General features: G+C 38.6%; 4 protein-coding genes across 6 annotated transcripts in view; 2 read left to right on the top strand and 2 right to left on the bottom strand.

The window, feature by feature from the left end:
* The first annotated feature begins 2,866 nt into the window (after positions 1–2,866).
* COG2 (component of oligomeric golgi complex 2) lies at positions 2,867–35,818 on the top strand. Of its 3 annotated transcripts, XM_032215337.1 has the most exons (19): positions 2,891–2,977; positions 4,254–4,369; positions 10,745–10,906; positions 11,998–12,063; positions 14,782–14,862; positions 16,196–16,296; positions 17,195–17,303; positions 18,011–18,190; positions 18,912–19,036; positions 21,395–21,521; positions 21,859–21,998; positions 23,687–23,748; positions 24,570–24,721; positions 25,360–25,548; positions 26,021–26,093; positions 26,700–26,842; positions 31,103–31,242; positions 34,812–34,992; positions 35,322–35,818. In XM_032215337.1, the coding sequence occupies exons 3-19, from the start codon at positions 10,850–10,852 to the stop codon at positions 35,421–35,423; spliced, it is 2,028 nt and encodes a 675-aa protein (XP_032071228.1). In that variant the 5' UTR covers positions 2,891–2,977; positions 4,254–4,369; positions 10,745–10,849; the 3' UTR covers positions 35,424–35,818. The 3 variants fall into 3 exon arrangements, with proteins under 3 accessions (XP_032071227.1, XP_032071228.1, XP_032071229.1); XM_032215336.1 differs by lacking the exon at positions 4,254–4,369 and having other exon boundaries at positions 2,867–2,977; XM_032215338.1 differs by lacking the exon at positions 4,254–4,369 and having other exon boundaries at positions 2,893–2,977; positions 10,749–10,906.
* A 2,874-nt stretch (positions 35,819–38,692) lies between these two features.
* AGT (angiotensinogen) lies at positions 38,693–51,781 on the bottom strand. Its single transcript, XM_032215448.1, has 5 exons — positions 51,674–51,781; positions 45,770–46,580; positions 44,229–44,487; positions 42,111–42,255; positions 38,693–39,085 (listed from the first exon to the last, which is right to left on the bottom strand). The coding sequence occupies exons 2-5, from the start codon at positions 46,554–46,556 to the stop codon at positions 38,897–38,899; spliced, it is 1,380 nt and encodes a 459-aa protein (XP_032071339.1). The 5' UTR covers positions 46,557–46,580; positions 51,674–51,781; the 3' UTR covers positions 38,693–38,896.
* Positions 49,067–94,193, top strand: CAPN9 (calpain 9). The gene is made up of 21 exons (XM_032215449.1): positions 49,067–50,312; positions 58,109–58,335; positions 67,448–67,517; positions 69,352–69,470; positions 70,435–70,568; positions 71,839–72,007; positions 74,382–74,465; positions 75,961–76,046; positions 77,452–77,529; positions 80,055–80,215; positions 81,982–82,139; positions 83,260–83,468; positions 83,933–83,969; positions 84,203–84,283; positions 85,271–85,328; positions 86,371–86,432; positions 87,532–87,600; positions 89,581–89,659; positions 90,394–90,510; positions 91,646–91,704; positions 93,771–94,193. Exons 1-21 carry the CDS (start codon positions 50,282–50,284, stop codon positions 93,795–93,797), a joined length of 2,115 nt encoding a protein of 704 aa, XP_032071340.1. The 5' UTR covers positions 49,067–50,281; the 3' UTR covers positions 93,798–94,193.
* Positions 94,194–108,512: 14,319 nt separating this feature from the next.
* The window catches only part of C4H1orf198 (chromosome 4 C1orf198 homolog), a 19,657-nt gene continuing 4,169 nt past the window's right edge, over positions 108,513–124,000 (bottom strand). Inside the window, exons 2-4 of the mRNA XM_032215711.1 lie at positions 118,680–118,730; positions 111,593–112,138; positions 108,513–109,240 (exon numbers count right to left, since the gene is read on the bottom strand). Coding sequence (XP_032071602.1) covers positions 109,184–109,240; positions 111,593–112,138; positions 118,680–118,730 — 654 coding nt within the window. The 3' untranslated portion in view covers positions 108,513–109,183. The remainder of the gene's footprint in view (positions 109,241–111,592; positions 112,139–118,679; positions 118,731–124,000) is intronic.

Below are 124,000 nucleotides of genomic sequence, written 5' to 3'. Positions count from 1 at the left end.
AAAGAAAGCTCATTCTGTGGCATTTTAAAGAAGTCCCGTTCTTTTTTTTTAAGCACGAAAGGAAAAATCTGCAAAAAGCCCGGGGAATGTTCCTTGCAAAGCATCATGGTCGCAGAGAATGCAAATGAAGGTGCTTATCTCCCAGCCCTTCTGTCCTTGTATTCAAATCGGAGTCACGCTGAGTCCCATTCAGAGGGCGGAGGGACGCTGTGCTTTTTTTTGTTTTGTTTTACCTATGTTCTGACAACCATGCAAAGGTGGGTTTTGTGCTGCAAGGATCTTTCTATCTTTCTTTCCCTGTCTGCGGTTCCAATTGCAGTTGCTTCGGATTAAAGCACCGTTTCTCATTGCTTGCAAAGGGCAGGGCTGCCTCTCCTTGCAGCACCCTCAGTTGCAAAATGTTCCCCTGATTTGGTTTATAAGTTCGCAGCAATGCGATCCAACAAATAGGAAAGTTTTAATAAGATTTTCTGACTTTATTTGGTCTCTGCTGTCCCCCCCCACACGCCCCCCTCCCAAGGAGAGAGTGGGAAGAAGGATGGAGGGAGGGGGGAAGGAAAAGAAGAAGGGAGGGGGGAGAAGATGGAAGGAGAAAAGATGGAAGGAAGGAGAAAGAATAGAAGGAGGAAGGAGAAGGAGGAAGATGGAAGAAGGAAGAAAAAGAAGAAGGGAGGGAGAAAAGAGGGAAGGAGGTAGGAAGAAAAGGGGAAGAGAGGGAAAGAGAGGGAAAGAGCAGAAAGACAAAGAGATGAAGTTGATAGGCAAGAGGAAGGAGGAAGGAAGGAAGAAAAAAAGGGAGGGAGGAAGGAAAGAAGAAAAGATGGAACTAGAAAAGAAAGGGAGGGAGGGAGGGAGGAAAGGGGAAGACAGGGAAAGAGCAGAAAGACAGAGAAGGTGAAGGTAGATAGGCAGAAGGAAAGAAGAAGGAAGAAAAAGGAAGGAGGGAAGGTGAAAGGATGGAAGGAGGAAGGAACAGAAGTGAAGAGGAATAGAGAAATGGAAAGAGCAGAAAGACAGAGAAGGTAGATAGGCAAAAGAAAAGAAGCTGAAAGAATGAAAGGAGGAAGGAAGAGAAAAGGAGGAAGGGAGTGAGTGAGGAAAGAAGAGAGGATGGAAGGAGAAAGGAAGGGAGGGAAAGAGCAGAAGACGGATAAGGTGAAGGTAGATAAGCAAGAGGAATGAAGGAAGAAGTGAGGTGTCTGAAGGAGGGGGAAAACATTTAGTGACCAAAGTTACAATGGCATTGAAAAAAGTGACTGATGACCATTTTTCACACTTAGCGACTGTTGCAGCATCCTCATGGTCACGTGATCAAAATTTTGTTTGGCAACAGATTTGTATTTATGATGGTTTCAGTGTCCTGGGGTGACCTTTTGACAAAATATAAAATTTTTAATCAAGCCCCCCCCCCCCCCCCCAGTCAATGGTGTCCCTCTTTACCAATCTGAAAATCTGGTCACCTTACAAACATGCAGAGAGAAAAGCCACACCTAGGTAGTTTGTCTAGTATCTTATACACTCATTTAGCCAATCAGAGACAAAGTTCGGTACCAACGTGGGTCTTTAACTTCAAAGGTTTCTTTCTTCAGGCCCCACTCTCTGCCCACCTTATCTATGGAACATTCCTATAGCCCTGTGTCAGGACAGTTTCCCTCCCTCGCCAAGTTGTTTATTCAGCAGAATGCTTTCAGGTCCCTGCTGTGGTACTTACTATCTATGAGGCAGGAAACTCTCTACTGTGGTTCCTTTATCTATGGGGCCTGATATTCCTGGGTAACAATTTCTTTTATATTTTCAAGGATATGCCTAGGTTTGAATCAAAAAACAGAACCGAGACATAGAAGCGAGATAACAACCTTTGCACTAATGCCAACCAGAATCAAGACTACAATTTACTAAGGTAGAATTCATTCCTAACAACTAATTTCTGACAATGCACAATAATATAATCAGAAGCCAATAACAAAGCTAATTTCCTAACAAATAAGAGGCACGGTGGTGGAGGGGTTAGAGTGCAGTACTGCAGGCTACTTCTGCTGATGACAGGCTGCTAGTAGTTTGGCAGATCAAATCTCACCAGGCTCAAGGTTGACTCAGCCTTCCATCTTTCTGAGGTGGGTAAAATGAGGACCTAAATTATTGGGGGCAATAATGACTGTAAACAGCTTAGAGAAGACTCTAAAGCACTATGAAGCGGTATATAAGTCTAAGTGCTCTTGCTAAATGATTTCTAGCAGTATATCCTATCAGAAGCAAATAGCAAATATTGATTTGATCTCTAACAAATATATAGTAGAATAAGCAAAGCAATTCATAACAAAAGCAAGTAGGCAATATTAATTTGATCACTGCTCCTTCACCAGCATTCTTTATGTTGATTTCTTATTTAGCAACCAATGACTATCACAGAGTGTTGTATCTCATGATTTATGGTGAACGTTTTTTTTTATGATGATTATGTTCATGATTTATCACTTGTATACTTGCATATACACTGAGATTTTATGCACCACACTTGGCCAATAAAGAATTGTAGTAATTCAAGAATGCATCAGAGAAGGGCTCCCAGAGGGTACACATGCAGGGACTCCACGCGATCATCCAAGCGGAAAGCGGGTTTCCTCTCTTTCCCAACGCCTGCATGCACAGAAAAAAAGCTTCCCAAATTGGCTACGTGGGGCGAAGTTCGCCCTCAGCGCAGAGAAGAGCCGTCTTGGCGTCGGATCTCTGGACTTCTAGGTACTTCAGGCGGCGGTTTCGTTTCTTCCGAGCCTCTAGGGGCCGCCCTTGAGCACTCGAGAAAGCGAGGCCGGATCCCGACGACTTTGTCGTCGGGCGGAAGTGTCTGGCCTGTTCGCCCCCCCCCCCCAGCCCCAGGAGGAGGCGGGTTGTGGGGACGTGGCTGCTGCGGTCGGGCGCGATGAATCTGCCGCGGGGACCCGAGAACTTGTGCTTCGATAAGGATGAATTTATGAAGGTGAGGCGGGCGGGAGGATTCGGGTAGAAGGCGGAGGTCTGGGCAGAAGCCTCGGCACTAGGTTGCGGAGGCAGCTGGAGGGCAGCGGAGGCCGAGTCCCGTCCAGGCGGTCACTTGCCTTCACCCGGAGTCCCTCGAAAGACAGGCGGAGCGGCTCCTCTTGCTCCTTCAAGGCCAGAGAAGCCGCGCTCTCTATTTGAGTTTTGTGGGTGTGTCGGACAGCTCCGCACTCGGCCGAGGGAAAACGCTGCGGTGGGTTGTTGCTTTCCCTCAGGGTCTGGTGGGGAGCCAGGCTTGGATCTACAAAGTTTAAGCAAGAGTCAAAGTTGGTTCAATATTTTTGTGGGAGACGCATCCAAGAAATACCCGGAATGGGGTTGGGAAATCGAAACAATCCAGGAGGCAGGAGGAGTAAAAACCCTTTTATATTGTCAAAAAGAACCCACGAAGTGCTCGGGAGACTCCAAAGAGACTTTTATGAAGCCATGTAAATTGACTTGTTAATGTGTTGTAGTCTTATGTGTGATTTGGTTTTGGTGTGTGTGTATGCTTGGCACAGGCAAGGATGCCACGTTATTGTTTATCTGGTTTATATGTCTGACTAGCTGGATACCCATGTGCTTTGCTATGAAACTATGTGATAGGGCTTGATAAATTGACACTTAAAGCTTGAAAATTAATGTATAAGAAATACTGATGATCTGATGGTCATTTCAAAAAAATCCTTTCTTAGCGAGCACCTAGAAGCCAAGAGGAACATACATGCTGAATTTCAAGTTTGTGGTCTTTACAGTTCTGGAGATTTCATGATGAGCGAGTGGTATTTGGCTGTTTTATATATATAGAAGATTATAAGTAGTCCTTGACTTACTATCGCAATTGAGTCCAACATTTCTGTTGCTACGCAAGACATTAAATGAGTTTTGTCCCATTTTATGACTTTTCTTGCCACCATTGCTAAGTGAGTCACTGCCATTGATAAGTTAACAATATGGTTGTTAATTAAATCGTTCTTCCCCATTGATTTTGCTGGTCAAAAGGTCAAAAAAGGGGATCCCATGACCTTGGGACAAAGCAATGGTCAAATGTATGAACCATCTGCATTTTGATCACACAGCAACGGTCATAGGTCTAAAGCATCTGAATTTTTTTAAAAAAAAATATTTTTGGCTAGACACAAACAAGACACAACGAACACCGTAAAGACATATTCCATTACAAATGATAAAAAGTGTGTCAATTGGTTACAAAGAACTTTCGTGCATCCCTTCCACAGTCATTGTGCCCCCTGCTCAGTCGGAACCCTGTCCAGGATCCTCCACATCCTCCAGAGCCGACTCATAGGGCCCCTCGCAGTCATTGTGATCACACAATGGGGATTTTATAAAGGCCGTAAGTATGAAAAATGGTCATAAGTCACTTTTTTCAGTGCTATTGAAATTTTGAATGTTCACTAAAGGAAATGTTGTAAGTCGATGACTACCTGTATTTCATCTAGGAGAGCTGGGTAGTTCACAACTGATTTTTAAAAACCCAGTGACAGATAGTCATTGCTTACTAACCATTTAGTGAAAATTCAGCAGCATTGAATAAGTAGAGTTAGAACAACTTCTCAAAGTTACGGCTTTCACAGTGATTACAATTCAAGCATTTGGCAATTGGGGCACGTCTACAATGGATGCAACTCCTCTGCTCGCACAATCACCACTTGTAACGTTTTCTGCTGGCTTCCCACAAAGTCAGTGGGAAATTGGCAGAAAGTTGCAGGTCGTGGTCACGGAATATCATGTTTAATGTGTCCTTGACTCTCCTTTTATATCCTTCTGACAAGCAAAGTCAATGGGGAATCCAGATTCATTTAACAATTGTGTTATTAACTTAACAATGACAATGATTCACTTAACTGTGATAGGTCATAAAATGGGGCAAAATTCATTTAACAAATGTCTCAGCAACATAAATTTTGGGCTCAATTGTGGTCGTATGTTGAGGACTACCTGTAACCATGATCATTAACAGAATCCAGCCTTACATCAGCTCAATACAGCCATTATAAAAGCTCTCTAATATTGCCAGACCATCATAAAACTTCATAATTTTTGTGTGTGTTAAACTCCTATAGACATTTGATTAATCAATCATATTATTGGCGATTGTTGGTTATTTCTTGTAAGCTTCACAAAATTTTATTGAGTTGGGCAGGAATATAATTTTTTAAATGTTTACAAATTAACTATTGTGATAGATAGATAGATGATGATAGATAGATGATGATAGATAGATAGATAGATAGATAGATAGATAGATAGATAGATAGATAGATGATAGATAGATAGATGATAGATAAGATAAGATAAGATAGATGATAGATATTGCCTGCATTCCAGAAGGTTAAGATGGCATATGTATAAATTCTTGTCTCTCCTACCACATATCCCTTTTTTCCCCTATGAACTAAATCATTTTAAGTGATAGTAATTAGTCTAAAGTTATCCTGTTCATTTAATTAATCATTCTAACCATTAGACCATAATAGCTTTAAGAGTAAATAGATTTTTAGTCTGACTCAACATAAGTATATTCCTTAAACTAGATTCTAGTAAACTAAATTCAGGTTATTTTTATATAGAATGGGTGGTTCTATAGAAAAAATTGTATGCATTGGGATAGAACACTTATCATGGCTATCTCTTGGCTCCCAAGATTTTTTGACTCCCAGTTATTTAACAATAAGGCCAAAAAAATTCTTTTTCCCCCCCACAGAACCATTGCTGAAGTGAAAACAGATACAGCTGGGTTTTTTGCATACCAAAGGATGCAAATGCAACTCTACTTCAGTGTTCAAATTGTTGAGCAAAAAAACTAAGATGCCTTTAGCATCCATCTAGCAGATGGATGTCATAAGATCACAAAACTCACCAAAAAATTCACAAACCTTTGGCCTAAGTAAAATAAATTCAGGTATCAAGAACTGTTATCTAAAAACATGAATATATCAGTGTATCACAAACTGAGTTTAAATATTCTGAGTTAAAATCAATAAGATGATGCAAGATGTTCTTGATTATGAAATTTCTCTTGCCCAAGTAAAATGTTGATTGCTATGTGATTTATCACAGCCCAGCACATTGTATATTCAATTTCAGGGGGGAGGGAGGATGTCTCAAGAGAAAAAATTGTTAAGTTAGTTGTGGGAAGTTGTTCTAATGACAAAGCTTAGTAATGATTTAAGAATAATGGAGAAGATGATTATATGAATTAATCATTTGGTTCTATTTATGTAACTTAAGTTCTTAATAGGGTAGTAAAAAAAAATGTAGGAAAGATACCATGACAGATTGTAAATTATTTCCAATTCCTTTAGATGCCTTTTTTATACTCATTTTATAGAGGTTCTGTATAGTGGATTTTGCAAAGATCTCTTATCTCTCCTATATTTTGAATGTTGTCTAGTTTTACTTATCAATTTCACATTTCAACATAATCTGATTGTAATATTATTGTAATGTAAAATGATGCTAGGTGTTGTATAGTCGCTTGTCAAATTCACTAGGAATACGGTGTAAGAGGAGAACATACCCAACAAAAATGCAATTATGTCGTTATATTGTTGTCTATTTAATTTTCTAGTCATCTTATTGTCTTTCCTTATTGTTGTAGTCTGTTAACATAGAATAGTATTTTACCACTTGATTATAATTTATTTAGTAGTTCTTTGTAGATTTTAGATCTATAAGGATGTTACAATTCTGTGCTACAGATTTGCCCCCTCAAAAAAAAAAAAGATTAAACCACATTAAATTGACTAGTTAATATTGCCATTTCTTTAAACAAAAGGAAGAGAAGACGTGGTTACATTATAGACTTGATGGATTATCATGAAAACATTTTAATTTTGTCACTGGATTGAATTCTATAGTGTTGATGAATCCTTGAGGGAAGCCATGATAGTTTGAATAAGATTATTCAAATAGTTGCCCAGAGTTAAGATGGGCAGCCAATAAATTTAATAAATAAGTATAGTTTGTAAATATGGAGAAAATGGAAGACAAATTGAACTTGAAATTATATCAGCCTAGCTATTCATCCAAACATTTGGTTCATTAATTGTTACATATAACTCTGTAGCTTTTTGATCATTGGCATTGTTGTATATTAACCTAATTAATTATTGGATGGCACGAAAGCTCAGTGGTTAAGACGCTGGCTTTGTCAGCTGAAAAGCCAACAGCCTAGGTTTGAGACCTGACTGCCGTGTGACGGAGTGAACTCTTGTCTTTGCCTAGCTCCTACCCACCTACCAATTCGAAAGTAAGCAAGTAGATGAATAAATACCACTTTGGTGGGGAGAAAATAGTACTCTGCAATGTCATGCTGACTTGAATGCAGAAATGTCTTTGGATAGTGCTGGCTCATGACCCCGAAATGGAGATAACTACTGCCCCGACCTGTCCTGAAACGCCTTGCCATATTTTTCGCTTGGGCAAAAATATAAGCCCACCCCCGAAAATAAGCCCCCTGGACAACCTCCCCCCCCCCCTCTGTTCACCAAGGCGCTCATATTGCTTGGTGCCTTCAGGATACCACTAGGTTGGGAAGTGGCATTCTGCCTGGCTGGAGGGGAGAGTTGCCAGGCGGCTGCTCCCTTGCGAGCAGGCTCCGAGAGAGCCAGGCACAGCCTCAGGGGCGAAGCAGCCATGAGGTGACCACGGTCACGAGCAACCACCCGGCAAACCCCCTCTCCAGCTGGGCAGAGCGCCATTCACTGACCTAGGGAGTATCCCTAAGGTGCCAAGCCACGTGGTGCTCTGCCCGCCTCCCCAGCTCCTGCGGCTTGGCACATTAGGGGTATCCCCTAGGTCAGTACATGGAGCTTTGCCCAGCTGGAGAGCACCTGTTTCGCCCCCAGCAAGCATGCCTCCCAACCTCACCATGCCCTGGCCCAGCCGCCACCGTGCTTCGAACATAACTACTTTTCTGGCTTCCAAACTCCAAAACTCGGCTGCCGAGTCTTCCAGCAGCGGCCACTCTAGGAGCCCTCCCCCTATAATAAGCCCAGGGCCATATTTCGTGGGGCAAAAGAAAATAAGGCCCTGTCTTATTTTGGGGAAAACACGGTAGCAAAATAAAGTCTGCAGGGATTCCTCTCCTTTCCGAATTAATTATATCTGGTCCTGAGATCTTGGAATAAATATATGCAGCCCAGGTAGTATGCTGCAGAATTTGTTTACAAATGAATTTGACTTGAAAAGAACTATAGGTATAAGTAGAGCAATGTTGTATTAGACCTAAATCCAATAGTTATCTAAATGTATTTAAAACTTTTATATACCCATCTTATAGCAATAGCACTTAGACTTATATTTATATACTGCTTTACAGTGCTTTACAACCCTCTAAGCGGTTTATAGAGTCAGCATATTGCCGCCAACAATTTAGAATAGAATAGAATAGAATTCTTTATTGGCCAAGTGTGATTGGACACACAAGGAATTTGTCTTTGGTGCATATGCTCTCAATGTACATAAAAGGAAAAAAGAGAAAAAAGAGAGGGGAAAAATAGATTCATCAAGAATCATAAGATACAACACTTAGTGATAGTCATAGGTTACTAATAAGCAATCAAGTTATACTAGGAAACAACAGAATAATATAAATCATAAAAATACAAGCAACATGGTTATAATCATAAGTAGGAGGAGATAGATAAGAGGAAGGATAGAAGAATATTGCAGTCTTAGTAAATAATTTGACAGTGTTGTGGGAATTAGTTGTTTAGCAGAGTGATGGCATTTGGGGAACAACTGCCCTTGTGTCTAGTTGTTCTGGTGTGCAGTACCATATAGTGTCATTTTGAGGATAGAAGTTAAAACAATTTATGTCCAAGATGTGAGGGGTCTGTAGATATTTTAGCAGCCCTGTTTTTGAGTCATGCAGTATACAGGTCCTCAATGGAAGGCAGGTTGGTAGCATATATATATATATATATATATATATATATATATATATATATATATATATATATATATATATATATATATATATATATATATATATATATATATATATATATTTATATTTATTTATATTTGCATTCTAATTGTCTGTTGAAGTCTGTGTCTGTCTTGTTTGGTTGCAGAGCCAAACCAGACAGTTATAGAGGTGCAGATGACAGACTCAATAATTCCTCTATAGAATTGAATCAGCAGCTCTTTGGGCAGTTTGAACTTTCTGAGTTGGCGCAGAAAGAACATTCTTTGTTGTGCTTTTTGATGATATTTTGATGTTAGGTGTCCAATTTAAGTCTTGGGGTATGATAGAATCTAGAAACTTGAAGGTTTCTACTGTTGATACCATGTTGTTTAGTACTGTAAGAGATGGTAGTATAGGAAGATTTCTTATAAAATCTACCACCATTTCTACGGTTTTGAGTTTGTTTAGTTCAAGATTGTTCCAATTGCACCACAAGGCTAGCTGTTCAACCTCCCGTCTGTATACAGATTCGTCGTTGTCTCAAATGAGACCAATCACTGTTGTATCATCTGCAAACATCAGTACTTTAACAGTGGGATCTTTTGAGATGCAGTCATTGGTGTATCCCTGGGGGACTCCTGTGCTAATTGTACAGGTATCTGATGTGATTTTGTCCAGCTTCACTTATTGCTTCCGGTCTGTTAGGAAGCTTATGATCAATTAACATTTACATTTATGATCCATTTGTGTCTTCATTTTACCCACCCCTGAAGGATAGAAGGCTGAGTAAACCTCGAGCCTGGTGAGATTTGAACTGCCAAATTGCAGCCAGCCGGCAGTCAGCAGAAGTAGCCTGCAGTACTGCATTTTATCAGCCACCATGGCTCATATATTATAAACAACTCTGGAAGGCTCCCAATCAAAATTTAAAGTAACATACAAATGCATATTAAACCTATAAGAATCAACACATGAAAAACAATAAAAGCTTCCAAATGGTCAAACTTCTGATGTGTGCAATCATCTAATCTTATCCCAGTGCTTGGGGGAAAGCCAGTTGTTAAAAGCTTTATGGAAAGCTAGAAGGGTAGAGACCTGGCAAAGTTCAGGGGCCAGAATGTTCCACAGAGCAGGGGCTGTCACAGAAAAGGTGCATTTCCTAGCTTCCATACGTTGGCAATATTTAGAAGAGACTAGGAGTCTGCCCACCCTAGTTGATCTGGTAGGAATGGATAGAAGTCCTTAGGGAAAGGCAATCCTGCAGAATTGGCCTTGTGCTATGTAGGTGTAGGAGACGACCAGGCTGAGCCAAGAGAGGGGTCAAATGCAGCATCAGTCTCGAATCCCTTCGCTCCCACAAAGGATCTAAGTCCAGCCCACCTTAATTTCCAGGAAGTTTCATACACATATCAGTTAAATATCAATGAAACAATATCACCTGGTGGGATGCAAAAAGTAAGTCATCTCTTTCATAATGCCTGCCCTCTGGAGGATAATTCCTCCAAAGTTTGTATTGCTCTCATCTTAAAACCTGCTTCTTTCCCCACAATTTGAGTCAGAGTGGGTAATGGACCTTCTGTTATCCTTTTGCCTCTAAATAATCAATTGTTTTTCCAGTCTTCCTCATTTCATGATATATAGATAAAATAGATGTAGATACTACGCAGTGTCAAAGCACATTGGGGTGGCCTATATATTACATAAATAAGTAAATTCTGCTTTTTAAAATAAAGAGTTAAGAGTTTGTATGATAGATCATTTCTCAACACTTTTTTATACTTTTCTCTTTCGCAGCCAGACTTTGATGTTGATCACTTTGTGTCCAAGTGCAGAAAACGTGTTCAGCTGGAAGAACTTCGTGATGATCTTGAATTATATTACAAGCTTCTTAAAACTGCCATGATTGAATTAATAAACAAGGATTATGCAGACTTTGTTAATCTCTCTACCAACCTGGTAAGTTGATAGACTGCCTTATGTGTGTTTAGTGCACAGTTACAGCATTTATATTATATATTCCCCTGAGCATCTAAGATTAACTATGCCATAGAAAGAAATGCTACTGCAAAGAAAATTATTTATGATGGTGTCCAATTTAAATCAACGGTAGTTAAGTTAGTTATGTGACTGGTTATCCTATTAGTTTCAATGTGTCTTTTAAGAGTTTTTGGTCTTGTTCCAAGCTATTTAACAGGCTGCCTGCAGTTTGATAATGTACCCTGTTGAGAAGAGAGCATGATGTACATAGTAGATGCACATTTTAGCACGTAGGCTCTCCAGAGCAGGCAATTTGATTGTGACCTAAATAAAAAATAATTTGCTGATTTGCTACCAAGAAGTATATTTATTTATTTATAAAATTTATTGGCTGCCCATCTTACCACAGGGTATTTTGTCTGTTTTTTTTATGTCAGTAAGTATTTCATTTTAAAAGTAAGCACTAAAAGATTTATACCAAACAATAATTAAATATGCAAATGCCATGATACGATAGGAAACATCTACTAGTAGAAAATCAAATATGTACAATAAAGCCAAAATGTCTCAAAGCATTAAAAAATAAGTGATCAAGAGATACAAACTCCCCAAGGGTGGAAGCATTCTCAGCCACAAAAAAAAAAGTGGTGTGATATAAAAATGCAAACTCTTCCCTTTTATATTGTATATAAGCAGTTTACATGACCTGGTAATGCATGTGTTTTATCTTTTATCTCCCCCCCCCCCCAATATCACCCTTGTATGAAAACTTTATATAATAAAGCTATTGCTGGTGTTAGGACTAAAATGGACAATCCCTAGAAATATTGCATAAACAAGAAAAGTTGATTTTAGCTACATTTTTAAACATTTGTTCTCAGTAGAAATGGAGTACAGAATTTAGTTTACATGCCCAATATTTATGCTTAGTTTTAACATTAAAAAAAACTTTTTTAGAAAACAGTAAAACACAAACAACCGTAGAATGTTTCAGTAGTGAGACAAAAAAGAAGAAATACCTTTTTTTTAAACTGTTCATTAATAGTAATATGTTTTTGAAATTTCTTTAGGTTGGCATGGACAAAGCCCTTAATCAGCTTTCAGTGCCTTTGGGACAGTTGCGAGAAGAAGTTATGGTATGTTGTGACATATTTTCTCATGTATGGGTCATAGCTGCCACATAGATATTTCTTAATCTTGTAAATAAAGCTTTCTGAACAATTTTTTTTTGGGGGGGTGGGGAAATATCTGTTTGGAGCAAAATGTTAAATATTTTAAAAACATTTCTGAACGGTGGGAAAAGAACCTGAAAATAACAATAGAACAGTGTTTAATTATAGTTATGCATTTAGCTATTTATATCCCACCTTTATTATTTTTACAAATAACATCAGGTGATGAACATTTTGTTTGTTTGTTTGTTTATTAAATTTACATGCCACCTGTCTTACTTTGCAAAGTGACTGGGCAGCTTATAATTAAAATCATAATAGTTGTTGCAATTCCAACCATAATAGCCAACATAGCTAATACTCCTTCCTTCTTCTGTTTTCCCCACCACCTTTCCTGTGAGTGACTGGCCCAAAGTCACTCAACAAACATTTATCTGTAATCCAGGACTAGAATTTACGATATAATGGTATCTAGTTGGGGCCAGTAGACCAAACCAGCTATTTAGTTATTCATTAACAGCTATATTTTCCAAAGTTATGTATCTGATTAAATACTTTTTTTCTAGAAGAATAGACAATTGGACTTGTACATTAATACATATTAAGCACACATTTACTCATCATACTTTTGTGGATGACTGCATGGTATTATATTTTATTAGCACATAGGTCTGTTCAAATTATCTTTTTCTGCTGAGCTGAAATTTAAACATGCCTAAATCAAACTTTGTCTTACATTGAATAAGAGCAAATAATCAGTTCTTTGATATGTTATAGGGCAATGATGGCCAACCTGTGGCACACAGAGCCATATTTGCCAGCATGTGAGCTGTTGGCTCTGGCGCACATGCGCGCACTGGCCAGCTGATTTTCAGCCTTCCGGAGTGCTTCAGAAAAGCCTCGGGAGCCTAAAAAACGGGCCAGCTGAAAGTACTGAAATGATCCGTTTCTGACTTCCATGGGGCTGCGGGAGGCCCTTTTCGCCCTACCCAGGCTTCAGGAAAGCCTCCAGAGCCTGGGGAAGAAGAAAACTCCCCCCACATGGGGGAAGAGTGCGTGCATGTGTGGGCTGGGGGTTGCACATGCATGCACAGGTGGGCAGGGTGCATTGAATTGTGGGTGTGGGCATGCACACACGCGCAATAGTGTGCACGTGTACAATTTTGGCATGCCTTTACAAAAAGGTTCACCATCACTGTTATAGGCATACATGATAAGATTTTCCCTCAAGTTAAAATAACAGTTGAGAGCTCAGCAAGTGATTTCTAATACTTGACACTTACTTTGTATTTTTTTTAATTAAGCAATTTTAACTATAGTCCCACACATTGTATTTTTGTTGAACATCTGTTTATTCTAGGCTGAAAAACCAGCTGAATTTTCTCTGTATCTTTTCTAAAGAACTTAATTTGTGGTCTACCAAACTTCCAGACTTTTCTTACAAGAACTGTAACTAAGATCTCCTATCTTGTACTTATGCATTTGGTTTTTCCTGCCTATGTGCAGAATTTTACATATCCTAACTCTGAACCACATTTTGTTGGATAGGGTCCAATGTTCAAATTTATCAGGATTCTTGGTATAATACATCATAAATCAGCATGCCCATAAAATCAGACATCATAATCAGCATGCTCATAAAATATTCAGAAGACACAAAGCTTGGGGGAATTGCTAATACCACCAAAAATCAGGCTGATTCTTGATGGTATTAGCAATCCCCCCCAATCTTTGTGTCATCTGGGTATTTTATGAGCATGCCTTCTATTCCCTCATTTAAGTCATTTATGAAGATATCAAACAGTATTGAGTCCCAGACAGAACGTGAGTTACCTCAATTCATATCTCCTTCCACACTAAGGATCTGGTTACTGTTGTTCAGCCAACTGTGAATCCATCTGGCAATATTTCCATCTAGCCCACTTTCTTCCAGTTTGTCAAGAAAAAAACTATGGTGTAAATTATTTATTACATATATAAGGCTACCCAACTCTACACAAAACAATCCCAACGGGATTCAAAATGCTATCAAATGATGTTTCACTTTTAATTTTCTTTAAAGTGAATCCTTTTAGGTATGTCTATTAAGGGAGCCACTCTGAATAATAATTGTGCTCAGTGTTCCATTGCAGATGTACTATTTATGATCATTAAAAAGACCATGTTTTAGAAAGCGAAATACTCTCTTTTCTTTTGGTTTATTTTATTCTTAGATGTATAAATTAAAACTTTCATGTTTTGAGAATTCAACAATGTGGATAAGAATGCTAACACAGTCAATTAAAAATAAGTCTAAGAAAGTAAGCCTTGCTTAATAATTTTTAGCTTTAGTTAGTTTGAAACTAAAAGTAGGAGCTATTATTAAGACCCAGGAGGTCATGCAGGAATAATTGGATGACCTAAAAAATTGAAATGATTGAAATGAAATTGTTGGAATGAATATGAACCAGTCATGCACAAAGATAACTTATGTAATTTGTTGACACTGGAACAATTCTTATTCTACAAAATGCCATGAGATTGTACAATTGAAGGACTGCTTAGACCCTTTTTTGGCTAAAATTTCTTGGCCTTTTCTTAAGATGCTGTCCATTTGCAAAATGCATTGTGTTAATAACTGCATGTTTTGTTGTTTGGCTAAACAAACATTGTGAAGCTTACACTTTCGTTGATGTTCCATAGAGCCTTAAATCTTGTGTTAGTGAAGAAATACGTGCAATTGATGACCGTTTGTCTAAACAAGAAGATATCAGGGGGAAAAAGGTATTTGATTGCATTTGTATATCAAAAGAACAACATAAATAGATGAAAATAAATATATTTCTTTTGAAAGCTAATCATTAAACCATGTTGGGTTTTTTGGGAAACCCAGTGAAACTTGGCTTTTTCAGGACTTGAATGGAAAATTGCTATAAATGGAAATTTCTCCTGTGATGCACATTGTGTTTGATTATTTCTCCGGCCCAAAGTTGTTTGTAGATTTATTTACTTACTTACTAATTAATTTTGGTTTTATTGTAGGTTGGTAGGTGGCTGCTCAGAGTCATTTCTGCTCGGAGTACCATATGCATGCTAGTTATTTGTGCTACGCTTAAAGACAGCAAAATGAAAAGTTGTGTAAATCTAGTTCCAGGTTTATCTTATTAGAAAAACCAAAGATTATCTATTATAATTTATATTTCCCATTTGTAATGTATAGTATACATTCAAACATGTTATTTAGAGAACTTATGTATGCATTTGTATATGCATATACAATACAATACAATAACAGAGTTGGAAGGGACCTTGGAGGTCTTCTAGTCCAACCCCCTGCCTACAATAGAACCTCTGGCCACGAATGCTTCTGACCACAACCAAATCGGTTTCCGACCAAAATATTCACAAAAGTTTTTAATCTGGTCGCGAACACATACTCGGGTGGTGATCAAATACAATCATGGCTGATTTCCCCTTCCGTGCTGATTTCCCCGTCCACACCATTTTCTTTGTAAGCGCATGCTGAGTCAGTCTCGCTTCCAGTCACAACCAAATTGGGTGGTGACCAAAGTTATGGAACAAATTACGGTCGTGACCAGTGGTTCTACTGTACACATGCATCATGTTATGCTATTTCCTTTTGGGGGTAGGCAAAGTAGAAAAACGGAATAAAAAATAATTAGCCAAAGAAAGTAAAGATACAAGATAAGAACTACAAATGTTTGTCCCCAATTCCATTCTCTATGTCACTCTATGACTTTCTGTCCTTGCTTCCAACATACACTACTTCATGCATTCTCTTTTGTTCTTTAAGATTTTGCTCCTCTCTTTAAAAATCTCATCAATTCAATTAATGCAGTTGTAATGCAATTACAACTTTCTCTGTTTTCTCCTACCTCTTGATGCATTCATTCTGCTCCTATATATTGCTTTGCAATTTAATCCTTGTTCATTCTGTCAGTTCACTTCAACATACTTTTTGCTACATTCAGAAATGTTGGTGTCTGGTAGAGAAATGTTGGTGTCAGAGAATTGATACAGCAGAACCAGACTATTTTAGGTGTAAAGGCAGATCAAAATCAACCTTAAAAACAATTATTTGCTTTTTTTTAATTAGATGTGTGTCTTGAGACTTATTCAAGTTATTAAATCAGTTGAGAAGATAGAGAAAATTCTGCACTCCCAAAATTCAAAAGAAACATCATTAGAAGTAAGCAGGTATGACAATTAAATTTTGTTTTCACTCACCAGTTTGTTTTTCTTTGGCTATGATTCCCAGTAAAGTATAATTTGTCTTATTAGAATTATATGATAAAATAGTAAATTCCATTAAACATTTAGAAGTGCATATCTTTGCTTCCCAAAAGACCATTATGGGATAATATATTTATTTTCTCAGAGCTGTTCTCGAATAAAGTAACTGAATATTGAGACTATGGCTCACTTAAAACTGTTTTAAAAATGGAGCCATAGTCATAATGTTTTCCCTGAATTATAATTACTGCTGTATGCATATCAACCATTTATTTAATACAATTTGTGTTTTTAATTCCTTTATGTATGAGTTATAGTCTTTCTGAAATTTATGAGTCCTCCATGTGTGATGATGCCGTGTATGCTTTTTAAGACAACACTTTCTTCTTTACTCTGAGGGAAAACTAGTGTTTAAAAAGAAGTTGTTCTAAAATTAATTTAGATTTATATGATCAGCCACAGGTACACTGTGTAACACATATTCGCTGTTGCTAGAAAGTGGCCCAGGTTTCATTGCTTAAGGAATTATTTCTCTAGGTAAATGAAAGGCTGTCATTCATTTATTTCTGTAAGGGGAAATAAAGGTATAGGCCTTGGGCCACTGTAATCATGTAATCTAGGTCTGTTCTCTCCTCTAGTAATTTCAGCCATTAAAATTCAAAGCTATTTCTTACCTGTTGCAGAGCCTCCTTACTGGATTTATTGGTCATGCTAAATTTAGTGCTGGTAGTTCAGAACAGATTTCAGAAACTCCCCTTCTACATATTTATATGTATTCTTAAAAACAGGAAAAGACATGGAGAAAATAAATTATGTATTGTTTTTTACTCTGAATTTATGTCTTTCTGTGTGTCAATCCAAGTCCGCTTCTGACTGGACAGATTTTAGAGAGGATCGCTACCGAATTCAACCAGTTGCAATTTCATGCGGTACAAAGCAAAGGAATGCCCCTTTTAGACAAACTGAAGCCAGTAAGTATGTTGATTTGTTTAACACCCCCCCACAAAAAAAATACACACACACACACACCCTTATCTCAACAACATTGCTTTCTATTTTATTTTGAATCTTTTACTAATCAGTTTTAAATAGATTTGTGTTGCATGATGCTATCCAAATGAATGTGTAGTCTTTGGGGCTTATTTGAGAGCCAAACAAAACAGAAAAATATAAAATATATTGGTTGTTAAAACTCCTGTCACCTAGGGAAAGTCAAGGGGATATACAGTATTTATTCAGTTTACATTTAACTTTAAATCAATTAAAAGTTATCCATTACTTAGTTATTAAATACAATGTATTTCAATAAGTATATGCTTCAAATACTGAATAAATGTGTATTAAAAATAATTGTTTGTATTTATGGTAACATTTAGACACGGATATTAATTAACTGGAATCTTAGTTTCCCTTTCTCTTGCTATATTATTCTCTTGCTTGCAATAACAGTAACAATATAGTCTCATGATGCCTTAAAATCTAACAAATGCTTTGTCATTTAAATCTCAAGGGATTGTTAGCCAACAAACCATGACTGATAATCAGTTTGTTTAATCTGATACTAATTATATTATTCTTGAGAATAATATGCACTTAAATAAATTAACAATATCAATGAATTTCATTCATTTTTCCAATACAGCTAACAATTATCCTCATTCTATTTTGAAAATCATAGCGTATAGTTGGCATAACAGCAACACTGCAGCAGTCTCTAGAAGGGCTACTCTTAGAAGGACTTCAGACCTCTAACATCGACATAATACGACATTGCCTACGTACCTATGCAACAATAGACAAAACGCGGGATGCTGAGGCATTAGTTGGCGAAGTCCTTGTGAAGCCATATATAGATGAGGTAAGTGATGCTAGAGGGGACTGATGGAAGAGCAGATAGTATCTATAAGTGGTGGGTTTCACTTATTTTTACCACTGGTTTGGCCCGCGCATGCAGGCTCGCTACAGGCATATGCGCACCTTCCATACATGCGCTTTGTCACATGCGCACCTTCCGCCCATGCGCCCAGCCTCAAAAATGTGGCTAAATAGGATGGCATAGCACATGGGCGGTTGGGCGGACCCATCCATGAGCTCTGTTACTGGTTTGTCCCAAGCCAGCTGAATATCTATATCTGAGACTCTTGTTTTTTCCAAAGGAGGAAAAGAGTGAATTCCTTTTTTATACAAGTATTTGAGCAGAGACTGGATGGACAGAAATTGGAGATTGATATATGTTAATGATATTTTAATTTGGATTTCTGCACTGAGCAGGGATTTGGACTCGGTGGCCCTCCCAACTTTACTTAATGGCCCTTCCAGCTCTGATTTTCCAAAAGCTAGAGCAGAAAGCAGTACGATTATTACTTGATAGTGTTGAAGTTACCAGTGTTAAAGGAAGGCTGTTAATTTTGGAATGTGTATTAAAAATCACATATAAATATTTTAGGCTGAATTAACCACTATCCTCCCATGAAATTAACATATTGAGCATGTTGTATAATTACAGGGATTGGGGAAAAGTGCCTTTTAAAAAAAATCTAAACTTTAGTTTGAAGTTTGACATTGAGGCTTTTTCATAGGTGATTGTAGAAAAGTATATTCAGTCTCATCCAAATGGTCTCCAGACGATGTATTCAAAATTGCTTGAGTTTGTTCCTCTCCATTGCCGCCTTTTGCGTGAGGTAACAGGAGGAGGTATTTCAAGGTAATTCAAATCTCTCTTTTTGTTGTTAAATTTTGTTAACTTCTGCTAAACAGTATTTAAACTATATGAATAGAAGCTTTCATGGCTATGGAGAGATCTTTAGTATTCATTATCTTCAGTATTAAATGGATATCTTGTAATCTACTGACTGTATTTTATTGCAATGTAGCTTATTTTAATGTCTAAGAAAAAATAGTGCCAATATTCTTTTCTCACTCACTTTACTATGCCTAATACTTTATATTTGTGATTTATCATGTAAAATCATATTAGTTATATGTCATCTCAAAAATCTAGTCTTTACTTTACTTGGCATAAAGATTTTTTTTCAGTCCTATTTTCAAGTTTTTCACATAGGATTCATTTCTAACTTTTAAGAAGTATTCTGCATTCAGGTTTTCTCACCAATTTTTCTGAATGTATCCCCAAATATAATATTGCTGAGAGATGTAGGGCTTTAATTTAATATATTTCCATTGTGGTTTGGATAGTTACTGTTGGATTTATTTCAATTTCAATGCAGTATTTATACATGTAAATGTGGCAGAGAATTATGGCATTCCTAGGCAGGATCATGGAAAGCTATAATTCCACTTGTTTCATGTTTTCTAGTTTGTTTATGAGGGCCAAAATCACCGCAAGAGATAAAGCCAAGCTTAGTGTATTAAATTTATCACATATTTTGAAAAATGGGTGATCATTACATTAGATAATATATAGGCTAGAAGATGGTTTGTTACTTTCTACAATTTGTAAAATGATCTTTGAGTTTTCAAGGCAGGTTCTAACAGTTTTAAAATGATTTTCAAATTTGCATATACATTAACAGTAACAACTATGATATACAATAAACTTTTAATTCAACTATACATTTATTGCAGTCTGATAGCATATATTCTTAATTCATAGTGGAATAAAATGAATTCAAGTCTCATAAATTGATTGGTTAACAGAATGTTATTTTATTTATTTATTTATCCACCTTTATTATTTTTCCTAATAACTAAGGTGTTAAATATATCCAACTTATGTTCCTCCTCCCATTTTTCCCACAACAATAAGATTAGGTGAGTTGGGCTGGAGGAAAGTGACTGGGCCAAAATCACCCAGCTGGCTTCCATGGCTAAGGGGGGGACTTGAATTCACAGTCTCCTACTTTCTAACCTGTGCCTTAACCACTAGATCAAATTGGATCTCTAATTGTAATTATTAATTATAATTATTAATTGTTAATGAACCAGTCATCATTATTGATGTTTAAAATTTACCTAAATGGACTGCAGAAATACATTTCAAATGATTTGGTGTGATGTTATATTTTGCTAATACTTAAGTTTCTTAATACATCCAGCAGTTCATGTTCATTTTAAAATTGTTAATATTTATTGTGTAGTAAGCTAGAACTACAATGATTTTATTTTCTTTAGATTGCTTAGAGATTACTAGCAACTATATAATGTATTTAAATCTATTATTTGATGCTTCACATCTTTAGAAATTGGAATTCTGGGTGGAAGAAAAAGTTTCTTGTATCATTCTCTACATTCTCAAGGCCACTGTAAATGTAACTGGAAAAGCATCTATTGAGATACATCCTGCCTTCACACATAAAGTGCTGGAGGCTTTAATAACATGAACTTTTATCATTAAAAGGGAGGCTTGTTTGAAAGGAAATTAGATCCTTGTTGAATCACCTGTTGTCATCCCAATCTTCACAGTTCAATTCTACAAACTACGTTGGACTCAAATAAAAAGTGTTACACATGGAGAGCATGCAGAAAGTCTCTGGATATGGACAGGATATAAGCACTCTCACAAAGCACAATGCCATTGACACTGCAGTAGTTCAACTGCAGTCCCACATTTGATTTTCATTGGAAGGCAATGAAAGGATAACATGAAGAACTGCCTATCTGGAAGCATTCTTTGGCTTCAATTTGCAGTGATATTGCTCCTAATAGTTTTTATTCAGGTTCCAGAAATGTATTGGCATGCTTTCTTCTGTATGCATCTGGAACGAATTTCAAAAAAAAAAATAACAGTAATTTTCCTTTACATTTGCAATAAAACAGTGTGGACTACAATATAACCAAGTTGTCACTGTGCTATATATTAATGTATGGTGTAAAATGTATATATGATGGTTCCTATGGTCCCTTTGCTCAAATACCATCTCTTTGAAAAGGCAGAATTGCATTTAAAAAAATATTCACATTCTAGTGTTAGAATCCAATGCATCTTACAATTGCTGGAAATCTGTTTCTAAAAATGTCTCGCAACATATGCAATACTCTTTGTAAATTCTGAATTTCTTTTATTAGAGCTATTTATAGCAGGAATATTGATTTAATCTTGCAGTGAAAGAGGGAATACGGTTCCTGGATATGATTTCTTGGTAAATTCTGTATGGCCAGAAATTGTTCGTGGTTTAGAAATTAAACTGCCGGCTCTGTTTAATCCTGGAAACCCAGATTTATTTCATGAGGTAATTTTAAATGTATATATTCACCACAGTTTGCAATGATGAACCAAGGGATACAGACTGTTAGGTTTAACTACTATATATTTAACATAGTTTGCAACTGACTTGTGTTCTTCATTTATATAGATGAATACCAGTGCAATTTTATGTAAATGTAATCAAAATAATTAATATATTATTCTATCTTCATCTAAACATCTCCATTGCTAATAGGATATTGTTTCTAGTTTCATAGTTTTCAAAATGAGATGAAGTGATTGGCTAGAGAAGTAAATGATGCCAGTTCGCCTGTAAAGAAATTTGACACACAGCCAGCTTAATGCATGCTTTTTGTCTTCAGAAATACAACATAAGTATGGATTTTGTAAGGAAGTTTGAACGGCAATGTGGTTCACAAGCCAGTGTAAAAAGATTGAGGTTACATCCTTCCTACCAGAGCTTTAATGATAAGTGGAATTTGCCAGTTTATTTTCAAATAAGGTCAGTGTCTTGGTTTTATGCTTAGATGATATAAAGAACATTTTAAAATATGCAAGCGTATTAAAAATGTGCAAGATGTATTAAAAATGAGCTTCTCCCTTTTTCTCCCCAAATGTAAAGAGAAATTACTCTTCTAAAAGTATGCCTTCTGGAACATCTGTCATCTGAATATATAAATGCCTCTTATTTTAGAACTCTTGTTTTTATCCATGTTTATGCAATCTTTATTACTCAGTTTGAATAATTAAAAATTAGATGACTAGGATTTTTGTAATCTCTGACACTTGGTTTAGAAGTGAAAATGAAGCTATAGCATGGAAAAGAAGACTAAATTACTGTTGTCTAAACTGCTACACTGTAATAAAATTTCTTGATTAATTTTATTGAAACTTTTCACTTCTGTGTGATTTTAGATTTGCAATCTGGTATTTCTCCAGAATAATTGGTGGAAATTACCATGAGTTCAGTTAAACAGAAATAAGATTTTACACACTGCCAGCACCTAAGTTATTTTCTGAGGCAAGCCTGATTGAAAAATTGATTAAAAGTTTATCATTCATTTTAAGCAAAAGTTTTCAAGGTATTGGAAAGAACTATTGATTTCTATCCCCTAGAACTATTTGCAGAAGTTTGTGCCAGTGTCCTTTGCCAATCAGTGGAAAACGGAAGGTGTTTTGGTCAAAATACCTAACTGTAGGCTATTAAACAGAGTTTCTGTGATGTGTTTTTTTTCCCTGCTGTGGTATAGAGTAACTTTAGGAGAATAAGCAATTGTAGGCATAATTAAGAAGCAGTTGTCCTCCTTTCTTCTAAAATTCCTAATTGTAATTTAGCTCAAGTAATACTGAATTTGGTCCTAGATTACAAAATCTTAGTTGTTGGATTGAAAGTTACAATGAAAACAAGAGAGGTTAGAAAAATCTGTGCTGAAGTTTATGAAGATGTCTCAGAGGTTCAGAAATGCTCACTCCTCCTTTTCTACAAAAACTTTTCTCCTGTTATCTGAGTCCGGCCTTTCCATCTGTCAGATTTTCCTTCCAAAATTGACCAGCCATTCAGTTGTATAATCAAGGGCTATGTTGCATGCAATTTATTTATCCATTCATCTGGATCTCCTTCTCGTATCATACAGACAGTATGCGTCATGCATCTCTTAATCTTTTCTGATTACAGGATTCATTTAACAATAGGTATGAGTGCTTTTGGGTGATAGATTCTGTGAGGAATCTCTTCAAAAGAATATCTTGTCCGTTTCATTTATTTAGGTTAATAGTGATTTTAGTTTTTTAATTGGCTTTGAATTGTTTCATATTTTATTTTGAAAGATAGATAAATAAATAAACAAATAAATAAATGCAGCATAGCGTATATATTAAGTAAAAGCACCATGTGTTGATCATTTCCATGATAAAGATTTGTTTAAGGTTAAAACATCTGAAAAACTGAACCAGTCTTTAGATAATACTAGGAAATCATTACGGAGAAACCAAGTTGAAGTTATGAGTGGGGATTTCACAGCTGGCATGAGTTCACTAGAAATATCTTCTTAGAATTTATGTGTGACATTCAGATTTCAGATACGATTGACAGGATTAGATTGATAGCTTGCATCACTAAGCTGCCAGACGTTAATTTACTAACCTTATTTTCACCGGGGTTTCACAAAACATGTTTTGTGGTTCTTTCAGATTTAGAGAAATTGCAGGCACTTTAGAAGCAGCTCTTTCTGATGGCTTAGAAGAGGCTCCAGGTAAAGCTTTTCTCTTTATTTAACACATAAATTGCTGTCTATGGCTCTTGCCTTTACATTTAGATAACATAAGAAAAATACATATTTTCCATTGCTGGGATTTTAAAAAAATCTTCATATAAAATCTGACCAGAAGTTTGTGATTGTGATAAGTTCACATTATCACAATCCATGTAGTATTTGCTTAGAACAAAACCAAATTGAACCAAATAAGAGAAATATATGTCTAAAATGTTGAAGTAGAGTTGCTTCTATTACTAAGCATTTGACTGAAGGCAGAATTGACTAGTAGTCAATTCCACTAAATAAAAAGCTATTTATGGGTAGCACTGATGAAACAAAAGATAAAAAGTTTGCTCCGGATTCTACTTAGTAGTTTATTGTCTGCATCCATCATGTTATAACGTTGGATAGTACTTTTACAGAATAAGCTATTTCTTAAGGAAGCAACAGTTTCCCTGCTTTTCAGTCTTCTCTGCTATCTAATCTCTGCAAATGGTGCTTGCCTTTTATCTGCAAGTGCAAAGTTAGTCAAAAGATGTCTAATTGCTATAATTGAGATTGGGGGTGGGGGGGGGGTTAAATAAATAAGCCTTCACCAGCCAAGAGGGAAGAGTGGCAAAACCATCTCCCCTTACAACTGGCCGGAGAGAGGAACGTCTGAGTTCCTCTACAAACTACACTTGCAACAGAGTTTCCGCTGAAGGAGGCACTGTGCCAAGAGTGAAGCCTGGAGGTTAGAAAACAAATCAAAGTTAATAGGATGATGTTTTAAATGTAACGTTGATCATAACTGAACTAACTCTGTTCTTTCTTGACAGCTGGAAGTTCATATTGTCTTTTGGCAACACACATGACATGGGCTAGCTTACAGAAGTGCTGGTCAGCTCAGATTTTTCTGCCATTGCTAACTGATCGATTGTGGAAGCTTTCACTGCAGATTCTAGCACGTTACTCAGTCTTCATTAATGAAGTGAGGAAAACTGGTTTGCTTAATTAAATCGATTTATTTTATTTCATGTTTATCAATTCATAAGTAAACTCAAGGCAGCAAGCTTACATAATATTCCTTCTTCTGGACTGAGATTGAGAGAGTGACAGGCCCAATCAATACAATACAATAGCAGAGTTGGAAGGGACCTTGGAGATCTTCTAGTCCTCTGCCTAAGCAGGAAACCCTATACCATTCCAGACAAATGGCTATCCAACATCTTCTTAAAGACTTCCAATGTTGGGGCGTTCACAACTTCTGGAGGCAAGCTGTTCCACTGATTAATTGTTCTAACTGTCAGGAAATTTCTCCTCAATTCAAGTTGCTTCTCTCCTTGATTAGTTTCCACCCATTGCCTCTTGTTCTACCCTCAGGTGCCTTGGAAAATAGTTTGACTCCCTCTTCTTTGTGGCAACCCCTGAGATATTGAAACACTGCTATCATGTCACCCAGCTAACTTTTCATGCTGAGAATCTTATGCAAGGAATATTTAAAAAATTTAACTGATACAAGATTAGCAGCTACCTTTAACAAATAACACAATGTTTTGACAAACTAAGATGAATGTTCATGAGTTTGTCTCTAATATTACTCTTTGTCACTCTTTGTAAACGGGATAGCTTCTGCTCAGGCCTGTCTCTAATGAAACTGTAAAAGACCATAAAAAACAATTGGCAAGCAAGGAATCCACACTGAACTCTGTTGAAGATCAAGGAAATGAGTCTTGTCCAGATGCTCAGCCTTTACCTTCTATATCTACCACTCAGCTTGTGTTTGTTGCTGCAGATTTGGATCAACTTCAGGAACAGGTTTGTAGATATTACTGATTTATATGACTCTCTGACACAGACAACCTACAAATATGATGAAGAAAATTATTCTTTACCATTTGTGGCTGCTGCTTTGGTTATCAACTTTTACCTTGGTTTCTTACTGTTGAGGTAAAAGTAGTACGAGTGATGCGTTCACTCCTTTAGTCCTATCAGTTCAAAAAAATTAAACTGTTAACATGCAGCTTTGAAGTAGAACCTTTCTAGGGGTTCAAATAAAATTGTTTAAAGTGTTTTTTTTTATTCTTTTTCCATAGTTGGTTGAACAGCTCATTATTATTATGTCTGTTAACCTGTTTAAGGTTATGCACAGATACAGAATCCTTTATTGTAAGATGTCACTGATGCCTTATTTAGAGAATTGCAGAAACATTACAATAACTTTTTTGCATCGGTGTGTCAGATATCTGAAGGTTATGTATTCATAACACCTTGCATATTTTTCATTCAGCTTCCTGAACTTTTGGAAATGATCAAACCAAAACTGGACATGATTGGCTTCAAGAATATAGCTTGTATCTCAGGTAAAACATTTGTGTATCTCTCTCTCCCTCTCAATGTATTCACCTTTTGATAAATATATTTTATCAGGCAATGTGTTTACAAAGACAAAATGTTAAATTGAATGAGAAAAAAATGAAATCGAAGTAATCTCCCAATGTTTGAGGGAATGGATTTGATGGTGATTCCCTACAGCCTTGCTTAGTCTTCTTTCCCCCTCCCTGTATCTTTGGGGTAAAAACATTACTGGTTCTTAAGCATATTTCTCTGCTAGTGTTTGCAGATCTTTTAATTACACTTGTAAATGACTTGATTCTAAAATGAAATGAAAGAGGGAATAAATGGAGGGGAGTGAAGGAGGGTTGGAGAATTCTGACTCACTTGGACACTTGCCAAATACAGTTAAGTACAGTTAAAAGAGCAGGCAATGTTTTAAAACCTGCTCTTTTATATCTCTATGAATAATATTAAAACAGTTGTGTCATAATATATAATGCTAAGTTCTACAATCCAACTCTTTTGGTATTTGTTTTTAACTGTACTGGAATTGTAAAATAGCCATATACTTAAGATTGGCTTGGAGTGTTCAGATTTTATCGTGTATAAATATGCATATATTTCTTCAATAGGAGCACTAGAAGACTCAAAGAATTCTTTATTAGATTCCTGGCCAACCTTAAACAATAAGATTATTCAGGACTTAAATGATTCCTGCTTTAGCTGCTTGAAAAGTGCCCTGGAAATCCCAAGACTGTATAGAAGAACTAACAAGGTATTTTTTCACATTTGAAAAAATATGTGTGTATATATACGGACAATATAAATAGCCATAATGATAACTACTATAATGGGGTCCTTTAAGCTGGTGTGTGTGTGTGTGTATGTGTGTAAGTATATAAATAATAGGAAATAACCTTTAAGTCTGCAAAGCTGCCTATACGTTACTATACTGACAAGAGTCAGTATCTCAAAGGCAATTAAAAGATAAGCTGTATGTAGTCCTGTCATATTCATATGTCCCCATTATCCATTTCCATGTTTTTTTTTTTATTTTTTCTATTTTTCTAACTCCATGTTGATCTAGGAAAGATAGGGTGATATACAAACTAAAATACAGGTGAAACTTGAAAAATTAGAATATCGTGCAAAAGTTCATTTATTTCAGTAATGCCACTTAAAAAGTGAAACTAATATATGAGATAGACTCATTACATGCAAAGCAAGATAGTTCAAGCCGTGATTTGTCATAATTGTGATGATTATGGCTTACAGCTCCTGAAAACCCCAAATCCACAATCTCAGAAAGTTAGAATGTTGTGAAAAGGTGCAATATTCTAGGCTCAAAGTGTTCCACCTAATCAGCTAATTAAGCCATAACACCTGCAAAAGGTTCCTGAGCCTTTAAATGGTCTCTCAGTCTGGTTTAGTAGGAATCACAATCATGCGAAAGACTGCTGACCTGACAATTGTGCAGAAAACCATCATTGACACCCTCCATAAGGAGGGAAAGCCTCAAAAGGTAATTGCAAAAGAAGTTGGATGTTCCCAAAGTGCTGTATCAAAGCACATTAATAGAAAGTTATGTGGAAGGGGAAAGTGTGGAAGAAAAAGTTGCACAAGCAGCAGGGATGACCGCAGCCTAGAGAGGATTGTCAGGAAAAGGCCATTCAAAAGTGTTGGGGACTTTCACAAGGAGTGGACTGAGGCTGGAGTCAGTGCATCAAGAGCCACCACACACAGACGGATCCTGGACATGGGCTTCAAATGTCGTATTCCTCTTGTCAAGCCGCTCCTGAACAACAAACAATGTCAGAAGCGTCTTACCTGGGCTAAAAAAAAAACCACCTGGTCTGTTGCTCAGTGGTCCAAAGTCCTCTTTTCTGATGAGAGCAACTTTTTGTAGAGCCGAGGTGGCGCAGTGGTTAGAGTGCAGTACTGCAGGCCACTTCAGCTGACTGTTATCTGCAGTTCAGCGGTTCAAATCTCACCGGCTCAAGGTTGACTCAGCCTTCCATCCTTCCGAGGTGGGTGAAATGAGGACCCAGACTGTGGGGGCAATATGCTGACTCTGTAAACCGCTTAGAGAGGGCTGAAAGCCCTATGAAGCGGTATATAAGTCTAACTGCTATTGCTATTGTATCTCATTTGGAAACCAAGGACCCAGAGTATGGAGGAAGAATGGAGAGGCACACACTGCAAGATGCTTAAGTCCAGTGTGAAATTTCCATAGTCTGTGTTGATTTGGGAGCCATGTCATCTGCTGGTGTTGGTCCACTGTGCTTCATTAAGTCCAGGGTCAACGCAGTTGTCTACCAAGAGATTTTGGATGAGCTTTATGGGGATGCTGACTTCCTTTTCCAGCAGGACTTGGCACCTTCCCACACTGCCAAAAGCACCAAAACCTGGTTCAATGACCGTGGAATTACTGTGCTTGATTGGCCAGCAAACTGGCCGACCTGAACCCCATAGAGCAGTGGTCCCCAACCCCCGGTCCGCGGACCGGTGCCGGGCCGTGGAGTACCTGGCACCGGGCCGCGCAGCGGCCGGGGACCATGATCGCTGCATCGGCCGGGGGCCATATTTGCAACTTTGTAGTCCTCATGAACGCGCCCTTTCTCTGCCCCCCCCCACCCCAGATGTGCGGGGCTGGGGGGGCGAGGGGAGGCCCGATCTCCCCCCCCGCCCTCTTGCTCTGCTCGCCCCGGGAGGGAGGGGGCGGCGGCGGCCTCGGCCCGAACTTGGGATGCTGCTGGCGGAGGCTGCCTGGGAGGCGAAACTTTGTCCGCGGACTCGCCCGGCCCGCCTGCCCCGTGGAATGACGAGGGGGGGCAGGAGGGGGGGCAGCATTTTCCTCCCAAGGAGAAACTAAGGTTGCAGGGGGGAGGGGCGCAGCGCGGCCGTTTCGGGGGAACTTGGGGAGCTTCGCCGTTCCGAGAGGCGCTTCGCGCGCAGCCCCACCCAGGTGGGAGATGTTTTCCTCCGCCGAGGCGGGGAGGGGGGGCTTTACGTAAGACTCGCGGCGCAGCTCTGCCCCCGTCCTGGAGTGTCACCTGCCTCCCGCCCCTCCCCCCCGCCGAAGCGCTTTTTGCGTCAGGCCGGCGGGGCTCTTGGGGGCCCTTCGGCCGCAGCCCGCCTTCTCCCCCTCTTCCCTTCATGGAGCGCGGCGCGGAGGCCCACCCCCTCGGAAGCAGCCGGCCTCCGCTGCGCCAGCCGCCCCCCCGCCCGAAGTAGGACACGGTGCCATCTTTTTCCCCCGCCGAACTGCAGCGAGGAAAAAGGGCTGCCCGAGCGAGCGGATCGCGGGGTCGGTTCCCCCTCCCTTCCCCCGGCGGCCGAGGAGGAGGAGGCGGGGCGGCCTCACAGGCTGTCGGCCTTGGCGTGAAGGAAGCCCCCCCCCCGCCCTGCGGAACGCGCGCCCAGGATGGCCGCCTTCCCACCCGCCGGTCCGGAAGGCCGAGGGAGGCTCGTCTAACTGGTCCGCGGCGATAAAAAGGTTGGGGACCACTGCCATAGAGAATCTATGGGGCATTGCCAAGAGAAAGATGACAGACATGAGACCAAACAATGCAGAAGAGCTGAAGGCCGCTATTGAAGCATCCTGGTCTTCCATAACACTTCAGCAGTGCCACAGGCTGATAGCTTCCATGCCACGCCGCATTGAGGCAGTAATTGCTGCAAAAGGGGCCCAAACCAAGTACTGAGTACATATGCATGCTTATACTTTTCAGAGGTCCAATATTGTTCTATGTACAATCCTTGTTTTATTGATTGCATGTAATATTCTAATTTTCTGAGATTGTGGATTTTGGATTTTCATGAGCTGTAAGCCATAATCATCACAATCATGAGAAATCACAGCTTGCTTTGCATGTAATGAATCTATCTCATATATTAGTTTTACCTTTTAAGTTGCATTACTGAAATAAATGAACTTTTGCACAATATTCTAATTTTTCAAGTTTCACCTGTACCTTTTTGATTCCTCTTGCCTCTATTGCACTCAAGATTTTCTAAAGCAGAATCTGGCAGTGCATCAATGCCGTTGCTTCCCTCAATGTGCACCTCTTTTCTAGATAAGTGGTTATTAGCTGACAAGGACTGTTTCAGAAGTAAATAGAGGTACCCAACATCAGAAGTGTCCTATTTCCCACTCCACACCTGATCCTGCAGTTGGGCTGCTGCTACCACCCACCCACCCACCCACCCCAGAAGCTGCGCCATCACTGTTCTCCTGCGCCTGCCCACCATAACTCCATAGCTCCCGCGATCAGCGATCGCACACTGCGCCCGCAACATCATGACTTCTAACTCCCACCTGATTGGCTGGTGCCTAACTGTCCCATGCGGCCAAAGGGCCAAGACAAACAGTGTCTTGGTGACTGGGCCATGCTGAAGGGCGTGAGGCGGAGGGGCAAAGGTCCATTTTCCAAGGAGAATGGCTAGGGAGGGCCACCATATGAGGAAAGCTAGAGGTAAATGGGCAGAGGTGGTAGCCTGGAAGAGAAGGAAGTGTGGCCAAGGATGGGAGCTTGAAAGTCCTAGGCCCAGAGGAAGAAAGCTAGCATTGCCATCAATGTGCTAGAATGGCTCAAACTATGTCATACAGTACTTGGCTTAATTCCAATTTGCTGCTATTGAAATTAAGGTTTTTGATAGTACATCTGATGGTTTAGGGTTAAATTCTTTGACTACGTATTTCATTTCTTTGTCAGCTCTTTCTGTTTAGCTCTTCATGTGTTTATTCTGATACAAATTGGGATAATTATGATTGGAAAAAATATGTTTGCTTGAAAGACCTTGTAGGTGTGGCATGCTTTGCCATTTTTATCTAGAAACCAGAATTGCCTTAAATATTACCACAGAATATTCATTGGAATGTTTGTTTGTTACTCCTGAATAATTCTAAGAGTGCTGTGCATGAGCAATTAACCATTAATCTTTCTAAATGGTCATGTTAAGGTTTGTTGTAGATGCTTAAGAAAGCTTTCTCTTGTGTGTGTTTTTTTGTCACATCTCATCCATCAATAATCAGGAAGTGCCAACCAAGGCATTGCCCTATGTTGACAGTGCCCTTAAACCTTTCCATCAACTGAAGAATGATTACAAAGATACATTAAAGCCAGCTGTGATTGACCATTGGCTGGAAGGAGCCCTCAATACAAGCACACAGAAGTAAGTGACATTTTAAGCAGAACATTGCCAGACTAGCTCTATAGGGAGTTGTTGAAAATTTAGAGATTATTTACATTCACATAAATATATAAAACATACATACACTGCCATTTCCACAAGCAAGCCTTTGGTAGCACATTTTGTGTGTGTATGTGTGTGTAGAAACCAAAAAAATATATATGTGCAATTACATTGTGAAGGATTTCTACCAGCAGGAGATAAATGTAATCATGGACAGTCTAAGGAAGTTGGCATCATTTGATTCACTTTGGTGGGAGTATTCATGTGAATATTTCTAAGAAAAATGTGACAGTCTCTTAATCCCCTGTAGTGATGGAAAAAAGGAAGAGGCTTGTTCCTGAATGATAATTCCTAACTTTACCCATCATTGGTCATAATGACTGGGGCTGTTGGACCTGGAGTCCTTGATACAAGTTTTGTTGTTTGCAAATATTTCATTACCCAACTAGGTCAGTGGTCCCCAACCTTTTTATCGCCGCGGACCAGTCAGCCTTTGATAATTTTACCGTGGCCCGCTGAGCGCGCGCAGGGGTGGGGGGATGTTGTTCGCGACCCTGCGCCCCTGCCTGCCCACCACCTCCGCCCACAGGGCTCCCGCGAAGCGGTTCTGGGCACTAGCCCAGAGGGCGGTCATTGGTCGGCGTCCTTCAGAGGTGCGGGGAAAGGTGCATGAGCCTGTTCAGGGTGTCCAAGTTCCGGCACGCCGAGGCCAAAGTGGCCCGCAAGGAGGTGGGTGGGCGGGCGTGGTCGTCAGCCGTGCTTACCTCCGGATCATCTCCCCGGTGAACCGCCACCCCCACCTGCCGGGACGGGCGGCGGTTCCCTCCTCGCCCCCTCCCCAGGTGGGCTCCATGGGGAGGAAGGGAGTGGCTCTGCCCTCGGCCTCTCGGCGATCCCACTGAAGAGGAACGCCAGTGCTTCCGGAGGCCCGCCCGGCTGCTGGCTGAGCCATGCTCGCATGGGCGCCTCCTGAGACACAGTCAGGCCTCACCCAGGGGAGCCGCGGCCGCCCTCCCGGCTACTTCTTGGCCGCGGGGCAGCTCCGACGAGCCGAAGGGAAGTCACCGGGACTGCATCCGGGGAAGCCTCGCCCTGCAAATTAGCCGGTCGGGGGGTGAGCAAGGCGGCTTCCCTAAGAGCCCCTCGCTGCGATGAGGCTGGCTGGGCTGGGACCGTATGCCCGCTGCCAACTGGGCTGGGGCCGCTCGGCAGGTGCCTTGTCGCTTTCGCTGCAGCCGGAAAGCGGAGCTGCTGGGGTTCGCAGGCCATGCAGCAGCGGGGGATGCGCCGAGCATCGCATGTGGCGAAGCCGGAGCCCTGGCTAGGGAGGGCGGGTTAGCCCTCCTCTCGGCGCCGGAAAAAGCTTCGAAGAGCCTCTTCAAGCGGAGCCGCCTTGGCCGCTGAAGCTTCCGGCTGCAGAGGAAGCGCCCGAAGGGCTGTTTCTGCGAGGCTCCCGTTCTCTGCGTTGACGCCTGTTTTGTTCTCGGGGCTTCCGTTTCCCCGCAGCGCGGCCGCCTGGGACAGCTAACACCCGGCTTCCGCGGCCCGGTGCCAGGTACTCCACGGCCCGGCACCGGTCCGCGGACCGGGGGTTGGGGACCACTGAACTAGGTGACTTTATCAGTCCTGGTGAGTGTGAAGTTCCCTATTTATATACAGTAATCTGCCCTGCCAGTGTGAGATGTAGGGACAAGCCATTTAAAAGATAGAGGCTACCAAAGAGAAACTATATCCCCACCAATACTAGCAAGTCAAGTTATTGTATATAAACACCAAGCTAGTGTTTATAAACAAAAAGCAATCCTCCCCCTCCAGTCCCCCTCCATCACCACCAGTACTGGTGATGTTACCTAGTCTGTAAATGAAATGTCTGCAATCAAACAACCAAGCCCAGAGGACTACACAGCTGAGAGGTGTGTATTCTTTTCTGTTGGCTATTGGAAGTTCTAAATAAGCAGCATCTGAAGGTGTGCACAGACCCTTCAGTTTGAGAGATGGGGAATTTTGATGTGGGATTTTGAAATCTCAGTAACCCAGAACATGTTGTGCTGTACTTAATTTAAATTAAGCGCAGCAAAATATGTTTTTTAAAAAGTCTAGGCTTACACCTTGGAATCTGGTGGGCCTGTAGAAAACGTTATGAAAGATTTCTACAGTTTATGAAATAGCAATAGCACTTAGTTATATACCGCTTCACAGTGCTCTCTCTAAGTGGTTTAAAGCGGTCTAAGAGTCAACATATTGTTCCCAACAATCTGCGTCCTCATTTTACCAACCTTGGTAGGATGGAAGGCTGAGTCAACCTTGAACCAGTCAGAATCACACTGCTGAACTGCTAGCCACTGGCAGTCAGCAAAAGAAGCCTACAGCAGTACTGCGTTCTAACCACTGTGCCACCATGGCTCTTAAAAAGGTGACATATAAAAACTATGGCCAGTCAGCATGGACAGTAATTGCTTTGGTGGACCAATGGACTGTCTTGATGTAAGGACCTTCCTTATGTCCCCTTTTTGTAGTTATTTCATATATTTCAGTTTGTTTCTTAGGATTCCACCACAAAACCGCGGTAGACAAAAGCGCGCTCAATGAAAGCGCATATGTTACGTCATCACAGCGCGACGAAAACATCGCGCTGTGAGCGGTAAATTTAAAATTAAAGCGAAAACCTTACCCTAACCCCCCCAAACCTAACCCTAACCCTAAACCTAACCCTAAACCTAACCCTTAACCTAACGCTAAACCTAACGCTAACCCTTAACCTAACGCTAAACCTAACCCTAACGCTTAATGTAACCCTAAACCTAACCCTTAACCTAACCCTAAGCCTAAGCCTAAACCTAACCCTTACCTTTATGTGAATCGGCTTGCTTTAATTTTATTTTAATTTTAATTTAATTTATTTTTTAATTTTTTTCATCGCGCTGCTGATGACGTCAGGTACGCGCTTTTGTCGAGCGCGCTTTTGTCGATCACGGTTTCTTAGACCTAAGCCTGTGTGTCTTTTGAAATTCTGTATCATTGAAGTACAATAGGAGTATTTTGTTGCAATTACCTATACTATGTACAAAGGAACCAGAATTTTGTGGTGATATTCTATTCGATAAAAGCTAAAGCTAAAGTATAATTCAATTAGGGCATGGTCCAGGCTAAAATCAGTAGTTTTCAGTTACTGTTGAATTAAATGGGAGAGAAAGAGCATAACTTCATTTCTCTGTATTTACCTACAGTGCATTTCAGGGTTTTTATTCTTTTTAATAAATTTATAGACATTTCTAAAATTCTGTTTTACTTTGTCATTATGGGATACTGAGTATAGATTAATGAGGGGGGGGGGAATAATGTCAACAACTGTAGAATCAGATTGCAAACATCACATAAGTGAAGGGGATCTGAATACTTTCTGAATGCACTGCATATTCTATTCCATCCTATAGGCACAGTATAATTACTATGTACACATTATACACTCTTCCCCCACTCCCCCACCCCCAAATGAAGTTCTGTCCACAAGTACTCATAATCTAATCCATCAATTCCTCTTCATGTAGGTACTTGGATACAGTATCAGATATACTAAATTCTGTAAGGAAAATGGAAGAGAGCTTGAAGAGGCTAAAACAAGCCAGAAAAACTGTAACTGCAAATAATCCCTCCCCTTCTGGAGGCATGTGTGATGATAACAAAATCCGCCTACAGTTAGTTCTAGATGTAGAACATTTTGGAATGCAGGTAACCTAAATGTCAAAAACAGTTAAGGGTTGGGGGTGGGGTTGCATAAATATAGCTGTTAATGTGTTAGAGTTTGGCCATACAAACTTCAGTTCAAAATCTTTTGGACAATCATTCCCTCTTGCTTTTGGTATTTTTTGGTCGGTCATTTGATATTGGTCCAGTTTATTTCACAACATGATTTTTTTTTTGCTGGGGGGGAAGTGTTGGAGGGTGTATGTGTAACTTCTTGAAATCCAATTCTCACATTGTAGATTTTCTGTTATGTTTGAAATATTCCTGGCGTTCCTTACAATGCAATAATTAGTAAATTTGATATTTTGTTTTAGATGGAGAGGATGGGGATGCAGCTGAGCAACATTAAAAGTTTTTCCACTCTTTCGGAGCTTGTTCAAGCTGCTAAAGATCAGATAGCCACCGAACAAACATAACATAATCTCCAGCTTTTTAATGAAGAGACCTAGCTTCCAAAAAAGAAAACAAGTTTATTTTTTATTTTTACTTTTCTTTGCCAAATACTATATAGCAAAAAAAAGTGCTTCCTAATGCAACTTCAGCACAGATTTAAATTTATCTCAAAATAGAAAAACTCATTTTGTGAAAATAAAGAAACATACAGGGGAGAACTTTTATTTTGGTTTTCCGTTATATGGAAGGCAGTTTATATATTTCTACGTATTCTGCCATAGGATTATGGAAATATTTTTATTTTTATTGTAAATTATTATCATGCAGAAAAAATGAATTTAAGATGATTAAAATGAACAAAAAGGATTTTGTCTTTTTGTAAATTTTGTTAGAATAAACGGTGTTAAGTATGTTCCTATGACTTGTGTGTTTTTATGGTTTATTTTCTGATTAAAATAGTTTAAAGATGTAAGAGTAGCAATGTCGTGACATCTAAGAATTGTTTGTATCATATTACTTTTGAGTTTATAAAGAACTATTCTTGGTTTTCTAAAAAGAAAACAATTTTGAACTTTTTCATCAATGGGTGGCATCTTTTATTCCGAGTCAAAATGTTTCCCTAACCCTGTGAAGAAAATCAAATGTTTCCCCAAGTGACTTTTCGTTGAAGACTACTTGCTACTTTTCTTTTGTTGGCATACAATAAGTGAATGAAAGAGATAGAGTTGTAGTATTTATTTAATAGAGGTTTATTGTATTATCTCAAAAATCTCAGAATTCATAGCTAATTAAAGAGTGTTCTTTACAGCCTTAATTGGCATTTTAGAGTGGTTATGGGAAACCCTTCTCAGTACCTGGAAATCCTTTTTTTTTAATTAGAAAGTTTTTTATTAAACACACATTAAAACATTGTAACCATCCTGGCAATATCTTTGCCATACATACAAGTATATAAAGTTAGATATTATAACCACCATGCTTATTTACGATTGGTCTAGTCAGTATTTACAAATATAAGGATATCGTATTTTCATCCATGTTGCTTTGTTCTTGTCTTACACATTTTCACTGTTATGATTTCATACATAATTCTAATCTCCATTCTATAAATCTTAGTCAGGGCCTTAAGTCAAGGAAAGTGTCTTTCCTTTTTTGTTCCAACCATCGATAAAGTTTACCAAAGATCTTATAATATTCTGATTTGTCTTTGTTCTTCAATTCTCACGTCAATTTATCCATTTTGGCACAAATCAGAATTACTTCCTCCTCTTGTGGAATTTCCCTGTTTTTCCAGTTTGGGGAAAAGACCATTCTTGCTGCCATAATAATATGTATTATTAAATATATTACCCTCTTGTTTATCATTTATGATTACCAAAAGAAATAGTTCTGGTTTGAATTCTATTTCGTCTTCAGTTAACTTTATCAGCATCTTTGAATTTAGGGACCTGGAAATTCAATTTCCATTAAAATCCCTATTTCCATCATTGAAATTGTGAAACACGTTTTTTTCCCCCCATCCATGGGGTCATTATAACATAGCATGATCCCTGGAAGGTTGGGAGGCTGAATTGTGGCTCCTGGCTGTCATGATGTAGCCAGTACCTAATTTGAAAACATAGATGAGTCCTGACAGGAAGAAGTTCTGTATTTGAAGAAATGTACATTGTTATGACTTCAGAGATAAAGTATCCTGGAATCACAGTGGTTCTTACGATGTGGTCAGTACCTAATAATTGCTATTAGTTGATATTAAAATGTTCCAATCAGAGTGCTGGACAGCAAAGGGGAGAGGGCCTTACCTTAAATTAGTTTTATTTCTGCCTACTAGATGCCAATCAAACAAATTATGTTTTCCTGATTCCCCATAAAGGAAAAAAAAAAGATTCACCATTAGGATGTTTAATATCCACTTTGGATCCTGTTTCAAAGGAATGCATATAGACCTATGAATTATAATGCCAAGGTGAAAAGGAGGGACAAACTATGAAGCAAATATATGAATTTTGGTCTGGAAGCTGTGGCTCTCGGAGTAAATTTATAAACAAGTATATAAATGTATAAACACTTTAGTTGTAAATGCACCCTGCTCTGGATAGTGAATCCAGCAGTCCTGAGCTCTTTCCCACCATCGATTTTAAGCTGGAGCTGGAGTGTTGTTATGACCAAAAAGTGCATCCGATTATCACTTTTTTTTCCTAGTCAGTGTGTGTTGGTGGTGGGATTCAATTTTTTTTACTACGGATTCTGTGGGGTGGTTTGGTGGGCGTAGCAGGGGACGGATACTGTAAAATCTCCATTTCCTCCCCACTCCAGGGGAAAATTAGTGCAGAATCGCATTTCCTCCTGATCAGCTGGGACTCGGGAGGCAGAGAATAGATGGGGGTGGGGCCAGTCAGAGGTGGTATTTACCAGTTCTCCAAACTACTCAAACTTTCCGCTACCAGTTCTCCAGAACTGGTCAGAACCTGCTGAATACCACCTCTGGTGTGTGTCTCAGAAGATATGACCAGATATTCAAGTATTTCAAACGTATGGTTCAAACAATTCAGCTTGAGTTCTACATTTATTTTTAATGATGGGAATTTTTTTTCCATGCTTGTGGAGTGGGAGTTAATGATTTTTAGACACAAAGTAGGTGTACTAAATCAACCTTGCAGATTAAGCTGCTTAATTTTTCTTTTTTCACAATTTGTTCTGGACTTGGAATGTTCCTCCTGGCATAGAACAAATATCTCACTCCATGGCCTTCATACTACATTTGGTCATGGGTGGTTGAATGTTTCATACAAATTGTTAAAAATCCCACAACCCAAGCATGGAAAGGCTTAGAAAATGCAAGCAGAGGGATTACTGACCAAGATTAGGCTGTATACCATTAGCCCAAAAAGTTGAGTGAGTACACTGGGGACACAAAGATGACTTGCATGTGCAGCTTCGATGAAGTAAGTTCCTGTGACATGAATAGAGTTTAATTGTAACATCCCAATGTAGCTAAACTTAGTTGTGCAACAATTAAACATAGACATAGCTAAATGTCGAATATGCTGTCTTTAAATAGAAGGTAGAAACTGGTTACTAAGTTCTCTGTTCCAGATATATTATTCCCCATATTTTTGAGTGGCAGAGTTCTTTCACAGGAAATATTTAGATCCACCTATATTGTTGAATAAGCCAAAATAGTTGGGTTTGCTAAACCATAAACTATGGATTAAAATTTATATATTTGGCTTAAATCCAGCACACATTGGAATCTCTCAGTAAATGGGAAATGATCTATTTTATCTTATAATAGTCTTAAGAGATGTGAGCACTTTATTAATCATTATGTAAACCAGTATTTTTTTTATAAAGTTCTATTGATAAATTTGTCAAGTTTATTTCTGAAAATGCATTAGTTTTCAAAGCAAGATTAAAAAAACATAAAAACTAAGTACTGCAGGAAAAAGATTAAAGGATTACAGAAAACTGTTCCCCACCCACCCCCATCCAGAATTTATGTTTCATTTAGGGGATTTGTTATTTGGCCAAAATAAATCAATGCAGCTGATTCTTTTTCATACATTCTGAACCAAAATGCCCTGTTAAATGTTATTTTAAGTTTCTCGCTGGCATTTTCTTCTGTGTGAGCTTCTACTGGATCTTCTTCACTGGGGCTGAGCTCAAAAAGTTGCTGATTTATGATCTGAAAGCAAAAACAAAGATAGTAAATCTCAGTCAGTAGAGCGTAGTGCTAAGATTATAAATGAAAAAAGCCCAATTAATGAAAAGGTATTTTAAAAGCTAATAAAAGAGATTTGGAAATTTGGTTTTTAAAAAAAGTTGTATGTTTGTAGAAGGCTTTCATTTCATTTTTTTTTTCATTTTAATTTATTTGTATGCCGCCCTTTTCCCTGAAAGGGACTCAGGGCGGCTCACAACTCAAAGGGAGGGGAAAAACAAACAAAGTTACCAAAAACATAAAAACCATGCATAATTAAAAAAGCACAACAGTCATACCATTCGAAGTGGGGCAGCGAGTCTTTAGCCCCAGGCCTGTCGGAACAGCCAGGTTTTAAGGGCTATGCGGAAGGCCTGGAGGGTGGTGAGGGTACGAATCTCCACTGGGAGTTCGTTCCAGAGGGTCGGAGCAGCCACAGAGAAGGCCCTCCTCCGGGTAGTCGCCAGTCGACACTGGCCGGCTGATGGAATTCGGAGGAGGCCTAGTCTGTGGGATCTAATTGGTCTAGTGGAGGTAATTGGCAGTAGGCGGTCTCTCAAGTACCCAGATCCAATACCATGAAGGGCTTTGTAGGTGACAACTAGCACCTTGAAGCGTACCCGGAGATCAACAGGCAGCCAGTGCAGCTCGCGGAGGATAGGTGTTACGTGGGTGAACCGAGGCGCACCCACGATCGCTCACGCGGCTGCATTCTGGACAAGCTGAAGTCGCCGAATACTCTTCAAGGGCAGCCCCATGTAGAGCACGTTGCAGTACTCCAGTCTGGAGGTCACAAGGGCACGAGTGACTGTTGTGAGAGCCTCCCGGTTCAGGTAGGGACGCAACTGGTGCACCAGGCGGACCTGGGCAAATGCCCCCCTGGTCACAGATGACAAATGGTGTTCAAAAGTCAGCTGTGGGTCCAGGAGGACTCCCAAGTTGCGGACCCTATCTGAGGGGTATACTGTTTGACCCCCCCCAGCCTGAGAGGTGGAACACTTGGCCAATTAGTAGGAGGGAAGCACAGCAGCCACTCGGTCTTATCTGGATTGAGTACAAGCTTGTTAACCCTCATCCAGTCCCTAACAGCCTCGAGGCCCTGGCACGTCCATCGCTTCATTGAGTTGGCACGGGGCGGACAGATACAGCTGTGTATCGTCCGCATACTGGTGGTATTTTATCCCATGCCGTCGAATGATCTCGCCCAGCGGTTTCATGTAGATATTAAAGAAGAGGGGGGACAGGACCGAACCCTGCGGCACCCCACACGTTAGGGGCCTAGGGGTCGATCTCTGCCCTCCGACCAACACCGACTGCGACCTGTCCGAGAGGTAAGAGGAGAACCACCGTAAGACAGTGCCTCCCACCCCCACCTCCCGCAGTCGTCGCAGAAGGATACCATGGTCGATGGTATCGAAAGCCGCAGAGAGGTCAAGGAGTACCAGGATGGAGGCATGACCTCCATCCCTGGCTCTCCAGAGATCATCGATCAATGCGACCAAAGCGGTTTCCATGCTGTAGCCAGGCCTGAAACCTGACTGGAAGGGATCTAGATAACTGGTTTCCTCCAAGGACCGCTGGAGCTGAAAGGCCACCACCTTCTCAACAACCTTCCCCACAAAGGGGAGGTTGGAGACTGGACGATAGTTGTTTAAGATGGCTGGATCCAAAGATGGTTTCTTCAGGAGGGGTCTCACCACCGCCGCCTTTAATGCGGGGGGAAAGACCCCCTCCAGAAGGGAGGCGGCAACAACCGCCTGGATCCAGCCCCGTGTCACCTCCCTGCTGTTAACAACCAGCCAGGAGGGGCACGGGTCCAGTACACATGTGGAGGCACTTACAGCTCTCATGGCCTTGTCCATGTCCTCAGGGGTAACAGCCTGAAAATCAATCCAGTGATGTCCTACCAGATTATCCCTTGGTGCCTCAGCTGGTTCTGCGGGATTGGAGTCCAGGTCCGCCCGAAGCCGAGCAACTTTATCCGCGAGGAATTGGACGTAGTCCTCAGCTCTGCCTTGCAAAGGATCGCTCGTATCCCTCCTATTTAGGAGGGAACGGGTTATCCTGAACAAGGCGGATGGGCGCGACTCAGCGGAAGCAATCAGAGAGGCAATGTATGTTCTTTTTGTCGTCCTAATTGCCCGGATGTAAACTCTGACGCTGGTTGTTAAAAGTGCTCGGTCTGACTCGGACTTACTGGATCTCCATCGATGCTCTAGGCGTCTCTTTCGGCGCTTTATCTCCCGGAGTTCCTCAGTAAACCAAGGGGCCCTCCTGGATCCACTGCCTTGGATCGGCCGTAAAGGCGCAATCCGGTTAAGAGCCTCTGTCGCTGCTGAATTTCAGGCAGCAACCAGAGTCTCCTCTGGACTGCGGGCGAGAGTATCAGGAATAACCCCAAGCTCCGTCTGGAAACCCGACGGGTCCATAAGTCGCCTGGGGTGGAACCACCTGGTCGGTTCCTCCTCCCTACAGTGGGGGTTTGGTCTCCGAAAGTCAAGCCTCAGTAGGTAGTGGTCCGACCATGACAGGGGTAAGATCTCACTACCCCTCAGACCAAGGTCACAACTCCACTGCTCCGAGAGAAATATGAGGTCGAGCATGTGACCCGCCGAGTGAGTTGGGCCCTGGATTACTTGGGTCAAGCCCATGGCTGTCATGGAAGCCATGAACTCCTGCGCTCCATCAGAGTGAGCGCCGATAGAAGGCAGGTTGAAATCCCCCAGAACCATAAGCCTGGGAAACTCAACTGCCAACTCGGCTTATATGGTTTGTGCCACAATTTATCATCTCTCCCCCCGCTTCCCTCCCTCCCTCTCTCCATCTATCCATCTATCCATCCATCTATCGCTGGCTTAGGAATTCTGGGAGTTGAAGTCCACGAGTCATAAAAGGGCTATGGTTCCCTATCCCTGATCTACTGTATATTATCTGCCCTTGGATATTGAATACATGGCCCAAACCGATAGATTAGCATGCTTACAAAGAGCAAAGGTCAACGACAGCATACCTTTCCAATGGTCACATTACTACTGCTTAGCAATCTGAGATTGGCTTCTTTTCCAAGCAGATTAGGCATCCCCTGTTTCCCAAGGAGTTCTTGAAGGTCGAATATGCTGTTAAAGGACACCCTTGGGAAAGTCAAGTGGATTTGTCTGCAGAAGAAAGAAAGAAAAGAAAGAAAGAAAGAAAGAAAGAAAGAAAGAAGAAAGAAAGAAAGAAAGAAAGAAAGAAAGAAAGAAAAAAGAAAGAAAGAAAAAAAGAAAGAAAGAAAGAAAAAAAGAAAAAGAAAGAGGAGGGGAAAGGGCAAAGCACAAGATTATGAAAGAGTTGTCACTTCATACTTCAGTTGTCAGTCCCTATCATTGTATTTTTTCTTTTATTGTTCTCATTGTTGTTTGACAAATTCTAAAAAATAAATAAAAATAAATAAATTCCAAGAAGTGCTGCTTATGGGCTTCTGGAGGATTTAGGGTTGGATTTGCCACTGAGATCACCTATAAACTGGAAGGGAAATGGGACTTGGTTGCTTCTCTCTTAACAAAGGGAGTAGTGGTTATCTCTCATCGAGTGTAGGAGGAAGGGAGAGTGCCCCTTTCCTAAATATGCACTAAAGTGACAACCATGCCAGGGTGTATATAAAAAAGGCACCCAAATTCAGACATGACACCTGTGCTTGCTCCTTTCCGCTCAAGCACTTGATCTCTTTGTATAATGTCCTCTAAAAGTATCTCTTTTCATCAAGATGAAGCAAAAACAACACTTTCCCTAAAGTAACTTGGCAAATATCTACTTTGATTTTGTATCTATTTGGAATTCTGCACAGAAATGCTACACAGCTCCCTTTCTGTGTTGTGCACAAATAGTTTGTTCTGTGGTGTATTAAAGGTCCCTTCTCTTAATCATATCAGCTTAAACTGCCACCACCTGATTAATTTCTTATTCTTTTTGTATCTAGGTACCCAAATCAATGCAGGACAGATTACAATGCCATTCTTGAGTGGATGGATACTCTCGTAATATATGGGCTTGAATCCTAAAGAAAATTATGGTTTGGAATAAAAATAAATATAGGTGATCCTGAAGTTACAATCAGTGACTGTTCACTGAAAAAAGTGATTTAACGCTTTCATTTTTTACACTTACAACCATTGCAGCATCCCCATGGCCACGTGGTCAAAATTCACATGCTTGGCAACTGATTCATATTTATGAGGGTTGCAGTATCCCAGGGTCATATGATCACCTTTTGTGACCTTCTGACAAGCAAAATCAATTGGGAAGCCAGATTCACTTAACAACTGTGTTACTAACTGAACTGCAGTGATCCATTTAACAGCTGTGACCAGAAAGGTAAAAAAATGAGGCAAGACCAACTTAACAACTGTCTCACTTAGCAATAGAAATTTTGGGCTCAACTGTGATTGTGAGTCAAGGTCTACCTATATTTGGAGGATATTTAAATACTGAGATAAATTCTAAATTCTGTGATGCCAGAGATGGGCCAGGTCCCCATTTAGTCCAGTCAATGATATTTGAGTGTCACAAATTACATATCCATGGTACATAATAACAGAATAAGAGAGTTGGAAGGGACCTTAGAGGTTGTCTAGTCAACCTCCTGCTCCGGCAAGAAACCCTTTACCATTTTAGACAAATGGTTATCCAATCTCTTGTTAAAAACCTCCAGTGTTGGAGCACCCACAGCTTCTGGAGGCAAGTTGTTCCACTTGTTAATTGTTCTAACTGCCAGGAAATTTCTCTTTAATTCCAGGTTGTTTCTCTCTTTGATTAGTTTCCAATCCGTTGTTCTTGTATGAATGGTAAGATGAAAACTAAACTTTAACTTCTCCATCAATTGGAGAATCTCATACCTAGCACATCTGGACTCTCCCTGATTCTACAAAGATCTTCTTAGAATAATAGAATTGCAAGTGACCATTTCTGCCATCATATCCCACTTTCCGCACTGTGGAAGAATATAAATTAAAGCATTCCAGAGACACATGACCGTCTAGCCTGAAGAGGAGACAATTATCCACCACCTCCTTGGATCTACTATCAAACTGTTCATATTGTTATGAAGTTTTTATGGGTGCCTAGTGTTATGATGAATGTGTGAACGTACTTCGATTGCAAGCCTTGGAACCATTCCAAAGAAGGTGTCAAAGAATATTGATCATCGCTAGTTAGCTGATTGCTGTTGCTAGGCTGTAAGAGCAGCAAAAATAAACTTTTGCTGAGAGGAATTTTGACAATGGAAAGTCCTGCATGATATTTATGCTTGAAGACTCCAGTTACTGTCATCATAGGAACAAAGATCTTAGTTTGGGAATCAAGCCAGAATTCTTGGGGTTCTTTGAGTGGGGACGCTCCGTTTATTACAGCTGAAAAACAAATGAGAAACAAATGAAAATATGGTTAGAAGAAACTAATTGTTTTCTCCTCTTTGGCATAAAAAGAATACAGCTGAATATTACATGCAATGTATATTTATCCCTTTATTCACTACTCTTCTTGCAGAATTTAACCAAAGGAACTTATAACACAAAACCATAAAACAGTAAATCAAAAACTGGCAGAATATAAGAGTAGGGAAACTAAATTCAAAGTGTTAAGTGAAGTATTACTTTAATTAATTGTGTGTATTGCTTTTGATTATGAGCTGAGAAACCTTAAGAGGCTCAAAAATATGCACTATCTTTCCCCGCAATTAAAAATCTGCTTGGGAAACTGATCTTCAACAAGTATCCTTTGAAACCACAATAGATGCTCTAAGAATCTCCAGAAAGTCCTTATACTACAGGAATAGAGCCACTATACTTTTCTCCTATAAAGGTTTCTCACACACTGCAGTCATAACCTTTTAAAAATAGCATAACTATTTTCTACAATTGTATCCTATGAGCAGTCACACAAAACTAGTTTGGTGTAGTGGTAAAGGCATCAGACTATAAAGACTGTGATTTCTAGTCTCACCTTGGGTGCCAAACAGCTAGGTGACCTTGGACTGGTCACTTTCTCAGTCCTAGGAAGAAGCAAGCAAGGACAAACTACTTCTGAAAAACCTTGCCAAGAAAACTGCAAAAACACAAAAACTAATCCAGGAAGTAATCAGGAGTCAACACTGACTCGAAGGCACAAAAACAAATATAGACTTGGCTGACTCTGGTATGAGAGATAACCAGATCATATGATTCCCCTTTTCACAGTTGCAGGTCACAATGACTAATTCCTCCTATCCCCTTTTTCAGAACAATATATATCTTCCAAGCAACTCTCTTCCCCATCCCGAGATTCCTTGGTGAGGAATGGGAATATATTCTAATGGTGAAAAGATAGGCATGTAACACACTATATCTGAATGCCCATTTAATCTGTCAGAAGTTAATTTTGATAAGAGGGAATTATGGTAATAATAAGGGTTATTCAAGTTATATTCTGTGTTACAGACCTGATGAACACATATTTTATTACACAGTCACTACACTAACCCATTTTAACAAATGGACAAAGTAGTTATTGCATTATTTTACAAGTTTCAAATTATTATTATTATTATTATTATTATTATTATTATTATTATTATTATTATTATTATTTTCCCCCTATCTGCTCCTTTCTAAGATTGTCATTGGTCTTACTCTGTGGCAATTCCCTGTCAGGTACCTTTGAAATGAGTGTAAGTTGTCAACAGCAGGGTGGTTTCCTGATCAATGTCAGCCAGAAGACCCTTGATTCTGTGTGCGCTCTTGCTTTCGACAAATGCATTTATTTGTTTTGCTGCCTCTGTGGGGTTGGTGAAATCCACAGCTCGAATGTGGAAATTAACATCTGGAAAGGCCAATTCATGGACAAAAGACTCAGATAAATGGGCACCAGGAGCAGAGAAAAGGCACAACAGTTTGGAGAAAATCAGTCCCTCTGTGTCCCTGAAGCGTAAGGGAGCATTCAGGATGATCTTCAGGGCAAAGAGAACTTTATGTCCATCTATTTTGAAGGTACAATGTGAGTCACTGGATGGTGGGTTAAACCCTAATAAAATCTGCAGATTGGTTGCTGTTTCTCCAGAAGCCCCTAAATAAATGGATAATAGAGACTCGTATATGAATATAGGAGAGAGGATAATATTGCTGTTTTCATGTATTTTCTTCAGCTCTTTGTAAAAACGGGCACCAAGAATATAAATGGGGTCTTTTAAGAAGTTCACACCCAGGCGTTTCTCTTCTTCCTCACTCTTGTTCCTCAGACTCTCTTCATATGTTGAAGTGAAATGGGACTCAATTGAGAGGGGAACAAACGTCTTCACCAGCGGTTCTCTTTCTCCCAGCTCCTTGCAGCTGTTGGCATTGATATTGTTAAAGTCAACCAGGAAAAAGGGGTGAACATATACCCGATCGCAGCCTCCAGTGGTAAGGTACAGAAGAACACATAGCAAAATGACTCCAAGTTTCATCTTGACGTGGATCTTCACCTGTGTCTGTTTCAGAAAGAAATAATTACAACTGTCATCAATGGATATTTTATGGATTTTGGGCAGGCTTTCCTTTTATTAAATAGAAATTAATGTATGTACTTAGGAAGCATCCATTAGCCTACATGGAAAATTTGCCATTATCCAGCTGTGTTTCTATAATTCATTGAAACATAAAGTATTTGATTGCATGTTACTACAGTGTGATGCACTGTGTTATAAAACTGAGTTTAATTATGTATAAGCATGTTTAGCAAATCTAGACTAGACTAGACTAGAACAGAACAGAACAGAACAGAATAGAATAGAGTTCTTTATTGGCCAAGTGTGATTGGACACACAAGGAATTTGTCTTTGGTGCATGTAGTCCCAGTGTACATAAAGAAAAATGAAATAGAATACATTCATCAATAGAATCATATATTCCATGATACAATACTATATTGGTTTTTCCGGAAGACATTTCCAGAGATGGACAATTGCAAGACCTTATTCCTTTTTCCTTTTGGCATATTATTTCATTTTACATCAGCCTTGCATAATTTTAAAAATATATTCTGTTTAAAAAAAACAGTTTTTCTCACTAACTGCTGTTTGAAAAGATGAAGCTGCTATATACAATCCTTAAGTCCAAAAGCAACTATGCAGATCTTACCAAACAACAATAGACTACATTTAGGTTTTGCTTAGCATACTGTATAAACTCCGCCAGTAATGGCTTTGACTTATTTATTTTCACTTGAATGAACAGCCTTCTTTTGATTTATATAAATGCTCACGTAAGAGGACTTACTGATCATGGCTTGTGAGTTAGTATTAAACATGCCTCAAACAATATGTAAAACAATCCTTCCTAAAATATCCCTTCTAATGTTGCATCATGAAGACAAGGGATTGGTGATGACCAGCTTAGAACTACAATCTGGCTTACTCAAGCTCTTCCTGCACATAACTTTTAGCCAAGTACATTCAATTTGCATGAGATTGAGTTACACATTAGCCTCTTTCTCGCTGAATGGCATAGAGGAGTACTAAACATGGAACTCAACATTTGCCTATCCTCTCAACAGATCTTCATGTGGACGTCTTTCAAGGCAGTCCTAATATAGACTAACCTAATTAAGATTACAATTATTACCTGGAATTAAAAATAAAGGTAAAGGCTCCCCTCGCACATATGTGCTAGTCATTCCCGACTCTAGGGAGCGGTGCTCATCTCCATTTCAAAGATAAAGAGCCAGCTTTGGCCATCTCCGTGGTCATGTGGCCAGCATGACTAAATGCTAAAGGCACATGAAACACTGTTACCTTCCCACCAAAGGTTTTTCCTATTTTTTCTACTTGCATTTTTACATGCTTTCGAACTGCTAGGTTGGCAGAAGCTGGGCAAGTAATGGGACCTCACTCCATTATGAGCCACTAGGGATTCGAACCATCGAACTGCCGACCTTTCAATTGACAAGCTCAGCGTCTTAGCCACCGCATCCCATCTGGAATTAGGTGCCACCAAACTCCATCTTTGTATAGTAATGGTTTAGAAATAATGGGGAAAAAATGATTTAGACTTTGCGCTCCCTGATGACAACTTCCTTTTTCCCCACACTAGCCTCAGAAAATATATAGCTGCTTTAAGAAGCCAGTTCATAAAAGTGAGACTATAATAGATGGGCTGCAAAATAATCTGGATGACACTAAATAGCAGCAAAGACTCACCCAGAGATTTGCAGCCTATGTGTGGTATATCCAGTGAAGAACCTCACTACCAAAAGAATGATGTCTAAAATCTTATTTTATATAAAATTTATTGATTTAATCATTGAAGCATCTAACCCTGAGGTGAAGCTAAAATTAATAAAAAAATAAAACTCTAAAACAGATTGACCATATATCATTGTTTGTGTAGGAAAATCCTCTCTTTGTATGATGCTGGTAAAAATAGTGTCCATCCACTGTCCAACATTTGGACAATGGTCTGAAGGAGCAAATGGTATCCATTCTATTTACAAGCAAGATGTTATAGTTTCTCAATCTGCACCTCTACAAAAATATGAATATTGATATATGAATTACATTCTTCAAACATATTTTTGTGCCTAATATTCATATTGCTATTGGTGATCCAACATGGTACATTGCTTCCAGGACAGGAAAAGCTGCTTCTACTTCTTAAAGCAGTTTTTACTTATTGGGAAAGAAAACAGCAGCCCAGTGCTAATTGGAATAAATATCCTTTTTTTCTTTAGCAACTGCGTCTTTTTTCCAGACTCATATAAAGAGGTCATGAAAATTTGTTTGTAAAAAATGTTAAGAAGTACTCGACCCAATTTCCTTGTGCTTGCTGGGAGGTTCTGGAATTGAAGTCCACACATATTAAAGCTTCCAAGATTGAGAAACATCCGTCTATATCAGGGGTCACCAACCTTTTGGACCTCAGGGACCACTAAATTTGAAATTTTAAATCCTGCGGACCACTAATATGATTTTTTTTAAAGATGAATAGTATTTAGTTCAATATAAAAAAATGCAAATAATTTTTTTGCAGACCGCAAAAATTTTCTCATAAACCACCAGTGATCTACGGACCACCAGTTGGTGATCGCTGGTCTATATCACCTTCTCTATATTTTTTTAAAAATATAGAGAAGGTGATATATATTACAGGTGAAGCATACCAACATCAACACAGGAGGAAAAGGGACACAAGAAGGGAAAGTGATACATGCTATGATGTCATAGCACAGATGTTATCAATAGTATAATGGCACACAAACACAAAATGTTTTTAATATGATCATAAGACTCCTCAATTAATAAATTACTATTGCTGCTGCTGCTACTACTACTACACAGTGACATTGTGGCTTGTTATCAATTACTGATGACTGGGAATTTTCATCTTGCCCACAAATATCCTTTTCTTTCTTCCTGTGCCATTTCTTGACTATTCCATATGAGCTGCTTCTCTATAGATTTTATTCTGAAATCACACTTCCTTGTTCACAGAATTTCCAAAAGAGAATGGGCTTTCATCCATATTCATATGTTTTCTCCACTAATTGTCTTACTCTTTTTATTTACGTACAGATAAAAAGCAACAGGGAGGAAAAGATGACTACCTGTATTATTGCCTATTATTCTGGTAAGAGGACTGAGTATCTCAATTATCATAATTTATTCATAGAAGACTCAGGCCTCCTTTTTTCATTTAGTAGCTGTAGGAATTATCTCCCCAGAAACCACTTCTACTGCAAATATTTAAAGAACAGCATTTGCTCTCTGTTGACATTTTATCTGGTTCTCATAAAGTTGTATCATTGCACGAAACCTTCAGTTTTATGGGTTTCCGCTTAGTGGACTTTGAACACAATAAGCCGAATCTGCTTTTTGTTGTTTGCTTTGGCACACCCCATAGGCCAGTTTGTGTGTGCATTAAATCCTATTTGGATTTAATGGATATTCTGCTTTAACATGTACTCTTTCTCCCATTCATCCATTAAATTTTAGGGCTATCAGATTATCTAGATTTCTACAGCCCAGATCTGCTAATCATTATTTATTTTTTTCCTTTTGCATCTTTACTTACTCACCCTTTACATGTATTTGCAATCTGGGCAATTTGAAATTATTCCAGGGGTTAATGTACTCTGTACGATCTGTAAAATGAGGGATTGCCGTATTGTTCCACCAGTGCTGTGGTGGTCCAGCTAATGCCAACAGGTTTTATACTGCCATCTGATGGTTAGTGACCCTATAAATTGTTTGTGTAAAACCTCACTGTTTACTTGTGTGCATATAGTTAATTAGTTTTTTATCAAACTTTAAGTTTAGATGATAAAAGTTGCATATGAACTGAGATTTGCATATCACACTAAACTATAGTTAATTTAAACAGGTTTTTGAATATGCTAGAGTAGCCAAGGTTATATATAATATTTTATTTTATTTATTTATTTATTTTTAAATAATTTTAATTCAACCTTTTTAAACTTTAAAACAGCATTTCCAATCCTTACAGTGTTCCGATACCGATATTCATTTTATTTACATTTTTTTAAGTTTTATAGTCTCTTATACATTACATATTATACATATGTGTGCGTATATGTACACACACATACATACATAATACCTTTAACTTTTAGCATTATTTGCTATATTTATACGTATATACAGTTTTTCACTTTACTATATTGTTCCTAGGTACTCTTTATGTATTAATTTTGTGTCTAATTTATAGCCAATTGTACCACCTATTCTAGATCTTATAGTATTATGCTTTTAATTCCATGGTTAATTTATCCTTTTCTGCACAGTCGAGCATCTTTTTTATTATCATTGCATTTGAAGGAATGTTGGCTGTGGTAATTCTGGCTGTGGTTATTATATGGAATATAATTAATTGATTTTTCTTGCTTAGGTTTCCTTTTATAATCCCCAATAGAAACATGGGGATAATTTTTTAAAAAAATATATTTTTATTTATTTATTTGTATCCCACCTTTATTGTTTTTTTTAAAAAAAATAATTGAAGACAATGAACATATTCAACATACTTTCCTCCTATTTTCTCCACAACAGCAACAGTGTCAGGTGAGTTTCACAGAGAAAGAATGTCCTAAACTGGATTTCAGAAGGGACTTGAACTCATGGTCTCTCACTTTCTATTCTGGTGCCTTAGCTACTAAGCCAAACTGGCTTGTTATACCATGATTTATTAGAGCTGCTTCAACTGTATTTGCCAAAAATTGGGCCACCAATGGAATACAGCCAGATTGTAGGGTTTTCTGTATCTCTTTGATGCCCTATTGCAGTCCTCTCGATTTTGGCAGCCTAGATCAGGTGGCTTTATTATTTACAAACCAGAGTGCCTATAACCATAATATACCATGTTAAAAAAACAAATAGGCACACTGTTTCATGCAACATGGGAATCCAACCGCTGTTGCATTTTACCTTATGGGGGAAATAAGGAAAAGCAAGCAAACAGTTACCACAACCTCAATGATTTTGAGAAAAAGAATAAACTGCTATTTTTCAACAGGATTTTAAAAAACATTATTTTCCGTCACCATCAATAACAACAGAAAAACCTTACTCACATCTCCGTCCCTTGGGCAAGAATCTCAGGCTGTTTTCTGTGCTCAGGATCGAATCCTGAGGGAGCACTTGGGCTCATCTTTTATTCTCCTGATTGCCTAACCTCAGTTACACATTAGCTGTCCCCTCTGTTCTCTGACTGTGATGGACAATGTTCTGAGAAACGTGTTTTTCCATGTATTGGGAAAAAAGGGGGGGTCCCTTTCTTTCCCAAGGAGGAGAGCAAACATTGACTTAGGTGATCATTTCATCAGATTTCTGTCTGCTCTCCAGTCCTAGTCATTTCAGTATTCTACCTCCACTGTAGTAAAGGTGGCCTGAGAGCTCATTCTCCAACACAAACAGCTATATTGGGGATCATAGGTAGTTCCATAAACAGTAGTTCCTGCAGGACAATTTTTGTACATTATAAGCAGGGAAAGAAACAGTAAAAGACATGAGTATGAATGATAGGTGTAGATATTGACAGTAACATATTTATCTTAAATGAAATTGAGAAAACAGTATTACATCCTTTGAGGTATTACCTGTATAGTGGAGAAACCTGAGAACAATAGCAATAGCAATAGCAGTTAGACTTATATACCACTTCATAGGGCTTTCAGCCCTCTCTAAGCAGTTTACAGAGTCAGCATATTGCCCCCAACAACAATCCGGGTCCTCATTTTACCCACCTCGGAAGGATGGAAGGCTGAGTCAATCCTGAGCCGGTGAGATTTGAACAGCCGAACTGCAAAACTGCAGTCAGCTGAAGTAGCCTGCAGTGCTGCATTTAACCACTGCGCCACCTCGGCTCAGTCCCACTTCTTGGTTCTTTTGACCAGGTGCTAAATTTGGATAGAAAATATCCATGTCCAGTTAGTCCTTGACTTACGATTGGTCGTTTAGCCATTTACAGCCCTTTGCACTGTTCCCCAATCATATGACCATGACTGCATTGTTTTGGCTGAAAATCGTGTTTACTTCTGTTTTGGGGCAAAAATGCCCACAGCGAACAGTGGATTTGCTTAACAATTGCAGCATTTGTTTAATGACCACTCCAAAAAAGTTTGTAAAATTGGGTCCAGTTACACAATGACCTGCACAATCTATGACCATAATGGGCAGGCTACCCATTTTACATTACTTGCACACACTTTTCCTCAGCAATTGTTTCCAAGAACAAATTGTTCTCTGAGATGTCTTCAAAGTAGTTTTTGGCGAAATCTTTTTCTTCCTTTCTCCTCTTTTTGTAATGTAGTCCACTCTGTTCCTCCTGGGAATTAGGCATTGTGCCTCAGCAAGATTTGGGTCAAGGGAAAGGGAATTCCACCGTCATAGAACAATATGAACACTTCACAGACATAGCTATTGTTGAAAGAAATGTCCATCTGGATTCAGTTCCAAGTGGGGAAAAAGACACTGGAAACATGGAGGCTGTTTGGAAGGATGGTTTAATGGTGGACAGGATCACATGCCTTGGAGCTCCTGGGAGAAAAGGGAGGAGATGCTGAGAGTCCCTGGGTTTTATGGCCTCTCTGAGCTTTGAACTTCCTGGGGCACAGGAAGAGTATCCTGATTGGTTGCTGTCAGAGATCATAGCTAGCTTTGTAGGTTGTCTATGTGCTAAGTTTGGTTGAAACTTGGCAGGTGGTGCAATGAAGGGCAATGAAATGGCTCTGTCTTAAGGAGGTAGATCTTTGTTATGTAGAATAGACTGGCTCAGGTCATAATGGCCCATTGACAAAATGGGGGGAGGCTATTAAGAGTAAGTCTGTCTCCTGCCTAGAAACATATTTCTCTATTTCTCAACCAGGGAAATATAATATTCTCCATTTTTAATATTTCCTAGGATATTTCATTTTTATAGTAGAGGGGGTGGGTGCTAAATTCCTATATTGTATTATCCCATTGCAGAAGGAGCTACACTCAGGTAAAATTAGGCTGGTTAACTTAAGCTCACTCAGAATAACCCATCAGGAATGGTGGAATAAATGGATTTTTGGATCCATTCATCAAAGCTTTCATGTAATCAAATAAGCACGACATGGCGTGGAAAAAGGAAGGTAAAGGAATATTCGATGGAGGAAAATTTGCACCTATTAAAATGTTGTGTGCAGAGTTCTTATATTTCATTATTTTACCATCAAATGGATGGTACTCGATCACTCTGTTCTACCAAAGGATTGCATTACTGTATAGGTAAGCCAATTGTGACAGGACCTTTCAGTTCTTTGAATCACACATCCAACCTCGTTTGCCAATTTGGTTTATTTAGCCACTAACAAAGAGAAAAAAGAGGTTTGGTTAGAAAAATAAATTACATTGCAAATCAGTTTTATTTCTCTATTTAAATAAATGCCGAAATATGGCACAATGTCACAAAATATGGTACTTTACTGAATAAAAATAATTAAGATATTTAAGCCCACCATATGAATTTACAAAGAATTAATTTGCACGTAGGTTCGTTTATCCATCACCACTTCCCACTTGTACAAATTCAAAGTGAATTCATAGATGAAAAGTATTTATTTCTTTTGTTCCATTGGGAGTGGGAGAGTTTTAATCCTTCTTCTTAGTTGTTACTGCCCCCTTGTGATCATGAATGGTAAATATAGATGTACGTATATATTGTGCCAGTCTTCCAAAATTGGCACCGCACTGATGATGTTACCTAGTTTGGGTAATGAAATGTCTGCAAGAAAACAAGCAAAGTCAGAGAGCACCAAGAACCCCTCATTTCTACCCTGAGATACAAATATTCTCCTTTATTGATACTATTTCCTTATGCAGTTTTTCAAAGTATTGTATGGCTTCCAGTGTTTTACAAATCTGATTGTCTTACTTTACCATGTTAAATATTACAAAGACACCAAATTCCTACTAATTTTATTGGTGGGAAAACTACTCACTATCTTGTTCACAATTCACAGCATACTGTAGTACTGATATTTCTTCTGCCCTAATATATGTTAATCCCGTATCCCACAAAAACTAATTTGCTCTTTCTAAATACTCGAAGCTCAAATATTCAAAATGAGATATTTCCCAAACCATAATTCTATTAGAAATCATTTCATTTCTGGCGTAGTAATAATTTGCATCTATTAGAAATTTAATAAGTTTAGGCTCATAGATTCATTCAGTCATATAAAGTTCTAAAGATATATATATATCTAAAAGCATATATGCTTTTATTTATTCTTTTATTGATTTTAATATAATAACAAAACATGAAATGGGGAAAAAAACAAAATGGAAAGATAAAGATACATATACTGACAAAGAAAAAAGCACAAAGAAAGTGAAAAAATGCAGAAAAAGAAGAAGAAACCATTTTAGCAATAAATAATTAGAATTCAATAGTTATCTAATGCAATTATTATTCAAGGATATATATATATATAATCATATTTTATTTTCTGTATAAATGAATCCCGTATTTTATTATATTTGTCCATGCAAAGTTTAGATCTATAGGCACTTCACTCATAGGTGGCAGATACAATCAGGTCTTCAATCCATTGAGTGAATGGGGCCATCTTTCTAATGCTGCAATATCAGTACTTTCACCAGAGTAGGACATGGAGAATCCATTTACATTGTCCAGTTCTCAAATTTCAAGTGCTAGGTATGTAGTTCAAAAAATATTAACCTTTGAATTTAAAACTGAGTTCCCCATAAAATCATAAAAAGATATGAATCAGGCATGATACATTCACCTTTCACCTCAGAATGAAGATATACAGGACTGGTTAGTCAATGTATGACTTTGCCTTGTCCTTTGCATATTTTTCTGGGATTACTCTCAAATAGTATCTATTATGCTGTTATGAAAACTTATATTGTTATATATTGATTTTTGTTTGTTTTATTTATTTATCAAATTTCTCTGCTGTTGCTCCTGCCCTCTGGAACATCTTTTCCCCAGACGTGAGGTTGACCCCCAACCTCCTATCCTTTCGTAAGGCCTAAAGACCTGGCTCTGCCTGGGACCCCAGTGGGAAAACAGCACAGTGGAGGTGGTTATTGAGTAGCATCATATCCCTCCTGCCCCCATTCTATCCCTTGATTTTAATCTTTGGTTTCAATTTATTCAGGTTTTCATGTAGATATATTTTTATATCTGTAAGCTGCTCAGAGTTACTTAATGGTAACATGGACAATTAATAAATTAAATGGATGAATGGATGGATGGGTAGAATAGAATAGCATAGAATTGAATTGAATTCTTTATTCACCAAGACAAGAATTTGTCTTTGGTGCATAAACATAAAAGAAAAAAGAAAGGAAAAAATACATTCATCAAGAATCATAAGATACAACACTTAGTGATAGTCATAGGTTACTAATAAGCAATCAAATCATACTAGAAAACAACAGAACAATGTAAATTATAAAAATACAAGCAACACGGTTATAGTCATAAGTGGGAAGAGATAGGTACTAGGGTAAGGATGAGAAGAAGAATAGTAATACAGTCTTAGTGAATAATTTTAATAAATAAATAAATTTATTCTATTTTTATTTATTTTATTTTAATAAATTTAAATTTAGGGTTAAATTCTATGAGGAGCACACAGAATGGCCTGTGCCCGCTGCATTTTGTATCATCTGAAGTTTACAGATACTCCTCAAGTGCAATAGTCCGATTGGGAGGCGACTAGGGTACCATGAGCAGGGCCCCTCAGTCTAGGACTGGGCACAAATGGTATGCATTATGAAATTGTGATAATTTACATGGCACTGTCACAACTGCCACTGTTCCTTGAGTAAGAATCATGCGTGCAGGAGGGCCCCTAGTTGTGCAAGGGGTCTGTTTGGGGCAGGGGTGGGTTGCTCCCGTCATTACTGCGCATGTCTGTGCACATTTCCGTGTGCGTGCCATTTGCAGAAAAGTACCATGTTTCCCTGAAAATACAACATGACCTGAAACTAACACCTTGCCACATTTTTCGGGTGGGCAAATATATAAGCCCCCCCCCCAAATAAGCCCCCTGGACAACCCCCCCCTCCGGCCCGGCAGAGCACCGCTCACCAACCTAGCTTCAAAATCAAGATGGTGGCCCCATAGGAGAACTGGTTCAGGGGCATGGGAAGTCTAGGTCGCTGCCAGTTCTGGTGACCCAGGTCATCAAACCACTACTTGTTCAGCCGAACTGGTCCGAACTGGTAGGAACCCACCTCTGGTTGGGGCCATGTAACCCTATCCAGCATCAAAGATGCATAGTCCAGAACCCAAAGACCCCAAAATTCAGATTCACTCTGCCAGGGTTCAGTGGAAACCTATTGTTCCCCATCCAGACCCTCACACTCTTCAGATACCGGAATAAGATGTCCTCAACATTGCTTAATTCATCAGGAGCAGAGATATATCATACTGCATCAGTATGATGCTATTGCCTTTAATTGCAGTTTATAATAATACCGCTTACTAATTTTGCTATCTGTCAGCTCCTGCAGAAAGTTGAAAAGTGGGCTGTCACTATTTTAACTTAATACATAAATTATGAGAATGTGTGTATATGGGGTGTGCCAGTGACGGGATTCAATTTTTTTACTACAAGTTCTGTGGGCATGGCTTTGTGGGCGTGGCAGGGGAAGGATACTGCAAAATCCTCATTCCTTCCCCTCTCTCAAAATTTCCGCTACCGGTTCTCCAGAACCTGTCAGTACTGGCTGAATACCACCTCTGGTGTGTGCATATATATAAAATGTATATATATTTACATTTTATACACATAAAAAACATTTTTATTGCATAAGAACAATGGCTAGAGTGCATTAAGACATTAATGTGAAAGGAATTTGGTTGCATGGTTTCATATGGAAGAAAATATATTTTTTTCCTTTTGAAGCAACCCACTTCAAATGTGTGTCATACGTAGCCCAGAACCATATTTTCTGATTCTGGTGAGCTGTTTCTTTCTATAGCATAGATTCCTCTAGATGTTGGTGCATCTGATGGAAAGCAAAAAAGCTGCAAGCAGCACATGTATATGTATGCCTTGAGGTCTTCCTGCTCCACAGCATTTTTCAGATTCAGCCGTGCAGGACCCTAACTTCCTTTTACATTTAGCCCTTCCCTTCCTGGCAGCCGCAGATTTCTTACTACCTGGTCAGTCCCCAGCTACTTTCTCAATCAATCTCTATATGACTTATACCAGAGGGCAGGTAACCAGTAGCTGGAGAAGGACATGAAGAAACCAAACAAGTTTTTTTACTGTTTATTCTCTGGGTGTTGCTTTTTAAACATTGGTGTGCACGATTGTCGAGCTGCCATTTAGGCAAGAAGAAAGCTAATTTTCTCCTCCCGAAACTCTTTCCTGCAGGTAAAGATATTCTTGTAAGGGCAAGGTGATTCCCTCTCCTTTTTTTTGCTATCATTTTCAGGGTAGCCATTTGTAGAATTTGTAGGATTTCCCCTTTGGCTATTCACTTCCTCCTCTTCTTAGACAGAAGCAGAGCCATGCCTTGTACCTACCGGGACCCCACCGCACGGGCTCCTTCTATGCCCCAAAATGCTTCTGCCACACACTCCAGTGGCAAAACATACCAGGAGCTGAAGCTTGAATGCCAGCAGAAGGGGATCCTCTTTGAGGATTGTGACTTCCCAGCCAACGACTCTTCCCTGTTCTACAATGAGAAACCATCAATACCCTTTGTGTGGAAAAGACCAGGGGTAAGTTGAAATCGAGAATGTGTTTTCTATAAGCTGAAATTTGTACAAAAATCAGATGAATGTCTCTCCCTCAAGGGGGTTGCTTAACATGTAATATATCATGAGTTTCACAAGAAGTGGCTGATGTTTCTTTTTTTTTAATGTAATTTTATTAAAATGTTTAAAGGAAAAATAAAAAACAAAAATCTAACTTAATCATAAGCTTAATCATCAGGAGAGAGAAGACAGAATAAAGTTCAATAAAATAAAAAAATATAGGAGGAAACAAAGATATGCAAAAAAAAGAATGACTTTCAACTTCTTGAACAGTAGATACTGATAAAACCTGAGTTCAACTCTTGCTTTATAATTACAGTGTAACATCCATTTAAAAAAAATAATCTGTAAATATTACTAGTTATTGAATTCATGTCGTGATTTAATTTTTTCCCAATTTCCCATACAAAAAAGGACTTCCAATTGGTATTACATTTGATCAATATCTTTTCTACAATCAGAGATATCAGTTTCACCAGCTAAATCAAGAGAATAATGTTTCTTGAACATTAGCCTTGAACTTTGCTTTTCCCTTGCCCTTTCTTCCTCTAACCCTCTATTCTGGCTAAATGTATGGTCTGTGTCTTATTGAAGATGCCCTACTATTTTGTCTTAGGATCAGATTGACCCACATATGATAAAGTGCAGAATTTGAGCTTTCCTGGCAGTGGTTATGAATTTTGGATGAAAATGGCATTGACTATCTGCAAATGCTTAAGAAAGTATCAAGAGGTAGAAAAAAAAATAGGATGCATGAATAAAAGCCAGCCTAATGCATTTGTCACATTTCATTTATTTCTGCTCCATAATTCATTGTCTCTCATTATCTTCTTTGGTTATTGACTGATTTTCACTTAGCTGAGATGCAAACACGCCCAAAAAGAAAGAATGGAATGGAGTGGAGTGGAGTGGAATGGAATAGAATAGAATAGGCCAGTTGTTTCGCCGGATTTGGCATTGGTTACTAGTCGGGCCCCACCCAGGGGCCTAGGACGTTGTAACGTATTTTCGTAATATGCGTGTAGATCGAAGCAGTGCGGCTTTTTGCATTTGACTGATGGTGATTTTGTCAATTTTTAACTGTTTTAAATGTAATTCCAGTGCTTTTGGAATAGCACCCAGTGTGCCAATTACCACTGGAATTACTACTGCTGGTTTGTGCCATAGTCGTTGAATTTCGATTTTTAAGTCCTGGTATTTTGCAATTTTTTCATGTTCCTTCTCGGCGACCCTGCTATCACCTGGTATTGCAATATCTATGATTGTAACCTTGTTTTTCTCAACCAGTGTGATGTATGGTGTATTATGCGCCAGTATTTTGTCCGTTTGTATACGGAAATCCCACAAGATCTTGACCATCTGATTTTCGGTGACTTTTTCAGGCTGATGTTCCCACCAGTTTGTTGCTGTTTTAATATTAAAATTTTTGCACAAATTCCAATGGATCATTTGCACTACTGAATTGTGCCGCAATTTATAATCAGTCTGTGCGATTTTTTTACAGCAGCTGAGTATGTGATCAACAGTTTCATCAGCTTCTTTGCAAAGTCTGCATAACTATTATTATTATTATTATTATTATTAATAATAATAATAATAATAATAGAGCCATACAACATGGATAAATATGCTTAGACATAAGACATAATGTGAGGATTAGGTGTTCAAGAGACTGATGGCATGAGGAAAAAATAATGGTCCTTTGTGCATGCAATGCCCTATAGTGCTGTCCCAAGGGAAACAGTTGAAATAATTTATGCCCAGGATGTGAGGGGGGAATCTGTAGATATATTTTCAGCCCTCCTTCTGACCTGCACAATTTACAGGTCTACTATGGAAGGCAGGCTAGTTGCAACTGTTTTTCCTGTAGTTCTATCTATCCAATGCAAGGATAATAGAGGAACAAAGTTCTTCTCAAATTGTAATGCCCAACTAGCATTTCAAATGTCTGTGGCTTGCTTAGTGAACATAAATACTTTTACACTATAATCTAGTTTTGTTGAGTGCCTATTTGGTTGCAGCCTACTGTTTCAAGCATCATGTCTTTTGTGGAAGATGTTCCTTCTAAGGTCTGTGAAGAACTTCAAAATGGAAAGCCCTCTGAGTCTTAATGCTCACAACCCCAATCTTGGATCAATCCCCAAATCTCTTTGTATTCATTCATTCATTCATTCATTCATTCAACCAAGTGACTCTGGGTGGCTTAAAGTAATTCATTTATTGAACACAGCATAGATTTTCTCATGGATTATAAAGTTATAATTATAAAACACTTAAAAACAATAAACAGTAAAAATATCCAGAAAATAAAGACAAACACAAGCCAAAATAATTAATCAACTAAAAGTAAAGACAAATAACAGGGCCTTTATATCTTCTTAGTCCCATGCATTGATTCATAGCCAAGTTTTAAAGCCTTGAGAAAGGGCAACAGGGTTGGGACCATTCTAATCTCTAAAGGGAAAATATTCTGTAAGGCAGGGGCTACAGCAGAACAAGCCCGCCTTCTAGTTCCTTCCAATTGACACTCTTTAGTTGACAGGATCTGCAGCAGAGGTGGTATTCAGCAGGTTCTGACCAGTTCGGGAGAACCAGTAGCGGAAATTTTGAGTAGTTCAGAGAACTGATAACTACCACCTCTGACTGGCCCCGCCCCCATCTATTCTCTGCCTCCTGAGTCCCAGCTGATCGGGAGGGAATGGGGATTTTGCAGTATCCTTACCCTGGAGTGGGGAGGGAGTGGAGATTTTACAGTATCCTTCCTCTGCCATGCCACCCAAGCTATGCCATGCCCACCAAACCACACCCACAGAACCGGCAGTAAAAAAAATTGAATCCCACCATTGATCTGCAGCATGCCCGATTTGCTTGATTGAATTAAATGGATATGAATAAAGATGGTCCCTCGGGCAACTTGGTCCTAAGCCATAAAGGGCTTTAAAGGTGACAACCAGCACCTTGAATTGTAAATTATATCACAGGAATATTGTGAGGCTATAATGGGAATAGGGTCATTCACTCTGAATTCCTCATGCAGATGAATAAAATAACTATTTCTCCAAGGGGCCATTGCAAGTTGTAGAGAATACATGTGAAAAGAAATTTCATTTTCTCCTTCCTTCAAGTACAATTTGGATTCAGAGCACAGTCTTATTCTCCCTATGATTTATAATAAGGGGACATCTTACCTAAATTGTAACTTTTGAAAAATACAGACTTATAAACCTAATTAACATACCAAAGTGATTTCTTACTCTACATTCCATGAGTAAATCTATGCCATATTCAATAAATCAATTACTTTTGATTTATGGCTTGTAATTCTTCTAGGTACAAAAATTAAAAACCTTTGAATCACACTTTTAACAACCATAACCACCGTACAGTTTATTATGTAACCGTAACAAACCTCCAAGAACATTGTATTTTATTTGAATGTACTGTGTTCTTTAAAACTCTATTTATAGAATATTTTTACTCCCTTATGAATCATTTTGCAAGAGCTGGGCAAAAAAACCCAAACACTTGGAGTCCTACCATGTATTTTAGTTAGCTAGCTAGCTAGCTAGCCTGCCTGCCTTACTACCTGCCTTCCTACTTGCCTGCCTGCCTACCAACTTACTTACTGGACTGATATAACCCCCCAACTCATTTAGTGATTCTAGTGGCTAATGATCCATAAAAGCATCCCTAAAAACAAAGGTTCCTTTTCTCCACTGTCAGGTGTTAACCAAACAGCCTCCCAGCTCTTCCTGCATCCTACCTCAATGGGTTTTTTTTGGGGGGGGGGGGAGAAGCCAGATATTTATGGCCTTCTGGAAGGCTAAAAGGGTAGGACTCTCTCAGATCCCAGGTTCCAAAGGGCTGGGGCAGTCACCAAGAAGCCATGTTTCCAAGGTCCATCAGGTGGCAACATTTAAGGGAAGCGACGTTGGGTGGGCATGCCCTATCCTAGTAGGATGGGCAGATAACCTCAAAGAGAGACAGTCTACAGGTAACCTGGCCTATGCCATGTAGGACTTTAAAGGTGATAACCATCACTTTGAATTGTGTGCCTGGAAAGCAACTGGGAGCCAGTGTAGCCCAGGCAGCAGGGGTGTTACTTGGGTGACTCATGGGGCACCCAAAACTGCACCTACTACTTCATGTCAAACCAATTGCAGCTTCCAGATAGTATTCAACAGCAGCCCCATGTAGAACACATTTCAGCTATCCAAAATGAGGTACTGTAACTAACTAAGGCATGAGTGTCTATAGGGTCCGGCAATATAAGATGGATTTGTGCAATGCTTCTCCTGACCTGGTCTTCCAGCAGGAGGCAGGAGTCCCAGAGGAATCTCAAATTCACACCAGATTGATCTGGGGACGGGGGAGTGTTGCCCCATTCTGATCAGAAATGGCAAAAATGGCAAAAACCAGCAACCACTACATCTTACTCTGATTCAGTCACAGCCAGTTTCTCCCCATCCACACTTTAATAACCAGGTCATGACAGCATTACTTGCCCAGAATGGGGCAGAGATATTTCAATTTGTAAATGGAGTGCGTTGTCTCAGCACAAAAATGTTAAGTAAAGCATTAAAAAGTATCTAAGTGTGTTTTAAATTGTCTTATTTCATTCTGAGTATTCATTTCAGAAAATTGAATAGAGAGAGATGCTGTTTCTTTTGCTCTTTCTTTTGTATAAAAACAAGTGATGCTTCTAAAAAATATACTCTAAGCATGATAATATTTCCCTTTGTTACATTTACCACATTGTCATGACAAATTTTACTTGGTTCTATCCAGTGTGGGATTCAATTTTTTTTTACTACAGTTTCTGTGGGCCTGGCTTTGTGGGCATGGTGTGGCTTTGTGGGTGTGGCAGGGGAAGGATGCTTAAAATCTCCATTTCCTCCACACTCCAGGAAAAGGTTACTGCAAAATCCCCATTTCCTCCTGATCAGCTGGGACTCAGGAGGCATTACTTAAAATTTCCACTACCGGTTCTCCAGAATTGGTCAGAACCTGCTGAATATCACCTCTGGTTCTATCCTGGCAACGTAAGGTTAATGCTAATCTGAGAACAGAGAAAAGTTGATAGGTTGAAGTCCAAAAGTTTAAGAAAGATATATGTTGAGTTTCTGATTACTTCCAGATCCAGTTATTACCTTACAGTATCTAAGAATGGGTGTAGTGCTCTTTTATGTCTATTTATTTTACACCAGGTGTAAGCCGGCCACTGGATGAAAAACAGTCTTAGGCTTCTTGCAGAGTTGATTTTTGGTCTAGCCGCTTTACAAGGCTTTATAGCCTCCTCTAATGGTTTTACAGAGTCAGCATATTGCCCCCAACAATCTGGGTACTCATTTTACCCTCCTTGGAAGGATGGAAGGTTGAGGCAACTTCTGAAGTTCTGATCTCATAGGAGAAACAGGATATTTTAAATCTCTTATTTTCATGACTTTCTCTTTGTGATTGTCTGTTTTGTGGCTTTTTCCTATATTTTTGTATATTGCCTTGATGCAACACATCAGAATTTTCATAACACTAAAATATTTTAATGCAATATTAGAAGCTTATAGTGTTATGATCTATGTCATGTCCATTTCCTAATCGAAGTCCAGTTGTGCCTGTTTAATTTTAAGCTATACGTCAAATTAAGATATGAATCCTATAACCCAAATTTTGGATATTTCCATTGTATTGGATTGCAATCCAATATGGTTCACAATCGAAATCAAACTCTATGCCTAATATAGTTTGAAATACAAAGTTATCCTAGATATCAAGACATACCCTCAGAATTTAGTTAGCTGTTCTTCCAAAGCGGGAAAAGTTATTTTTCAAACATGTATAAGATTCTTGTAGTCCTTAACATAACCCAAATTTTAGATATTTCCATTGTATTTGATTGCAATCCAATATGGTTCACAATCGAAATCAAACTCTATGCCTAATATAGTTTGAAATACAAAGTTATCCTAGATATCAAGGCATACCCTCAGAATTTAGTTAGCTGTTCTTCCAAAGAGGGAAAAGTTATTTTTCAAACATGTATAAGATTCTTGTAGTCCTTAACATATATCTTAAATTACTTGTGATTCGGCAGCTTGAAATCATCATCAATATTATCTTCAGTCATAGCCTCATCATCATGACAGATGTCTGAGTCAAAAATTGACAAGTTTCATGGCCTATTTCTTTCCGAGCCTCTGTTCCCATGTGAACTGTTCTGCTTTGTTATATCTCTACATATTGTCACATAAGTATAAATGAGAAGTAGGAATGTTGGTCCTTCAGTTAGCATTCCACAAACAGATTTTCTCCAAATGTGTTTGATTAACATTTCAGCCAATGTAGGTCGTGCACTAGGCTGGCTAGGGCTTATGGGAAGAGTTGTCCAAAACATCTAGTATAATTAAGGTGGAAAAGGTTAACCTGAATTGTCAAACTTCACCCAAGAAATATTGGTTTCCTTTGCTGTTTATTTTGGAGGCACTGCTTTAAAACTTTTAATTTAGCTGCTTTTATAAGAATGTGATCTCTTGAATTTCAAGATTTCTTCTGTCTCCTATTCTTAAACATTGCAAATATGTTTCCAAAAAGCTCATGCTGTTTTGTTTTGGTTTTTGCTTTACATTAATGTGCTGGTATATTTATTATTAATGTTGTCTCCTACTTTTCATGTATTATGTAAGCCACTCTGGTGGTTGCCAGAGTTCTTGAACTACAGTTCTTGTCCAATAAATATACCTACTCATTACCATATAGATTTTACTTCTTTGGCTTCAATCAGACTTTCCTGTGCATGCACGTATTCTGCAGTGTACTGTGCTGCTATAAAACCAGGGCTGTCTTAACGCATGGGCCTGATGGGCACTTGCCAATGGGCCCCACAAGCATAGGTGCTCCATACTAATCTGTGTATGTTAACCCTTCAATGCACCTTGTATTATATAAATACAGCAACTGTATGGCTTACTGAGTATTATTGTGTTTTTCAAGCCGTGTATTGTTCAAATGTTTAGTTGTTGCTGCACAGCATGCTTTTAATGTTTCAACACCGATTTTGTTGGACATGCCAATAAAATAAATATGTGTTTAATTTTATCAACCATTTGCATTTTTATTACTGTTAGTAGTTGTCGTAGGGGCCCCAGTACACTGCTTTTCCCAGGGTCCATAATGCTGTTAAGATGGCCTTGTATAAAACCGGTCCCAGAACTCAGAATTCATAGAATTTGAGGACCTGAAATCAAGTGTTACTTTCTAGTTAAAAGGCAGGAAGGGGATACACTTTTGTGGAGCGAACTTTATACCTCCGTCCCTGATTAATAGCAAACAACTAACAAATTATAGGCACTTAAATTCACCTCCTGCTTTGGATGCATGGATGGATACATAATGGATGGATGGCACCATATTGACAAAGCAGAGTTATTCTTTTCCTCACTTGGTTCTTTCAGCACAGTGGATTTGTTTTCATGTTAACGGAAACTACTTAACAGTCTGTCCATTGCTTCCCCACAAATACTTATGTTAGACACTATAAAAATACAAAATAAGTGTCACCAAAGAATACCTTCTTTAGCCTGAGCCTTGTAGTTTTGATGTTGTCATTTGAATTCATGGATTGAGCAGCCTTTGAACTCAGTGGCCTACATCATTCCAATGGGCTGCCTGTGTTTGCCGTGTGACAATGTTCTATGGGTGAATCAATGCATCAGTCTATCACAGAAACTGCATGACCAGAGGGTTGAATAAGCTGGTGGTGCTGGTGACAATGTGTCTTTTGTTCTCACTAATCATGACATGGTGGAAAGGCAGCGATAGTGGTAACCAGGTCATCCACTCTGAGATATTTCCTCTGAAACATGCGAAATGTTTGGAACAAGGGAGAGAGGAAAGGAACAAGCAGGTTCCTTACCAATACTGAATTTTTAAACTGCCCATAGTTATTGCAAGCCTTGCAATAACTGCCTTGATGCCAGTCATCATTTCCCAATGGCATCTGCTGGGTAGACATCATAAGTGACCCTGATCATCTATCAGGAAGGAGGTTTTGCTGTAGAAGCATGTTCCTCTGTTAGCTTCTGTCTGCAGAAACGTCTCTTGGCATTTTCAGTCTTGTTTTCTCTGTCCTCTGTCTTTGCTCATCATGTCAACAGCAGCTTCTAAGCAGTTCATATGGACAGGGTTTTTAGAAATTCATCCACATGCATGGCCTGTGAGAAAGCAGCCTTTTCCTACAAATTGTCTCTTCATGTTCCATGATTAGATTTCGTTCCCAGAGTTCTGCATCAACATCATAGAAATTGTGGGAAATGTACAATATATCTGTGAAGTGTGAAATTGAGGAAGACTGGGGCAATTGTTTAAGGAAAAGGTTATATTAAGAGGAATACCCTGACTTCACTTCCTAGAGTCATCTATGAGTTGCATACCAAATTGTTGTCTGCATATGTCTGTATTCCTGAAATGGTGTATGTACCTACTTGTCAGATGCACCTTTCAACTTTCTCTATTTAAATGCATTGGATAAAATGTACATTAATTTTATTAATTAAGGAAACAAGCATTTGAAAGCACTGCATTCAAAGACTTGCTCTTCAACCTCTTATTTTAGAACAGTGTTTCTCAACCTCGGCGACTTTAAGTCAGGGAGTTGAAGTCCACAGGATTTAAAGTCGCCAAGGTTGAGAAACATTGTTTTAGAAGCTGTCTTGTTTGGGATATAAGACAGAACCCTTTTACTATGTTCCCTAAGAGATCTAAAGGCATTTAGCTTCCATTAAGGACAGATTGAGAACAATTGGTGATACACCCAATAGAAAATCTGATAATTTGGGGGGGAAAGAGACAGTCTTTTTTCCCAATTTCTTCAGCAAAAGAAGAACACGTATCTCTTCTTCAGCAATTTCATAATACCATATTAAGGTCAGATGAATAAACTGAACATTGTGGCATTGACAGAAAGTTCACATGTGTTAATTGTTAAACTGCCTCCGGAGAGAAGCGATGTAAAATTATGAGAAGGTCACAGCAGACTATCTTCTAATCAGGTCACTGGTCTTGTTTTTCTAACTTCTTCAAGGAAATCGTTAAAGACCCGCAGTTTATTCTTGGAGGAGCCACAAGAACTGACATTTGTCAAGGAGACCTTGGTGAGTATTTTTCCACTGGAATGATTTTTGCCCTCTTTGATACAAGGTATTAGGTGGTCCTGTTAAGATATTGTGTAAAATGTGTGGAGGCTTCCTAGTGGATAGATCCAGATGCCTCACTCACTCTAATCTTCCTCTATTCAACTGGAAATCTGAAGGCTAGATGAACACAGGTTGACTTGTGCTCCCCAAAACCTAATGACGTTTGCACTGAAAGTCTCCTTCAGATACACAGCTGAAGCAATGGAGGTATGGGAAGAGAAAGAAGGACCAATATGCATCTCTCTTCTTATCAAATCAGATGTTCAACTGACTGACTAAGGCAAACAACTGATTTAGAGGTGGTTCCCCCCGCCCCGGTTTAGATCGGTTCGACCAAATAGGTAGTAACTCGGCCAGACACGTGACCGTACTGGGTCTATCCTCGGTGGTGCCATCTTGGTTTTCTGTTTTGCACATGTGCACAACAATCTTCATTGAAAAAAATGTTATTTTTCCCTTTTTTAATGTTGTGCAGACCTTTTTAAGTACAAATGTGCACACACGGGGATCAAAATTTTTCAGGCTCCGAACCAGGAGTAATGCCGACAGGCACACACCCCTGAACTGATTATGAGGAAAACGTTGTTAGTCAAGTATGGGACAGAGCCATATGCAGCAGCACATGCACACATGCGATGGAATCCAAGAAATTTAAAACTGAAAGGGATCTTAGTCGTCATCTAATCTCATTATCTGCTAAATACAGGATTCCATTAAAAAGGCCCAAGGCAATGTTTGCACTTCAACAGCCCCATTCAGCAATAAGTCTTGTGCAGACACTGAGTAGATTACTTAATTTTCTCTTTTCACCTAGTGAGAAACATTTTGCATTTATGTGTGCGTTAATTGCTTTAGAACATAATTCCTCTACTGTGCAACAAAGATGACTGGCAGAATCTGAAGTTTATTTTTTTAAAAAGGAGACCCCCTCAAACAAGAAAAAAAGCCTTTCAGTCCAATGTATCAGGAACAAGCTTTATTGAAATTCGTTCCTGGGTAGTAAAGATGAAGATTGAAGTCAAAATATGATGCAAACTGATTTTAAAATCTTCTTTGCTGTATTATGCAACATTTATTGATTGATATCCCACCTTTCACTCAGGAGTTCAAACCAGCATGGGTAGCAAATTCTCTTGCTATTTTCCCAACAACTTAGTGAGATAGATTGGTGAGAGAGAGAGAGGGAGAGAGGGTGGGAGAGAGAGAGGGGATTAGCCCAAAATAATCCAGTGATTTTCCATATCTGATGATAGACTGGAATATGAGTCTTTCTATCCTAGTCCAACACCTTACTAACTATATCATACTGTCTCTCCATTTTGCAAATGAACCAAAACAGCTAAGATGCCCTTGAAATGTGCTACTACCAGATTAGAATTAAGTTGTTATTGTTCAGTCACTAAATCATGTCTAACCCTAACCCTAATCCCATGGACCATCCATAACACTCCAGGCCCCCTGCCTTCCATTTTTTCCCAGAGTCTTCCCATGCGCACTGTGTTGATGACACTATCTAACCATCTCATCCTCTGCTGTCTCCTTTTCCTTTTGCCTTCAGTCTTTCATAACATCAGGGTCTTTTCCAATGAGTCGTCTCTTCTGCTTTGGTGGTCAACGTATTGGAACTTCAGCTTCAATATCTGTCCTTCCAAAGGAGAATCTGAGTTGATTTCCTTTTGGAATTACAGCTAAGAGTTCCAAGCAAAACAAGGAATTATTTAGTAGGAAATATTTATCTTATTTACATTAGATCAAAAGTATAACCTGTATATTGTTCCATATAATTTTTCAGGTGATTGTTGGCTATTAGCAGCTATAGCATCTCTTACCCTCAATGAAAAAGTACTAGCCAGAGTTATACCACAAAATCAAGATTTTGACTCAGATTATGCCGGAATATTTCATTTTCAGGTAACCCCTCCACGCACTCTTGCATGAATAAATGAATGTTGAATATCCTGGGAGCTGGGAAATCCATATGTTATTAAATTACAGCTGTCAGGATCCCTTATATTTAATTCTGCTATTTGATGTGTCTGGAAACTGTGAGTCAGGCACATCTGGGAGACATATGAGTTTTCTGCCATTTTATTATCTCTAACAGGTCAGAATTTTGACAGTCTTCTCTTTGAGATTTATTTTGCAATAGTTTCACTATCTGACAATATTTGTTGCATATCTAGATCAGAAATCAAGCCTAGAATGAAATATATCTGATTATTTATTAGATTCCTGACCTGCCTATCTTTCAAGACCTCAAGGAAGTGTACATAATGTTCCCTCCTCCCATTTTTTCCCTAAGTACCAATCCTGGGAGATCAATCAGGTTGATGGGGACTAGAACCATTTTCCTGGAATGAACCCATGGCCACCACCTTCACTTTTTAAAAACTTTTTGTCTCAAAGGTGCTTTTTCAAGAGGCAAATGGGCTTTCTCTTTTTTCTTTGAAGAACGTTTCGCTTCTCATCTAAGAAGCTTTTTCAGCTCTGATAGGATGGTGGGGAATGGAAGGAAGAAGAAGAAGCTGAAGTTTCCTCTTGAAAAAGCACCTTTGGGATAACCATGACCTGAATGACTGAGGCTCTCCATAGACATTTTAAAATTTTTGTTTCATTAAATTACAAGAGCATGAATCCTGCAGCATGTTTTTAGATTATAAGCTTTTGTATCTATCAAATGCATGAATTTTGTTTTGAGAGCTGAGAGATGCTGTCCTTTCTCAGTGCTGTTCCATCTTATCCATAAAATTAAAAGCTTCTTGTAGCCTTCACTTCCAAGGCCTAAAGCAGTATTGGAACTTCCTGGTCCTACTTCAATTTTTCCCTGGCTTATTACCATTATTAAATGATTCTCTATCTGTCTTTACCGAGATAGTTTTGGCAGTACAATGAATGGCTGGATGTTGTTATTGATGACCGCTTGCCCACTTTCAAAGACCGCTTGGTTTTTCTGCACTCAGCTGACCTCAATGAATTCTGGAGTGCCTTGTTGGAAAAAGCCTATGCCAAGTATGTAGATAACTTGATCTTCATCTTCTATTTTGTTTCCACACTTGTCATGATTTATAGTCTTTGGATTTGCAATCCCAGTTTTATAAATATTGTATTATGTGGGTTTTGATCATAGACTGAGTTGATCAAGCTTGTTTGTTTATTTGTTTATCATTACTTTTGTATGCTGCACAAATTTAACTGTAGGTTTTTAAATTTTAAATTCAACTCGCTTTTTGTGTTGTGGGCTAAAGTGAAATTTCAAATAAGTTTGAAAGTTCTCATCAACGGAAATAAGTTAGCCAAAATATTTGCGAGGTTTCAAGGGAAGCCAAACAAGTCATAGGAAAAGCTGCACAAAATATCAGAGTTTTGCTATTCTTGAATTTGATTTACGACACTAATAGTTTAAGTAGGTGATATTTTGATTTTTTTTAATGCCATGTAAGTCCTATAGATGTTTCTGCATGTCATGAGCCACAACAGTAAATTCACATGGCACCTGAACATGTTTGAAGTAAGATGGACATGACCTCATTTCTTTTTAATTTTTTAATTTATTTTTTTATTTTTTTATTTTATTTTTTTATTATTAAAAGTTTTAAAAAGGTTTTACAAATATTTACCTCCCTTCCCCCACCCAACCCACCTCCCCCCCAACCTCCCAGAGCAAATACAGGGTGTAAATCTTTAACAATCATATTCTAAAGTAAACTAACAGACTTTAGCATCATCCCTCACTTGTACTTTAACTCCCCTTTTGTTAAACTAACTCTAAACAAATTATACCATTCCTTGCTCTTTCAAACATAAACTGTCTCGAGTTTCTTAGTCCCATATTTATTTTGAATATAATCAGTCCATCTTCTCCACTCCAGCTTGTATTTCTCGTCTGAAAGATCCTTGAGATATGCTGATATTTTAGCCATCTCTGCTAAATTTGTTACTTTTAATGTCCATTCTTGAATAGTAGGCAGATCTTCCTTCTTCCAGTATTGCACCACCAATAGTCTTGCTGCCGTTGTTAGGTTCAGAATCAAATTAGTCTCTATAACCATACAATCAGTAGTTATACTTAACAAGAATAACTGAGGGGTAAACTTTATCCTCTTTTTAAAGATATTTTGCATAATCCACCATATTTTTATCCAAAATGCTTTGACCTTTTTACAAGTCCATCATATACGATAATATGTAGCGTCAGCACAATCACATCTCCAGCATTTAGGTTGTAGGTTCGGATACATACTCATTTTTTTATGTATGTATATTTCTCTGACAATCTCAGGTTGAATGGAAGTTATGAAGCTCTAAAAGGAGGAAGTTCAATTGAAGCCATGGAAGACTTCACTGGGGGAGTTGGAGAAACATTTGAAGTTAAAAAGGCTCCAAAAAATTTCTATGAACTCTTACAGAAGGCACTTCAAAGAGGCTCACTGGTGGGCTGTTCTATTGATGTAAGTAGAAGTATCATTGTGAGTTTGAGTTTTCTGACAGGATATTTCCTCAAGTTATTATGCCCCAAAGCAGCCGAATATATGATACAGAATAGGGCACAGAACAGGAATATGGTGTCCTCAAGTGGCTTTGGATAATTCCAATCAATTCCAGCCATCGTATGTAATACAAATTTTAGTTCAAAACATGTGGAGAGCTTTAGATGGATGCTTATGGAGTATATTATCAGGGAATGTTCCTAATATGTAGAAATTCATTTTGGAATACTGTTATGGGACTTTCCCTTGAGCATGACTCTTTGATTAATTGAGGGTCCATTCATAAAAAATGGCACCCTTCACACATTTCTTTTTCTCTACATGATTCTTCCAAATTGCCAGCCAATATTCATCCTTTCCTAAACTGGCATTTTCTGAAAAACATTGGGTTGGCAAATCAGCCCTAATGTTAAACACAGCACCACTGGATAATGATGATGTAATTTTCAGCTTCTTTTCCCTATCCCTCTGGAAAATCTTTCCTAGAATGTCTCTTATTAAATCATGGAATTGAGGTTTGTATTCAGTTAATCCCTCCTGCTGAGCTGAACTGAGATTCTGAGCTGAACTGGATAAGCCATGACTTAATTTAGCCTGGAGGCCGTATTGTTTGTGCTCCAGATATTTTAAAAACCCAGCGGCAGGAACCCTTGATTTCTCATAGGCTGTGCTTGGGAAGAAAGCTGAAAATTCACTTTGTCAACTTTCCACATAATTCTAAGTAGAAAATGTTTTGATGACAATGTAGAATTGTGACAAAATGTTAGCCAGATCACTGGCTGTTTTGTTCATTCCATATTTTGTTTCTAATATTAACTGAATCTAAATATGAAAGTGTCAATAATTTAAACAATACACACTGTGCCCTACCATGTTAGTATGTAGGAAATCCTAGTTATTTTAGTGGGAATTATTGTATGAGCATTTTGTGAGAGCAGTATACCACACGCCTTCATATAAAAAGCCACATATGGTCTTTCAGTTGCACACCAGGGAGCATATGCCTCAAAGTAGTGAACAGGATCAATCATTTTCATTCTTTTTGCCCTTACAGTGAATGAAAAATAACCATAGATACAATACCAAATTTTCCTCAGATAACAATAAGCTATTTCCCAAATAACCTACTTTTAAGGTGGACATGGCATCTTAGATTCATTAAAAAATATTAATGGGGTAGTTGAGGGGGGTTTTTTTGTCTAATCGTTCTTGTCCAAGTAATCTTACATTCAGATTTGTCTTTCTTTCAGATGAATGCAATCATGTGAGTGCTCAGTGATCAAGAATTTAATCATTTCCCCCTTTCTATCACATGATTCAATATGGCCACATTTGGTAGCCCCTGGGAATTGCACCCATGGGTTTGTGAGAAAATTAATTGACTTTTTCATTGATTGTCTCATTATTATTGAACTGCAATCATTTCTATTCTCTTTCTCAATCCAATTCACTTATAAATTGATTCACAACAACCACAGTTTATACCTTGCTCATCCTACAGGCAGCTCAGAAACACACCCTAAAACTTACACAGATTCTCTGAAAAAAGTGAGGCTCATAGTAAGAAATGGGCTCTAGATCAGGGGTGTCAAACTCAGTTTCATTGAGGGCCACATCAGGGTTGTGTTTGACCTTGGGGCGCTGGGGTGGGCATGGCCATAGTGGGTGTGGCCAACTTGATTCATTTGTATTGGGGGCTCCTGTGGTGACCTGAGAACTCTGCCAGCGAAAATGGGCTCACGAGCTCCGTTTTTGCTGGCAGAGGTTTGCAGGAGGCCATTGCAGCCCAAAATGGAGCTTGGGAGCCCATTTTCACTGCCAGAGATAACACGGGCTGATCCTTCGCTGTTTTCAGGATGGCCCCACGGGCTAGATCTAAGCATACTGTGGATTGAATCGGGCCCGTGGGCCTTGAGTTTGACACCCTTGCTCAAGATGGATTCAGAGTGGAACAGGGATTTTCATTTCTCACAGCCAAGCATTGGAAATTGTTTGCAATAAAATCCTTCCATTAGTAGTCTCTTCTGCAGCTTGGGGTTGGGAATCTTGCAAAACAAAGTTGGGAGTGGGAATGTTGCAGGAAAAATGAGAAAAGAGATAAGTGGAAATCTGTACATGCAATGCTGGGTTTCAACTTGGGCACAGTGTGGTACTAAAATTAATTTGTAAGTGTCCTTTTAACAACATGATAGAGATGCTAACGTTTTCTTCATATTCTATTCCAGAGGTTATCTTATTTCTAAGAGGTGCCACACATTCCTGCATATACTTACAAAAACAAGTATGATTTCAATAAAGCAAAAAGGTTGATTTTTTAAAAAATTCCATTATTTAGATCAGCAATGCAGCTGAGTCAGAAGCTCGAACACCAAGTGGTCTCATAAAAGGTCATGCATACTCAGTAACTGGTATTGATGAGGTAAGCACCTTCTTATTGTGATATTTCTCACCAAAAAGTAGATGGCTAGAAAATAATCTAATAGTCCCAGTTAGATTCCAGCTACCATATCTGAACTGTAGAAACCCACACTACCACTAAATGACAGCAAAGTAATTTAGAAAAACGTGTTGCTCTCTGGTGCCATCTTTTGCACTCCAGTATGGCAACCTTAAACACAATGGGAAGAAAATCAAGGTTTGGAAACAGAACTCGCTTGCTAATTCCATTCTCAGGATCAGATGTGTTAGAATAGAAGGTATTTTGTTGCATTGGTAAGATATGGCAGCAAGTTTATTAGAAAACAGATGTGACAATATTCTACTCCAGGCTACTCCATAGTGCAGTTTGTAAAAGTAAGTGGCCTAAACAGTCATTTAATGCAATGTTTTGAAGAGTTACAGGAACTGGGTAAATGTAATCTAATGAAAAGTAGGACTAGGGGGAGCATGATAGCAGTGTTCCAATATTTGAGGGGTTTCTACAAAGACAAGGAGGTCGAACTATTTTTCAAAGCACCAAAGGCAAGATAATAGACTATGGATGGAAACCAACCAAGGAGAGAAGCATAGCTTGCCTCCAGAAGTTGTGGGTGCTCCATCATTGAAGGCTTCCAAAAGGAGACTGGACAACTATTGTATGAAATGGTATTATAGAGTCTCCTGCTTGAGCAGGTGGTTGAGCCAGAAGGCTTCAAGAGATCCCTTCCAACTCTATTATTCTTTGTTCTAATTGCCACATGTGTGGACTCCAATATTTAGAAGTCCACACTGCTTGAATTTGGAGAAGTTGAGGAACACTGGTTTAATGCATCAGTCACTCCTGAGATTTTCTGAACACTCAGAAGCAGTTTTTTTATGTTCTTGTATGTTCTCACAACAGCAAGTCCTCAAATCAGCTCAACCTCCTGTCTTTCCGTCTTATTCTGTTACCGCTTCTGCTCATGAGATTTGTGTGTGTGTGTGTGTGTGTGTGTGTAAGAGTGCGAATGTGTATTTTTATACATGCGTGCATATGCAGTGTGGAGGGAGTTACATTGGCTTTTTTTCACTCACATACTTCTTAAATTATTTTAAAGTGGGAATCGATTAATAGGAGAGGAGATGCATCATAGCATAAATGTCCTGTGGTTCTCTACTGCTCATTTAACAATGTTCATCTAAAAGGTCAAATAGTTAAATAATGAATTAAACATGGCAATGTTAATCAGAAATTAATTTCATTATCACCCATCAAATTGTATATTAAAAAACATGCATAGCCCAATCTGTTTATATGCAGTTCCGAGGCTGAGGTGACCATAAAAACTGCAGTTGACTTTCAAAACGGGCGAAATAATTTATGCAATAAGATTACTGTTTTTAGTAGATCTTATTTAAGTTAAGAAATTGAAGTGCAGGATTTGGGTTGTTTTTTTTTTTGAAACGGAGAGTTGTTTTAATTTTTTTCAGCTCTCACTGGCTTTGGTTCTTAATAGGTCAATTACCAAGGGCAAACAGTGAGGCTCATTCGAGTACGGAATCCGTGGGGTCAAGTGGAATGGAATGGTGCCTGGAGTGACAAGTTAGTATTTTCTGTTCAAGGAATTTATAATCATGTTATAAAAGGATACCCAGAAAACCAAATTATCAACAATGTAATCATCATACTCAAAAAATGTTCAGTATTGCCATGGGTATAAAAATATTCTTCAGTTCATTGTTTTAATATTAAATATCTGAAATTCAGAAAAACAAGTTTAAAAACCTTACAAAAGAATGGGATTTATTTATATCCGAAAAATAAGGAAACAAAGTAGTCCTCAGCTTACAACTATTGGTTTAGCAACTGTTTGAAGTTGCAATGGCATTGAAAAAAAAGTGACTTACAACTGCTTCTTGCATTTCTGCCCATCACAGCTTCCTCACAGTCATGTGATCAACATTTGGTTGCTTAGCAACCGGCATGTGTTTATTATCATTGCAGCCTCCCGGGGTCATGTGATTGCCATGTATGACCCTCTGAGCAGCTTCCGACAATGGGGGAAGCTGGATTCACTTACTAACCCCGTGAGTCACTTAACAACTGTGACAAAAAGGTCATAAAATTGGCCGTGACTCACTCACCAATCTCCTTGCTTGGTAACAGAAATTCTGGTTCCAATTGTGATTTTAGGTCCTGGAGTACCAGTACATTTCCAGTGCCACCGTTTTTAGAAGGAATTAGTTTGAAAGCCCCCCCCCCATTCTGGATTGCACATGGATGTTATTGTTCCTCGTAGTCTTCTGTTCTTGTTATAGTCTTACTGTTTTGTTACCCTGTCTATTATTTTAATATTTTTATGGCAAGAAAGAAGAGCATGCCACTCAAAATCCAAAAAATATTGAATTTTGTCAAATGATTAAATCGATCGATTGATTGATGGAGGGAAAGACTGCATTTATGAGTGCATTTTCAATTGCAAGTAAAGATAGATCCATATGACCCCATTTCCACTTCCTGTAAATAAGTTCAAAGTCGTCACCTGGGCAGTTGCATAGAACAAGCAGGGGACAGTAGGGAGAAATCAATGCTTGCCTTCCAGCAGACCATTAGAGTGCAAAAGACATTCACGTAGGCTCCACTCCAAGCTACTGAAGGTCTTAGGGCACCAAAAGTCCTTTCAGGCAAAAAAACAAAGCAAAACAAAAAGGGAAAACAAAAAAAATGTAAACCAGTGTTTTATCCATGTTTCTAGAATAGGGGTGTCAAACTCACTTTGTCACAGCAGCCTCATGTGACGTACAAGGACTTTTTCCCCCTTCGCTAAACCGGGCATGGGCGTGGCCAGCGTGTGACACATCTGGCCCATGTGCCAGGAGTTTGGCAGCCCTGTTCCAGAACATATATATATAGTTTTGGCTGTTTGCAATTAGTTAGATGATGATGAAGATGAAGATGATGATGATGATGATGATGATGATGATGATGATGATCCTTTCTTTTGAAGCTCCTCTGAGTGGGATTCCCTCAGCCCATCAGAGAAACAGCAACTACATCATACAGCATTAGATGATGGAGAATTCTGGTAAATGAAGCTTCTAATTGTAATCCTAAGTATATTAAAACAAGAACGAATATCCTTGTATTGACTAGTTCTTGTTTTAACTGAAAAATCCTTAAAACAATGTGATGTGTTTTTGTTATTATGAAACATTAAATGTTCATTTAATTTAAAATAACAGATAATATATTGCAGATATATTCCATGAACGTTGTTTATGTCCTTTAAACAGAGAGAGCGGGGGAGATGGGGGGGGCATGCAAAGAGTTGCTACCCAGGGAGGCTATCAAGGGTTAAAAACATCCAGTGCAAGAAAAATGACAAAATAATAATTACAGTAATGGATATTATGCCGAAGATTGAATATACAACTTATATTTACAGCAGACTAATGTAAATTCTGATTACTAACTTGGTGGAAAAATAATTCAAGGAGGGATGGGGGTCAACCAAACTTCAGGGGCGAGGTGCAGGTTATTCCATAGGGCAGGTACTACCAATAGATGAGGCACAGTTTCTGAGTCCCATAAAATGGCTTTGGTCGTTGGGAACTGAAGCATGTCAGCATTGTTGATGTATATAAGAGGGGGGGGAGATGAAATCAAAGAAATAAGCAGTACCTGTGCCATGAAAAGCTTTATGTGTGACCCAGAAGCCCACTGGTAACCAGTGCAGCTTTTAGAGTAATGGTGTGGCATGGGCATAATAAACACATAGCTAATTGCGCTGTCACATTTTGGACCAACTAAAGCTTGACTGGTCTTCATGGGCAGCTCCATGTAGGACACACTGCAATAAGCCAGATGGAAAGTTACCAAGGCATGGGTGACTATGAGTAGGACCATCCAATCCAGGAATGGACATAATTGGGGTACAAAATGGATTTGTGCAAAGGCCCTCCTAGCCATAGTTACTGCCTGCTCTTCCAGCTAGCAAAATCCCCATATTGTATACCAACTCATTCTGATGTAGTGCAGCTCCATCCAGAAATGGGTAGACCCAGAACCCATAGCCTTTTGATATTCTAGGGTTGGGTCTTGGCTTGTTTGTTCCCACTCAGACTCCCACAGACTCCAGACATTGTGTGATGGAGTGTTAATAGACCTTTGGGACACAAAGGATGCAGCAAGTCAGTTAAGAGAGAAAAAAATAGAGTCGTAACAGAAGAGATGCTTGAGCCCAGGAAAAGGTGGAAGTATAAGAAAGTGATTCAGAGTAATTCCATTTCACTTCTATTAGATATAAGAAGATTTTTCTGGCAGAGAAAAGTTGCATTGTCCTATTAGTAATAAAAAATATTTCAGACATTTATATGGTTCTTGTTTCTGAGTTTGTCTGAGTTCAGCCTCACAGAAGAACAACTTCTGGGTCACTCAAATTCTGAGGGATTAGATTTATACGTCTCTCCTCCCTGAACAGTGATTTTGTACTAATATGTGGGAACCACCTTAGGTAGGGCAATAGTCAGATAAGATGCAGCTTAGCCTGGAGCAGGAATGCAGGTATGGCAAACATCCCAGAAGGGTCCCTTCCTAGTTTCGGGGACTGTAAAGGTGACAAGGGAGATAGATGTAGTTTCACACTTGAAAGATTCTGTTAATGTAATCTTGGAATAAAGTAGAATAATGTCATCTGGGCTCCTTCTTGAACTATCTTGCATGCTTAATAGACTTGAACTACCCTGCCTCTCCACAAAGAGGACACCCACATCATATCCGTGCCAGAGGTTCGGACGAGTAGGTAGTAACTCGGCTGGCCACTCCCCCAAACCAGTTTGTTCGTAGGTGCCGCCATCTTGGTTTTTGCTTTGTGCATGTGCAGAGCAATTTTTTTACTACTGCGCATGCGCACATAGCACACATCAAGCACTCAAAACACACGTGCATGCAAAGCGGGTCCCTGAGCAAACTGGCAGTAACAGAAGCAGTGAACCCCCCCTGATCACTGCCTCTTTAAGAGCTTGCAAACACCACCTTCTCACCCAAGAATGAATTCACTACTGCATGTCACCTTCTGGGAAGTCTGGGGTGGTGGTGGCATGGATTTAATTAACACTTGGTCCTACTCACAGCCTCTGTCCCCTTATTTAATATTTGCAGGCTCAAATGCTCCCTGGTAATCCATCCAGCTGAGGCCTTAGTCACTGGACCTGGAGAGCTAAAATCCAACTCAGATCAGAGATAGAGGCCTCCATAAGTTCCAGTAGAAGAGAAGCTCTTCTATTGTAGCTCAGAATTAAAGTGTGGAGTCCTTGGTGCTCTCTGAGCTTGTTTATTTGCTACAACCAAGCAAACACAGCATACAAACAAGCCCAGAGAGTGCCACCAGATACCACATTCATAAGTCATTGCTACCATCTAGTGGTAGAAATCCTGGTACGCTTCTGTAGGGGCCATATCAATTCTCAAAATTTTGCCCTGAAATACCGTACTTAAAATCACTCTAAAGAGCTGCAGCTAAATCATTGAATAAAAAAGTAGCTTGAATATGATTCTTGACTGGTGTTCAAGTAATCCACAGAATTATTTCTCTTTTTTTGTCATGCATAGGATGAAGTTTGAAGATTTTCTGTCTCATTTTGAGAAAGTTGAGATCTGTAACCTCACACCAGATGCTCTTGAAGACAACGCTGCTCATAAATGGGAAGTGTCCATTCACCAAGGCAGTTGGGTCAGAGGTGCCACTGCTGGGGGCTGCCGAAATTTCATAGGTCTGCACATTTGCTTTATCCCACTTGCATATTCTTCAGAGAAAGGCTGTGGCACCCCTTACAAGCCCTTTGTCCCAAAAGTGCTTTTTCAAAAGGCAGCTGGACTTCCTTGTTTTCTTTGAAGATTGTCATCCAAGAAGCTTCTTCAGTTCTGACTGGATGGTAGAGAATGGAAAGACCATTCAGTCAGAGCTGAAGAAGCTTCTTGGACGAGAAGCGAAACGTCTTCAAAGAAAAAACAGAAAGTCCAGTTGCCTCTTGAAAAAGTACCTTTGGGACAAAGATGACCAGAATAACTGAGAATCTGCATAGACACCTACAAGCCCTTGTTAATATCCCACAATTCCTCAAAGTCATTTGTTCAGAAATGATGGGTGATAGTTTTAGCAGATTTTTGTTGTGAGCCATCTAGATTTCTTTGATACTGTACATGAAAGTTTCAAAATTGTATTTAAAAAAACAGATCAATATAATAAGCAACTTAAGCCATACAAAATCAAACTCAAATGAATGCTCAGTTATTGGGGTATCCTGCAAGTTAGTTCTAACTGAAACTGCTCATGTAATTATTTCTAGATTTCCCTTGGGGCAAATTTAAAGGAAAATCATAGCTATGCCAGAAAACATTTCCTTGCTCATAGCAGTTTTAAAATGTATGCTATGTGACCTATAGCAGAATGGACACTGAGATATAATGGATTCTCTCTGCTTTTACCCCCTCCCCCCACTAATGCATTCCCCAAATTTATTCTCATAATCAAAGAAGGTATTCACCGAGTCTGGACAGAAACTAAAAAAATGTGCTTGTTGGAAGAGGTAAGGGGTTGAGTGGAACACGAGCTTCTAGGGTTTAGCATAGTTCATTCACTTAATGGGCCATTTATTGGATCAATTACAGGATTATTATTTTTTAAAATGCAACTGCTGACAAGCAAAGAATACAAACCTCTGGCAGCATAGAACAGCTGGAGGGGGTATGTTTGGCATTGCAACCAAACAGAGATGAGGCTGCTATTAGAATGGAATGAAATGTTGAAGACCATCTACTTGGAATGGCTTAAGACAATGTTAGGATTCTAAAATGTTAGCAATCGGTTCTCTGCCCAGTTGCTAGGTGGGTGTGGACATGGTGGATGTAGCCTACATGGAGTCCTGTACCATGGGAGGGGGCATTTCCACCCTCCCCAATCTCTGGAGGCTTTCCCCGAGCCCCCAGGAGGTGAAAACGGCCTCCCCTGAGCTTCGGAGGCCCTGGAAACAGGCCTGTTTTTGGACTTCTGGAAGACCCAATTTTTGCCCGACCAGACCCTCCGTGCGGTCCCTGCACTTACCTGGCATCCAAAGTGGGCCATGTGGAGACTTTGGGGAGGGGAGGGGTGGGGTGGGCTGGGCCAGTGGATCTGTCAGCTCACAGGATCCTTCCAACTACTGATTCACCTGAACCAGTGGTGGGATTTAGCCAGCAGCTAAATCCTAGCACTGGCTTAAGACCACTACTTGATGTAAAGAGTCAGCTTCATTTGAAGCTAAATAATATCTTCACAGGAACAGTGGAGCAGCAGCAAAAAAAAAACAAAAAACCCCAACAGAATAAAGATGGAAGAAATAATTAAGCTAGATGAGAACAAATAAAAACAGCCTGGGAGTGGGAAGGAAGAGGGCACTCTCTGTCCTTGGGTGATGAGTAGCCTGCACTGGTGATGGGTCAGCATTCTGATGTTGTAAAATAAACCACCCACAATCTCCTTTTTGCTGACTGATTTCAGAAACATTTTGGACCAATCCCCAGTTCAAGCTCCAACTGGCAGAAAAAGATGAGGGTCAAGATGAGTGCACATTTGTAGCTGCCCTGATGCAGAAGAATCGCCGTAAACTCAGGAAACTCGGAGCTGCACTGCTAACAATAGGATATGCTATCTATGAGGTATTTCTATGGAGTTCCCTGCTCCAACTTGGGCCCTTCCAGATATGCAGTCATAGATTTTTCCTGAAATGTGTTGGCTGGAGAAATCTGGTCTACAATGTTTAGCACTGTTTGAACCCTCCCAGGCCCATGAGGGTGGCCCCAAAGTCTTTCCTTCCCTATTAAGTATGGCTTAGAATCAAACCACTTCATTTGTGGCTTAGTTCTTTGCATTTCATACTTGCAAATGCTGATTTTGTCTCAACCTTATTGAAGTGGTCCCAAAGGTATTGTTTCAAAAGACAACTGGACTTTCTGAACTGAGGAAGCTTCTTGGATGAGAACCGAAATTTCAAGGAAAAAACTAAGTCCAGTTGTCTTTTGGAAAGGACACTTATTGAAGTGAGTTCATAAATAAGATGGGTGTCCCCTCTGGCTAACTCTTTATTTCACCTAGTTGTGACCAGAAAATAAAAGTGTTTGTTTCTACCATTTGAGGCTTCAATGGCCTTTCAAGATCAAATTAGTTCATGATCTGAGACCAAAATGCACGCATCTTTGGCTTAAGATTCAGTGAGATGTTGTCTAAAGCCCCTTTTCATTATCTTATTTCTTAAAAATATAAAAGTGCTAAATATCAGCAAACAACAAATTCCAAAAAATAATTAGGCAACAAATATTGGATTTCCATTTATAGAAGTTCCTATATTTAGTGCTCTAATGTGGCACATGTAGTCAAAGTATAGCATGATCTATAAAGTGATGACTAAATGGTGGGATGATAAATAAGTATAGGAATGTAGAAGCTGAACTCCAAAGTGCATGAAAATATTCTTCAATCAATATAAAGGAAAGAAAAGAAAACAATGTCAGACATATCAAACTAAGAAATAGGAACGCTGGTGGCGCAGTGGTTATAATGCAGTATTGCAGGCTAACTCTGCTCACTGCCTGGAGTTTGATCCTGATGGGCTCAAGGTTGACTCAATCTTCCATCCTTTCGAAATTGGTAAAATGAGGGCCTAAATTGTTGGGAGCAACATGCTGATGTTGTAAACTGCTCAGAGAGTGCTGTAAAGCACTGTGGAGCGGTATATAAGTCTAAATGCTATTGCTAAATAATCTGAACATTTAATTTCAGAGTCCTGATAAAGATGAACACTTGACAAAGGATTTTTTCCGCTACCATGCTTCCAAAGCCAGGAGCAAAACCTATATAAACTTAAGGGAAGTTTCTGATAGATTTGAGCTACCACCTGGTCATTACATCATTGTTCCAACTACATATGAGCCACAACAGGAAGCTGATTTCTGTCTAAGAGTTTTTTCTGAAAAGAGAGTAGTTACAAAGTAAGTATATCAAGGTTCTCACTCAACCAGAGTACAAAAGTGCATTAGTGACCGATCACCATTGAAAAGGTATAGAAATAATATCTGAAGGCTCTGAGAATAATTTGGCCGCTCCAATTCCTAAGTGACTTATGCCAGTGTACTAAGTTTTACATGCTTTTAAGATCTTGCTCCACTGCTCCAGAATGCAGGAGGATGAGTGCACAGTTACACACATTTTCTGATGTAAAAAATATATAAATTTGGGAAATTATTGGAGAAAAATCTTGTTGTTACCAGGAAATTATCTTGGCATCTGCAGTTAACATTTATTTTAATGTAGGCCATAGCAGCTTCCTAATGTTGATTGTCACAATAGAACCTTACAACTGCTTTTCTGTTGTAACTAATCCTGATGATCTGATTTCTCTTATGAAATTCCAGTGGAAAATCAGATTTTTTAAAACTGGATTCATGTTTTATAGGGAGATGGATGGAAATGTCAACATTGATTTGCCAGAGGTATGTCACCAAAATTTAATTAAGGACCGAATCAATCATATTATTAAATAATTATTATTTTCAGTTGTACAAGGGTGATAGAATACCAATCAAATTAAAGAATAACAGAATCTATCCTAAAACATATTAATATACTCTTTTTCTAAAATGGATCTAATCTGACGTATGGTAATACAAATAGGGATGGTTTTTGTTTGTTTGTTTCTCCATCAATCATCTTTGGGTAATTTCAGATTCCTGAGCCAACACAACCTCAACAAGAAACAGAAGAAGAAAAGCAATTCCGAGATTTGTTCAAGCAGATTTCAGGACCGGCAAGTCAACTAATAAAAATTATAGATCTTGTTAAAATTTTGATGGTTTACTGGCAGACAGTATGCTTTTCATGTAAAACAGCCAGGTTTAATCCTGAGCTAGTGAAAAACAAAACAAAACAGAACACCTCTCTTAGCTTATCCATATCACCAGAACACAGATATACCCCAGCAACCAAGTTCTCTTCAAAATATGTCCTTGCAACTCAGCCTCCATCTCAACAGTAACCATCTGTGGAGGCAAATTGAAGCTGATTTAACATTTCTAGCATAAAAGCAGTGTTTCCTCTGCCATTGCAGCAATCCACGTTTTTGCAGACACTCTTGAACACATGGAAGAGGAAACCCCAAAGGTCAGCTATCCTCCAGATGACCATAAGGCTGCCTCCTCTCCATCTGTTGTAGTTTGTTCTTCCATAGTGGTTTGTTTCATAGCTGCTAGGGAGGCATTAAGTGTCCTAATCCAGAGCAGATTGTGATTGGCTCTACTTGACCCAAAGTACCAATGAGGAACGCTGTCACTGACCCAAACAATTCCACCCCAATAGGAAAATAAAGTGACAGTGATAACATTTGCTCATTATATAGAGACATGTGAAACTCTAGCAGGATGGATGCAGCCCAGTGAGATTCTCGATTCCTCAACATCTGGAAGAGCATGCTTCTATATTGTAGGTTCAGACCCCCCCCCCAAAAAACCTGAATGTTGATATCCAATTAATGTCAGAGATGCTTGTTTCCAGTATATTAGAACTCTAGATGCATTTTATTGCTATTGATATAATTAAATACAATTGTTCCTTCATAGAGCAAATATAATGAAATTGATTCCCTATAGTGATATAGTCCTCTCATTGTGTTGTTGTTTTTGTTGCTTTAGAGGGTATTTTATCTTTCAAATGATGAGCTCTTCCAAACAAAATAATAATTTTTAAACTGCATTTTGAACCCACAAAGGCTGATTTCCTTTATTTACGGTAACTGCAGGACATGGAGATCAGTGCAGAGGAACTTGAATATATCCTGAATGCTGTGTTGGAAAAAAGTAAGTGTCAACATGGCCATAGCTCCTCTAACCCAACTGGTGAATGGTCTCATGTCCCATAAAATGATGAATTGGATAAATTTGCACACAACAGATTAAGTAAATACCTGGATTTACAGTCCAATCCCATGCATTCTTTCTTAAAAGTAAGTCTGGCTGAGATCTGTCAGTTCAGTCTTTCATAAAAACTGGATAAAGACAAGAAAAAAACTGACGTGATATTCAAGGAAAGAGTCATGTAAGGTTCTTCTTGCTAAATATTTGCCATGGACATACAGTCTAGCAGATGGAACATTTCATCAGTCTGGGCTCAGTTCTCTTGGTTACTTACGTCTCTCTACAACCATATAAGGCTTACCAATTTGTGTGCTTGAATTTTATCTTTCTTTGTCCCCCTTTTTTTAAAAGACTCTTTTAAAAAGAGAATAGCTTAAGGAATCTGGCAGAGTCTCTGTGAGTTCATGATGAAACATATAGAGGATGATCAGCATTAATCCATAATTTTTATGACAAACTTGACCATAATGAAAAGAGGCTATGTTTTTGGACCAAATACTTTTGACAGCAGAACCAGAATATCCACCATGGTCTAATGATAATTTATCTATTTTCACCCCAGCAACACTCCATGAAGCATAAATACAGAACAGATGTGTAAATGCTATTGGTGATTAGTATTATCAATGCAAAGCAATATAATGGAAAGATCGGGACAGCAAATGTTCCAATCAGATTGGAAATATGCATCCTGGTTCAAATAATTAGTAGAACTTAATTCTAGCAGGGAGTTGTATGGAGATTAATGTCCAAAAATAGAGCTGACATTGTAATGAATACTTGATCATTTTCTGTGTTGTGATCCCACTGTAATGGAAGGACAGAAGCTATCATATTTCAGTTTTACATCATGACACTTCTCTGGGGTGGAAAAATAAAATATTCACAATTGTGCTGTTGAACTTTGAGATGAAATTGATGGCGACAAAGAATTTGTTTTTGTATACTATGCTGCTGATCCCCCCCCCCCCGCGCGCATCACCAGACAAGATCAAATTCAAGAAAATAAGCCTCCTGTCATGTAAAAATATCATTTCCTTAATGGCTGTATCCTTTGAAATAAGCATGAAGAATTCTTGGAGTGAATGTGATGAAAATGCTACAATCACCTCTATGAGACTTTGCCATCTCAAACATAAAATACATGTCAGATATTGAAGGAAAACAAAATGAGATCTTAGGACTTTGAGTATTTACTATCAAAACATGTGCATTGATCACAGCTAGTGACAAACCACATGTTTTTTAGCCAAAGCACATGCACGGAAGGCTGAGTACAAGGGCACTCAAATTTGCGAACCGGTAGGGAAGGGAAGGATATACCATCCCTGCCCTCTGAATTATTTTTGAAGGTTTCCAGATTTTCTGGAATAGATTTAGAAGATGATACAGAGGAGAAGGAATCAATTCCACCAGTGCTATTTCATGAGTAGACATAGGTAGATATAAGCACCTTTTCTGAACGTAGGACTAGCTCTTTCCTCCATAAGTACAGGTTATCAAAGTCAGTAGATAATACTTTACAGTAAAGAACATACTATACACAGATACATATTCATCATTCTATTTTGTTTTCTTTCATGGTCAACCATATTCAGTATATAGTATGGAAAAGGGGAAGGAAGCAGTGAGCCAAAGAAAATAAAGACAGAACATAAGGGAAAGCAGAGTGTGTTTCAACAGATTCCAAGGCCCTTGAGACAAATAAAAATTTAAGATGGTGGGAGAACAAGAGAACATGCTGGGCAAATGTTTTGAGTTCAACAAGCTCCCAAACTTTTACGTTCTTTGAGTCATGGCATGAGAGTCTCAGCATTTCCTTCTGCCCATGTTGCCCTAGTCTATTCATAGCCTACTGCATGTATAGAGCATTTCTTGAATCCAGACTTGGGAGCAACACCTGAATTTTAATCCAATGTTTCTCTGTGGTAGAGCATTGACTTTGCTAAAGTGATCTAGAAAGATAATTCTACAGATGATTCTGTGATATAAAAGAACAGCTTATGGTTGATCTATGGAAACAGCCTATTAATTCAACAGGCTTAATTTGTATAAAATAAAACTATTCATGGAATAGGATATCGAGATTATGTATATATGAGATTCAATCTGCCATTACTGTTTTCCTTAACGGGAACTGCATCAGTCCAGCGGGAATGAAAAACTGGAATTCAACGAATTCAAACTTTTCTGGGACAAACTGAAAAAGTGGATTGTAAGTTGATGCACATTCAACTGATGCAAAATCTACTGTTTTACTTTTGGAAAATATGTTAGAGCAGAAACTATTAACAACCATTACATCTATAATTTAGTGAGAATGTTCTAAAAGGGGAAAAAAACAATCATTCTACAAAATAGTATTTCTTTTCTGTTATTCATGCCACTTGCAGAAACATTAACCGTACTTTTAACTAAATAAAAAAAATCTATTTTTGAAATAATAAATGCCAGGAATGTTCCTCTGGATGAGGCCAAGTGAAATAACTCTTGTCGTTGACACATCATAAAAAAAAATCTGCTGATTCATGAGCAGAAGGGGTGGGGGGGACTTGCTTAATGTTTCAATTTACACTGGTGATTTTGATGCCTGTCTCCTCCAATTATCAACAAATATAATTTGAAATGGCCCATTACATCCACAGGAACATTAACTCTAAAATCTAAAGGAACATTTGAATGCTTTCTCACAATTCCTAAAAGAAGTGACCATGATAAATCATGATTTTTCTCTTTTAAGTCCAGGCATGTTTTAAGGCAATTGCAATAATTGGGTTCCTGTTACATCCCTGTTGACTGAATATATGCTGTCTGCCAATCACCAATTTTTACTCCTGATTCAATCAAAGCAACAGAATTTCAGGGTTAAATATTGTATGCAGTTGACTTGTTAGGTACCATAATATTCCAATCTAAATTAATATTCTCAGCTGAATGCATAAGCAGGATGAGAACAAGGTCTGTTTGCTTTTCCAAAGGATGTTTTCAAGGTGTTGTGCTTGTAGTTCTATCACTTCTTTATATGTATCACATACTATATGTTGTCAGTGTGAAGTGTGTTTGTTTTTTTTAACTTTCTTGCATAGGGTTCCTTTCTTCCCCAAGGTTCTTGGTCTTTCTCTGTTCCTTTCCTGAGCTGCACCAGGGAAATTTTCCATTGCCAGACATTACTCATTGTACTCATCCTTTTTGTCTTAGTGTGTGGGCACTTTTAAGTGCATCGAGACTCCCAACAGCTACTCAGACAAGTCCAGGCAGTTTTTAGGCAACACTTTCTGGAAATGTTTTGCACTAGTCTTCTTCCTCAGAGATGAGAGAGTCCAAATGGCCCAAATTCTCTTCATCTCTTAACCACTGAATCAAACTTGCTCTCATTAACAAGCACTTTGGGTTCCAAATATATATAAATTATAACTGTTTTTGGATGTTATCCATTTCTTTAAAACTAATACATCATCCACGGATGTAATCAAATAATGCAGGATGTAAGAATATTGATTAAGAAAATAAAAGAATGTACAAAGAATCCATAGTATCCTGAGTCCTTGTGAGGTAGTTCATTGAAGTTCATGTACTGAAAATGGCACTTAGAGAAAAACAGATAGTGATTGGCTATACAAAATTAGAGGCTAGAGGCACTGTATCTAAATATATTCTTACTTTAAGAAATCTGATTCCATACTTCTGCCTATTATTTCTCAAACTAGATTCACCATTTCTGTGTGTATTTGAAAATAATTTTTTGAATTTTTAACATTTTAAACATAGTTTAAAATGTAACATAGTTACAATGGTCATAATGTAAGTATTTGCTCATTCTGTAGATAATTGCTATAGTTTCCTATTAAGTGTAATGCTGAATAGAAATCCAATGCTAGATATTATTGTATAACAGTTTGCCTTTCATATATTCTTATAAAGAGCAATTCAGACCAACTTGCAAAAGCTGGCAAAAACTTTACTTCAAAAGAAATTGTGGGCAGAAAGCCATATTAGTCAATTTATTCAAAAAAACTGGGGGAGGGGGAATCTGGTTGTATGTTTTTCAGATTAACACGTTTCATTAAAATGCTAACCTTTTGTTTTTGTTCCCAATTTATGACTTCAAAAGAAAATCTCCTTGCCTCAATGATTCATCTAATTTATTCCAACCATGCTTATTATCTGCTGCCATTTTTCTCTCTCTTTGATTCAGAGCCTCTACCTTCACTTTGATTCTGATCAGTCTGGCACAATGTCTTCCCATGAACTTCGTCTCGCTTTAAAAGCAGCAGGTATCAATTTTTCTGACTGGCTTTTGCAATATGTGATCATTTTGGACAATTTAGGACAGGGGTGTCAAACTCAAGGCCTGCATTGAGGTACTTAGATCTGGCCCACAGCGAAGGACTGGCCCTCAGTGCCTCTGCCGGTGAAAATGAAGCTGGGGAGGGCTGCACGCGGCCCTCCTGAGCTCCTTTTTCACTGGCAGAAGGTAGCAGGAGAACATTGCAACTAAAAATGGAACTCGGGAGTCCGTTTCCACTGGCAGAGCGCTTGGGCCACCACAGATGCCCCTAACATGAGTGACACTGAGCTGGCCACGCCCACCCTGGTCACATACACCCAGCCCCCCCCCCCCCCGAGATCAAACACATCCCTGATGCAACCCTCAATGAAATTGAGTTTGACACCCCTGATTTAGGACAATATCTTGTAAAAAGAAAAGAGGGTTGTGAGCTTCAGTTCAGTCCAGATTTTCAAGATTGCTCTCCCTGAGGCAGAATTTGCATCAGGCCCATGTCTTTACTAAGACACAGCTAATCACTGTTAGAGACATATATTAAAAAATAGGTCCCAAATCTGATATTTTATACCAATCATGCTGTTGTTGCTGCAGGAAAAGCAGATAGAGCAATCGCCTATAGTTTATTCATCATGACAATATCATTTAAAAGAATGTTTTCAAATTACTGGGTTGAAGATTAGCCAACAAAGTTAAAAACCCTCATATTTACCTTTCTTTAAGGATTTCAGCTCAATAACTATCTGCTGCAGCTGATAGTATTAAGGTATTCAGATGATCAGCAACAGATCGAATTTGACGACTTCTTAAACTGCCTAATTCGCTTAGAAAATGCAAGCAGTGAGTATCTCTTCATAGTGCCATTTGTTTCCTTATTGAATGCCATTTTATCAGCAGTAATATGTGACACATCATAAATGATCATTCTGATATTTTTAACTTCACTCATAAATTGATTTTGAATTAATTGAATGTTTTTTTAAAAAACAATCTTTATTTGAATAAAATTTTATTGGAATTTTGTATACAGAATAAAAACTAACAAGAACTAATATTTACACTGGAAGAAAGAGGAAAAAGGAAAAGATAAAAGTAGAAAAATCAAAGAAAAGAAATATAGAATTATTTTTAAAAAATTATCCCCATTTTCTTTTACAACAGTTATAAGTATAAATATAAGTTAACCTCTTTGGTTACAGCATCATTTACATTTTTTCTATAATCTATTATTTTTATTCTAATCCTTTCAATTTATCATTACCTCATTTTTTTCTGTTTTTCACAAAAAAAAATCAATCAGAATATGTTATCAGTTAAATCCTAACAATGGATAATCTTGTACATGTCTTCTCAGAAATAAGTCCTCTTGTACTCTTTGGGCCTTAATTAAAAAATTAAGATAGTTATAAAAAATTAAGGACATCAATTCTGTAAATTTAGAATGAATATATTTAAGCAACTATCTATAGGATTATAGCTTTGATGGTCTACATATATGGAATACAAGTTAGAAACCATATACTCATTGTATATGTCATGTGACTTTATATCCACGTGAGATCATTTCATGAAAGGCAGAGTTCTATAGAACCATCTACAGAATGTTTACAAAATAAGTAATAGAAACCTGATGAATGGTGATATGGCCTGCCATTCCTAAATTCTGAAGAGTCCCAGTGGTAAATATTTGAAAATTCTGATATTAATCAAGGTAACTCAAAGCCATGTTAGGTTGTTTCAAAAATGTCCAAATGTCAACTTCATTTTTGTCACTAACCAATAAAGAACATTTAGACTAGCATAAAGAAATGTCTGAAATAATTTTCAGTTTTGCAGACATCATCAAAGTTTCCCCCTGGGACTTCTGGAATATTACCTATTAATATTAACATTTAGTTTTAGGTTTGGCATTTTATTGAAAAAGAGGTTTTGAATATTTCAGTGGCTAAAAATAACACTAAAATTTTTCTTGCAGGAGTATTCCAGGCATTATGTGTGGAAAACAGAGATTTCATTAACCTCCATATAAATGAGGTAACGAAAGCAAAACATTGACAGTAGAGATTGTTTGAGAATAGGATTTTTCATTTTTCTTTTGTCTCTTCTACTTTCCTCAATTCCCCTTTTACTGGAATATTATACCAGGGACATAATGAAGCTAAATGAAGAGGTGACTTCCTTTCTGATGGTTCCTTAAGATTGTTCTTCCTGCCTTGCTATGTTATCGTGCATTCGTTCAGTTCTTGAGGGCGCTTAAAAGCAGGGTCACATAAAATGCAAGATGGCCTCCGAGACAGAGCTACCTTGTCTGCCTTGTATGAAGCCATGAAGTGGTATTGTCTACCTAGCTATATTGTGGGCACTTTAAGCACAGTGATTACTGGAATTTCCAACTTACTTTTCCCTTCTCACTCTGCCTCAATTACCAGCCTACTCTCAATACATGGGGAAAGGTTGAGGAGGAAGGGGCAAGTACTGCTCTATAGTCTTTGTTTCTTTGTTTCTTCAGTATATGGGATTAAAATTGCCTGCTTCTCTCCCCCAACTTGCACTGATATGTCCAAAAGGCCTTTATTTCCATCTGTTTGATGCATTCTTCTGAAAACTGGATATGCATCTTAATCTGTTTCCAGTGTCTTTTTGGTTGTATGCTTGAAACCCATGAAATCAGCATCCAACAATCTTTTGGAATCCAAAACAGCGTTGCAGAAGGTGCTACTCAAATTAAGTGATCTTTCAGAAGATCACTGTACATGTGTCCAACTATTTCCTCTGTGGCTGGTCCACTTCACTTACTTCTTTTTCATATTTGCTTTTTGTGTATGCATTCAAACTAGGTTTTGATACTTTGCTTTGGGAACCTCTGCAATGCTGTGTGAGTTGTCTCATAACACTTCACATATATACAGCAAGATGGGAAAGGATAAGAGCAAGCAGGATACTGGAACACCATTCTGTTGTTCCTCCTTGACTACAAATATGTCACTAAAGCATATCCGATATATATTTCACTGTATCTAGTTTATACATTTGATTGTTGGTGATAAAATGCATAAAGAGTACTTTTCAGATTAAAAAATGGGGGGGGGGAGTTTCCTCATAATTACAGGTAGTCCTCAACTTACAACAGCTCGCTTAGTGACCGTTCAAAGTTACAATGGCACTGAAAAAGTGACTTAGGACCATTTTCCACAGTTATGACCATTGCAGCAACCCCATGGTGGTCATGTATTTTACAACTGGATATTTGATCATGTGATTACTTTTGCAACCTTCTGATAAGTAAAGTTAATGGAAAAGCCAGATTCACTTAACAACCGTGTTACTAATTTAACCATTGCAATGATTCACTTAACAAAGAAAAGACAAGAAAATGGGGCAAAACTCACTTAACAAATTTCTCCCTTAGCAACATAAATGTTGGGCCCAGTTGTGCTCATAAACTGAGGACTAACTGCATTATTATAATTGTTGTAATAAATGATTTAATCTATTAATAGCTCAGTGGTGGGTTCCGGATCCTATTGCAACCAGTACGGTGCAATGGAAACTGGTGCCCACCACATGAATGTGTGCAGCTCCGTGCGCATGCACAAATGCCCCAATTGGCTCAAATAGCAGTAAGGAGAGTGGGCGGCCCTCCAGAGCACTGTACCGGAACGGGGAGTTCCATACTGGGGTGTACCGGCCATATCCCACCACTGTAATTGCTGTATTAATAGCTTCAGGGTTGTACTAGGATTGGAAATCTGATTTTCAAATATCTACTTAGTCAGGATGTTTTTGAGATAACCTTAGGCATGTTGCAAGATTTTTTTTCTTCTAGGTTGGAGTCTATCCTCAGGAAACTTCTCTATATGCTGTGAGCTGTTCTGTGTTTGGTATTTATATGACCAGAATATAATTTTGGGACAGAGCACTAACTTATTGCTCTATTCAACTACAGAATACTTTGCAAAAGAATAGTGCTTCTCACGAATAGACATTCACAGATGTCACTCATTCAAAATATGAACAGGCAAAAAGTTTGCAGTTCCTGATAAACTGGAAGATATCTAATATAACATTTGGGTTTTTCTCTCTCTCTCTCTTCTCATTAGTTTATCAATTTGACTATGAACATCTGAAGGCCTTGAACACGGAGTTCAGCCAGTATCCCAACATGCTTCTGAGTTGAACTGAGTTCACACTTTCCCCCAATCACTGAAAATTACAAGGGATGTTTGTATTGTCAATATTTTCTTATACTCACCTTTTGTGAATATGTAGTTTTAGAACTCAAATGCAAATAAGTATTTTCTAGATTTAAAGCCCTATTATTTCAGCCAACACAGGATAATGAAAAGATAATAGGATCTGAAAACCTAAACATCTGGAGGGCAGTAAACTGAGGACGTTGCACTAACATCTATTTGTATACAAATATATTGCATGTGTGAACACATGCTGTAATGAATTACTGTTTAGCTGACATAAATGAATAGCCCTAAGCAATTATTGTCTTTTGATTTAACATAATTATGTTGGTTCCCAATAAACATTTTGTTTCTATTTATTTGTCTCCAGCTAGTCTTTAAAATCATCTAAATTGAGGCCAATTTCTCATATGATGGCATTGCCAGAGAATTCCACAGTTTATTCCACAGTACTACAAAGACGTGCATCTTTTCACTGGTGTTTCATCTTGCTTCATTTAACTTCTGTAGATGACCCCTGAGTTCTGAGAGAGGTCCTTAATTCCAGAAATATTAAATGTTGCATTTTGTACATCTGGAGCTCTTCAGCTCATCTGCTGTTACTCATCATTTCAGCCCCAGTGGCTTTGCTGTTCCTTTTTCTAAACAGATCAAGAATCTCCATCTGGCACTGCTAGATGTTTTTTGTGTTTCTTTATGGAGATCATAAACCAACCTTGTTTGACTCCACATCTATGTAGCAAGAGCATTAAAAGTTCAGTGTAATCATTCAGGTTTCTCTGGATTCTATCCAGATGAAGAATGCAAGTCCAATTGTACATTCAGTTCAGTGGTGGGATTCAGCCAGTTCGCACCTATTCAGGAGAACCGGTTGGTAACTTTCTAAACAGTTTGGAGAACCAGTTGTTGGAAGAAATCTTATTTTGTTTTTTCCCCACTTTACAGGGCTAATCCTGTAAGGAAGGCAGGAAGGAAACATTCTGGTGTTGTTTCTAGCCTAATCTTTATTGCCCTGCTTACAGAAACTGCCTCTTCGGTTAACCCTTATTACATTGTAACAGCTAAGGCGAAGCGCCTATTGACTTGAGTGACATTGAGTTGGCCACACCCACACAGTCACAAGACCACCAAGCCACGCCTACCCAGCTGGTCATTAGGACAGAGGACCGGTTGTTAAATTATTTAAATCCCACCATTGAGCCACTCCCACCCGGTCACATAGCTGGCAAGCCACTCCCACCCAATCACATGGCCGGCAAGCCACTCCCACCAGGTCACATGACCAGCAAGCCACTCCCACAAAGCAGGCCACACCCACAGAGTAGGTTCCAAAGAAATTTGAAACCCACCACTGATTCAGTTGTACATTAAATTTGTGAAGAGAGGTACCTCTTCTCTCAATATTCAAGTTCCAGGCCTTTCTCCTTTCTAGAGTTCTGTGGTAATTATCATAGCTTAGCAATAAAGGGGAATTACCTGACTCTGTAATACAGATAGTCCTCAACTTACAACAGTTCATTTAGTGACCATTTAAAGTTAGTAAAAAAAGTGACTCATGACTTTTTATAAGTTTTTTGCACTTACAGTACATTCAGAAAATATTCAGATCCCCTTCACTTTTGTCGATTTTGTTATGCTGCTGCCTGATTCTGCAGTTGTTGAAATCCATTTTTTTCTCCTAATAAATCTACATTCATAATGACAAAGTGAAAACAGAATTTTAGAAATGTCTGTAATTTTATTAAAAAGAAAAACCTGAAATATCAAATTGACATTCAGACTGTTTGCAACAACTCGTGAAATTTAGCTCTGGTGCCTCCCATTTATCTTGATTGTTGCTGACACGTTTCTACAGCTTGACTGGAGTCCACCTGTGATAAATTAAATGGATTGGACATGATTTGGAAAGACACACACCTCTCTATAGAAGGCGTCACAATTGACAATGCATACTGTAGCAGAGCAAAAGCCATGAGGTCAAAAAACTGCCTGCAGAGCTCAGAGAAAGGAGTATTGCAAGGCAGAGATCTGGGGAAAGCTACAATAAAAATTCTGCTGCATTGAAAGTTCCTAAGAGCACAGTGGCCTCCAGGACTCTTCCAAGAGCTCATTGCCTGGTCAAGCTAAGCAACCAAAAGAGAAGGACCTTAATAAGAGAAGTGACCAAGAACCTGATGGTCACTCTGGCTGAGCTCCAATGATCCTATGTGGAGATAGGACATAATTCCAGAAGGGCAACCATCACTGCATCCCTCCATCATTCTGGCCTTTATAGCACAGTGGCTAGACGGAAGCTTCTCCTCAGTGCAAAACACATAAAGCTTGCTTGGTGCTTGCAAAAAAAAAAAAAAAAGCACCTGAAGGACTCTCAAACTGTGAGGAACAAACTCTAAGTGAGCTTTCATGTGTTTTGCACTGAGGAGAGGCTTCCATCTACTCACTCTGCCATAAAGTCCAGATTGGTGGAAGGCTGTAGTGAAATCCTTCCATTCCCACCATTCAGAACTTCAGAACTGAAGAAGCTTCTTGGATGAAAAGTGAAACATCTTCAAAGGAAAAAAACAAAGAATGTCTAGTTGCTTTTTTGAAAATGAACCTTTGGGGCAACAAGGACCTGGATGACTGAGAAGGTCCAGAATTATAAACTCAATTGATTTTTCTGGGCATCAGGATCATTATTGCTGGGGGTTGGGATTAGTAATGGGAAATATTTCTCTTTGTCTCACATACATAAACACAAAGTGGTCTAAAATGCTGCCTTATGTAGAATGGGTGTAGTTTAACCTATACATACCAATGTATGGAAAGCTAAAATACATTTAGTCCTCTCCAAATAGAGGTCTGGCTGCTTTGCTGCCTTATCCAGGTAAAAAAAAATTATCCTGAAATTCTCTATTTAACACAGAGTCCTTAACAAAGAGTACTCGTTTTTTCAGAGTCTCATCTAACTTTTTCTGTTAATTTACATCTAGAATGTATGGTTTACCAAATCAAATGATTTAATGACTGCATATTTATTTTTACATCACCATCAAAGAAAATCCGATGACCATTCTTTTAAATACATTTTTGGGATGTCCAGTAAACTTAATGTGTGTACCCCTCCCTCCCTCCACCCCCCCACCCCCCCTCCTCCTTCCCCCCCCCCCGACTTCCCAGAACCCGTACACGGTATGGATTTTTAACTAACACAGTCTAAAATCTATTGAGAAAAAAGAAATAAAGAAATTAATGACATTCTAGATTGACCTTAGCTTCTTCTTACTGAACTGACTTTTAACAGTTTAAATCATTTCTGATCTTAAGCATAGGCTAACTGGAATTTCTTAGTCCCGTATTTATTTTGTATATAGTCAATCCATTTTTTCCAGTCTCGTTTATATCTCTCATTTGAATGATCTTTGAGATATGCCGATATTTTAGCCATTTCAGCTAAGTTTGTTACTTTCAATGTCCATTCTTGAATTGTAGGCAAGTCTTCCTTCTTCCAATATTGCGCCACCAACAGTCTTGCTGCAGTTATCAGGTGCAGAATCAAATTGGTCTCTACCACTGTAAAGTCAGTACATATACCTAGTAAAAATAACTGAGGACTAAACTTTATCCTTCTTTTAAAAACATTTTGCATGACGCACCATATTTTTATCCAAAATGCCTTAACCTTTTGGCAGGTCCACCATATATGATAATATGTAGCATCGAGAGAACCACACCTCCAACATTTAGGCTGTACATTCGGATACATAGAAGCCAACTTTTTAGGATCTAAATGCCATCTATAGAACATCTTGTAAAAATTTTCTCTCAGATTTTGAGCTTGTGTAAATTTCACATTTCTTACCCAGATTCTTTCCCATGTATCCAACATTATTGGTTCCTCAATATTTTGAGCCCATTTTATCATACAATCTTTAACTAATTCTGTTTCCGAATCCATCTGTATTAATACATTATATATCCTCTTTATATGCATTAAGCTTTGATCTCTTATTTGTTTAAGCAGATTATCCTCAACTTGAATAAAACCAATTTTTGATCTATTTTCCACCTAGCCTGTAATTGCCCATACTGGAACCATGTTTGAACTACCTTCTCCTCTTTTAATACCTCTAAAGATTTTAATTGTAATACCCCCCTTTCCGAGGTAAGAAGCTGTCTGTAGGTAATTCTGTCCTGTTTTTGTGCTGTATTCATATTTTCAATTGCGTGTCTAGGGATTGCCCACATGGGTATCTTGTCATTTAATTTATATTGGTATTTCTTCCAGACCCGCAATAAAGCATTTCTTAAAATATGACTTTTAAAGTTCTTATCCAATTTTTTGTTGAATAACAGGTAAGCATGCCAACCAAATACCAGATCGTGTCCCTCAATGTTCAATATTCTATCATTGGTTAAGTGAATCCAATCACTAATTACAGATAATACCACTGCAACATAATATAGTTTTAAATTAGGTAGTTTCAATCCTCCTCTCTCACGTACATCTTGCATTATTTTCATCTTTACCCTCGGCTTCTTTCCTGCCCACACAAATTTGTTGATACCCTTCTGCCATTCTAAAAGGTTCGCATCTTTTTTAAGTATAGGTAACATTTGGAAGAGAAATAAAAATTTTGGTAAAATGTTCATTTTCACTGCCGCTATCCTACTTATCCTACGCTATCATAATTATGCTTATATAATTTCCCATTTGAAGTTAAAATGTTAACTCCAAGATATTTGACTTTTTTAACTACCTCACATCCTAGCATCACTCCTAATTCTTCCTTTTGTTTAATATTCATATTTATAGCTAATATTTTGGTTTTTCCTAAGTTTATTTTAAAGCCCGACACTTGACCATATTGATTAATCATATTCATTAAAACCATACTAGATTCCTGCGGTTGTTCCAATATTATGACCAAATCATCCGCAAAAGCGTGGACTCTATATTCTTGCTGCCTAATCTTGATCCCTTTTAAACCATCCAAGCCCCGTATTTTATTCAACAATACTTCCAAAGTTATAATAAACAATAATGGGGACAAAGGGCAGCCCTGTCTTGTACCTTTTCCAATTTGAAAAGAGTCTGTTAGACTTCCATTGACTATGATTTGTGCTGTTTGCTGTTGGTATATTGCTTTAATTGACTGTAAAAAATTATCTCCTATCTGCATTTTTTGCAGTATCTTCAACAGAAATTGCCAGTTAACTCGATCAAAGGCCTTCTCAGCATCCAAAAATATAAACGCAGCAGGGATCTGGTTGTTCTTTCCCAAATATTCTAATGCATTAATAATTAATCTAACATTACTTTTCATCTGCCTCCCTTGTATAAAACCTGTTTGGACCGTATGTATCAATTGTTGAGTGACCAACATTAACCTATTTGCTAATATTTTAGTAAAAATTTTATAATCTACATTCAGTAATGAAATAGGTCTATAATTTTTGGGTTGAGTAGTATCTTGATCTTCTTTGGGTATCAAAGATATAAACGCTGTCTTCCAAGATGGAGGGACTTTACCTTCCGTTTGAATCATATTAAATAATTCTCTAAGAGGTTCTACCATTTCTAACTGTAAGTTTTTATAGTAAACCGCTGTCAAGCCATCTGTACCTGGTGCTTTCCCTGACTTTAATTGCTTAATTACCTGCAGGATTTCCCCCGAGGTTATTGGTTGATTCAATTTTTGCCTGTGTTCTTCTCTAACTGAAGGTATTTTCTCTTTGTCTAAATATTTGTCTATGTCTAAACCATTAATTTTATCCCCTTTATACAGTTCTGTAAAAAATTCCCAGAAAGCCTTTTGAATCTCTTCCTGTTGAAATACCTCCTTCCCTCTGTAAATCAGTTTAGATATATTTCGAGTTTTCCTTTTTTTCCTAATCTGATAAGCTAACCATCTGCCAGGTTTGTTTGCATTACAAAAAGTATTGTGTTTTGCATATAATAGATTAGTAGCCACCTGGTCAGAGATCAACATGTCAAATTGAGATTTTAATATGTTAATAGCTTCCTTAACCTTTGTATCGTCTGGGTTCATTGTTAACTCCAGCTCTTTTCTCTTAATTTCCTCTTCCAGTTCTGTTCGTTTTAACCCTTGCTTATTTCTATGTGTTTTATTTATATTCATCAAAACTCCTCTCATATACGCTTTGCTTGCGTCCCATACAAATTCCATAGATGTACCCTTATTCATATTCAAAACAAAATATTCAGATAGTAATTTTTTACAATCATTAATATACTTTTCATATCTAAATAAGTTTTCGTTCAATCTCCAAGACCTTCTTGCCTGCACTACCCTTCCCAACTCCATCCAAACTGGGTTATGGTCCGAAAGGACCCTAGCTGCAATCTTTGTTTTCTTGACCCTAGAAAGCAAATCATTAGTGGTTAGAATAAAATCAATCCTTGAGAGGGATTGATGCCTGTCCGAGAAGAAAGTGAAGTCACATTCCTCTGCATTTCTTTCTCGCCAAATATCTCTCAATTCAAAATCATCCATAATGTCAAAGAAAGATTTGGGTAACTTTGCTCGCATCTTGGTATTTAGGCGGGAAATCTTCTTATCTCTCTTAGTGTCTATCACTCCATTCCAGTCACCCAATAGTATACAGGAACTATAGTCCCACTGTACTAATTTAGCATGAAGATTTCTATAGAATCTATCTTGCTGTTGATTGGGAGCATAAATTCCCAAAAGTAATGTCTTTTTCCCTTCTAAGATTAAGTCTAAAGCAATATATCTTCCAAAGGGATCTGCTTCTATTAATTCAGCTTTCATATCTTTTCTTAAGTATACAACTATACCATTCTTCTTTTCCATAGCAGAAGCTGCAAAATGTTGACCAAGTTTTGAGTTGATCAAATATTTTTGATCAGTTGACTTGATATGAGTTTCTTGCAAACAAATTACATCGTTCTTAAACTGTTTGAGATAATGAAATATTTTCTTCCTCTTCTGTGGAGAGTTCAGTCCGTTGACATTCCATGTTAAAATCTTAGTTGTCATCTTTGGTTGGTTGAAGCATTTTTAGAGCTTCCTGCACGGCCTGTTTAACCTTAGGTCTAGCTCCTCCCATTGCTTCCAGATTTGTTGTTGTAGATCCTTGATCGATGGCCGATGATTGTTGATGCTGTTGCTTTTTAGCTTGTTTCTCCATACGTCTAGTAGTCATGCGGCTAGGTCTTGGTTCCATAGCACCTTGCACTTCTAGAGAAGAAAGATGCTCCATCTTGTCTGGTGGTTGTGTAGTTTGCTGTCTATCCTGTCCTTCTTGTGGTCTTTCTCTAGGTCCAGATGGTGCAGGGTGTCTGGCCTTCAATATATTATAATAAAAATCTCGGGCTTTCCATACAGAGTTGAGGCGGTACCTTTGCTTATCAAATGTAAATATGATGCCAAATGGTGCATCCCATCTATACTGTATCTGACGATTTCTGAGTTCTTCGACCAAAAAAGCGTAGTCTCTCCTGGCTCTTAACATTTGAGGTGGTATCTCTTTCAAAACAACCAGATCTTGACCGCCAATTTGAAGCTTAGTGTTATAAGATGCTTGCAGTACCATATTTCTAAACTCTCTTGTAGTAAAATATATAACGATGTCTCGAGGAAGCTGCTTCTGCTTTGCCAGCCAGGAGTTAACGCGGTAAGCTTTGTCAATTTGCCAGTCTTGATTGGTCCCTGGTCTTCCCATCAGGCGGTCAAAAGCTTCCGATAGGATCTGTTTCAGGTTCTCCTGTTTCTCCTCACGCAGCCCCCTTACTCTTAATGCGAACTCCATTTGTCGGTACTGTATCATAATAATTTCTTTTTCAGCATTTTCCACTTTTTGTTCCACCACCTCTGTTTTCAATGTCAAGTTAGCATTGGCATCATTAAGAACCTCTAGGGTATCTTCCACTCCAGAAATATGTTCTGTTAATACAGTTACAAGACTCAGCATGTCATCTCTAATTTTATCAACCTTAGCATCAAATTTCTCATACAGCTCCTGTTTAAGTCCTTTTATTTCACTTTTAATTTCTTCTTTCATTTCTTTTATTTCCTCTTTTCTCTCCTGCTTTACCACCTCTCTATTATCTCTAAACTTATCTTCCATTTTAATTGTCTGTGCATTAAGAGCCTCGCTTAGATTACTCAGGAAAAATTCTTTCGTTAACACATCCCCAGCAGGGGGTGTAGGAAGCGGAGGCTGCAGCTTTGTGCCAGGCACTGAGGATGTGCCCCTGGAAGTAGAGGGTGACGACTTCAAGTTAATATTTGGTTTTGAGGCCATTTCAAAATTTATCTGCCTGCAGTTAATAAAACTCTTTTGCCTGAATATGCAGCTTTAAGTAAAGAGGCTTTTATTTGAAGTTTAAGGCTTGGCAAAACTTTCAGTGAGTAAACATTGTAACAAGACCATTCAGCAGATTCATCACCATTTAACTTCCAAATAAGCAAGGTTAATGAAGGAGTAAAATTCTTCTATTGTGAAACCAAAACAAATGATAAGCAATCTCTTTTGTTTTGAATTCTTGTGAGGATTAGCAAAAAGTGTTCGTTATTACCGGAGAAACCAGCCTGCTCGGCGCCATTTTAGAAGCCTCTGAGTAAATAATTTTTCGGAGGAGAAAAAGAAAAGAAGCTAAAATGTTGATAAGCAATTATTGTCCACAGTAAACGGATCCAGCTCGTGATAAGAATAAATCAAACAAAACTTTGAGCAGAGTGGGAGAGACCTACTTTGTCCTGCACAAGGCAGTTTGAAGTTCCCAGCACGGACAGCCGTTCTGCCTTGGGCTAGCCCCCCTTTCCTTGCAAGCACAAACAAGCATTTGCCAGCAAAACAGTTTCTTCTTTCCTTCTTGCCTGAAGGATAAGAAAACCTGATAAGACGTCAGATGGAAGATCCTCTAAACAGGTACGTAGCCAGGAATTCGGAGGCAGCTGATTTTTTGCTGCCCCCACCAGTAGGCTCCTCCCAGGAAGTCGGGATGTCCAGTAAACTTAAAATGAAATCTTTTGATGAATCAGTTTGAATCTTAAAACTGAAGAAATCAATTTGAGATTATTTTAAGATTGTCAATGTACCATTAAAGATACCATTGTATCTTTAAATTTTATATTGCTTTATTTGTTTCCTAGTATAATTTGATTGCTTATTAGTAATCTATGACTATCACTAAGTATTGTATCTTATGATTCTTGATGAATGTATTTTATTTTTCTTTATGTACATTGAGAGCAAATTCCTTGTGTGTCCAATCACACTTGGCCAATAGAGAATTCTATTCTATTCTATTCTATGCTATGCTATGCTATGTTATGCTATGCTATTCTATTTAGTCCATCAATTGTGTTATTAATACAATTTGACAAACATTATTTAGTTTTCAATGCAAATACAAGGTGGGTTTATCAACATTGGATATCAATTCCATCAGAGATGAAAGTATCTCAGGCTTTTTTGAAATAACCAAAGCAACTGGTCCATCTTGAGCCATCAAGATGTGGGTGATATGATTATACTGAAACTGTTGTGCATTAGAGGCAACATTCTGTTTGAAGTTAGCAATAGCAGTTAGACTTATATACCGCTTCATAGGGCTTTCAGCCCTCTCTAAGCGGTTTTACAGAGTCAGCATATCGCCCCCACAGTCTGGGTCCTCATTTCACCCACCTCGGAAGGATGGAAGGCTGAGTCAACCTTGAGCCGGTGAGATTAGAACCGCTGAACTGCAGATAACAGTCAGCTGAAGTGGGCTGCAGTACTGCACTCTAACCACTGCGCCACCTCGGCTCTTTCTGTTGAGACAAGTCCTCCAAATAATCAGGTATTAGCAAAAACTTCAGAGATTTGAATCAATACAAGCCAAAAATACTTAATAAGGAATAAAAGGCAAATGCTTTACAATGGCTTAGATTGTGAATTTAGGGCACTATTATTTAATATGATAGGCATTAGATCTTTAAAATCTCAGTGAAGGTCTTTCCTAACACCAGTCTGATTGGCTGCCCAAGCATACTCATGATCAAATACAGAACTTTCTGCAGTATTAGGCAGTCTCTGCTTTCCCAGTGAACCATGGAAATTCCCATTCTAATTCTGGGCACAAAAAGTGTAGCTGGAAATTCTGTTTTTACTGTTGAGAGGCTAAACAGTTGCCAAGAAATTTAAGCTGATAGATAAAATCAACCTTGTCTTCTCCTAATGTAAGCAAAAGTCTGTCTGGGTTCTTTCCACTACCATTACCACTAATGTTATTTTCATGATTGGTAATGTGCTAAATTCATAGATGGATGCTTCTATAGAAACTCAGAACAAAAGGAGTCCAATCTATTTATAGACACTAGAGGAAAAGTCTGCATACTTTGATGTGAGGTTTGCTGACTACGTATGTGTGTCTGTATTCTTATTAAGGCAAAGGCTGGCCCCATCTGTTGAAAAGAACAGATGATTGTCATTAATCAGAACTTTAATTCCAGAACGCATCTTTTAAGAAAGTTTAGTTGTGCACTAACTTCAATGTTTGTTTGACTCCCAATTTGTCTTCTTGGCAACAGTTTTTGGTTTTTATTTTTAAGCTTCTTCATAGTTAAGTCATTAATCTTTGTAGAGACTATCTCTACCTCTACCTTGTTTTCCTCACAATTCTGGTTTACCTTTAATCTCCCTCTGGACTTCATTGTCCAAGTATTAAAATAACCGGACATCAATATGGATTGAAGAAGAATGCAAATGCTTGCTATGTGAAGGTTGGTAATGACTTTTCATTTTAAAATTGGCTATTGCTAGGTAGAAAAAAGGGCATAATATAAAAGTGTCCTACTGGATTAGACCCTTCTACTCTTGGCCCATCTAATTCAACTGGCTGTTCTCATAGTGGCCCAACTAACTGCACAGAGAAGCCCAACACTCTCCCAACATATGGCCTATAGAAGCAATATCACAGTTGTTGTGGCTAATTGTTCTCCGTGACTCCATGAATCAATCCAACCCTAAAGAGATAGGTCATGAGGGCTCGCCTAGATACGATCATGAGCAGACATGATCCATAGATGGATAGATTACAAATATTGTGTATGTCTATGGAAAAGAGACAGGCAAAGCATAGGTCTTCAAACTATTGATTTTGTGCATGGCCAGTATTTATGGGTCCACGAGGCCATAAAGCTTTTTCTTAGAAAATACATGAATGACATATAGTTGTGGCTTTAATATGTTGCAGTTTTCATATAATTCTTTTGAGCAAGATTGGTGCAGACAAGCTTACCTGTAATTGTGCCACCTGCAATAACATCCTCATTGTACTGAAAATACATAGTTCAGGCACATTTTAGGATGTATGCCACACGCTCAATCAAAGCCAAGTTTCTCTTCAAGCAGGCTCATGGTCTTCCATACAAGCTAGGATCTCTAGGTAGGGACTACACTGAAAGTAAATTATGTGTTTTAATTATTGAATCCCAGAGGTATGCTAAATATTTTGAAATGTGAAGTCATATTTGGTTATATCATTATGTGTGTGTGTGAGAGAGAGACAGAGAGAAAGAGAGAGAGGGAGAGGGAGAGAGAGAGAGATCATAAAGCATAATGGTGGCATGAACACAGTTCTAGCTGTGACTTTCATGTTGAAACAACACAAGGGTCTATGAAAAAAGGGACATATGCTGAGATTTTGCCACTGAAAAATTACTACACACCGTATTTCATATCCAGTAATCAGATCATTTTCTATAAAAAATATTGTAGGATAGTGTTTAGAATTAACTTTAGCTCAATCTTACCCACTATTAACAAGATAATACAAAAAAAATTCTATAGTTAGTGGTGTCCAGTGGGGAAAGGGGATAAGACTGATGAAAGCAGCACTAGTGCTATAGAATAGAATAGATTTGGAAGGGACCTTGGAGGTCTTCTAGTCCAACCCCCTGCTTAGGCAGGAAACCCTATACCACTTCAGACCACTATGATACAAGCCCCGTTTAAAAAAAAAAACAACCATGTATCACAACATGGCTAGCATGTTCCCAAAGGTGTGAGTCTCATGACAGGACCCTACTTTCATTGGTCTGATGGATATGAGAAGCTCCTGCAGAAACTGTGTTCCACAGAGTTGGCAATATTTCACTTACAAACTAATTCTCGACTCAAAAGTGCTAATGCACCCAAAGATTTACAAGGGACTTTGAGAGGCTCACATGGTACTAATCACAACACAAATAGAACGTGACTATAAATAAGGGAGAGACAGACAGACAGAAAAACAAAGTTAAACCATCAGTGGTCCATGTCAGGTGATTTTAATTAAGAATCAGATATGAATTGTAGCCATATACAATTGTGAATAAAATCTCAATAAAAACATATACGAAAGGGAGAAACATCAGGTTTATCCATGAAACTATATTGAAAAGAAAGGCAATATACAGTGTTCCAAAGAGTAAAATTCATCCAGAAGTCCCTCGCAAAAATTTCATTAAGATAAACAGGATTGGAGATAGATTCACAAGGATTAGGCCCAATTTCATTGCCTAATAGCAGCAAACTAAAAATGTTGCTTCAATGACATCAGGACATTAACCCCCATCCTCTAACATATAAACAGAAAGCTCTAGTCAAACCAAACTGCACTTATTTAATTTTTTAATTGGTTAACTTGAACAAGAGACCCTGCGCTGGAAAAGCGCTTTATACTGTTGAGCTCTGGTTGACAACATTGGAAAAGCCTCCCTTTTTATAATCCCAAAATACACTGCAGAAATGTCTTCAGCTTGAAGGACTTTGTCAATTCCTTTTTAAAGACTGGTTTCTTTTTCAAGTATCAAATACTCTTTTCTTAAATAAAAACCTTCTGGTCTTTTTTTTAAAGTACGGTATCGTTAAATATATCGAAACAGGGCAACAAGCAGGATGCCATCATGTGTCAGGCACTTATTTTCATTAATGAAAATCTTCCCTCTTGAGTAGCAAAAGTTAAGCCATTCCAAAAATGTCAGTTATCTACATCTGTTTCCCCAATTCAATGGACTCTTATATGGTACTAATAATTGTGCTGCAGTGTAAGTGTGCACCAGGAAGTCCAAAGCAACATCTCCACAGTAGGAAATGTGGTGCTAGTTACTAAGAACCAATTAATCCAAATATCTTAAGACAAAGTGAAGCATCTGAAGATGTCACCTTCTGCTCCCATCTTCAGGACAAATATCCCAGTGTATGTGATTGTGTGATGGCAAATAAAATACTCCTGAAAAAGAGCATTTTCTTTAGTGTTCTCTGCAATTAATTCTGTTTTATTATTTTCTAGAAATGTGCAATGCTTTGTTTCAGATTCCAAATTGGTGCTCCAGTCTGTGAGGGACAGCTGCATATATCCGTGCTATATATTCTGACCTCCACACATTGCAAAGCGTGATTTTTGGAACTGAATTCAAAGACTATCCAGTTTTATTTTCCATTATATCTTTCAGGGCAAGATTCAGACTAAACCTCTTAACTTTTGTCATAAACATTGTTAATGAGTATATATAAGCAGCAGAAGAACAGGAAGTAATCTGAAATAAAACAGAACAACACACGATTTGTAGAGAAGTGACTTTTCAGGTCACACCACTCATAGGTATGGACAATGGACAACTCTGAAAGTGGAACCACTTATCTGGTGGCTAGTATGTAAGAAGGCTACAATTAGCCAGCCTGACAACAGATACAGTGCCCAAATAGGCTTTGTAAGAATTCCGTATAGCATCAGAGGTACACATGTACAGTATATCTCTATTATTGGGTCATCTCCCAGGAAATCGATTCTCAAGGTCAAAAGCAGAAATTCAATAACCTTTGGTATTTGGTTGAAGAAATTACAGTTTGTGCAGAAAGGGGAATTAAGGCTTGAAGGTGATGGGGAGAGAAATACTGTTTAAAGTTACAGAAATGCAATGACAGTTGCATTAACTATTTCTGGATGCTGCAGATGCTGGACTAGGCTGGTCTCTGTGTGTGCAGCCAAAGAAGGTGGTATGCTGGACCACTCCAAGGTGCAGGCGAGGGATGTCATCATTAAAGTGTTTCTCCATGAAAAATAGTTTCTGTGTAATATTGAAACAACAGAAAATCTAATACAACAGGATCTTTATGATACATTCAGATCCTATTCACACTATGTACCAGGAATCAGAAATCTCATGAAATATATATATTTTAATACAATGTTTTGTTTTTAAAGAAAGCATCAGAATGCCTTGCAGTAAATATGTTGAAGAAATTTAACACCAGGGGTGAGGGTAAAGGAAATGAGCTAAATTTCAAAATGAAGTTCAGTTCTGCTAGGCCAAAAGAGATCAAACAAATTAATTATTTTTCATGTTATGTTTCTTCTGAAGATCCCTTTACCAGATGGTTTTTAATCAGTAAAAGGCAGCTCCAGCCACATATTTATTTCTCTAAGCTAGCCTCTTTCTTCTCCTTTGATGTTTTATAATAAAACATATTAAATACATTTCATTAAATGTTTTATTTTTAACAAACGATCCTGTTTTGTGTACCAATTGGGCCTCATTTCACAGAAAGAAAACAAGCAAAAATATACACACCCTCTCAGCGCGCACCTCATTAGCTAAAGCTGCTTGATTCCCCCCCCCCCCCCCCCCCCCCCCCCCCCCCCCCCCCCGGCAACTGAGTCAAGGGTCATAGGCTAATGTAAAAATAAGCATGTAGATGTCTGCAGATTTATATCCTGCACAATAAATTTGAAAGAGATGTGCTAAATTTTAGTCTTTGGACTTTGTGCTTCCATCTATTAGGAAAAGACCATATGGTGTTCACAAAATGTTTTGGACCACTAATTTCAGAACCTAGAACATACCGGCCAAGGCTCTGACAGATGATATTAAAATCTATCTGTGCTTGATATAAAGTTATCTTCTTGTAACAAATGTATACAGATGGTGGCCAATTAGCTGTTGGCATTCATGTGTAAAATAAATATGGGTATTCTATCAGATGGCTTCATTTGCTCTCTAATTAGATTGCACACTTTTTCCTTAGCATACATACAAATATTAGGCAAGATATTCTTTGTTGATCATCAAATATGATGTGCAGAATTGCAATTAATAAAAGACCAAAAAACCTGCCCACCCTTCTAACACTGGCTCACTTCAAAATACAAATACTCATCAGGTTTTTACAAAAAAGTATTAGTACAAAGGGCAACATTAAAAAAGAACCGGGAAAAAGTTTAAAAAACACACAGAAAAACCAATAACAGAAACCAAAAGACAAAATGGAGAGAGAGATGCTCTTTTATCTTTCTCCAAAACCAACTGAAGGATTGTTTTTGTCTACCAATTGTCCAGAAAATCAAATCCCGTCTTCAGGATAGCATTATTTGCATTACTCTGTGGAAAAAAAGAAAGAAAAATTGTTTTAGAAAAGAAAGCAAGTAGTTACAACTCAAAAGGATGTAAAAACAGGAACAGCCAAGGCAAAAATGACAATATGGTACAATGGTTTGGGTCTACACTGCATTAGGAAGGCTTTTGATTCCACAAAGTGTTTCCACCAGAAAACCACCAATGGGTTTTCAATGGTTGTCTCTCCATTCTGACTAGCTTATGGATTCCCAAACATTTCCTCTAGAAGGCTGGCCAAAATGAGGGAAGCAAGGCTATGAAAGAATTGCCTCTCCCCTATTACCAGCTAGAACGGAATTTCATATATCCTGTTTGGCAGAAAGAACTATCAAACGTTTCCCAGGTTTGATGCACAGTGGCCCACAGCCATATATGGCTGTGCTCAAATATTCTGCTGTTTTAGATATTCAGATTATGATTGGCTTTTCTCTGAACTTTCTCGGAAGGTTCCAGTTACCAGAAATGCTACCCAAACAATATTTAAATTTAATGGGAGACATGTAGGAATATTTGTATGATCGGAGAGGCTGGGTTATCCAGAACCAAGTACCAATTTTACTTGCACAAAAATGAATGCCCCACATTATTCCACTTTACCCTTCAAGCAACTAGTCCCTTAAAGAACCATTTCCATAAAAGAAGTAGGGAGAGGATTGGTCATCTCTTTGTTCCTTCAACCATTAAACAGATTTTATAAGTGAGGTATAATGTAGGCTAGAAATAACAAAGTTCTAAGGTACAGAAGTAATTCTACACACAAATCCATCGTACAAGTACAATTAGTTCTTACCTGTTCATGCACATCTCAATTTAATAATAGCTTTGCAAGATCATGCCAAGGCCTATCTTAGGTGAGCATTTTGTTTCTCTTAGTAATCAACAAAAAGATAGAGACATAGATTTCTAGATTCATTTTTATTTATTCAAAGAATGTATATAGTTGCCCAACTCAAACAATGCAACTCTGAGCACCTTTAAAATGCCCCTCCCAAACTGCTGTTCTCTGCAAGCAGCATTTGGATGACTCCTCCTCTCAATCCAGGAATAAGACCAACTGCCTGTGCAAGACTTGTCCATGATTTCATCCAGCTCTTTCAAAGCCACTAGCCATGGGTAGATCTTCAGGTCATGAAAGTTACTAGTTATGGTGTGGAAAAAGTGCTTCCTTTTTTACAGTTCTAAAATTCTTCTAATACACTTCATTGGATGATCTAAGATTCAAGTGTTTGAAAACTCTTGTCTACTTTCTCCTTGCTTTTATATTTTACTTATTTTTATATTTTTAATGATTTTATGCACCTCAATCATGTCCTCTGCCCTTCACCTTTTCTCCAAGATAAAGAGTCCCATCGTTTTCTCATAGGCAGATATTTAGGTCCCCTTTCCATGTTGGCTGCCCTCTTCTGCACCTTTCCCAACTCTATTATGTCCTTTTTCAAATGCATTCTACTTTATATTCCAGGTGTGAATGCTTGTTAGATTAGCAAAGAAGGCATTACATTGCCAGCAGTTTTACTTTCAACTCCTTTCACAATAATCCTGAACATGACATGAAATGTGTCTTTTTTATAGCTACCATGCACCAAATTGGCATCTTCACTGAGCTACTGATTTTGACGTACACCCTCAATCCCCATATCCTTTTCCTGTTTTAGTTACAGAAAACTCGGACCTTGTGCATGTGCTCTAAACTCTAAAGTGCATCATTTTACATGTAATTAAGTAGAAGAGATGCTCATCTGGTTGCAGCACACCATTCCCTTTAAGAGGAGCTCTTCATACTCAGTTTTGGATTCTACCCTCATGAATGGAAAAATCTACCCTCTTCCACTGCCTGTGTTAGACACCTCTGCACACTGGAGCTGCTGCTACAAATGTCACATTTGCTGGCAATCAGAAGGCAATCAAGTTTATGTTTATGAAACAGCATGCAGGGCTTCAGGCGATCTATTACTAGCATATGCTGCACATTTTAAAGACATGAAACAGTGATGTTCCCATCTTAGATTTTTAACCTCTGATCTTCTCCGGGAGGAAAACAAAGGATTTCAGTTGTAAGGTTTTAATAGCCTAACACACGTGTGTCAAACTCGGCCCGTCACGTTGCCATCACGTGATATTTTGCAACGTTTTTATCTCTTCGTGAAGCTGCTGTGGGTGTGGCTTGTGTGTGAGACGCATCGGGCCCACGAGTTGCCAGACATCCCTGCTCTAACAGAACTCATTTTCCTGGACTCAGTGTTGTTGTTGTTATTTTTATTTGTTTACTTTTGCTTATGTTCTTTCTACCTCTCATACGGTAACAGGACAGACAACTAAGAATCAGCCCCTTCTTACCTGGCCAAATCCTTGTAAATCTGGAACAAAATTGCTTTGGGCATCTTCCTTTTGGGTTGCAGCAGATGACAATTTCTCTGCAGGGTCAGAATGAGCATCAAAGGCACTAACTGCAGGTTGGCTGGAGAGAGGCTTTTCCCATTCTACAGGTGTGGTGGGAACAACTGGGGCGATCGCTTTTTCAGGCTTAGGAGCACTAGGCTTCTCTGCTTTACTTGCTTCTTTTGGACCAGATTCTTGCCTGTAATAAGGCTGGAGGTTTTTCTCTCCTTTCTCCATGGATTTAATTTGGCTTGGGGTTAGCGAATGGAACTCAGACTGTTCCCCTTCGTATTTGGAGCGCTCAGCATTGATCTTCCAAAATGAGGACTCCTCTTCTTTTTTGGCTGGTATAAGCCCATCTGAGTTTTGAGGTTTACCACCCTGGGAAGGTTTGGGAGCTGGGGGGCCAGGTGCGGTTTTGCTAGGCTGTTTCTGTTCGTGCTGAGGTGCTGCAGCCCCTGGCTCTTGGATCAACAGAGAAGCAATACTGAATTCCATTTGACTCTGTTAGGGGATTAAAAGTTTAAAAAAAATGAACATTAGTTCTTTTCCGTGGACAACTAGTCGTTCAAATAAGACAAGGGAGTAGTTCATTTTAGCTATAAACATTCTTTGGCATCTTATACCGAGTACTGATGTTTCTACGGTAAGGAATCTTACACTTGGCGGTAAAAATGGTAATTCTCCAGTGGTGCAAATGATGCAGAACAACTCTTTATTCTAGGCTAACTTGGAGGAAAGAAACATTTTCCCCACTTCTTTGCTGGCGAAAAACATAGGCAAAGTTTTGTCAGAAAAGAGGTCGAAACATTTAAACCATTTGCTTACTTTGAAGAATGACCAAAATCAGAGGTCAGCAACATACTGCCATCCAGATGTTGCCGGATTGCATAATCCTTTGTCAATGATTATACTGAGTAAGGCTATTGAGAAATAAGAGTTGCCCACCCGGAATTCTTTAAGTACAAAATACACATTCCTTAAGAGTTGTTATCATGATGCAAAAAAATGTAGAAAATGTTCAAATGGAAACAATAATTTAGTGGCTCTGGACAAGGGGGGGAAAAAACCACAACAGTAAAATTTAAAAAGACAAAACAGCTCTCAACGACTCTGCCTGGTCAAAAGTTACTGAAGAAGTTCTTTCTCATCCATCATGCTCTCCCAGAAGTATAGTCTTGATCCAAGATATCTGAAAGTCATTTCCTCTCACACAAACCATTCCTGTGGGTTCAAGGCAATATATATATCTTGCTACATGAATTTTCTGGCCAGACCAGGATGCTATTTTTTTTAAAAAAGAAAAAAAATAGTCACTAAGAGCTCTGCTATGGAATAACAGTCTATGTTTAGACCGGGACAAGGAGATGGGAGAAATATTGTTAGAATATTTAGACAAGCGATTTAGTCTGGATATACAACATTTAAATTTAAAATTCCCAACCCATACTTTTATTTCACTAAGAATTTAAATCCTTCCTTTCATATTTTAAGAGACAACTTTTTAAAATGTAAGCATGCTCAGTCATGTCAAAAACCATCTTGAATACTTCATCTATTTCCCCAATCCAAAAGACAACACAAAACATATTTCCTTCCCAACTTTGCGAAATTAAATATCCATTCAGTAGTTAAGATTAAATCCTAATACTTGATTAGTATTACCAGGAAAATCAGGAGATCCAGACAGTTCAAATGGGTATATAGATTTATTGCTTAAGCTCTCTACAAGTATCTAAACTACTAACGGTTAAGGGAAATTAGGGGTGGGGTGGGGGGGAGAAGAATAGAAGGAATTCAAGGTGGGCTAGAATTAGATCTCTTGTGGGTGCAAAGGGACTCGTGACTGATGATGCGTTTCACCCTTCCTTCGGTCTCAGCCTTGTCATCTCCTACAGTAACCTAAAGTTCTAGGATGCACACAACTCCCTCCTTCTCAAATTTTCTTCCATGGCAATCCCATCCAAACATAATGTCAAATGCCAGTTGTTGCACAAGCAAGGAAGCACAAAACCATAGTGTATAACAATGCAATTAAAAAAACAAAGACTATGTCCAACCTCCTCCCAAAACTCCAATCCAATTTCTGGAAATCTCATTCCTGCCCATGCATGTAACACGGTTCCAATAATTCCAATAATTCCAATAATTCATAATGTGTCCTGTCTATTGCAGCTTTAACTCCATTCACAAATGCTAAGTGCAGCTTTGTCCATTAAGACATTTTCTAGAATTCCTAGACCTGCTTTCATCATCCCTGGGACACTTGCGATGAGGGACGACAACAACATCATTTTCTAGAATTCTCAGCAATTATCAGAACAGCTGGGACATCCTGGAAGCCTAAATCCATATAACTCAGAGGCATTCAGGTAGGGAAGGGTGCTCTAAGCCCAAAAAAACCCTTTTGCTACCCTCAAATCTTTTAATCACACCATCAATGACATTTGTTTATATCAGAAATCGGCAACCTTAAATACTCAAAGAGCCACAAAGGTCCTAACCAGATGCTCCCAGTTAAATTCTGGAGCTGACCGGAAGTCTGTTTCTCCCACCATAGAGTCTCCTCCTAGCGCAGTATCCTTTTTCCTCTACCTGTTCTAACTGAAAGCCCTATCAATTGTGGAGCCAACCAGAAAATCATAGAGTCTCCTCCTGGCACACTGTGCTCCCCCCCCCCCGCCAACTGGAAGCTCCTCTCAAAATTGTGGCACCGACTGACAATAGGGATCCACAGCAGAGGGATGAAAGAGCCACATGTGGCTCCAGAGTGCAGGTTGCTGACTCCTGGTTTATATCCTGGCTTGATCATCATGGAAGAAATATATGTGAAGGTCTTACTTCTCCCAGGAAATTTTATTAAATTCACTTCATGGCTGAATATTTTTCATCAGCTGTATCACAGTCTTCAACAACCTAGACACTAGGTTCTTGCAGTTTCTCCTATTTCCCAAAACTGGCCAGACTTATCGAGATGATGCCCAAGCTGGGAAAGATGCTCCATGGATCAAAAGAAAAGATTGTGGAAGTTGCACTCTCTCTCCTTCAGAAGTTGCCCTGCAGGCCCAATATCCAATCATTGCCATCCCTTCCAGCATGTATGAGTTGCATTATAAGGCTGACTCCCATCATGCTGAATCAAGCTGGATCTGAACTGACATATAGTCAACTCTGAACTAAAACCAGAGAATACCACAAGAATCCAAAGAGCTATTTTTATACGTTATGCGCTTGTGGGGAATGTAGAGTATTTCATGAAGTAGATAGCGTGCAGAGCCAAAACAAGCTATTTGGCTTGGCAACTGCAAAACAGAAGAGAAATATGGGGGTGGAGGAGAAAGTAAAACAAAACCTGAAGGACAGGAGCTTATAAAAATGTTCAAAAGCCCTAACCTTAAGCAGAACCTAGACTTCCACAAAGCAAAATTATATCCAAGTCATTAAATAAGAACCCACAGCAGGCTGCATTGATACTCTTGGGAGTCCATATTGCAAGAGAAAGCTGTTCTATGGTTGCATTTACTCAGTGCCTTAAACTTGTCTAAGATGGGATTAAATAGTCTGTGATTCGGTGGCAGACAACTATTGTTTTATGTGCTGTCTTGAAGCAAACCACTTTATTAAACCATAATATTTTTTCAGCAAAGCACATTATGCGAACATAGCACTTGTGTTTCGTTGATCTAAGTTCACAATTAAGCAACTTAAATGAACCTAGCCTACTTCCTCCAGCAATTAAGAATTTCTGTTTGTACCAAAGATAAGGCCCTTGAGGAGTTTAGTCAACTATGTTCCTGGTGATGGTGTAACTCTTCAAACTATTTTTTATTTAGAACTATAAACTGAACTGCTCCAAGAATTCTCCCTTCCATTGCCAAAGGATTGGACAGAAAAAATAAGACAAGACTGAAATCCATAACGATGGTATTCCATATATATAGGAACGTAAATAGTACATTTAAGTTTTTAAAACAATATAAAAAACATGCAATTATCTGTCTTCCTATTTCATTAAGTTTTCTTGTGTTTAGTCACTCTGCGTATGTTTTTGCCAAGGCAATCAGAAAAAAAGTTTGCATTCCAAAAAAGAATATGTACATGGAAAAATGGAGGAGGTTTACATAAGGATACACTGTGGTTCTTAAAATGCTTTGCTTCAAACTTTTTGTTTGAACATCCATGGATGGAGCTGTTTTGTAAGGAGGGATAAATTTCCTCCAAGCTTGATGTGCAGGACTGATGAACAACTAATGGAAACATATAGTTGCAGCTATTGCTGCCCAAGGGAGCCACACGAGTTACTGAAAGCAAAGGTTCACATACTTTTTGCTGCACACAAATATGAAGCTTTGGATCATTTCCTCAATAAATATATGAACAAGTATAATGTGTTTTTGACTCATTTTTAAATTGGATTTTGTTATCTAGTTGTAGGAAGAACAGATTATGTTGATGCCCTATTTATGCAAAAACATAAAAAATGCACTTGCTATCATTATTCATGTGTGATCAGCAGACGTTTCCCTCCAGATCTTCTTGGGTTGCCACCAGGGTGGGATTGAAAAACTTTAGCAACCAGTTCTCTGCCTGATTGCTGGGTGGACATGGCCTTGGGGGCTTGGCCTCGTCAGCTTCCTGCACCACGGCGGCAGTGGGGCGGATTTTCGCCCTCCCCAGGTTCCAGGTGCTTTCTTTGAGCTTCTGGGAGGGTGAAAAAGTCCTCCAGAGGCTGGAAATGGACCAGTTTCCGGACTTCTGGAAGGCCTATTTTTCGCCCTCCCAGAGTCTCCGTGAGGGCCCTGAACTTACCTGGCATGATGAAAAGGCCACGTGGAGACTCCGGGGAGGGGCGGGGCGGGGTGGGGAGGGTCAGTCGGCCCTTGTAACTACCGGTTCAGCGAACCAGATTAAAATTAATATCTGATTTGCCTGAACCGGTCCGAACTGACTGAATCCCACTACTGGTTTCCACTCTTTGTAGTCGTCAGAACTAGCTACACTGGGGAGGGCAGAGAGAAACAGAAGATCCAGGGTTAGGAGGATCATTTGCTACCTGATCCTGCGTTCACTGGGTTATATGGGGAGCCTTTGCCATAATGGCTGAGGATTATGTGAACTGTAGCTGAAGCAATCCAGAGGACCCCAAATTGGGAATGATCCCAGGACTTTCATCCAGCTAAGTCCTGCCGATGAACAAGAGAGTCAATTTTAAAATCAGTGTGTCCATTTCACATTTGAAGCATTATTTCATCTCATTTTAAAGCATCATTTTCTCCAACATAAATCTACACTCAACAACCAGCTGCCAAGGGCTGTGTTGGGAGAGCTGTAAAGACAAATGATTACTGTCAAGAAACAAAAGGCAATCAGCAAAATATATCAGCAAAAAACACAGACAGGCACAGACAGACAGACTGACACCAATGCGTTTTTGGACAGACTTATTCAGAAGACGTTGATTTACTAATACAGTAGGTTCGCCAAATAAAGTTAAAAAGTAATTATAATTCTTTATCTCCCAACCTCCATGTTTCAGAACTTTATATATGATTCTGAAGTACTCAAATGAGGCTAACCGTTGTAATAAGACATAAAGGGCAAAGAGTGACTTACAGCCTCTTCCTTACCACGTTTCTATTCTTTACACCTAAATTATTACTTAGAATATTCTAGGAAACTAATCTTCAGCAGAAAGCATGTGACTGCTTGTAATATACAATTTAGTTCTAGAATTTGAAATGTGTTGTGCCTTTTTCCTCGAGCAAAATTAATGCCGGTCGAGCAGAAGAAAGAAAATGGAACAGCGCTAGCCATAGAGCTCATGCATATACAATTCTATTTATCAAAGATGGAGGGAGAGAATAAAACAGGAAAGCAATATTTGGGACTCCAATGGTCAATTCGAAGAGTGCCCTGCATTACATGGAATGGTCTTTCAATCACAATTTCACCTAGAAAAACAAGGAAGGCACTCTGTAGAGATCCTCAGTCATCCTGGTTGTGGTTGTCCCAAAAGTGCTTTTTCAGGAGGCAATGGGACTTTCTTGTTTTTTCTTTTGAAGACATTTCGCTTCTCTTCTCATCCAAGAAGCTTCTTCAGCTCTGACAGGACAGTGGGGAATGGAAGGATTTATATTTATATTCAGAACCAGGACACAGATAAACCTCCAAGTTCTTCAACTACCCTCTAAAAGGATGCTAATTGCCAGCTGTCTGCAAGGAATATAAATCCTTCCATTCCCCACCATCCAGTCAGAGCTGAAGATGCTTCTCGAAAAAGAAGCAAAACGCCTTCAAAAGAAAAAACAAGAAAGTCCAGTTGCCTCCTGAAAAAGCACCTTTGGGACAAGGAAGACAGTGTAAAATGTTTCACTGCAGCTTTGGGCTACCTTCTTAAGCATGGTTAGACATTTTTTTCAGACTTTTGCAGAGGTCAGAACAGAATGAAGAGAAGAGAAATTCCAATACCAGCTTATGAATTGCATTTGTCAAAAGTCAAGATTTGATGACCATAAACAAGTAAACCCAATACTTGGAGCATTCAGAGTGTAGGTCCTGAAAAACATAGAAAACTACTTTATTCCAAATCAGATTACTGACCTGCCTGGCTAAGTGTGCTGCTGAATCCCTCCCAGCAATCTCAGCCAGCATGACTAATGGTGAAAGATGTGGGGCATTATTCAGCAACATCTGGAAAGTCATTAGCTTTCCATATCTGAACAAGTAGACCAGTTTACAATGACTTTGGTCCAGTTATATTCTGTCTCTACAAATACATTTCACATTGTGAGCATGAAACAAGGGTTTCTTGTACTTCCATTTGTTCCTCAGATGATAAATGGTAAAATGAATTATTTTTTATCATTATTATTGTTTGAAATTTATTTTGAGAAATCACAATTTTTCTGCTGTTGAAACCTATATTTCACGAGATCACACATAATTTATCTCTGGGCCCCAAAGCAGAAGTTTATTACTGCATTCTGTGTTTTGAAAAGAAACAAGCCTGACAATTCTTGCAAATATAACAATTCCACAAAGTTACCTTCGTTTCCCAAGAAAAAGGAGCAGAATGCTCATCTTGCCAGGTGATATCCTGAAATAAAAGCAAAAACACACCAATAAGCACATACTTTTTTCAAGGCAAAAGGAACAGAATCATCCAGAATACCTTAAAATTGAAGTCAAGGGAAGATTTTTTTGAGACCAGCCAAAATGATAAGATTGCATAGACTCTGGAATTCTCCACCAGTAAGACAGAATAAATAAAAGGGGATGAAAAAAGAAACAAATGTTCCCAAAAAAGTAAGCCAGTGGGAAGACTAAACTCCATTTCATGTATATAATTGAATATTCGTCTTAGAAAATAAATCCATAGGGGAAAAATGTGATGGATGACAAAGTTTCCACATATTTTTGAATCTTAGAACTTTGGGACTTGTTACATACATGAGAACATTTAAATTCTATCATTCCCCATTTACAGAATCAAATGATCCATTCAAAATCTAACCTGAAGTGAGAAAATTCTCCCCTCTCCTCTGCCTACCAACGGCTTAACCTCTTCAAAGCATAGTCTACCTGGATTTTAACTGTCAATTTCCCTGTTCTTAACTTTCCAATTAATAGTGTACTAGATCTTTAACTATTCAGTTTAACAAATTCATTTTATTATAGTTTCCCCTTTTGGTCCTCTTTCCGTTGAAATCTTCTTTCATCAGTGATTTTCATTTTGTAGCCATCTGGTTGGCTTAATCTTAAAGTCATTCCTTCTTCTAGCATCGGGGTGACCTCTTCGAGTTTTATTCATATCCTGAGTAGTACAAATTATTCCTATTTTATTTAGTTTATAAATAGGTTTAAATGAAAATCCCAATTTGTATCAAATACTCTTCTGTGAGAGGCTTAAATGCATTGTTTTTGTAAAATAATCTGATTAATTACTTGACAAACCACTGCCTCTTCCTCAATTTGCTTCAACTTGTGAACTTCCTGAATATTTTTTTTCTAGAACGTTCATTTAAAAAACTTTTAATTATACTTGCACTTAGTTTATTCAACTTTGCAAGCCTGGAATTTTGAACTTTGTCCTTTTCAGACAAATATAATTCAAAGAAGAGATCATTAAGTCTCATTGCTAGATAATCCATCAAGTTACTGTCCCCAGATTTTTTTTGCTAATACCACTGATACAGAGACTGCTTCATCTGTCAAGATCTTCAACATCTGCCAGAAATGTTTAACATCCATAAGATCCTTCTCAACCATTTTATACAAGAGACATTTTTAGTATCTAAGCCGCAAGCTTGACTAGCAGACAAATGTCTAATAGTTGCCTTAAATTATTATTTCTTTCAGACAGACCTGATCTATCTTCTTTTATCAAAGTAAAGGACTTCTCTTATTCTAGTTTCAGTTCCCGACTGAGTTTTTTAAAAATGTTTGGTTGGGTTGGAATCTTTTTTCAAAAACAGCCTGATTCAAAAACTGTCAAACTTTTTGGTTTCATCCTCTTCTTGTCCAATGAAGCAGCTCTGTCAATGGTTTGGTTTGGGCACTTTCATCTTCCTCCCTCCCTCCCTTCCAAAACATATCTCCTAAATGTTTTGCATTTCTTGAAGAGGAATTTAGTTTTATTAAAAGCTGAGAATGGCTAAAAATGTTGAGTTTGAGAATGAGCAAAGATTTCAGGGGACAATCCTGTTTTAATATGGGGGTACCATATTTAATTTTCTCTAATTATTCTGGCAATCTCTACAAACCTCAGATAGCAACAGCTAAGTTATTCAATCAACAATAACTTTGCAGTGAGTAACATTCTCTCCCTAGAAAACTTTACTATTTTTTGCTCCCTGTACCCCTGTATAGTACAGGGAGCATGCTCCCTGTATCAGATATAGATCTGATCTCTATTCTTCCTTGGTATTCTGTACTCTGTATGTGGCTTTGTATTTATTTGTGAATTGTGATACTCATATTAAAGTTCACTTATTACAGTTTCTAAAACTGAAAAATAAAAAGGCGAGTTTCAGTTTATTGCACTGAGCTAAGCTCAAACACGCTTGTGTTTGACAAGACTTTTTAAAAAAATCTTTCCAGAAGAGATCTATCAAGATATTTTCCTTAATGGCTTGGAGAGTTTCATCATAAAACTCTATTTCTTAAGCTCTTATCTTACACTATTCTTGGATGTAAAAAAAAATGAATTGCTCCGGCATTGGCCATGCCACTGAGGAATGTCAAAGTCTCTAATCCATTATGCTTGGCATATGCCTGATAACCTTATGAAGGTCCCTTGATTCTGATGTGGTCTTGCTATCAGGCCGAAGTGGCCTTGCTTCTTTTATTTACTGGAAAATTGCTGAGATCTAACAAGGCAGAGAGCTGAACTAAGAAGAGGGAAATAGTTAATGTCTTTGATTCACATTCAGACAACTTAGAATAAATCCCTCAGGGAAATAACATGACGTAGAAAGATATGGAGTGTTCCCCTAAAGCGGGAATTAAGTTTTTATTTGGGCAGGAACAGGAATATCTCTGCTGGCTTCTGCACATCCATGACAAAAAGGCCACCCCTTAAGTCAAAAGACGATCACATGCTGGTTCCAGCAGCAGTAGTAAAGCATCAAGCACAGAAAAGTCTGCATCTAGTTACAAGTCACCCAGGCAGTAACTATATATAAAAGTGAAATACCACTCATGCATCATCACAAAATCTCCAGAACCGTAAAGCCAACAAACATGAAATTTGGCACATATGCTCCACTTGGCTTCTAGGTGCTCGCTAAGAAAGGATTTTTCAAAATGACCATCAGATAATTAGTATTTTTTATAGTATTATTAACACGCTCTGATGCTAAGGAGTTAGACGTTCTACTCCCCCTTCCCACCTGAAAAGAACTCTTTTCCAACTGCCACTTCCAACTGTGTGGGCATGGGTGTGGCCAGCGCATGACTCATCCGGCCTGCGAGCTGGAAGTTTAGACATTTTATTCCCCCTCCCCACCTGAAAAACACTCTGATGCTAAGGAGTAAAACTGAGGGACGCAAAGGGAGATAGGAGAAGCCTCTGTGGGGCAAGCCTGAGGGAGAGAAGGGGATAGGAGAGGATCAATGGGGCAAGCCTGAGGGAGAGAAGGGGAGAGGTGAGGCAGATGGTAACTACTCATTTATTTTCCAGATATTAAGTGTCGATTTATCAAGCCCGGATCACATAGTTTCCTAGCGGAGCTACGTGTTACAATAAGTCAGCTAGTGTTACAATAAGGGCATTCGAAGAGAAAGATAGGAGAGGAGACACTGGCATCTTTCTTTCATTTTTTTCAGGAATAGCAAATGACAAATACCAAGTGCAGACCATCCACCACAGATAGTAATAACTTCTCTGTTAGCCAAAGCACAAAAGAATCTTCTGTGATCACTATGAAAGCATTTGAGCAGCAGCAGCAGCCCTTAGTTTTCTATGTGGCATTTTAATACTACTAGTAAAAAATGAAGAATGATGAGGAAGAGAAAGAAAAGAGATACACACTCAGTACTCACAGAGCCCTTTTTCCCACCCCAAGCTATGTTCCTGCAGCTTCTTCTTCATGCCTTGGAAGGCACTCTTGAAAGCACGGAGTTTGCTGTACTGATGTAGCTTCCGTGCACACATCTGTCAGTTCCACCAGATACACAAACGCAGGAAATGAACTTCGTTGGAAAGATAAAACAACTTCTACTGAAATTGGCTGCAATAAAACAAAATTTTATATGTCTGGTTGTGGTATACCTTCTCCTCCTCCTTATACTCCAGTAAATTAGCAACATGTTATCTTGTTGTTTTGAACTTTTAAAAAATGTGTCAATCCCTTTTGCATAGGTAACAGCTCCTATGTTTTTCTGTTAAGGTTAATTTCCTCCCTTTCTGCAAAATCCAAACTCTAGCTCCAATGCATGAAGAATCTAGAAGAGCACAACAGTTGTCCTCGGCAAATGTCTTGCCCCAGGAATCATCAGAAATGCCAACGGAAACTAGCACTTCTCTATGCTCTCAGATTAACTGAATTGTTTGAAAAAATAATTGTCTATATAACGTTCCAGAAAATCATCACCTGTGCTGAGTTCCTGTAGTTTCCCAAACTGTGCATACACAGACTTCAGTTGTGACATTGCTTATCTTTCTTTTATCCAGCTTCACTTTCTTTTGGCTAATTGGCTAGGACAGTCCTTTTGGAGATGAGGCTATCAAGAGAAGATTGAAGCATATACTGTTAACCATATTGGTTTGGGAACCACTTATATTCTTGGTGAAGGAGCTACAATAAGCTTAGAAGGCTCACCAGATTATGGGAAATTGGCATGCCAACCATCAGCTTCTGCTGCCTTTCACAAATACATCTGACCCTCAAAGAGATACGAAAAACATTCTTAAATGCTTTGTTTGGAAGAATTTCCACTTTTCCAGCAAAACAATTTTGGGAAACAACAATGTAATACTTCCAACTCTTCTCTTCTCTCCTATTCCTATTCTATACATTAAATTAGTCACATTAACTCTTCCCTCATGGAAGTCCCAGCTGATGCTTTTTGAGTACCCACTACATTTTCGCAGAATGCCAATGTGCTCTCCAGTCCCAAAGAATTAGGATGCCCTCTTCTGGGAAGTATAATTGATATAAGATTCCAGAAACTAACAACATACCTATCCGCATATAATGGGTCCCATCATCTTGTGGGACCCAGAAAGTCAGACATTTTTGTTGTGGCTCTTACCCCTTGGAATATCATCCCTCTGAAGATGAGATATGCCCCAATGCTGTTGGCTTTTTGTAAGGCATTGAACACATGGCTGTGTTCCTGAGCATAAGAATTGGAGTATCACTCATGACCATGAGGAATTTATGCTGATGACTGGTTGTTGTTTATTTCAGCTACTGATGATATATTTATGTATTTATATGCATTTTCAGAGGTAGAATCCATGATGGCGCAGTGGTTAGAATGCAGTATTCCAGGCTAACTTTGCTTACAGCCAGGAGTTTGATCCTGAAAAACTCAACGTTGACTCAGCCTTTCGTATGTTCGAGGTTGATAAAATGAGGACCCAGATTGTTGGGGGCAATATGCTGACATTTGTAAAGCGCTCAGAGAGTGGAGTGGTATATACGCCTATGGAGTTGTATATAAGTCTAAATGCTATTGCTACGCTATTTCTATTTATTTTATGGTTTTAATTGCTGTTAATCACCCAGAGTCTCTATAAGAAGATGGGTGGCCATATAAATTGAATTAAATAAACAAACAAAAATCTGTATATGCATATAGTGATGAGATATATACGACAAGACAGACTGTAGATAGGCAAATGTAATTATCGTTCCCTGA

Source organism: Thamnophis elegans, chromosome 4 (assembly GCF_009769535.1).
Source record: "Thamnophis elegans isolate rThaEle1 chromosome 4, rThaEle1.pri, whole genome shotgun sequence".
Classification (NCBI taxonomy): Eukaryota; Metazoa; Chordata; class Lepidosauria; order Squamata; family Colubridae; genus Thamnophis; species Thamnophis elegans.
Note: the sequence above shows the minus strand (reverse complement) of the source record. Positions and strands in the feature narration are given on the sequence as shown.

Coding starts and splice junctions, on each gene's coding strand:
- COG2 (XM_032215336.1), top strand. CDS start 2,921: ATGAATCTGCCGCGGGGACCCGAGAACTTGTGCTTCGATAAGGATGAA. Junction 21,999..23,686: donor CCAGTTTATTTTCAAATAAG/GTCAGTGTCTTG, acceptor TGGTTCTTTCAG/ATTTAGAGAAATTGCAGGCA. Junction 24,722..25,359: donor ACTCAGTCTTCATTAATGAA/GTGAGGAAAACT, acceptor TAAACGGGATAG/CTTCTGCTCAGGCCTGTCTC.
- AGT (XM_032215448.1), bottom strand. CDS start 46,556: ATGAAACTTGGAGTCATTTTGCTATGTGTTCTTCTGTACCTTACCACT. Junction 42,256..44,228: donor TTCCAAGGCTTGCAATCGAA/GTACGTTCACAC, acceptor TTTCTTCTGCAG/ACAAATCCACTTGACTTTCC. Junction 39,086..42,110: donor GTAATGTGACCATTGGAAAG/GTATGCTGTCGT, acceptor TTTTGCTTTCAG/ATCATAAATCAGCAACTTTT.
- CAPN9 (XM_032215449.1), top strand. CDS start 50,282: ATGCCAACAGGTTTTATACTGCCATCTGATG. Junction 50,313..58,108: donor TTTTATACTGCCATCTGATG/GTTAGTGACCCT, acceptor TCCTCTTCTTAG/ACAGAAGCAGAGCCATGCCT. Junction 87,601..89,580: donor ACAAACTGAAAAAGTGGATT/GTAAGTTGATGC, acceptor TCTTTGATTCAG/AGCCTCTACCTTCACTTTGA.